Source organism: Panthera pardus, unplaced genomic scaffold (genome assembly GCF_024362965.1).
Source record: "Panthera pardus isolate Hobbes unplaced genomic scaffold, ASM2436296v1 HiC_scaffold_18, whole genome shotgun sequence".
In the NCBI taxonomy this organism is placed as follows: domain Eukaryota; kingdom Metazoa; phylum Chordata; class Mammalia; order Carnivora; family Felidae; genus Panthera; species Panthera pardus.
The window spans coordinates 16,631,601-16,743,189 of NW_026526743.1; the positions used below are offsets into that span (position 1 = coordinate 16,631,601).

The 111,589-nt window shown below is 38.0% G+C and overlaps 1 protein-coding gene, 1 non-coding gene and 1 pseudogene across 5 annotated transcripts; 2 read left to right on the top strand and 1 right to left on the bottom strand.

Annotated features, from left to right (window-relative positions):
• Positions 1-20,379: 20,379 nt before the first annotated feature.
• LOC128772479 (zinc finger protein 345-like) lies at positions 20,380-87,364 on the bottom strand. Of its 4 annotated transcripts, XM_053906357.1 has the most exons (6): positions 87,252-87,334; positions 47,360-47,527; positions 41,649-41,716; positions 40,208-40,334; positions 39,831-39,929; positions 20,380-23,188 (listed from the first exon to the last, which is right to left on the bottom strand). In XM_053906357.1, exons 3-6 carry the CDS (start codon positions 41,655-41,657, stop codon positions 21,441-21,443), a joined length of 1,983 nt encoding a protein of 660 aa, XP_053762332.1. In that variant the 5' UTR covers positions 41,658-41,716; positions 47,360-47,527; positions 87,252-87,334; the 3' UTR covers positions 20,380-21,440. The 4 variants fall into 4 exon arrangements, with proteins under 4 accessions (XP_053762332.1, XP_053762333.1, XP_053762331.1 ...); XM_053906358.1 differs by lacking the exon at positions 47,360-47,527 and having other exon boundaries at positions 39,831-39,926; positions 87,252-87,364; XM_053906356.1 differs by lacking the exon at positions 47,360-47,527 and having other exon boundaries at positions 87,252-87,364.
• Positions 35,457-35,964, top strand: LOC109256561 (10 kDa heat shock protein, mitochondrial-like; annotated as a pseudogene).
• LOC128778121 (U6 spliceosomal RNA) lies at positions 47,150-47,256 on the top strand. The gene has a single exon (XR_008423495.1). It is a non-coding gene; the product is annotated as a U6 spliceosomal RNA (small nuclear RNA).
• Positions 87,365-111,589: the final 24,225 nt, after the last annotated feature.

The following is a 111,589-nucleotide window of genomic DNA, read 5'->3' on the forward strand; positions in this document are numbered from 1 at the left end:
AAGCTGGGAAGTTCAAGATCATATACAGATGGATTTGGTGCCTGGTGAGAGCCCCTTCCTTGTTTGTAAACCTTCCTATCATGTCCCTGTTTCCTTACATGGTGGAGAGAAAACATACCTTTTTAGTTTCTTTAAATGGGAGCAGTGTTCCTTTCACCTGCTTTCATGTTTCACAATGACATTTCTGATGAATCTAGAATGTTTATCTTGTAGAACAGCTAACATTCTGAATATGTTTTGTCATGAACAGGTTAAGTTTAAATATATTTGGCAAGAATACTATGGGTGGTGGTGTGTTCTTCCTATTGCATGACATCAAGAAGCAGACAATTTGAGTTTGATCCATTTTGGTGATACTAAATTTGATCCATTTGGTTCAAGTAGTGTGTGGACCTGATCTCTTTCTGGTAAATCAAGAAGCCAGTCAAGAAGTAATTTGTCTTTGTAAGTCAAGAAGTAATCTGATGGGGATATTTTGAGACCATTTTACACATAGCTTTTTAACTAATGGTTTTAGAATTTATTGATGATCCTTGCCTAGATAAGTTCTTAAATTTGGGGCTACAATGGTGATTTTTTCATGTTATCATTCCTTCTTTTGTGTATAAGAGCTTTGCTTCCTCCTCCCCCTCTCCCTCTTCTGTTTTTTCTGTTTTAAGTATCACTATGATTCATGGATTTTTTTTTCCATTCAGAGTATTTTAGCTCTTTGTTATCATCATTTTTTATGTTGCTCATATTGTCCCAAATTTGGCCTCTCAAGCTGGCTCGTCTGTCCTCATTTGTCTTTGAGCACTTCCTTACTTTTTGACACAGATATTCCAGACTCACATTGTACAGACCTGGAATTAGCCACTTTCTTAGAATTTTTAAGGTGATATTTTCAAATGTATGTCCTTAATAAAGTTAAGTAATTTGTGGTAAACATGCAGTGGAATGTTATACACCTGATGGACTTGAGTTTATAAAGATTATAAATTTTAAATTAACAAAAATTAATCTTAAAGCTTTACTCAGCATTATATCAGTGACATATGTCAATATTAATTATTAATGTTTTATGTCATAAATGTGAATGGCTAGATAGATACTATTCCATTGTTCAGATTTATCACAATTTATTTGAATCATTTCTCTCTGGTGAACATGTTGAAACCATTAGCTAACAAAGCCCAGGTGTTTGATTAACAAGAATCATATTTGACAATTTTACTTGAGAAGTTGCCTTAAAAGTTCCAGTACAAGGGTGCTTGGCTGGAGTGCTTGGGTGGCTCAGTCAGTTAAGTGTCCAACTGTGCCTCAGGTCATGATCTCACAGTTCCTGAGTTCGAGCCCTGCATCAGACTCACTGCTGTCAGTGCAGAGCCTGCTTAGAATTCTCTGTCCCTCTCTCTCTCTCTGTCAAAAATAAATAGGGGCGCCTGGTGGCATCCGACTTCAGCTCAGGTCATGATTTCACGTCGGGCCCTGTGCTGACAGCTCAGAGCCTGGAACCTGCTTGGGATTCTGTGTCTCCCTCTCTCTCTGCCCCTCTCCTGCTTGTGCTCTGTCTCTCTCTGCCTCAAAAATAAATAAAAACATTTTTTAAAAATTAAAAATAAATAAATAAAAACACATAAAAATTTTTTTTTAAAACAAGGGTGCTTTGGGGCACCTGGGTGGCTCAGTCGGTTAAGCGCCGACTTTGGCTCAGGTCACGATCTCGCGGTCCGTGAGTTCGAGCCCCGCGTCGGGCTCTGTGCGGACAGCTCAGAGCCTGGAGCCTGTTTCAGATTCTGTGTCTCCCTCTCTCTGACCCTCCCCGTTCATGCTCTGTCTCTCTCTGTCTCAAAAATAAATAAACGTTAAAAAAAAGAAATTAAAAAAAAAAAAAACAAGGGTGCTTCTCTGTCTCAATTGGTGGAGTATGTGACTCTTCATCTTGGGCTGTAAGCTCGGACCCACATTAGGTATAGAGATTACTTAAAATCTAAAAAAAAAAAACCACAACCCTCCATATTGTTTAAAAAAAAAAGTTACAGTACAGTGGGGAAAATTGAGTCCACTTCAGGATGACTTACCAAAAGAATTTCACTTTCACTCCCTCTTTTGATCTGTAGCATTCAAAGGTAGTTTCTATTAAATATTGAGTAGATACAAAAAGAACACAAATGCATGTAAGGTATAATGATTCACAATACAGCAAAACACTCTATACCAACTACCTATTTTAAGAAAGAGAATGTTACTGTTAACTTTGAAGATCCTATTCCTTTTCCTTTCTCCTCAAATACAACAATTATCTACAATTTTGTGTTAAAATTCTGTTGCTTTTCTTTATAATTTCAACTATTCAACCCCAAAATATGTTGTTTAGCTATGCATATTTTTGAGTTTTGTATAAATATTTTATGCATTCTGTGACTTGCTTTTTTTTGTCACTATAAGATCCTGAGATTTAGCTATATAGCTATAATTCATTTTCCTTGCTGTATGGTGGTCCATTGTATGTCTTTATCACAGTTTTTAACTGATTCTCTATTGGTAGAAATGTAGGTTGTTTCAAAATTTGATATTATACAGCTGCTATAAACATTCTTGTACATATTTACTAATGGATATGCAGAGATTTCTCTAGGGCAGAGGCTGGAAAACTTTTTCTGTAAAAGGAAATATAGGAAATATATTAGGCTTTGTAGGTCACATGGTTTCTGTCACAGCCACTCAATTTTGCCATTGTAGCATGAAAGCAGCCATGGACAGTAGGCAAGAGAATGGGTGTGGCTGTATTCCAATAAAACTTTATTTACAAAGACAGGCAGTAGTAGGATTAGTTTATGAGCTATAATTTGCCAACCACTGTTCTAGGATATCTATTAGGAATATGGTATTACTGAACATAGGATATTTGGAGCATGCAAATATCTTCAACTTTACTAGGAAATATGCAATATTTTCCAAGGGAAATTTTCCAAAAAGCCTCTCACACTCTGTCTCTCAAAAATAAATAAACATTAAAAAAATTTTTTTAGGGGCACCTGGGTGGCTCAGTTGGTTGAGCGGCTGACTTCAGCTCAGGTCATGATCTCACAGTTCATGAGTTTGAGCCCTGCATTGGGCTCTGTGATGACAGCTCAGCGCCCGGAGCCTGCTTCAGATTCTGTGTCTCCCTCTCTGTCCCTCCCCTGCTCATGCTCTGTCTCTGTCTCAAAAATAAATAAACATTAAAAAAATTTTTTTTAATTTTTTTAATTATTTGGGATATTTATGTTTCTTAATTTTTTTTTAACATTTATTTATTTTTGAGAGACAGAGCATGAGTGGGGGAAGGGCAGAGAGAGGGAGACAGAATCTGAAGCAGGCTCCAGGCTCTGAGTTGTCAGCACAGAGCCTAAGGTGGCGCTCAAACTCACAAACCATGAGATCATGACCTGAGCTGAAGTTGGACACTTTACCGACTGAGCATCCCAGGTGCCCTGGGGATGTTTATATTTCATATGTGTCAAACATCTAGTTTATAGCTTGTTTTTTCATTATTTAGTGATCTTTTAATAAATAGAAGCAGTCTGTTTTGGGTCACCTGGGTGGCTCACTCAGGTAAGTGGCTGACTCTTGACTTTGGCTCAGGTCATGATCTCATGGTTGTGAGATCAAGCCCCATATCCAGCTCCATGCTGGGCATGGAGCCTGCTTGAGATTCTCTCTCCCTCTGCCCCTCCCCTGCTCTTGTGCATGCATTGTCTCTCTCTCTCAAAAACAAAAAAAATTAAAACTACTCTGTTTTAATGTCCAATTTATTTAATTTTTCTTTATGTCTTGTAATTTTTTATGTTTTAAGAAGCTCTGCTCTAGGGGCGCCTGGGTGGCTCAGTCGGTTAAGTGTGGGACTTTGCCTCAGGTCATGATCTTGCAGTTCATGGGTTCAAGCCCTACCTTGGGCTCTGTGCTGACAGCTCAGAGCCTGGAGCTTGCTTCAGATTCTGTGTCTCCCTCTCTCTCTGCCCCTCCACCACTCACGCTCTGTCTTATCTCTCAAAACTAAACAAACATTAAAGAAAAAAAAAATTATCCTCTATACCAAGGTCATAATTTCAGTTTTCTACATTATCTTCCTAAAGCTTTATAGTTTTGCCTTACACAATTTTTTTTTTTGTTATAAAATCTCTTAGAATGGGGGCGCCTGGGTTGCTCAGTTGAGTGTCCAACTCTTGATTTTGCCTCAGGTCATGATTTCAGGGTAGTGAGATAAAGCCCCGTGTCAGATAGCATGGAGCTTGTTTAAGATTCTCTCTCTCTCTCTGCCCTTCTCCCACGCGCTTCCATGCTAAAAAATAAAAATAAATAATAATACAAAGATAAAAGCTCTTGGAATCAAACTCTTTCTGTAAGATAAAGAAGGGGTACAACGTGTGTGTGTATGTGTATGTGTACATGTACCAATTGTCTTACATTATGAAAAGGCTATCCTTTCCCCTCTTACTGACAGTAATAAACTGGTCTGTTGGGGGCACTTTTTATTCAATTCTGTGGTCAATTTATTATTCCCAGCACTATATATATGCTCTTAATTAACATAGTGTTATAATAATTTTTGGTATATGATAATACAAAGACCTATTTGGGACCTTATTAATCCTCTTCATTATATAGCTCTTTTACTGTTCCCTTTATTTCTTATTCTTTCTTATTGCTTTGCTTTCTTTCAGTTTATTCTACAATTTTTTCTCACATTTTAAGTTGGATACTTAGGTGATTAATCTTTATACTTCTAACATAAATTCTTAAGGTTGTAACTTTTCCTTTATGTACTACTTTGGCTGCATCCTACAAATTTTGGTATGTAGTAGTCTCATCATGCACTTTTAAATTCTTCTTTTTAAATTTATGATATGATTTTTTCACCCATAAATAATTTGGAAGGATATTTCTTAAGCATATGGATTTTTTTCTAATTATTCTTTGATGGCTTATTATCTAACATAACTTTTGTGAGCACTGAAGTTGGTCTATATGAAATGAGTGCATTGAAGGGTGTCTGGGTGGCTCAGTGGGTTGAACATCCAACTCTTGATTTAGGCTCAGGGCATGATCCCAGGGTCATGGGACTGAGCCCTGCTTCAGCCTCCACACTGAGCGTGGAGCCTGCTTAACACTCTCTGTCTTCCTCTGCCCCTCTCCCTCACTCATACTCTTTCTCTAAAGTTAAAAAAAATAAAATTAGTCCATTGAAATTTTTTCAGATTTGCTTTGTGGCCTAATATATGTCTGTTTTTTCTGAATATTCAATATATCTTTAAAAATAATTTGTCTTCTGCAGTTATTGTGTATATATAGTATTTTTAAAAATGTATCCATTAGATTAAGCTTATAAGTTTTTGGTCTAAATCCTCTATAATCTTATTGATTTTTGTCTCTCATGTATCAATTAGTAAAAGAAATATGCAAAATCTCCTACTATGGTTTTGATTTTATTTTTTCCTTGTTTTACTAATTTTCGTTTAAATGTGTATATTTGGTAACATAAGTTTAGAATTTATGTATTCTTGGAGATGTAATCATTTCATCATTATGTACTGATCTTTTTATAATAATGCTATTATTTAAGTCTATTTTATCCAATATTAACATAGCTACATCAACTTTCTTTTATATATGTTTAATGTAGGTGCCCCTACATCAACTTTCTTTTCATTAGTATTTTGACTGATGTTTTTTCAGGAGTTCCCTCATTTTCAGCCTTTCTGTGTGATTCTCTTAATGTGTCTCTTGACAATAGCATATAATTAGATTTTATTTATCCAATCAGACATTTACTGACATATTTGTATTTATTTCTACCATTTTATCACATCACTATATATGTCATAAGTAACCCTTTAATATTTCCATTTTCCCCCTTTATTCCTTCTTTTGATTGTTCCCCTCTCCCTTTATTTCCTCCTCTTTTGGAAGGTATATATTCTATTTTGGTGCCTTTGCTAAAACTTTAATTTAACAGGACATACCTGGGGCACATAGGTGGCTCAGTCGGTTAAGCATCCAACTTCAGCTCAGGTCATGATCTCACTGTTCATGGTTTCGAGCCCCACGTCAGGCTCTATGCTGAACAGTTCAGAGCCTGGAGACTGCTTCAGATTCTGTGTGTGTGTCTCTCTCTTTGCCCCTTCCCCCCTCGTGTTCTCTCTCTCTCTCTCTCTCTCTCTCTCTCTCTCTCTCTCAAAAATAAACATTAAAAAAAAAAAAGAAAGAAAATCAAATTGGAGACATTCTCCAAAGACGGACTTATAGTCATCAAAAGTGTCAAGATTATAAAAGGGCAAGACTGAGAAACTTTCAGACTAAAGAAGATTAAAGAGACATGACATTTCAACACAATGTGTGATTCTGAACTGAATCCTTTAGTGCAAATGACATTATTGGCATACCTGGTGAAACTTGGATGGAATCTAATATAGATGGTAGTAATGTATTAATATTAATTTCTTGATTTTGATAATATATTGTGGTTATGTAGGGACATCTTCAGGGGTGATGTGGCATTAGGTCAGCAATTTAGTCTCAAATGGTTCAGGGGAAAAAAGCTCTTTGCACTATATTTGCAACTTTTCTGTGATTTTGAGATTTGATAGATGGATTTTTTTTTAAGTATGGTGCAGTCTTTAAAAATATCTTGTGAGTTATACTTCTAATCTTAAAATAATTTTTAAAATTCAAATTGAAGCTCCATAGGCCATATATTGGTGCTTCCAAACAGTGAGGTTATTCTTGGCTTTTGATGGATCATAAAATCTTAAGATTGTTCCCCCATAAGGTGATTGACCTTATTTACCTGGAGATTTCTAGTGTGACTTGTCTGGAGCTACTAAGTAAGCCTGATTGTTCATGGCTTCTTGTTCACCCAGGTTGGCCATTTCTAGATTCTACTTCTCTCCCAGGAAGAAATGATCAAGTCTCAAATGAGTTTTAAATAATGTGTTTCTTTTACTTTTTTATTCAGATTTATGCAGATAAAGTAGGTCACAATAATCTCAACAATAAGATGAGAAACTAAATGGATACAAATATGTCAGGAAAAAATATAAATTAGTAAGACCATGCAAAAATTGCAATTAGACTATACAGAAATAAGTTAATTTAGAATTGAGCTTTAAATTTGAATCTGACCTTCAAAGGAAAAACAAATTAGGACATAAAATTAGCAAGACTGATTACATAGTTTATGTTGTCTTCCATTTATAAAGCTAATTAATATCTCAGAGGAAAATAAACAATTTTCATGGATATAAAGTAAAGTGCTTTTGCATAATTTTGAAGTTGTGGCCCATAGTTAGTCTTTCCTAAGCCGTCTTTACTTTGGTCTCAAAAAATGAAGTGTTTCTCCTCTCAAAAATATTGTATTATCTTTTCTATTCTTGATCCCATTTTTTCCTGTGTCTTTAGGACATTTCTTCATCTGTTAATACTTAAATATATGAAATAGTTCTTTCTTTACACATTCCCCTTTCTTTACTTATGTCACTTTCCATATCCTAGGAGAAAAACAATTCTTCTATGTGTCCCTATTAGTTAATTCTGATAATAATAGAGGTTAAGTGCATAGACTTTAGAGATAAAAAGGTTTCAATCCTGGCTCCATCACTTTATGTGTGACCATGGGCAAGTTACTTAAACTGTCACTACCTTAGTTTTATCACCTAAAGATGAGTCTAAATTTTTGGATGGTGGTTTTGTTTGGTTTTTTTTTTTTTTGAGAATTAATGAGTTGTTACATATAACTTGTTTAGAGCAGTGATTGGTACTATTAAGTGTTGAATTAATGTTTGTCAGATTTTTTCTTTCCGGAATAGTACTAACTTAGATCTTGGTGATATCTTTCTATCTCATCCCATTTGTATTATTTTTGTAAGAAAGTCCTCAAAGTATAGGATGTATGAAAGTAAGGATGCCTCACTTTCTTATTTCCATTACAAATGATTTTTTTCTTATTCTGTACTCTTTTGGAAGTTAGGTTTTTGGTTTTTTGTTATTTTGTTAGTTTTATAAGAAGGAAAGTTAAAATCTGGTCTTCATGACTTTTTTTTTTTTCAAGAAATTTGAAATCTCAGAGTGCCTGGGTGGCTCAGTCAGTTAAGTGTCCGACTCTTGGTTTCACCTCAGGTCACGATCCCACAGTTCATGAGTTCGAGCCCCATGTCAGTCTCTGTGCTGACAGCTCAGAGCCTGGAGCTTGTTTTGGTTTCTGTGTCTCCCTCTCTCTGCCCTTCCTCTGCTCACTCTGTCTCCCTCTCTCTCTCAAAAATAAATAAACATTAAAAAAATTAAAGAAATCTGAAATCTCTTCTTTAGCTTCATAAATCCTAATAGGGATCCTTCATAGATCCTAATGGGGTTGGGGGGGAGGGGCTCGATCCCATGAACAGAGAGATCATGACCTGAGCCAAAATCAAGAGTAGGATGCTATTTTGGGATGAGCACTGGGTGTTGTATGGAAACCAATTTGACAATAAATTTCATATATTGAAAAAAAAAAAAAGAGTAGGATGCTAAACTGACTGAGCCAGCCAGGCACCCCAATATATCTGTTAATGAATAGACTATCAACTCACCAATCCAGATATCATTTTTAAGCTGGAGCAGAAAGAAAAGCCTTGGATTGTAGAGAAAGAAATGTTAAGATGTTCAGATAAGTGACTGACACATGTGTGAATGGTACAAAGTCACATAACAGTTGTTTAGAAGATAACACCTCTGAAATGTTTTCCAATGTTATTGTCTTAAAAGTCCCAGTCTTTTGAGTGGTAGTTGCTATAACTTCTCAGATACCTAGATGGCACTTCAATATATTTCTTATACATCAGGTCTTTCTTTTTATTGAAATTTAGGGGATTATATTCTGGATACCAAGTATCCCCACTTTCTTTGCACTTTGTTTTCATGATTATTTTCCTTTTTACTTGCATTTTTATTCTTTACCTCACCTGCTTTCTTATAGTTATTTGTTTATGTATTCAGTCCTTCAGAATTCTGGTCTTACCAAAACTATTTGACACACAGTTTCATTTTTCATTTCTTTCTCATTTAACTCTTTTCATACATTGTGAAATGGCTCAGAATCATAAATTTAGAGCCATAGGCATAACTTTCATTGCCCTTTTAATGCCTATATCATACTTTAAAAAACTCTCCCATTCCACCCCCATTTTGTTATATAAGTTGCTGCCTTCCTGCCAGCCCAACTCTAGCCTTACTACCCTGTGGGTTTTTTGGTTCTTTTTTTTCTACCAGTTATCTTGTGAAATATAACAAACTATCAAAAATGCATAAAACATAAATGTATGACTTTTTTTCAAGTTTTTCAATTACAGTTAGTTAACATATAGTGTAATATTAGCTTCAGAAGTAGAATTCAGTGATAAATCACTTCTATACAACACCCAGTGCTCATCGCAACAACTGCCCTCCTTAATACCCATCACCCATTTAATCCATCCCCCCCACCTCCCCTCCAGCAACCCTAAGTTTGTTCTCTATAGTTAAGAGTCTGTTTTATGGTTGCTTATCTCTCTTTTTTCCCCTCTATTCATCTGTTTCATTTCTTAAATTCTACATATGAGTGAAACCATGTGGTATTTGTCTTTCTCTGACTTATTTCACTTAGCATAATACACTCTAGCTCCATTCATGCCATTGCAAATGGAACATTTCATTCTTTTTATGGCTGAGTAATATTCTGAATGTATGTATATATACATACATTCATTCATCACTCAGTGGACATTTGAGCTCTTTCCATAGTTTGGCTATTGTTGGTAATGCCGCTATAAACATTGAGGTACATGTGTCCGTTCAAATTAGTATTTTTGTATTCTTTGGGTAAATACTTAGTAGTGCAATGGCCGGATCATAGAGCATGGGGGATAAGCTTAGGAATCCCCCGGGGCTTACACCAATGAGTTAACAAGGCATAAAGAAATACAAAGTCATAAAATGCTCACACCCGAGTTTGGGTAAATCAGATTGGCACCCCAAGAATAGGGAGGCACAAAGGTACCAGGATTAGGGAGCTGCAGATGCACCCCAAAATAGAGAGGGGGGTGCAGAGCCCCCAAAATAGGGAGAGGCAAAGGCCTGAAATAGAAATGGTGCAAAGGTGCCGAACACATAGGTATATGAAATAAACAAGATTAGATATTCAGGATGGAAGCACCCCCAATTTAGTACTATAGCAGAAAAGCTGCTTTCACGGGAGAATAGAGCCAAGTTAGGTAAATTGGTGAATTGGACTATGGACCGCTGCACAGCAGGCAAAGCAGCCGGAGTGGAGATGGTTAACAAAAGAAAAGGTGCCTTGTCAACCCTGAGGTTATTCCCCCTATCTGTCTCATCCCCAGGCTAGCCAAGATAAACCAAGGTGCTGCCTCATGTCCGCTGTAAACAACCTTTCTCCTGACTGCCCAGCGCCTGGATTTTGTTTTGTATTAACCTAAACCCCTAACCACGGGTATCTTCAAGACTCCTTTTTCCTCATGTCCACAAGTAAATGTTCACAGATTCATTGCCTTTTGTACACGTCCATCACCATGTTTGTAAGCCTTCTGATCCTAATAAAAATGGGGTAAGGACCCTTATTCGGGGTTCATGTCTTTTCCCAGACATTAGCCGTCTCTTGCTTTCAATCCTGCGTCCCGCTCTTTTGCTAGACAAGAGAGAACTTTAGACCCAGAGTCTATGACAATAGAGTAGTTTTATTTTTAACTTTTTGAGGAATCTCCATACTGTTTTCCAAGTGGCTGCACTAGTTTGCATTCCCATTAACAGTATAAGAGTATAACATAACAAATTATTATTAAACATCCATGTAAGCAGTATCCTGGTTAAGATACAGAACATTGCCAATTCCCCAAAAGCCCTTCACCAATGCCTTGCAATCACTATTCCAACCCTTTATCCTAACTATAACAATATCCTGACCTTTATGATCATAACTTTTTTTCTTTTTAGTTTCCATAGAGTGTTTTTAATTTTTCCAAATCAACTTTATTGAGGAGTAATATGCTATATTAGTTTTCCAGGACTGCCATAACAAGGCACCACAAACTGTGTGGCTTAAACAACATAAATCATTGTCTCATAATTCTGGAGGCTACAAGTCTGATATCAAGATGTTGGCAAGGCTGGTTCCTTTTGAGGGCCGTGAGGGAAGGATCAGTCCCAGTTCATGCTCCTTGGCTTGTAGATGGCTGTTTTCTTCCTGTGTGTTCACATCATCTTCCCACTGTACATGTGTGTCCTAATCTATGTTTTTTGTTTTTTTTTTTAAGTAAGCTCTGCACTCAATGTGGGGTCTGAACTCATGACCCTGAGATCAAGAGTTGTATGCTTTACTGACTGAGCCAGCCAGATGCCCCTGTCCTAATCTATTCTTCTTTTTTCTTTCCCTTTTTCTTTTTTTAAATAATTTATTATTTTTTTAAAATTTATACCCAAGTTAGCATATAGTGCAACAATGATCTCAGGAGTAGATTCCTTAATGCCCCTCACCCATTTACCCCATTCCCCTTCCCACAACCCCTCCAGCAACCCTCTTTCTCTATATTTGTCTCTTATGTTTTGTCCCCTTCCCGGTTTTTATATTATTCTTGCTTCCCTTCCCTTACGTTCATCTGTTTTGTATCTTAAATGTCTTAATCTATTCTTATAACAATACCAGTCACATTGAATTAGGGGCCTACCCTAATCCAGTATGATCTCATCTTAACTAATTATGTCTGCAATGACCCTATTTCCAAATAAAGTCATATTCTAAGGTGACTGGGATTACGACTTCAACCTATGGGGGTGTCTAGGTGGCTCAGTCAGTTGAGTGTCTGACTCTTGATTTTAGCTCACTACAACCTGAGACCAAAGTGGAATGTTGTTTGACTTCCTGGAGAAATCTAAATGCCAAGGGAAGGGTTGACTAATGCTGCTTTTCCATCAGCCAACAATCTCAGAGTGTATCCAGAATAAGAATGCATGAATGTTTCCCAAGGACCAGATGTGGCCCTAGGTCTAATAAAGGAAAGCCACTTAGAGAATTGAATAAACTTTAGCATAGAGAATCTAGAAGTATTATTAAAATCCTAAGGGCTGGAGATACATTTGTCTGAATCAAAGGAACTGTAGGGGCACCTGGGTGACTCAGTGGTTGAGCGTCCTACCCTTGACTTCGGGTTGTGGTCCTGGGGTTGTGGGATCAAGCCCCGTGTCGGGCTCTGTACTGAGCATGGAACCTACATGAGATTCTCTCCCTCTGTCCCCCATCTCTAAAATAAAAAATAATAAAACAATTTTTAAAAGGAACTGCAAGTTCCCAACTGCTGGCTGTTCTCCAAAGAATGCACAAAAGCATTCCATTAGGTAGTCATCTATAAATATCTGCCAATTGCAGATAATCACAATGTTGAATCACACAGTTTCAGTCAAGTAAGAAATTACCTGAACCCTTTTCCTTATTTTAGGTCTAATCTTGAAGAGATCAGAAATTAACACCATTTGCAACATGATAGATCTAGAGAGTATTATGCTAAGCGAAATAAGTCAGTCAGAGAAGGGCAAAAACCATATGATTACACTCATATGTGGAATTTAAGAAACAAAATAAACAGTCATGGGGGAAAAAGAGAGGAAAATCAAGAAACCAACTTTTAGTAACTATAGAGAACAAACTGATGGTTGCCAGAGGGGAGGTGGAGGGGGTAATGGGCTAAATAGGTGATGGGGATTAAGGAGTGCAGTTGATGATAAGCATCACATGTTGTATATAAATGTTGAATCACGAAAGTGTACACCTGAAACTAATACTCCACTGTATGTTAACCAACTGGAATTTAAATAAAAACCTAAAAAAAAAAACTAGTTAGCCAACTAAGTGATGAGTAAAAGTACTACCATGGTAAAGACAAGTTATTTCTATCACTCTCCTTCCCTGATGGAGACTGCAACAGACTGAAATGTAATTAAGGAGAAGCCTCAAAAGATAAAGTTTGAAGTCTTCATATACTGGATTGCCTAAGAATGACTGAAACCAATGAGTTCCCATGTTTCATCTGGTGGAAGAACCAACCTCAGTGAATTCACTGAATAAATTTAAGTGGGCACCAGGCAATAAAAATAGTTGCCAAGGATCCAACCTATTAATTAGCTGCACACAGTAAAGAGGCAGTACAGAAAAGTGGTTAAGTGTACAGACTTGAAGCAGACTACTCCAAGTTAGCTATAAAAACTTCTATTTTCTCAGATCCAGTAAGAGAGTACTTTATGTGGAAAAGCATTGCCAGCAATATTGTGCTTCATTATGAAAACAGAGTTGCCATCATTTTCATAAGTATCTCCACAGTTTGGTCTGAATCATGGCTCTGCCACTGTAGCTTTGCAAACTTGGCCAAGTTATTTTATTTCCTTGTGCCTCACTTTCCTCACCTAAAATGGAGATAACAATTTCTACATCCAGGTGGTGTGAGGATTCAGTAAGTTTATATACAAATGGTAAGTAGACATGTTCTAAGGAATATTGTCTGGCACTATAAACATTCTATAAATGATAACCATTATATATTCCAGGATATCTTGTGGTAAGAATTCCATACATGATCTCTTTTTAACCAGATTCAACTACCCAAAACAGGAAACTAGTGTGCACTGTGAGTCACACGTAGGGAGATTACACCTATCAACACAGTGGCAACAGTCTTTGATTCTCATTGGCTGAAGCCCTGGTAGAGCCAGTTCTCAGAATCATGGGGACTGAGTGGCAGGGGTAGTGACAATGGTTTTTCCACTAGCCCAATGATGTGTTCCAAGATTTCTCTTGGTTTTACTGTCCTTGATCCTTTGCCCTCACCTTCACACCTGAGATTCTGAAAACTATCCTTTAATAAACCCCTTTCTACTTAAACTAGCTATAACTCTGCTGTGGATTAAAAACTTTGACAGGAGAAACAGATAAACTGTAACATATATGTAATGGAATATTAGTCCAGACACAAAAATAAAGTTTATTTGTATATCTCAGCCTGAATAGGTCTCAAAAATAAATAAGGAAATTTATGGAAAGGTAGTATCATTTGAGGAAATTATAAACTATGCAAAATAACATGTTAATAGGTACATATACATTATCTCTCATGATTTGAACATGTATTATCCAAATATTCAGTGTTTAAAATTTTTTACCCCACATGCACCATCTGAATAAAAACCTCAATAATTAATCTTAATTCTCATACTATGTAAAAAGTTTAAATTGAAGCAAGTCTGGGTGATAGGATGTAGAGTATTGTGGTCACATCTCGGCCAACCTAATTGATTTTGTTTGTTTCAGACTTCTATTTCTGTTTAAACATGTTCACTATCACTATCATTTCTCCAAGCATGTAGCCCTTTATAGAATCCAATTCACTTCCACTATGTGTTCAGGAGCACTACCAACATTTAATTTAGAGTATTTTTTACATTATATCTTTGTTGGGTTTAATTAGAGAACATGCCATGATCTCAGTTTGTGAGTTCGAGCCCTGCATTGGGCTCTGTGCTAACAGCTCAGAGCCTGGAGCCTGCTTCAGATTCTGTGTCTCCTCCTCTCTCTGCCCCTCCCATGCTCATGCTCTGTCTCTGCCTCTCCATAAGAAATAAATGTTTAAAAAAATTAAAAAAAAAAAAAGAATCATGTGTTTAAATGCTTTATGTTCACAAGAAGTTTTTAGTGGATTATTTTATAGATGATAAAGAGTATCTTAGTTGCATTAAGAAAAGTGGAGTTTGGGAATGAGATAAATACACAGTACTAAGAAATGGCTCCTACCACTTCAAAATTACCCATCCAGAGGCACCTAGGTGGCTCAGTTGAGCATCTCTCTCTCTTTTTTAAAAGTGTTTATTTATTTTGAGAGAGAGACAAAGTGTGAGCAGGGAAGGGAAGAGAGAGAGGGAGACACAGAACCCAAAGCAGCATTCAGGCTCTGAGCTGTTAGCACAGAGCCCAACGCAGGGCTCAAACCCACATACTGTGAGACCACGACCTGAGCTGAAGTCAGAGGCTTAACCATCTGAGCCACCCAGGCGCCCCAAGCATCTGATTCTTACTTTTGGCTCAGGTCATGATCCCAGGGTTGTGGATTGAGCCCCACTTTGGGCTCTGCACTGAGCATGGAGCCTGTTTAAGATTCTCTCTCCCTCTCTCTCTCTCTCCCCCCTTTGCCCCTCTCCCCTGCTCATGTGCTCTCTAAAATAAAATAGTTTGAAAAAATAAAAATTAGCCATCCAACACATTTAGGCAATAAATTAGATCTGGAAAAGTGATAGATACCTATATATGGGCTAGAATTATACACACTAAATCTATAGGGGTACCTGGGTGGCTCAGTCCATTGAACATCTGACTTTGGCTCTGGTCATTATTTTGCAGTTGGTGGGTTGTAGACCCACATGGGGCTCACTGCTGTCAGCATGGAGCCTGCTCTGGATCCTCTGTCTCTCTTTGCACCTCCTCCACTCATCCTCTCTCTCTCAAAAATGAATAAACATACATACATACATACATAAATAGATAAATCTATAATAGGGCTGCCTCAGGAAAAGGTTTGAGAAACAATGGGTCTTTGACATTCACAGTTAATGTTTCATATATTTACTATAAAAAAATGAAGCAAACATATATGTTAACATGTATTAATTTTACATAATACATGAGAACCTTGTCGCATTTTCTGAACTATTCAAAAGAATTTACCCATCCCATTCATTGCATACTAATCAGAAAGTTAAAAATTATTATGTATACCATGGAAAGGTCTAGTAGTCACTACCTTAATCAGTGAACAAATTTAGCAGTACCAATACTAGGACAACTTATTTTACTTATATAATTATATTTAATACTTTATATTCTACACAGTGTATCTTCTGCTATAGTAAGTACATATCATCATTCTATTTATTTTTTACCAAAACTGCTTCTCCTGCATTTATTCATGAGGAAATAGACAAATTTTAAAAGTTGGACATTCTGCTAAGCCTAGATTCTAAAAATGGTAGTGTCTAAAAGAATGAGATGAGATGAGAGCCTCGATCAGATCCTTGTTTGGAAAAACATTTCATAAGCCAGTTTTGAGATAATTTGGGAACTTACGGAATTATTTTTAATTTTCTAATATCGTGCTCTTATAATTAAGACAATCTCCTTATTTTTAGATTATGCATGAAGTATTTAGGAGTGAAATGTAACTCCTAATAAAGTAGGAGTAATAAAATAAAAATAACTCTATATAAAATTAATAAAGATGTGGCAGGATGTTAACAACTAAGTCAACCTAGGATGTGATGGATAGTCATTGCACTATTATTTTAGCTTTCCTGTAGTTTTAGAAACCTTCAGTAGAAAAATTTGGGGGGAAATTTAGCTTAAAAAGACTTTAAAATACAAAAAATATTAGAAGATATTTAGGAAAATGTGAATAATCTTGGGGTGTATGTAGGAAACACTCTATGTAGATTATATTTCATTCCATAAAAGTAAAAATAAAATCTATGACAAAGGATATATTAAAAAACAAGACAGACTGAAAAATTATTTTTACAACACATATGATAAAGATAATAGCCATAAACACAAAAAACTTCTACAAATTAATGAAAGAAAAAAATACAATAGAAATTGCGCAGACTATCAATAGGTAATTTACAGAAAATTCATATGGCTCGTAAGCAAATGATATCATGCTCAATATAGCCAATATTTAAATAAATTCAAATTAAAGCAATGACATATTTTTCATCAGAAAGACTGACAAAGAGCACCGAGTGCTGTTAAATTGTGGGAAAATGAAAATGGGCAACTCAAACAGTGTTGATGGACTGAATGTACTATATCTGGAAAGTAATGTTACTAGCTATTATAATAAAAAAAATACACATACTACCTGATGTAAGAATCTATCTTACAGAAATAAAAACATATATATGCAAGTATTTATGTATAAAGATATTTATTGACAATTGTCTAACGCAATTAGACGTTAGACAATATAAACATTGGAAGTGGAAACAATATAAACATTCATCAATAAACAATATGAACATATAATACTTCTACATACGTAGTATTCTGTAGCTACTAACACTAAAACGAGTAAGTTAGATTTATATGTACCTGGAATGATGTCCATGATGTATTTTATAGGAAAAGTCACAGTTTGATGTCCATATAGTGATCCTTTTTAAATATATAGATATCCACAAACAACCATGAAAAAAAGAACCATGTATAAACATGTACATTTCAGCATACAGAAAGCTACAGAAAAGTATTAATGAGGCTTCTAACATGTTAGTTTAGGAAGCCATATTTTCTTTTTTCTTTATGTATATTTGCTATAATTTCTCATTTTGGAGGTAATTGCATTATGTAATTTCAGAAGGCAATTCAGTCCAATATGATAAGAAAAACTACATAAAAATATAAGTTTAATTTCTAACACTTCTTTTGAGAATAAATAAAAAACCATTAGAAGTAGAGAACAAAGTAATGGCACCATGGTCCACTTGACCATCTTTATTCTTCCATTTGTTATACCATTTACCTTAAAGAAACAACCTCTAATTCTGAAAGCTTGATTTATGGACTAGATATATCAGTGATAAAGCCATTTATTTTATTACCATGCTTCTAAAATCCCACAAACCTGTTTTCTTGTTTTTTGTTTTCAATATCTCATTAAGTTGAACTAAGAAGTAGGGTATAGGGAAGAGTAAGAAAGGACTGTGAAGGAAGATCATTACATAGAGGGATTTCCCTTTTTTAAAAGGACAAGGGTCCCATATGTAGAAGAAGAATGTGACTGGTTTGCAGAGAAAGCAACTTGCTCTCTCATAAACTTAGTGGGCCTCAAGCTATAATGTTTTAGAATTTCCACCCCTGAGATTATTTCTTTCAGCTAGAGCAGTGTTTACAAAAATAGTTCACATGCAAAAGATATTAATAGGCATTATAAGAAGGGATTTATGGTCAAGTAAGTTTGGCACATGATGAGGTGAAGTTGAAAAAGCTGCTTTACTACAATATTTATTACAGCCCTGATGAAATACAATGAACTTATTGCTTCAAAAAGACCTTGAGAAACTTAACAGAAGACCATGGGGGAAGGGAAGGAGAAAAAAAATAGTTACAAACAGAGAGGGAGGGAGGCAAACTATAAGAGACTCTTAAATACAGGGAACAAACTGAGGATGGACAGGGGTGGGGGGAGAGGGAAAATGGGTGATAGGCATTGAGGAGGGCACTTGTTGGGATGAGCATTGGGTGTTGTATATAAGTCAATCTGACAATAAATTATATTTAAAAAAAAAGTGATGTGAAATATGCCATGATTTACAGGCTTGTTTGATCACACAGTCTTTCTTTCTAATATCATCTGAGTTCTAGCATTACTTGAAATTACTACAGGAAATTTTAGGCTAACATATTATCTGTGGAATTAAATTAACACAGAGATATGGTCCTTAGTAAAAGGATTCAAAACAAATCGTTTTAAGGTAGCACATGCTACATTACTTTTACATCATTATAAAAATATTTTTCATGAGACATCCTATAGAGGCACCTGGGTGGCTCAGCTGGTTAAGCTTCTGACTCTTGATTTCGGCTCAGGTCATGATCCCAGGTCATAGGATCAAGCCCCGTGTTGGGCTCCACACTGAGCACGGAGCCTGCTTAAGATTCACTCTCTTTCCATCTGCTCCCCACCCTGCTCATACACTCTCTAAAATAAAAAAGAAAACACATCCTATAAAATGACAATAATCAAGGCAGTGTAATATTGGCAGAGGGATAGATACATAGATCAATGGAATAGAAGAGAAAACCCAGAGGTAAGATATACACAAATACATTCAATAGATTTTTGACAGAGGTACAAAGGCAATTTAATGGAGGAAACACAGACTTTTCAGCAAATGGTGCTAAAGTAAACGGACATCCATAAGCCAAAACAAATTAAGAAAGAACACCAAGCTAAAGCATACAATATACATGAAAAGTTAACTCAAAATGTATCACAGACTTATGTGTAAAACATAAAATCATGAAAAATTTATGCAAAAACATAGGAAAAAAGTCTTCAGGATGTGGGCTAAGCAAAGAATCCTTAGATTTGACAGCAAAGCAAGATCCATAAAAGGAAAAACTGGTAAAGCAGACCTTATCAAAATTGACAACTTTTGCTCTTCAAAAGACCCTCTTAAAGGGGGGCCTGAGTGGCTTAGTCAGTTAAGTGTCTGACTCTCGACATTGGCTCAGGTCATGATCTCATGGTTTGCAGGATCAAGCCCCACGTGGGGCTCTGCACTGATAGTGCTGAGCCTGCTTAGGATTCTGTGTCTCCTCTCTCTCTGTTCCTCCCCTGCTTGCACACACACACACTTTCTGTCTCTCTCAAAACAAACAAACAAACAAACAAACACCCTTAAAAAAAAAAGGAAAAAAAGATAAGCTACGCACCTGGGAAAATATTTGCAAACCACATAACAAAGGACTACTATCATCTAGAATACAGAAAATACTCTTTCAAAACCTAGGAGTGAAAAATAAAACAATTCAAAAATGACTAAAAGACACAAACAGGCATTTCACCAAAACAGATATACAGATGACAAGCACATGAAAAGGTGTTCACCATCATTAGCCATTAGGGAAATTCATATTAAGACCACAAAGAGACATCACCATACCTAACATGAGGGCTAAAACAAAAAGTGATGACAACACCAAATGCTGAAACACTGGGTTACTTATATGTTCCTGGTGTAAATGTAAAATGGTAAAGCAATTTTAGAAAATACTTTGTCCATTTCTTGTATGAGAAAACGTGACTTTAGTGTAAGACCAAGAAATTGTACTCTTAGGCAATTATACCAGAGAAATGGAAATTTACATTCACATAAAAATCTATACACAAATGTTCATAAATAGCTTCATTTGTAACACCTAAAAACTTATTTTTTTCCTTAAGGTTTCCTTCTAGTAAGAATTTTAATGTTCAGAATGAGGTACAACCTCACATTAATTATATGAGGACATTCTGCTCCAAAATCATTTATCTGATGATTAGTAAGAATGATAAAAGATTTACCTTATGTACTGTATTTGAAAAGTCTTCCTCTCATTTGAATTCTATAATAGTACACAATTAAAATACTGAAAAAAAGAAACCCCCCTGCACTGTTGGTGGGAATGTAAATTGATGCAACCACTGTGGAAAACATATGGTTTCCTCAAAAATTAAAAATAAAAATACCATACTATCTAGTAATTCCACTACTTCAGTATTTACCCAAAGGAAATGAAAACACTGATTTGAAAAGATATATGCACCCCAATGTTTATTGCATTATTTACAATAGCTAAGATATGGAAGCAACCTAAATATCCATCAACAGGTGAATAAATAAAGAAGATGTAGTATGTATATACAATGTAATATTACTCAGCTATAAAAAAAATGAGATCTTGCCATTTACAACAATATGGATAGACTTGACATTATGCTGAGTGAAATAAGTCAGAGAAAGACAAATACCATCTGATTTCACTTAATCTGGGGTCCAAAACACAAAAATAGAAATATAATCATAAATACAGAGAACTGGTGGTTGCCAGAGGGGAGGGGGCTTGGAAGATGGATGAAATACGTGAAGGGGATTAAGAGGTACAAACTTCCAGTTATAAAATCAATCTATCAATAAATTAATTAAATAAACAAATCATAGGGATGAAAAGTACAGCATATGGAGTATAGTCAATAATACTGCAATACTGTGGTATTGTGACAGATGGTAATGACACTTATTTTGGTCAGTATTGAGTAAAGTACAGAATTGTCAAATCACTATGATATATACCTGAAACTAAAATAACATTGTATGTCAACTATACTTCAATTAAAAAAAAAAAATAAGATGATTCTTGAGCCCAGAAGGAAACAATTTTAAAATACTGAAAAACACAATTACAGTAATAACTAATATTTATTTATTATAAACTATGTATTACACATTGCTTTAAGGCTTTTTATGTATTTGCATCTTTAAATCATTATAATGAGAGTGATTTTAATGTTTTATAAATGAAAAAACTAAAGCAAACAGGCGTTAACTAGCTTTTTCCAAAGGAATACATGTGTAGTAAATGGTGGAGTTCAGATCATGCTGAACAAGAGAATGATGCCAAACAAGAAAACTCTACATTTTATGGTTGTGCTCTTGTATAAATTCACCAATGTCTAACAAAGATTGAAAAATGATGGAAACTGATTATATTACACTAGCCGCTCTCTGTTTGAATTTTCTGATCGAGTTACCTATGGATGAAAGTAAAAAAGGATTCCCACTTTGATAATCTGAATTTTCTGATATTCCAAAGCTGAGTATCAATGAGCAATCAAAGGATTTAATAAATTTATATTTTCATAAAGTTTTTCTAAGTTATGAAGTTTATGATGTTGAGTGAGGTGTGAATGACGTCTGAAGTCCTTACCACATTCGTTACATTTATAAGGCTTCTCACCAGAATGAATTCTCTGATGTTGAGTAAGTTGTGAGCCACGATTAAAGGCCTTCCCACATTCATTACATTTGTATGGTTTCTCACCAGTATGAATTCTCTGGTGCTGAGTAAGATGTGAACCACGAATAAAGGCTTTCCCACATTCATTACACTCATAGGGCTTCTCACCAGTATGAACTCTCTGATGGTAAGTCAGCTGTGAGCCACGAATAAAAGCCTTACCACATTCTTTACATTCATATGGCTTCTTACCAGAATGAGAAATCTGATGTAGAGTAAGTTGTGAGGCACAAATAAAGATCTTCCCACACTGCTTACATTCATAGGGATTCTCACCTGTATGAATTCTCTGATGCTGAGTCAGTTGTGAGCTATAAATAAAGGCCTTCCCACACTCTTTACATTCATAGGGTTTTTCACCAGTATGAATCCTCTGATGCTGAGTAAGATGTGAGCCACGAATAAAGGCTTTCCCACATTCCTTACATTCAAAAGGTTTTTCACCAGTGTGAATTTTTTGATGTTCAGTAAGTTGTGAGCCACGAATAAATGACTTCCCACATTCTTGACATTCATAGGGTTTCTCTCCAGTGTGAATCCTCTGGTGTCGAATAAGCTGTGAGCCATAGTTAAAAGCCTTCCCACACTGCTTACATTCATGTGGTTTCTTACCTGTATGAATCCTCTGATGTTCAGTAAGTTGTGAGCCACGAATAAAGGACATTTCACAGTCTTTACATTTATAGGGCTTTTCACCAGTATGAAGTCTGTGATGCAGGGTAAGCTGTGATCCATAACTAAAGGCTTTCCCACATTTCTTACATTCGTAGGGTTTCTCACCTGTATGAATTCTCTGATGTTCAGTAAGTTGGGAGCCACGAATAAAGGCCTTTCCACATTCTTTACATTGATAGGGTTTCTCTGCAGTATGAACTCTCTGGTGGTAAGTAAGTTGAGAACCACGAAAAAAGGCCTTACCACATTCATTACATTCATAGGGTCGTTCACCAGTATGAATTCTTTGATGCTGGGTAAGGTGAGAGCCACGAATAAAGGCCTTCCCACACTCTTTACATTTATAAGGTTTCTCCCCAGTATGAATTCTTTGATGATAAGTAAGCTGTGAGGCACAAATAAAGGCTTTTCCACATTCCTTACATTCATAGGGTTTCTTAACAACATGAACTCTCTGATGGTAAGTAAGTTCTGAACCCCGAATAAAGGCCTGTCCACATTCTTTACATTCATAGAATTTTTCATCAGAATGAACTTTCTGATGTTCAGTCAGTTGAAAGCCATGGATAAAGTATTTTCTGCATGCTTCACATTCATAGGATTTCTCAGGAAAATTAATTCTTTGTTTTAACATAAGGGATGCAGTCTGGCTAAAATTGGGGATTCCTTTACAAGTGATTAGTAGTTGCTTGAAAAATCCCTCTTTATTTCCCAATTGGCTTTCAAACTGGTCTTTGCATTCCCTATCATCTTGAAGACTTTTACAATCACACTTAAGTCTTGTAAGCTGTTCTATGATCTCCCACTGAGATGATTCTATTTCATAAATTCCTTTTGTTGAGAACAGCTTTTTGGTCTCACATCTGGATTCCCAGGCTATAAGGTAAAAAGAAAGAAAATGTTATTTTCATATTCCTTGAAAAATGAAATTTCTAAGGTAGAAACAGTAGACTCAAATTGAGTATCATAGTCATAAGATGTCAATGGAACCAATGGAACAGAAAAGAAAAATCCAGAAACAGTTATAAGTGCAAACTTAGTACATAATAAAAGCTGGCAGCTCAAATCAGTAGGAAAAACATGAACTCTTTTTAATAAATGAAATTGATAAACATACAGATAAACACATCAAAAAAAGAAAACTGCATTAATTCTGCATATCTTACAGTTGGATAAATTCCAAATGGATCAGACATCCATATTTACAGGAATGAAAACATACATATAATTAGAATAAAATTTGGGGGACTTCTTCTATAAACTAGGAATGGGGAAAACTTTCCTAGTCATAATTTGATAAAAATGACTGCACTATGGTTAAAGAAAAAAGAAAGGCTGGCATGTCAAAAACACGGTTAAGGTTAGGTTAAGTAAAATGACAAACTTGGAAAAAATATTTGCCAGGTTGCAATATCCCTGATATATAAACAGTTTCTAAAATTAGACTAGAAAAAAAAGACTACCATATAAAACTGGGCACCAACACTATGTAAAAATAGTCTAAGAAAATGGGACAGTTGATAGAAAAGTAATGTAAGTAGCTTTTAACCATATGAAAATATACTCAACTTTGCTCATAAGATAAATGCAAATTAAAGCTAAACAGAGGTGAAGATATGAAGAAATTGGAATCCTTGCAGCTTGCTGATGGGAATGTAAAATGGTACAGCTGCTTTGTAAAACAATTTTGTACTTCCTCAAAAAGTTAACATAGTTTCCATATTACCATGCAATTTTACTCCCAGTTATATGCCCAAGAGAAGTGTCCAACATAGAGTTCCCACATAACCCAAAAATCCACTCGTAAGTATAGAGCCAAGAGAATTGAAAACACATATCTATATAAAAACACGAAAACAATGTCCATAACAGCATTAATCATAATAAGCATAAGGTGGAAACAAGTCACTCATTAATTGATGAATGGGTAAAAATGTGGTGTATCCTTACAATAGAATATTTGGCAATAAAAATATTGACACATGCTACAATATGAATAAACTTTGAAAACATTATGCTTAGTGAAAAAAGCTAGTCACAAAAGACCACATATTGTATGATTGCTTTTATATGAATTATGCAAAGTAGGCGAATCCACATAGACAGAAACATCAGTAGCTGAACAGGGCTGGGGATGGACAGAGATACAGAGTATCTTGCTACTACAAGATATTGGATTTCTTGCTGGAGTGATAAAAATGTCCTCAAATTGTGATGGCTATATGAGACTGTGAATATAATAAAAGTCATCACTGTTTACAGAAATGGGTAAACTGTACAGTATGTGAAATATATCTTAATAAAGTACTTTTAAAAAACTACAGAGATGCTATTTCTTACCTCTTGGAATAGGGCATTTCCAAATGTGACATCAAATACTATTAGCAAGACTGTAAGGAAATTGGTACTTATAGACATTACTAGTAAGAATATGAATGGTACAAAGGAACCTATGAAAGGAAATACAGCAGTATTTAGCATAATTACATATATCTTTTGATCTAACAACTCCACTTCTGTGAAATCAATCCCAAAATTGCCCTAACAAAATGTCAAAAACATGATGCACAAAAACTGAAGCACAATGTGTTAAAGCAAGAGATAAAAAATAATCTAATTGGGGGTGCCTGGGTGGCTCAGTTAGTTGAGCATCCAACTTTGGCTCAGGTCATGATCTCACAGTTTGTGAGCTCAAGCCCCACGTTGGTTCCGGTGACAGCTCAGAGCCTGGTGCCTGCTTTGGATTCTGTGTCTCCCTCTCTCTCTGTCCCTTCCCCACTTGTGCACTCTCTATCTCAAAAATAAATAAACATTAAAACAATTTAAAAACTATAACCCAATTGTCCATTAGATGACTGATGGAAGTAATTCATGGTATACCCACATCACAAAGTACTATGCAGCAGTTAAAAAAGGGGAATATATTAATATGAAATGCTGTTTACATACATTATTAATTGCGAGAAAATGTGTATGCGAGAAAAGCATGTATAGTTATGCCTTTTCTCTTAGGAAGAAAGGGAGAAGAGTAAGTATGCATGTATAAAGTACATTTGCTTTTATTTTTTTAAAGGGGGGATGGATTGCAGGGTGAAGAAGGAATAAGTGGGGGGGGCAAGGATAGAAGTCAGACCTCTTTCAATACAACTTGTTTTGTAAATTTCACTTTGGAGCTACATAAATATTTTCTGTTATTATAAAACAAATTATAACAAGTACAGTGTAAAAGTGGAAAATACTGAATTAAAAAAACAACACTATTTACAATTGTTGGAATAACCAAAGAAATTATTTCAAATAACTTTCAAATATAGTAATTTGACTGAAATATACATGGGGGGAAAAAAGAATTGCCAAAACAATTGACTCAAACTGTTTTGAGTAATCATACTATTGGTAGTAATGCTGATCTTCTTTTAGAGACTTACATTTATAAGATAGGATAAAATAAGTAATTATATGATATTCCAATCCTATAATTTTTAGTGTTCATGATAACTGGGACTCTTAGCATGGGAGAAAATGGATACAGATATAAGATCATTAAAAGGGTTAAATAAAAAGCCTATAATTAAGAATATGAATTGGAAATACTGGTATGAACTCATGCTATAGTTTACTTTGTTTTTTTTTTTAATTAATGCATTTTCTTAGAGCAGTCTTAGGTTTTAGGTTTATAGAAAAACGGACCAAAAGTCAGAGTTCTCTCTTTCCTTGCCACTCTCTTATTATTAATATCTTAATACTTTGCACTGGTGTGGTACATTTGTTATAACTGATGAAGCTTTATTGATATATTATTAACTGAATCCAATAGTTTACATTAGGGTTCACTCTTTGTGTTGTAAAGTTATATGGGTGTTGCCAAATGCATAATGTCATGTATTCACCATTACAGTATCGCACAGAATAGTTTACTTAAAAAGCCCCTGTACTCCACCTAGTTATTCCTCCTCCCTATTTCTCACTGATTGCTTTACCAACTCTACTATTTGCCTTTTCCAGAATGTGATGTAGTTAGAATCATAAAATATGTAAACTCTTCAAACTGGCTCCTTTCACTTAACAAGACACTAAGCATTTTCATGGTCTCATGGTTTGATAGTTATTTTTCATTTCTGAATAATATTCCTTTGTATGGATTAACTACATTGTTTATCCAAATGAAGGGGATCTTGGTTGCTTTCAAGTTTTGGCAATTATGAACAAGCTTCTGTAAACTTATGTGCAGGTTTTTGTATGAACAAAAGTTTTCAATTTATTTGGGTAAATATCTAGGAGCACAATTGCTGGATCATATACCAAAACTATGTTTATTTTGTTTTGTTTTGTTTTTTTTCAAGTTAGTTAACATACAGTGTAGTTGGCTTCAAGAGTAGAACCCAGTGATTCATCTCTTACATATGACACTCAGTGCTCATCCCAAAAAGTGCCCTCCTTAATGCCTGTCACCCACTTAACCCACTCCCATCATCCCACAGTTCATTCTCTGTCTTTAAGAGTCTCTTATGTTTTGACTCCCTCTCTGTTTTTATCTTATTTTCCCTTCCCTTCCTCTATGTTCATCTGTTAAGTTTCTCAAATTCAACATGAGTGAAATCATATGTCTTTCTCTGACTGACTTGTTTCGCTTAGTATAATACCCCATCCACATTGTTGCAGATGGCAAGATTTCATGATTTTTTCATCACCGAGTAGTATTCCATTGTGTGTGTGTGTATGTGTGTATGTATGTATGTATGTATATATCACTATTCCATTGTATGTGGGTATGTATGTATGTATGTATGTATGTATTACATCTTCTTAATACATTCATCGGTTGATGGGACATTTGGGCTCTTTCCATAATTTGGCAATTGTTGATAGCGCTGCTGTAACATTGGGGTGCATGTGCTCCTTCAAATCAGCATTTTTGTATCCTTTGGATAAATTCCTAATAGTGCAATTGCTGGGTCATAGGGTAGCTCTATCTTTAGTTTTTTTGAAGAACCTTCACACTGTTTTCCAGAGTCGCTGCACCAGTTTACTTTCTCACCAACAGTGTAAGAGGGCTTCCTTTTCTCCACACCCTTGCCAACATCTGTTGTTTCCTGAGTTGTCAATTTTAGCCATTCTGACTGGTGTGAGGTGATATCTCCTTATGATTTTGATTTGTATTTCCCTGATGATAAGCGATGCTTTACTTTTGTGTATGGTGTAAGAAAGTGGTCCAGTTTCCTTCTTCTGTATGTTGCTATGCAGTTCTCCTAGCACCATTTGCTAAAGAGACTGTTTTTTCCATTGGATAATCTTTCCTGTTTTGTTGAAGATTGGTTGGCCATATATTTTTGGGTCCACTTCAGTGTTTTCTATTCTATTCCATTGATCCAGGTGTCTGTTTTTGTGCCAATACCATAGTGTCTTGATGATTATAGCTTTGTAGTACAGGTTAAAGTCCGGGATTGAGATGCCTCCAGCTTTGTTTTTTTCAACATTACTTTGGCTATTCAGGGTCTTTTGTGGTTCCATACAAACTTTAGGATTGTTTGTTCTAGCTCTGTGAAGAATGCTGGTGTTATTTTGATAGGGAATGCATTGAATGTATAGATTGCTTTGCGTAGTTATTGACATTTTAACAATATTTATTCTTCTGTTACATGAACATGGAATGTTTTTCCACTTGTCTTCTTCAATTTCTTTCATAAGTTTTCTACAGTTGTTGGTGTACAGATCTTTCACCTTGTTGGTTAGATTTATTCCTAGGTATCTTGTGGGTTTTCGTGCAATTGTAAATGCGACTTACTCCTTACTATCTTTCTGTTGCTTCATTATTGGTGTACAGAAATGAAACCGATTTCTGTACACTGATTTTATATCCTGTGAATTTACTGAGTTCCCATATCAGCTCTAGTAGTTTTTTGGTGGCATCTTTCAGGTTTTCCATGTAAAGTATCATGTCATCTGCAAAAAGTGAGTCTGACTTCTTTGCCAATTTGGATGCCTTTTATTTGTGTTATCTGATTGCTGAGGCTAGGACTTCCAACACTAGTTGAACAATAGTGGTAAGAGTGGACATCCCTGTCATGTTCCTGATCTCAGGGGAAAAGCTCTCAGTTGTTCCCCATTGAGGATGATACTGGCTGTGGACCTTTCATATATGGCTTTTATATTAAGGTATGTTCCTTCTATCCAGACTTTCTTGAGGGTTTTTATCAAGAAAGGATGCTTTATTTTGTCAAATGCTTTTTTCTGTATCTACTGACAGGATCATATGGTTCTTATACTCTTTTCCATCATTGTGATGTATCACACTGACTGATTTGCAAATATTGAACCTGCCCTGCAGCCCAGGAATGAAGCCCACTTGATCATGGTGAATAATTTTTTTTAAGTACTGTTGAATTCAATTCATCCAGATTCATCAGGGATATTGGCCTGTAATTGTCCTTTCTAGTGGGGTCTTTGTCTGGTTTGGGAATCAAGGTAATGCAGGCTTCATAGAATGAGTTTGGAGGCTTTCCTTCAATTTCTATTTTTTGGAACAGTTTGAGAAGAATAGGTATCACCTCTGCTTTAAATGTCTGGTAGAATTCCCCTGGGGAGTCATCTGGCCCAGGACTCTTATTTGCTGGGGGATTTTTGATAACCAATTCAATTTCTTTGCTGGTTGGACTACATTTCGTTTTGTAAGAATGTGTCAAACTGCCTTCCAAAGGGACTGTACTATTTTGCATTCCCATCAACAATGAAAGAGAGTTTCTGTTGCCCTACATTCTTGACACTATTTGGAGCTGTCAGTGTCTTGGATTTTAGTCATTCTAAGAGACCTGTAGTTACATCCCATGGTTCTTTAAAAATGTGATACCCTGGGGTGCCTGGGTGGCTCGGTCAGTTAAGCGGCCGACTTCGGCTCAGGTCATGATCTCACGGTCCGTGAGTTCGAGCCCCGCGTCGGGCTCTGTGCTGACTGCTCAGAGCCTGGAGCCTGTTTCAGATTCTGTGTCTCCCTCTCTCTCTGCCCCTCCCCTGTTCATGCTCTGTCTCTCTCTGTCTCAAAAATAAATAGACGTTAAAAAAAAATTAAAAAATAAATAAATAAAAATGTGATAACCTGATGACATATGACATCTGAATATCTTTTCGTATACTTATTTGTCATGAGTTTATCTTCTCTAGTGAGGCATCGGTTCAGATCTCTTGGCCACATTTAAACTGGGTTCTTTTGTTATTGAGTTTCAAGAATTCTTTGTATATTTTATATATAAGTCCTTTACCAGGTACTGTCTTGCAAAGATTTTTCTCCCATTCTGTGATTTGCCTTTTCATTCTCATAACTGTCATTCACTCAGAAGTTTTTAATTTTAATGAAAACCAACTGTATCTTTTGTGTTCATGATTATAGTTTTAGGTGTTTATAAAAAACTCATTCTGAGCCCCAAATCACCTAGATTTTCCCCTCTGTTATCTTCTGAAGTTTTATAATTTTCATTTTACATTAAGGACTATGATCTATTTTGAGTTAATTTCTGTGAAAACGTATGACATCAATATTGAGATTTTTTTTTTAAGTGTGTATGTTCAGTTGTTCCAGCAACATTTGTGAAAAAGACTATCCTTTCTCCATTGGATTGCCTTTACTCCTTTGTCAAGGATCAGCTGAGTATATTTGTATAAGTCTGTTTCTGGGCTTTCTATTCAGTTCCATGGATGCATTTATTCTTTCACCAATAATACAATGCCATCCTGATTACTATAGCTTTATGGGAATTCTTGAAGTCAGGAAGTTAAGTTTGTCTCTCATTTCCTGCATACTACAGTCTTCTTTTTATTCTTTTCACTTCTTTTAGTTGACTTTTGTAGAGAAATATTTATATTCCTTTCTCATTCCTTTTATGTACAGTTGACCCTTGCACAATAAAGGGGCTTAAAGGTAACAAATACCCAGTCAAAAATCTGCATATGACTTTTGACACCCTCAAAACTTAACTAATAGCTCACTGTTAACCAAAAGCTTTAATGATAACATAAGCAGTTAATTAACACATATTTCATGTTATATGTATTATATACTCTATTCTTTGTTGTTTATTTATTTATTCTCAGAGAGAGAGGGAGAGAGAGCAAGAGCGGGTGAGGGGCAAAGAGAGACGGGGAGAGAGAATCCCAAGCAGGCTCCATGCTGTCAGTATGGAGCCCGACATGGGGCTTGATCCAACGAACGGTGAGATCATGACCTAAGCTGAAATCAAGAGCTGGACGCTCAACTGACTGAGGCCCCCAGGGGCCCCAATATACTCTATTCTTACAATAAAGTAAGCTAGTGAAAGAAAATTATTAAGAAAACCATAAGGGAAAGAAAATACATTTGTGGTACTAGACTGTAAAAACTACACATATAAATGGACCTGCACAGTTTAAACCCATGTTGTCCAAGTGTCAACTGGATCTTCTTTTGTGTATGGCTATTTTCGTTGTTATTACTGGGGGTGGGTTACATTTAATGTCCTAAAGTTATAACTCTTTAATTTGAGTTTATACCAGCTTAATTTCAATAACATACCCTTAATTTCAATAACACTACTCCTTTATGTCTCAGTCCCCACCCCCTGTGATTGTCAGTGTCACAAAATTACATCTTTATACATTTGTGCCAAAAAACAAACTCAGTCTCTTAAAGTATTAGTCACTCCAGTTAAGTAGAAAACAAGATTTGAAGCTACAAACCAAAGTTAACAATAATACTAGCTTTTAGACTAACATTGTGGGGTTTTGTTTGTTAACTTTATCAGTCTCTTAAATCACACAGAAGACAAAAAGTAGTTACAAGCTATTGTTACAATAATAGTTTTTATAATTGCTCATCTATTTGCCTTTATTGAATTCTGTATTTCTCTATATGGCTTCTAGTTACTGTCTAGTGTCCTTTTATTTCACCTTGCAAGAATCCCTTAAACATTTCTTGCAGAGGAGGTAAGGTAAAGTGGTCACAAACTCCCTTGGCTTTTATCTAAAAATGTCTTAATTTATCCCTTTTGAAACACAGTTTTCTTGGATATAGGATTCTTGGTTCACAGTTTTTGTCTTTTAGCACACTGTATATATATATATATATATATTGACCCACTACCTTCTGATCCCTAGTGTTTCTGAGGAGAAATCTGATCATCTTACTGAGGATCACTGTGTATAATTATTTGCTACTCTCTTGTTGCTTTCAAAATTGTCTTTGACTTTTGAAAGTTTGATTATAATGCATCTTGGTACAGATGCCTGAGTTCATCCTACTTTAGTTTGTTGAGCCTGTATGTTTATATTTACATCTTTCATAAAATTTGGGAAGTTTTTCAGCTATTGTTACTTCAAATGTTGTCTCTGCTCTTTCTGCGACTCCCAAAATACATATGTTTAGCTGCTTGATGCTGTCCCATAGGTCCTATAGGTTCTGTTCACTTTCCTTCTACTTTTTTTTTCTTTCTAATCCTCAGACTAGATACTTTCTATTGTCCTATCTTCAAGTTCACTGATTCTTTCTGCCTGCTCAAACCTGTCTTTGAATCCCTCTAGTGAATTTTTCATTTGGGTTCTTGTACTTTTTAGTTCCAGAACTACTTCTTGGCATCTTCTTAGGTTTTCTAGTTCTTTATTGGTTTTTGTTTTGTTCATATACAGTTTTAGTGACTTTATCCACATCTTCCTTTAGTTGTCTATCTTTAAGACAGTTGTTTTACAGTCTGTCTGGTATATATGCCATCAGGTCTTTTTCCAGAACAGTTTCTGTTGGTTTATTTTTTTCCTTTGAATGGGGCATATTTTCCTGTTTCTTTGTATGCCTTGCGATTTTTTGCCGCAATACTGGAAATTTTATACAATTCTTTCTTTTATACGTTTATTTATTTATTTTGAGAGAGAGAGAGAGAGAGAGAGAGAGAGAGAGAGAGAGAGGGAGAGGGAGAATGGGTGGGGTAGGGACAGAGAGAGAAGGAGAGAGAGAACTCTAAGCTTAGTACAGAGCCTGACACAGAGCTCAAACTCACCAACTGTGAGACCATGACCTGAGCCAAGATCAAGAGTTGAATGCTTACCCAACTGAACCACCCAGGTGCACCCATTTTATACAATTCTAAGTAATTCCAGAAATCAGATTCTCTCCCTCTCTCAGGGTTTGACAATTTATGTTACTATTGTTGTTTTGATTGTTGTAGGCTTCTGTGCTGAGGACCACACGCAGGTATAAACTTAAGGTCTTCTCCAGTCTTTTCTGGGCTTTTCTCTGGGTAGACATGGTCACTTTCTAATTTTCTCTAGATATGCCACTGTTTTTGAATGTCCTAGTCTTTAATATCTGGCTCCCAAATGGGAAAGAAAAAAATGAACAAGGTGAAAAAATGGTGCCGGCCCTTCAAGCCGTCCCCTGGAAGTCACTTCAGCCAGAAGGGGAGGGACTTAGAGCAAATGGGGAGGTGCAACAATGGCCACTTCCACTTTGTCTACAACTCTGTGATCAGGACATTGTTAGGAAACATATTGGGGAAAGTCAATATTGTAGACTTGTCAATTTTCTCCCAAAATGATTTGTAGAGTCAATGCAATCTTAATCAAAATCCCAACACATTTGAAGGGAGAAGGCTGTCAACCTAATTAGAAAGACATAAGACCATGAATGGTCATAACATTCTTAAAGAGAAGATGAAAATATTTTAAAAGCAACTATAATTAAAAGCAACTATAATTAAAACTATGTGGTATTATCACAGGGCTTAAATATACAAAGTCCAGAAATATGCCCACATAAAAAAAGAAGTTATATTTGATAAAAGTAGCATTTCGTGGGGAGAGAAAATAAACTTTACAATCAATCTTGCCAAGACAACTAGAAAAACTAGACCCCTATTTCACACACCATGAGAGAAGTCAACTATAGGTAGGATGAAAACCTCAATGTGAAAGGAAACATTAAAAATCTTTTTAAGGGGTGCCTGGGTGGCTCAGTCGGTTGAGGGTCCGACTTCAGCTTAGGTCATGATCTCACGGTTCATGAGTTCAAGCCCCGCATTGGGCTATGTGCTGACAGCTCAGAGCCTGGAGCCTGCTTCAGATTCTGTGTCTCCCTCTCTCTCTGCTCCTCCCCTGCTCACACGCTGTCTCTCTCTCAAAAATAAATAAAGGTTAAATTTTTTTTAAATCTTTTTAAAAATAATTATATAGAAGAATATATTAATGAATTAAAGGTATAGAAGGATATTTTTTAATAGCTCACAAAAAATATCCATCATAAAGGAAAAGATTGATAAATTCTACTACTTTAAAATTAGGAACTTTTATTCATCGAAAGATTCTAGAAAAAGGGTGAAAAGTCAAGGCACACAGCAGAAGATACCTGAAACACAAATATACTACCTATAAAAATAAAAAAACCCATCTAATCAGTAACAGAAAGATTAACAATCCAGTAGAAGAATAAGCCAAAAATAAGAACAGGAATCTACAAAAGAAAAGTTCCAAATGGCAACAAATATATTAAAAAACAGCCCATTAGCAACCATTAGTAATCAGGGAGATGGAAATAAAATTCTAATGACAGATACAAGCTGAGTAGATAGGCAAAAATTTTAAAATCTGACAATATTATGTGTGGTCAAGGATGTGGTGCAGATTCTCATATACTATTGATAGGGACTGGACACTGGTATAATTACTTCAGAACACAGTTTGGCAGTATCTAGTAAAATCAAAGATACACATATCTTTTGACCCAGCACCTTCACTCTTAGAATATCTATCTAAGATAGATATTCCAGAGAACCTCATGCTCAGGTATATGAGTAAACATATCAAGTGACATTTATAGCATCAATATTTATAAACAGCCCAAATTAGAAATGACCTACATTTTGGCCAAGAATATACTAAAAATTAGTAACCAAGAGTTAATTCTGGTATATTCAAACAGTGGAATTCTTATAAAAATGAATGAACTAGAGCTACCTTTGGATGACTCTCACAAATACAGTATTGAATAAAAGGAGCCTGACACAAAAGAATATGTACAATATGACCCCACTCACCTAAATCCTAAAATGGGCAAAACTAAACAATACATTTTAGACCTGTATACCTAAGTCACAAATATATATATTCATAGGGTGTTTCTGGAGTGATGGCAATGTTCTGTTTCTTGTCATGGGTGGTTGTTAATCAAACTGTACATATGTTTTATGTACTTTCCCATATATTTCACTATAAAAATAGGTTTTTCAAAGTTTATTTATTTATTTATTTATTTATTTATTTATTTATTTATTTATTTTGAGAGAGAGAGAGAGAGAGAGAGAGCAAGCGTGTGTGCACATGCATGCAAGCAGGGAAGGGACAGAGAGAGGGGGAGAGAGAAAATCCCAAGCAGGGCTCTATCTCATGAACTGTGGTATCATGACCTGAGCCCAAATCAAGAGTTGGATGCTAAACCAACTGAACCACTCAGGCACCCTTAAAAATAGATTTAAAAAAATCATATGGCTGATAGTTTTACTTGTTCTAAATGTTAGCAATATTCCCTAAATAAAAATTCTATAAGTAAGAACACTGGATTCCCCTAATGCTCCCTGTGGGGGTCCAGGGCAAATTTGGAACCTGATGCTTATATTCTTCTCCTTTCAACTAAAACAGTTTGAGTTGGCCCAGTGTGGTAGAACAATAAGTGAAGGGATGCTAATCCATACAAAGAATTAGACTAAGAGATAACAAAACTATTAAATGAATCTGGCACCAATTAGAGATCAAAGGGATTATTCTGTGTCTAAAGTATGAAATGTGTTATAATCTAATTTTTTTTAAATTTTTTTAATGTTTACTTATTTTTGAGACAGAGAGAGACAGAGCATGAACGGGGAGGGTCAGAGAGAGAGGAAGACACAGAATCTGAAACAGGCTCCAGGCTCTGAGCTGTCAGCACAGAGCCCAATGCAGGGCTTGAACTCACAGACCTCGAGATCATGACCTGAGCCGATGTCGGACGCTTAACCAACTGAGCCACCCAGGTGCCCCACAATCTAATTTTTTAAAATAAGCCAGTTCTAGTTCACATAGCCTGGGGGTCAGACTGCAGGTCTCCTTGCAGTGGCGGCATCTCCAGAGCAGAGTAGGAACTGCGGCAGCTGGAGTCATGGCAGGACAAGTGTTTAGAAAGTTTCTTCCCCTTTTGACCGAGTTTTAGTTGAAAAGAGTTGCAGCCAAAACTGTAATCAAAGGTGGTATTATGCTTCCAGAAAAATCTCAAGGAAAAGTTTTGCAAACAACAGTAGTAGCTGTTGGATCAGGCTCTAAAGAAAGGGTGGAGAGATTCAACCAGTCAGTGTGAAAGTTGGAGATAAAGTTCTTCTCCCAGAATATGAAGCACCAAAGTAGTTCTAGATGACAAGGATTATTTCTTATTTAGAGATGGTGACATTCTTGGAAAGTATGTGAACTGAAATAAATCATTATTGAAATGGCATAAAGTGAAGGCACCCATTCCAGTGAAGCTGTGAAATCTTTCATCATGTAAATAATTTTCATGTCTCTTTTTTATAATAAACTAATGGTGTCCAAAAATAAATAAAATAAGCAATTTCTGGGGCATGCTATAAAACTGTCCAGGGAGGAAGAGAAAAGGCACTCAGCAATGGCTATAACTGTAGCTGAAGAGGCAAGGGAGAATGGGAGGTAAGGAAGTATAGGTAATTCATGGCCATCAAGGAGAGCAGAGTAAAGGAATGGAAAATGTAACATCAAGAACAATTTTTTAAAAATATGAAAGACATTACACTATGTGGGTTGAAGTGGTAGTATTAGAATAAGTCAGTTGAAAAGTTTAAAAATAGCTGTCAGAGAGAGTGAATGTTTGAAACAGATTTTGGGCTGGTAATTACAAGGTTTATGTATCAGGGTGTGAATAAATGAAGGAATTTGGAAGAGAAAGATAATTTGAAATGAGATTAAGGAATTGAGAATTAAGATGTATTATTATAAGGATGCTGAGATCACCAACAATGGTGACAGGTGTAGTGGAGGAGAGAAAGTTAGTGGGCAAAGTGTTTTGATCTTTAGTCTACTCAAGGAGAGGAAATTGGTAAATAATAGAACAAGAATACCTGGTGGGTGGTTCAGTCTTTAAAGTGCTTTAAAGGAGTTGGGGGCTTTGATAATGGAAAATAATGGACTGTGAGGGAAGACAAAACAAGAACAAAGACAAAGCAAGTGCTTTAAGGGAAAGCTGTATATTCATGGCATGGCTAAAGTGTTCATTTGAAGACAAAAGGTGAAAGGAATATTAAAACACGCTGAGGATAATATGGGGTATTTCTTATAAAGTTTCAAACAGTAAGGTGGAAAAGATTTGGGTGTTAAGAAAAGAGTGGGGAATGAAATCCAATTGGGAGACATATAGATCTGGATGAGATAAGAGTTCAGCTGATGATTGATGCCCTGGAAAGACTGGACTTCTGGACCTGAGTGAAGTGACCGAAGATGTAAGACAAATTGGAATTGGTCCTAAATAACCTCTTAGGAGAAGGTGGATAATTTTGCTAATGGAAATTGGTTTCTATGAAGACAGTTCTAGTGGTAAGAAAAATATTGCCATGTTAGTACAGGAAGTGATCTTGTTTCCCTTAAATTCTGCTGGAGGCCTGTATGGAGGGGATAATTTTCTTAAGAGCACATGAGATTTTTTTTTTAATATGAAATTTATTGTCAAATTGGTTTCCATACAACATCCAGAAGAGCACATGAAATTTTGAAGGTTCACTTAAGTCAGAGACACATAGAGCTCTGCAGATCTCCTTTACAGACAACAATGTATGGTGTTGCAGCCAAAGAGTTATGATCTTACTAGGATTACTATATTATAGAATTATAGCTTGGAAATTACCGTAAGAAAATCTGAAAGATCATTACTGAGAATGAGGTCAGGAAAGAATTCTCAGGATATAATGATATATAGGTTGAGCCTAAAGAAGCATAGGAGTTAGGTGAGCAGAGTGAGTGATGTAAAGAGGTAGAGCACAGACACTAGATACATAGATACTAGATGTATCTGAGATAATGAATGAAGGCTACTGTGGCTGGAGTCTAATGAGAAAGGGGACAGGTAGCTAAGGAAGGGTTGTAAAACCTTTCAGGAGCTAGACTAGGTAGGGCTTTCTAGTTTTGATTTTATCGTTATGTGATCTGATTTATATTTTTTAAAAACATTACTCTCTTGTGTCAAAACCATTTAGAAGGGTAGTGCAATACCCCAAATTAGAGACACTATAGGTTTAAAGTGTTGCTAGTGGATATTGTAAGAGCACACAGAATCAAGAGATATTTAGTTAGAAGAAATCTTCAGGAAAAACTTGATTGTATGGTAGTCACAGCATAGAGTAGCCCCTAGAATGTTTTCTAGCCTTCTGACTGGAGCTATTCACAAACTTCTACTTTGAAATCTTCTGTCTGCACTTCAAAATGCAGAAGTGTAGTTTTTTCATTTCTCCTAATTTTCCTTCCATAAAAATGATCTCTTATTGAGAACTTAGTATAATGTAATTGTATTCAGTATTCCAAATCTTCTCAACAATCTTATCAGTCTGGTAAAGTAATGTGCTTAAGACAAAAGCTGGCATCAAAACCATGGTCTAAGTGATTCCAGTTCTTCCAATCATTCCCTATACTAAATTCCCTCCCATTTCCCTTCTCTTCCCTTCTATCTGAACCAATCTACAGCTTTCTTTTCCCTCATTACCAAATCCAGTGATCAATTCTGAGTCCTCGACTTACTCATGTTCCCTGATATGAAAGATGCTGCCCTTTCGTAAATACCTTTTTCCACTTGGCTTCTGAGATACCACATTTTCTTTATTTTCCTATTAGCTCACTAGCTATTCCTTCTCAGTCTCCTTTGCAGAATCTTCCCCTTCTTTCTAACTAAAATACAGAGTGGATTAGGGTTTTTCTCTTTTTTAACTGTTATATAACTTCATAAATTATTTCTTCTAAGTTTTAAATTCTATTTATATGTATATTATTTCTTTCCAGGTCATTTCTTGATTTCTTCCGATTTCTAATAGATATCCCTAAAGTATCATGAACAAAACAGAACTCTTGAATACCTGTCTTTCCTAACAAAGAAAAAGATATTCAGTTGCTCAGGCATAAATCTAAGAAGTTATTCTGGATTTCTCTTTCATCATATACCACTTCCAATTAATTAGCAAGAGGTACTACCTTTAAAATCTGATCAGAATCTGGGGTGCCTGGGTGGCCCAGTCGGTTAAGCGTCCGACTTTGGCTCAGGTCATGATGTTGCAGTTCTTGGGTTCAAGCCCCATGTCAGCTCTGTACTCACAGCTCAAAGCCTGGAGCCTCCTTCCGATTCTGTGTCTCCCTCTTTCTCTGCCCCTCTCAGCTAATTCGCTCTTTCTCTCTCTCTCTCTCAAAAATGAATGAACATTAAAGAAAAATTTTTTAAAAATCTGATCTGAATCTGACTCGTTCATGTCACCTTTACTTATAAGCTACTGCCCTCACCTAAACCACCATAATTTCTAATGTGGACTAAAAATGGCTTTCCAACTGGTCTTCCTGCTTCACTCTTGCTCCCATTTTATTTCCTATACAGTATCCAGAGTAGTCTTTGAAAATAACAAGTTCAGTCACATAACTCCCCTGCTCGAAATAATTCTTATCGTACTTTCAACATAATCTCAATTCTCCATCATGGCATACAAGTCCCTGCATGACCCAGCCCCACCTCCTCTCTCAGCTCATTTTCAATGTTTATGCTCCCTCACTCATCCCAGCCACACCTGTTTATCTGCTGATCCTTAAAAGCATCAAACTCATTCCTACCTCAGTTCCTTTGCAATTGCTAGTCTCTCTGCCTTACACACTCTTCTCTCAGAATTTGCACGACTTACTCCAGCACTTTAGTCATTTCTCTCCTCAAATGTCAGCATCTCAGAGGGCCATCCCTGACCACCCTCTATAAAACACCTCCTCCCATTACACCATTATTCTCCTCCGCTTTTTGTTTTACTTCATAACACTTATCACTCCTTCCTTCTACATTCTTATTTGTAACTATCTCTTCTGCTAGGAAAGAACAGATCTTTCCTAGGGATGGGGATAGGGAGTTTTTCTTGTTCACTCAAAACTTAGACCATAGAGGGTATTTTAAAAAAATATTTGTTAGATAAAGGCTCATACAGGTTTCACTGGATCAAAAATACAGGTAAAATTGTTATCACAGGAGAAGAAGGAAGGCTTTTCCCTGTTTGAAAATATAGGTGAATATGAAAGAAAAGCAAGGAAGTGGTAATTCGGGTAAAAAAAGGGGTTTCCTTTGGTAACTGATGCTAAAACAGTTTTACCTTCCAGCGTTCAAGCTTTTACTCCACATGCCTTGGTTTGATCTTTGAGGAGAACTGTTCAGCTAATATCTCAAAGTTGTAGCCAATGAATTAAGCGATTTGACTGTTCTCCACAATGGCCTCCCCTTGTTTGACCATCTCTTACTCACCTGAACTCTGACTTCTTGTCACATCCTGTACAACCTTCCAGGGCTCTTTCCCTTGTTTCAATAAGGAAAGTACATCTGTCTTAGAAATGGAAAATCCTGCTTATAAGAATGGAAATAGATATGGTTATACTCTGCTCATCCAAAATAAAATTGAACCCTTGTTCATAAAGGAAGAACGTCTGAAGAATACAGAAAGATTCACAGGAAGATTATCTGAAGAATAGAGATGATTAAGGTACTCAATGGAGCTGCCCATTTTAAAGTCTATAAGCAATAAATTACTTAGTTGGGAACAGGGATCTGAAATTCATCTAGGTACTTAAGACATTTCCTGAATTTCACGAAGATTGAAGTTGAATTATTGGGACCAAACTTACCCAGTGAGACCAGATTGTTATAGTTTTCCAACATCACATCTCTGTACAAATCCTTCTGTTCCAAGTCCAGGCATTCCCACTCCTCCTGAGAGAAGTCTATGGCCACATCCTTGAACAACACCAACCTCTGAAATGACAAGTCCAAGTGTTAATGGCAAAATAAAGAAAGTTTTTTTAGAAGTAATTGAGAGGAACACACACACACACACACACACACACACACACACACACAAGTAATGAGAGGAAGAGAAAATCAGTGTGGGTAAGTAATAGAAAGGAAGTGAGTGTGAAATACAGAGTATTTCAACAATTCTGAACATTCCTATTACTTACTCTTATTCATAGCCTCTTGGGAATAGCAATGGGAATGAACAAAACCCAGGTAAGTACAGTTTTCTGATTAAATAGAATAATGTATGCTAGCACATAACACATGCAAATCCTCGAATAAACTCAAAGTTCCTTCCTCCCCTTTCCCTTTAAAGAATGAAAACAGAAAGAAAAGAAGAGAGGGAAAAAGAGAGGGCTGGAAGGAGAGGAGGAGGAAGACAAAAGAAAAAATAAACCTGATGGGCACATTCCAAAATGTCTTTTAAAATGTTTACCTTAGAAAATAAGATTTATATATAATTTCAGAATTTCTTTCTAAGTCAAGTTTCAGAATAATTTCGTAATAATATTCTTTCTTCCTAGCCCTGGAAAATCCTTTCATAGATAACATTTTTAGACTATGTAATATTCCATATTAAGATTGTCATCATTTTCATATTTTGCAGTAGTTTGCACTCTTCCTCTAACGATCTTCACAGCTCTGTTTCTGAAATTCTCAATCATTTAATCATCTGGCTGATCATATTTACCACTTATCATTGCTCACTGTACACTTCTGCTTATTATGAGCAACAGAAAGCTAATGAAAGATGAGCTACACTCACACAGATGTGGCCCTTGGCTTCTACATACTATTTAATTCAAAATGGACCCTGTCAATGGTATTAATCACTGAAGTATTCCCTTACACAATTCTCTCTCTGTCCTCAATCCTACATTTGATCACATTACCAATCTTAAAATCACAGATTAGAACTCACCACATTCTGAGACTAACACCAATTTCCGTCTTAATCAGAACATTCAGGTCAATGAGAAAGACCAAATTTTTCATGTGTAGTACCATCTCATCAAACCACATCCTGACTGGAGAGGCTTTATGCTTTCCTCAAATACATTTCCTGATTTGCAAATGTATCCCTAAAATATTGTTAGAGAAGTGGGGGGCAATTGAGAAACACCTGGGACCCATTCTCATCATTCACTAGAAGGGGAGTGAGCAGGAGAGCACTCAGTAAAGCAGAAAGTCTGGAGATAAGGATACTGAATATTCATATCCCAAAAAACAGTGATTGTTTGATATAAAGGGGAAGAAGAAACATGAACTCACACAAGGCATGGCTTAGAATTTCAATTTATGAGTCCTCCTCTGGCTTCTTCTCATGGAGAAGTGCAGTCCTGAGAAGACAGGGGAGGGGAAAGGAAACCATGAAAAGAGGCCTACTTCTAAATGACTAAGTGAAGTATTTCTTCCCCTTTTCATGGCACCTGGTCCCTTCCACACCCCAACTTATATACTGAGAAGATCTTCAGAAGTTTTTTTGTTTTTTTATAAATATGAAATTTATTGTCAAATTGGTTTCCATGCAACACCCAGTGCTCATCCCAACAGGTGCCCTCCTCAATACCCATCACCCACCCTCCCCTGCATCCCACTCCCCATCAACCCTCAGTTTGTTCTCAGTTTTTAAGAGTCTATTATGTTTTGGCTCCCTCCTTCTCTAACCTCTTTTTTTTTTTCTTCCCCTCCCCCATGGTCTTCTGTTAAGTTTCTCAGGATCCACATAAGAGTGAAAACATATGGTATCTGTCTTTCTCCGTATGACTTATTTCACTTAGCCTAACACTCTCCAGTTCCATCCACGTTGCTACAAGAGGCCATATTTCATTCTTTCTCATTGCCACGTAGTATTCCATTGTGTATCTAAACCACAATTCTTTATCCATTCATCAGTTGATGGACATTTAGGCTCTTTCCATAAAAAGATCTTCAGAAGTTTAAACAATCTCATCCCTTCCCTAATTCCAGATAACAGAAATGTAGAAGAATTAATTTATGCTAAGGCAGTATCCAATCCCCATGATGTTGTTAGGGTTCTCTGACCTGGCCTGAATGGCTCATCTTTTACAGCCTAGGGAACCCTGATGCAAATTTATCTAAGTAGTACCCACCTGAAGGACACTGATGGGGCCCTCAGGCCTGGAAATGGTGATCTTTGTAGGCCAATTCCTTGAAAAAACACTTTCCACGACTAAGATCTGCCTCTTCCCCCCAGGTCTCAACACACTAAATACCTCAGGTGCTTCCCTGGCGCATTCTCACATTCATGTGCAAGAAGCATTCTGAATCCAAAGCATAGGTTTCATCCAGGCCACAGAAAGTGACATTACCCTCACCCAGTAACCAAGGAACAAATCCAAAGCATTCTCTAGCAGAAAACAACAGCCTGTTGCATGGAATCATGGCCTTAGCTGAACTCAGGAATTCTGGAGGCAGCAGCTCTCTTTTATCCTGCCTAACATCATCCTGTCTCCCAATGTCAGACTAAAGATGGTTTGAAAAAGTACCTGTACAACAAATAATTTCATCAAGTGCAAAGTATGTGCTCAATGCCTTATACACATTAACACTTAATTGATCAGCAAACAGGTCTGTGAATTTAACCACCACTACAACCATTCTCCACCCCTATTAGGTCTAACATCTTTCTTGTATTAGTTTCTTTTTCTAACAGCTTTATTGATATATAATTCACATTTCATAAACTCATCCCTTTTTTAAAAAAATTTATTTGTTTTGAGAGAGAGCAAGTGGGAAAGGGGCAGAGAGAAGGAGAGAGAGATTGCCAAGCAGGCTCTGCTCTGACAGCATGCTCGAACCCACTAACTGTGAGATCATGACCTGAGTTGAAATCAAGAGTTGGACACTTAACTGAATGAGCTATCCAGGTGCCCCATAAATTCATCCTTTTAAAAATACAAGCTATAGGTTTTTATTATATTCACAGAGGTGTGCAATCATTACCACTATCTGATTTTAGAGTATTTCATTATCCAAAAACAAACCCCATATGCATTAGCAATTACTTCCATTCTCATTTCCCCAGACCCTGACAACAACTAATCTATTCTGTCTATAAAACTGCCTATTCTAGATAGACATTTTGTATAAATTAAATTATATAATATGTGGTCTATTCTGGCTGGCTTCTTTCATATTATACATAGTATAATGTTTCAAGGTTCATTTATGTTTAGCATGGATGGGTACTTCATACCTGTATATTGCCAAACATTCCGTTGTATGGATACAACATCTTTTTTCCCCATTCATTAGTTGATGGACATTGCATTGTTTTCACTTTTGTTACTGTAAATAATGCTATTAAGAACATTCAGGCACATGTTTCTGTGTGGAACACATTTCATTTCTCTTAGATATATACACTTAGGAGTGGATTTGCTGGGTCATATTGTAACTGGTAACTCTATGTTTAACATCTTCAGGAACTGCTAAACTCTGTTCCAAAACAACTGCATCATCTTTCGATTCTGACAAAAATATGTCAAGGTTCCAATTTTTCCACATCATCACCACCATTTGAGGTTATAGCCATTCTTATGAATTTGAAACAGTATGTCATTTTGATTTTGATTTGCATTTCCCAAATGATAATGAACACCTTTATGTGTATATTGACCATTTCTATTCCTTCTTCAGAAAAATATGTATTCAAATTCTATGCTCATTTAAAAAATCTGATTGTCTTTTTATTGTTGCTCTGTAATAATTTCTCATATATTTTAAGATACAATGTTTTAATGAACATATAATGTGCACATTTTGGGCACCTTTTGTGGGCTATATTTTCACTTATTTCATGGTGTCTTTTGAAGATCAAAAGTTTTTAACTTTGATTAAGTCCAATTTATGTTATTTTTTCTCCTTTGGTTGTTTGTGCTTTTGGTGTCACATGAAAGAAACCATTGTCTAACCTAAGCAACAGAGATCCCCTTTGTTTTCTTCTAAGAGTTTTAAGGTTTTAGCTTGTTTTCTTTTTAAGCTTTTATTTAAATTCCAGTTAGGTAACACACAGGGTAGTATCAGTTTCAGATACAGAATTCAGTCACTCATAACTTATATACAACAGCCGGTGTGCGTCACAACAAGTGCCCAAAACACCCATCACCCATTTACCCATCCCCCAATCTACCACCCCTATAGTAACCCTCAGTTTGTTCTCTATTGTTAACAGTCTGTTTTCTGATTAGCCTTTTTTCTTTTATACCCTATGTTCATCTGTTTTCTTAAAGTCCACATATAAGTCAAATCATATGGCATTTGTCTTTCTCAGACTTACTTCGCTTAGTATGATACATTCTAGCTGCATCCATGTTGTTGCAAAAGGAAACATCCCATTCTTTTTTATGGCCGAGTAATATTCCATTGTATACATACACCACTTCTTTATCCATTCATCAGTGAATAGTCATTTGGGCTCTTTCCATAATTTGGTTAACGTTGATAATGCTGCTATAAACATTAGGATGCATGCATCCCTTCGAATCAGTATTTTTCTACACTTTGAGTAAATATCTAGTAGTGTACTGCTGGATGATGGTAGGGAAGTTCTATTTTTAACTTTTTGAGGAACCTCTACACTGTTTTCCAGAGTGTCTGGCCCAGTTTGCATTCTCACCAACGAGAGTTCCCCTTTCTCTGCATCCTCGCCAACACCTGTTGTTTCCTGTGTTGTTGACTTTAGCCATTATGACAGATGTGAGGTGATATCTCATTATACTTCAGGTTTGTATTTCCTTAATGATCAATGATGTTGAGCACCTTTACACGTGTCTGCTAGCCATTTGTATCTCTTTGGAAAAACGTCTATTCATGTCTTCTGCCCATTTCTTAACAGGATTTTTTTTTTTGGGGGGGGGTGTTGAGTTTGATAAGTTCTTTATGGATTTTGGATACTAAACCCTTATCAAATATGTCATTTATAAGTATCATCTCCCATTCCTAAGCTTGCCTTTCAATTTTGTTAATTGTTTCCTTCACTGTGTAGCTTCTTATTTTGATGAAGTCCCGATAGTTTGTTTCCCTTGCCTCAGGAGACATATCTAAGGAAGAAGTTGCCATGGCCAACATCAAAGAGGTTACTGCCTGTATTCTCCTCCAGGATTTTGATGCTTTCCTGTTCCACATTTATGTCTTCCATCCACTTGAATTTATTTTTGTGTATGGTATAAAAAGTGGTCTGGTTTCATTCTTCTGCATGTTGGCATCCAGTTTTTCCAAAACCATTTGGTGAAGAGACTTTTTTCCATTGGATATTCTTTCTTGCTTTGTTAAAGGTTAATTGACCATATAGTTGTGGGTTCATTTCTGGTTTTTCTACTCTGTTCCATTGATCTATGTGTCTGTTTTTGTGCCAATATCACACTGTCTTGATCACTACAGCTTAGTGATAGGGTTTTCTTAGTTTATTTATTTAAGACAGAGTGAGCAACAGAGTGAGCAACAAAGAGAGCGCACGTGAGCATGAGTAGGGGAGAGGCAGACAGAGAGAAAGAGAGAAAGAGGGAGAGGAGAATCCCAAGCAGGCTCCACACTGTCAGTGCAGAGCCTGATGCAGGGCTTGAACTCACATTCAAGAGTCAGATGCTTAATTGACTGAGCCACCCAGGCACCCCTGTAATATAATTTGAAGTCTTGAGTTGTGATGCCTCCAGCTTTGCTTTTCTTTTTCAAGATTGCTTTGGCTATTTGGGATCTTTTGTGGCTCCACACAAATTTTAGGATTGTTTGTTCTAGCTCTGTGAAAAATGCTGGTGATATTTTAATAGGGATTGCATTAAAGGTGTAGATTGCTTTGGATATTATGGTGATTTTAACAATATTTGTTCTTCCAATACATGAATACGGCATGTTTTTCCATTTCTTTGCATCATCTTCAATTTCTTTCATCAGTGTTCTATAGTTTTCAGAGTATAGACCATTTACTTCGTTTAGGTTTATTCCTAGGTATCTTATGGGTTTTGGTCCAATTATAAATTGGATCAATTTAATGATATCTCTCTCTGCTACTTCATTATTGGTATGAAAATGCAACAGATTTCTGTACATTGATTTTGTATCCTGCAACTTTGCTGAACTCGTATAACAGTTCTAGCAATTTTTTGTGTGTGGAATCTTTTGGGTGTTCTACATAGAGTATCATGTCATCTGCAAATAGGGAAAGTTTTACTTCTTCCTTGTTGATATGGATCTTTTATTTCCTTTTGTTGTCTGATTTCTGGGGTTAGGACTTCCAGTACTATGTTAAATAACAGTAGTGAGAGTGGACATCCCTACCTTGTTCATGACCATAGAGGAAAAGCTCTCAGTTTTTCCCCATTGAGGATGAGGACTCTGTGTCCCACACATAGTGTAAAACCCTGAAACCTGGGTTAAATTACTGAAAATTACTAGTAAAACAGGGCAGTTTTATCCTTGACACTGTCAAGAAACCACAGTTAGGGGTTCCAGTCCAAGATGGCAAGGTAGGAAGAAGACCCTGAACTCATCCCTTCCACAGAATACACCCAATTACACCTATCATAGAGCAATTCCTCCTGAAGAAGACCTGAGAAACAACTAAACAGATTCTGTACAACAAAATACAGAGAGAACAGCACAAGAGAATAAGATAGAGACATGGTGACAAAGGGAACCCCCACCCCTGATGCTGTGAACTGCAGTGGGAAGGGATAACACTGAAGGGCCTGTGAACAGATTCATCTGACCTTGCACACAGGATAATCCAACTGCAGTTTAAGAGAAATGCTGTACTTGTTTTGGCAGCACATATACTAAAATTGGAATGATATAGAGAAGATTCAAATGGCCCCCACACAAGGATGATGTGAAGTTTCTATATTTTTAGTCTTGTTTCCTCTACTAAATTTACTGCAGTGGGAAACAAGAGCTATATCAATAAATGCCATCTGGTCACTGTGAAAAAAAAAATAATAAAAAATAGAAGAGTAATGGGGCACCTGGGTGGCTCAGTCAGGTGAGCGTCCAATTTCGGCTCAGGTCGTGATCTTGCGGCTTGTGAGTTCAAGCCCCACGTTGGGCTCTGTGCTGGAAGTTCAGAGCCTGGAGCCTGCTTTGGATTCTATGTCTCCCTCTCTCTGCCCCTCCCCTGCTTACACTCCGTCTCTCTCTCTCAAAAATAAATAAACTTAAAAAAAATAATAATAAAAAAATAAAACTAAAAGAGTAACTACTTTATAAAAGCAAGCCCCAGAACACCAACAAATGGTAGAAAATCTTCTGGAACTCTCTCTGGGTCAAAGGGACTGGAAAGCAATAGGGTTTACACTCCCCTATCCACCTTGAAAAACTGGAGGAGGGTCCAGACACCAGAGCCAGCCTCCTTCAGTGAGCCCTGGGTGCCCTAGTCCACACCAGCCCCAGTTGTACTGGGGCACAGGGGGGAAAAAGCCTGGTTTAAAAGAACTAGCAAATAAAAAGTCCAGCCTTAAAATTCTGCCAAAAGGCAAGGATGCTGCTGGAACTGTCCCCACGTGGGAGGAGCTAATGGACAGTCTAAGTGCCCTACCTGCCTGCCACCTCAGTAAGCCCTAGGTCCCTAGCCCACACTGGCCCCAGCCATTCCACCAAGGTGGCCACAGAGTAATGCACACTAGGACACCAGTTAGTGCTCCCTACAGCTCCAGCCTTCATGCCAAGGTGACACAGCAGGCCCACACCACTTTTGCCTCAGATGGCTTACCTACAGCATCCCCAGGGCAGAGAGCTCTGGAAACTCCTACCTGAGTTCGCTTTAGATTCGGCCAACCTGCCAGGGTGCCCCCTGCATAGTGTACCCTGGGAACTCCTGGCCCATGCCTGCATTGGTTCCCACCACTGTGCCAGGGCAAACCCTGTGCTGCATACAGTGAGACACCCTAGCTTGCACCTAATTCAGGTTCAGTTATCCTGCCAGGTTGTCCTTAGTATGGAGAACCCTGGGACACTCCAACTTGTGGCCACATCAGCTTCAACTGTTCTACCAGGACACATTTTGCATGGAAAGCCCAAAGACCCCATTGGGCTATGACTTGCCTTAACTCCAGCTACCCCTCTGGGGCACAGTCTGTACAGAGTCCTGGAACACCCTGGTTTACACCCACATCAGCTTCAGCTATCCTGCCAGTATACCCTCTGCACAGAGCCCAGGGACCTCCCAGCCCACACACTGTCTCAGCTCCAGCTGCCCCACCAGGGCACCCCCAGCCCAGAGCACACTGGGATTTACTAGCCTGAACCCATTTCAGTTTTAGTTGACCTGCCAGGACGCCCTCAGTGCTTAGAACCCTGAGAACATCTGGGCTGCACCCACTTTAGCCTTAACTGTCCTGCCAGGGTGCCCTCAGTTCTTAGAACCCCGAGACCCACCCCCACCCAGCCTGTACCCACTTCAGCTTTAGCTACTCTGCCAGAATGCCTGCTGCACAGAAAGCCCCAGGACCTTCCAGCCTGCACCCTGCCTCAGTTCTAGCCACCCTGCCAGGACACCCTCCCTACAGAGAGCCTTGTGACACCCCAGGTTGCACCCACGTTAGCCTTAACTGTCCTGCCTGGACAAGAGCTGTGTGGAGCATCCGGGGACCACACTGATCTGCACCCACTTCAGCCTTAGCTGTTCAGCCAGAATGCTCACTGCATGGAGGGGACTCCCAAGCCCATGCAAGCCACAATTCCAGCCAGCCAGCAAAAGTCACCAAACACACACAATCTATAAAGGGGACAACCATACACAAGACCATTCCTTCAAGTTTAAGTAGCTGTTCTGCCTAATCCATAGAAACAAACACAGAAAGTCAAGCAACATGGGGAGATAGATGAATATGCTCCAAAAGAAAGAACAAAACAAAACCTCATACAAGGAACTAAATGAATTGGAGATAAGCAATATGCCTGAAAAAGAATTTAAAGTAATGATCAAAAAGATGCTCATCCGGCTGGAGAGAAGAGTGGAAGAACTCAGTGAGATCTTCAATAAAAAGACAGGAAATATAAATAAGAACTAATCAGAGTTGAAGAATAGAATAAGTGAAATGAAAAACACACTAGAGGGAATCAACAGATTGGCAGATGCAGAAGAATCTATCAGCAATCTGGAAGACAGGCTAACAGAAAGCACTCAACTGAACAGCAAAAAAAGAATGGGGGAAAAATGAGGAAGTTTAAGGAATCTCTTGGATAACATCAAGAAAACAAACGTTCACATTATAGGAGTCCCAGAAGAAGAGAGAAAGCTTATTTGAAGAAATAATAACTGAAAACTTCCCTAACACAAGGAAGGAAACAGACATCTAGGTTCAAGAACCAAAAAGAGAACCAAAAAAGATGAACCCAAGGAGCTCCACACCATGACACATAATGAAAATGTCAAAGGTTAAAGATAAAGAGATAATTTTTTAAATGTTTATTTACTTTTATTTTTGAGAGAGAGAGAACGTGCATATGCATGTGTGCAAGCAAGGGTGAGGCAGAGAGAGAGGGAGACAGAGAATCTGAAGCAGATTCCAGGCTCCGAGGTGTCAGCACAGAGCCTGACACAGGGCTCAAACTCACAAACCGTGAGATGACTTGAGCCAAAGTTGGATCTTAACTGACTAAGCCACCGAGACACCTGATAAAGAGAATTTTAAAAGCAGCAAGAATGGGCGCCTGGGTAGCTCAGTCAGTTAAGCGTCTGACTTCCGCTCAGGTCATGATCTCGTGGTCTGTGAGTTCAAGCCCTGCATTGGGCTCTGAACTGATAGCTCAGACCATGGAGCCTGCTTCGGATTCTCCCTGTCTCTCTGCCCCTCCCCCACTCATACACTGTCTCTCAAAAATGAATAAATGTTAAAAAAAAATTAAAAAGCATCAAGAGAAGCTGAAAGTTATGAACAAGGGAAACCCAATAAACCTATCAGCTGATTTTTCAGCAGAAACTCTGCAGGCCAGAAGGGAATAGCATATATTCAAAGTGCTGAAAGGAAAAAAGGAACAACCAAAAATATTCTGCCTGGCAAAGTGATCATTCAGATTTGAAAGAGAGGTAAAGAGTTTCCCTGATATGGGGTGCCTGGGTAGCTCAGCTGGTTAAGCCTTTGACTCTTGATTTTGGCTCCATTCATGGTCACACAGTTCATGAGGTCAAGCCCCCAGTGGGGCTTTGACAGACAACACACAGGGCCTGGCTACGACTCTCTCTCTCTGCCCTTCCCCTGCTCATGTGCATGTTCTCCCTCTCGCTCTCAAAATAAATAAAGAAAGAAAAAGGAAAAAAAAGTTTCCCTGACAAACAAAAGTTAAAGTGTAAGGGTTAAATTGTAGTGTAGGGCTAACGCTTAGCTTAAAAAATAACAGCTTTGTTCTGACACTGAAGGTCAAAAGATAACAGCCTTGTTTTTACTCTTGTAAATCACGCTTCATACTCTTGTGAATCAGGCTTTACCAATGAAGGAAACAAAAGCTCAAAGAAAAGAGCATCAAAGACAAGGTCAAGGAGATCCACTGGTTGCCACTTAGCGGCAGAAAGTCTAAAATAATTACCTCATTCCATAACTGTTTCTGACTCATCTGACAACTGTTTCTAACTCATCTGGGAACTGTTTCTCTGTTCTGTTCCCAGATAATGATAATACGATGTGATCGGCTTTAAAAATTCTGTACCCGGGCTGTTTGGGGCCGCACTCTTATCAAGAGCATTGGTCCCATTCGGTCGGCCTTGCCTCTCATTGTAATAAACTTTGTTGTGACTATCTCTGGTGCCCGTAGCATTCTGTTTCAGGAGTCGTGTGGATGCAACAAAAGCACTTCAGCATTTAACTAGCCTTGCAAGAAATGTTAAAGAGACTTTATTAAGTGGAAAAGAAACCATCATAATTAGATGCAAGAAAATTATGAATAAAAAAGATAAAAAATGACAGCATATACATAAAACCTGGAGGGAGGAGTAAAACGAAAACTAGTTTGTTTTTTTTCTTAGAATGTGTTAGAACTTGATAGGCTGGAAGAAACTGACGTAGGAGGACGCTGGGCTCACCGCATCCTGCTGATCACTTAGATTCCACCCACACCTGCCTAAATAACCCAGAAAACCACCAGAAAACTAGCAGAATGGATTCTCCAGAGCCAAGCGTAGATGAGAGGCCCACGGAAGAGGGTAGGAAGGACGGAGAGGAGGTGCGCACTACACGGACTGGCGGAGGGAGCCAGGGCCGAGAGGCAGCCCGCCGGAAAAGCAAAGCCCCCAAGTCTGGCTTGCAAAAGCTGAGGGGCCAGACGGAGTGTGTTCTGACAGCAAGCGGGACTTAACATCTGGAAGGTTATAAGTTAACAGCTCTGCTCAGAGAGTGGCAGGGATGGAGGGCAACGGGAGGGAGAGTTGTTGAGCCCCAGATGACAGAGCTCAGCTTGGCGGGGAACAAAGACGCTTGCCAGCGCCATCTCCGTCGCCCATCCCCCAGCCAAAATCCCAAAGGGAACCAGTTCCCGTCAGGGAACTTGCTTGCACCACGCAAACACCCAACGCTGTGCTTCTGCGGATCCATCCCTCCAGTGGCGGGTCTGACTCCCTCCCAGTGCCGCAGGGCCCCTCCCAAAGCAGATCCCCGAAGGATAAGCAAGCTGAGCCTGCCCCTCCCGCCCCCGTGCACCTTGCTGATCCACCCCAGCTAATACGCCAGATCCCCAGCACCACAAGCCTGGCAGTGTACAAGTAGCCCAGATGGGCTACGCCACCCCACAGTGAATCCCGCCTGTAGGAGAGGGGAAGAGAAGGTACACACCAGTCTGACTGTGGCCCCAGCAGTGGGCTGGGAGCAGACATCAGGTCTGACTGCGGCCTCACCCACCAACGCAAGTTATTCAAGACAGCACAGGGGAAGTGCCCCGCAGTTCTGCACCACTCCAGGGACTATCCAAAATGATGAAACGGAAGAATTCCCCTCAAAAGAATCTCCAGGAAATAGTGACAGCTAACGAACTGATCAAAAACAATTTAAACAATATAACAGAAAGTGAATTTAGAATAATAGTCATAAAATTAATTGCTGGGCTTGAAAACAGTATAGAGGACAGCAGAGAACCTATTGCTACAGAGATCAAGGGACTAAGGAACAGCCAGGAGGAGCTAAAAAAATGCTATCAATGAGCTGCAAAATAAAATGGAGACGACCACAGCTCGGATTGAAGAGGCAGAGGAGAGAATAGGTGAACTAGAAGATAAAATTATGGAAAAAGAAGAAGCTGAGAAAAAGAGAGATAAAAAAATCCAGGAGTATAAGGGGAAAATTAGAGAACTAAGTGATACACTAAAGAGAAATAATCTACGCATAATTGGTATTCCAGAGGAGGAAGAGAGAGGGAAAGGTGCTGAAGGTGTACTTGAAGAAATAATAACTGAGAACGTCCCTGATCTGGGGAAGGAAAAAGGCATTGAAATCCAAGAGGCACAGAGAACTCCCTTCAGACGTAACTTGAATCGATCTTCTGCATGACATATCATAGTGAAACTGGCAAAATACAAGGATAAAGAGAAAATTCTGAAAGCAGCTAGGGGTAAACATGCTCTAACATATAAAGGGAGACCGATAAGACTCATGACCAATCTCTCTACTGAAACTTGGCAGGCCAGAAAGGAATGGCAGGAAATCTTCAATGTGATGAACAGAAAAAATATACAGCTGGGAATCCTTTATCCAGCAAGTCTGTCATTTAGAATAGAAGGAGAGATAAAGGTCTTCCCAAACAAAAACTGAAGGAATTCGTCACCACTAAACCAGCCCTACAAGAGATCCTAAGGGGGATCGTGTGAAACAAAGTACCAGAGACATCGCTACAAGCATGAAACCTACAGACATCACAATGACTCTAAACCCATATCTTTCTATAATAACACTGAACGTAAATGGACTAAATGAGCCAACCAAAGACATAGGGTATCAGAATGGATTAAAAAAAAACAAGACCCATCTATTTGCTGTCTACAAGAGACTCATTTTAGACCTGAGGACACCTTCAGATTGAAAGTGAGGGGATGGAGAACTATTTATCATGCTCCTGGAACTCAAAAGAAAGCTGGAGTAGCCATATTTATATCAGACAAACTAGACTTTAAACTAAAGGCTGTAACAAGAGATGGAGAAGGCCATTATATAATAATTACAGGGTTTATCCATCAGGAAGAGCTAACAATTATAAATGTCTATGCGCCGAATACGGGAGCCCCCAAATATATGAAACAATTACTCACATACATAAGCAACCTTATTGATAAGAATGTGGTAATTGCAGGGGACTTTAATACCCCACTCACAGTGATGGATAGATCATCTAGACACACGGTCAATAAAGAAACAAGGGCCCTGAATGATACATTGGATCAGATGGACTTGACAGATATATTTAGAACTCTGCATCCCAAAGCAACAGAATATACTTTCTTCTTGAGTGCACATGGAACATTCTCCAAGATAGATCACATGCTGGGTCACAAAACAGCCCTTCGTAAGTATACAAGAATTGAGATCATACTATGCATACTTTCAGACCACAATGCTATGAAGCTTGAAATCAACCATAGGAAAAAGTCTGGAAAACCTCCAAAAGCATGGAGGTTAAAGAACACCCTACTAACGAATGAATGGGTCAAACAGGCAATTAGAGAAGATATTAAAAAATATATGGAAACAAACGAAAATGAAAATACAACAATCCAAACGCTTTGGGATGCAGTGAAGGCAGTCCTGAGAGGAAAATACATTGCAATCCAGGCCTATCTCAAGAAACAAGAAAAATCCCAAATACAAAATCTAATAGCACACCTAAAGGAAATAGAAGCAGAGCAGCAAAGACACTCTAAACCCAGCAGAAGAAGAGAAATAATAAAGATCAGAGCAGAAATAAACAATATAGAATCTAAAAAAACTATAGAGCAGATCAATGAAACCAAGAGTTGCTTTTTTGAAAAAATAAACAAAATTGATAAACCTCTAGCCAGGCTTCTCAAAAAGAAAAGGGAGATGACCCAAATGGATAAAATCATGAATGAAAATGGAATTATTACGACCAATCCCTCAGAAATACAAGCAATTATCAGGGAATACTATGAAAAATTATATGCCAACAAACTGGACAACCTGGAAGAAATGGACAAATTCCTAAATACCTAGACACTTCCAAAACTCAATCAGGAGGAAATAGAAAGCTTGAACAGACCCATAACCAGCGAAGAAATTGAATCAGTCACCAAAAACCTCCCAACAAAGAAGAGTCCAGGACCAGATGGCTTCCCAGGGGAGTTCTACCAAACGTTTAAAGCAGACATAATACCTATCCTTCTCAAGCTATTCGAAAAAATAGAAAGGGAAGGAAAACTTCCAGACTCATTCTATGAAGCCAGTATTACTTTGATTCCTAAACCAGACAGAGAACCAGTAAAAAAAGAGAACTACAGGCCAATATCCCTGATGAATATGGATGCAAACATTCTCAATAAGATACTGGCAAATCGAATTCAACAGCATAGAAAAAGAATTACTCACCATGATCAAGTGGGATTCATTCCTGGGATGCCGGGCTGGTTCAACATTCGCAGATCAATCGTGATACATCACATTAATAAAAGAAAAGATAAGAACCACATGATGCTGTCAAGTGATGCAGAAAAAGCATTTGACAAAATTCAGCATCTTTTCTTAATAAAAACCCTCGAGAAAGTCGGGACAGAAGGAACATACTTAAACATCATAAAAGCCATTTATGAAAAGTCCACAGCTAACATCATCCTCAATGGGGAAAAATTGAGAGCTTTTTCCCTGAAATCAGGAACACGACAGGGATGTCCACTCTCAATGCTCAATGTCGCTCCTCATCAGGGAAATACAAATCAAAACCACACTCAGACATCACCTCACGCCAGTCAGAGTGGTCAAAATGAATAAATCAGGAGACTATAGATGCAGGAGAGGATGTGGAGAAACGGGAACCCTCTTGCACTGTTGGTGGGAATGCAAACTGGTGCAGCCACTCTGGAAAACAGTGTGGAGGTTCCTCAAAACATTAAAAATAGACCTACCCTATGACCCAGCAGTAGCACTGCTAGGAATTTACCCAAGGGATACAGGAGTACTGATGCACAGGGCCACTTGAATCCCAATGTTTATAGCAGCACTCTCAACAATAGCCAAATTATGGAAAGAGCCTAAATATCCATCAACTGATGAATGGATAAAGAAATTATGGTTTATATACACAATGGAGTACTATGTGGCAATGAGAAAGAATGAATTATGGCCCTTTTTAGCAACGTGGATGGAACTGGAGAGTGTGATGCTAAGTGAAATAAGCCATACAGAGAAAGACAGATACCATATGGTTTCACTCTTATGTGGATCCTGAGAAACTTAACGGAAACCCATGGAGGAGGGAAGGAAAAAAAAAAAAAAAGAGGTTAGAGTGGGAGAGAGCCAAAGCATAAGAGACTCTTAAAAACTGAGAACAAACTGAGGGTTGATGGGGGGTGGGAGGGAGGGGAGGGTGGTTATGGGTATTGAGGAGGGCGGGCACCTTTCGGGATGAGCACTGGGTGTTGTATGGAAACCAATTTCATAATAAATTTCATATATTGAAAAAAATAAAATAAATAAAATAAAATAAAAGAACTAGAACAAACAATCCTACAATTTGTATGGGAACACAAAAGACCCTGAATAGTCAAAGCAACCTCGCAAGAGAAAAACAAAGCTGGAGGCATCATAATCCTGGACTTCAGGTTATGTTACAAAGTAATCAAAACAGTATGCTACTGGCACAGAAACAGACACATAGATCAATGGAACAGAATAGAAAGCCCCCCAACTATATGGTCAATTAATCTTTGACAAAGCAGGAAAGAATATCCAATGGGCAAAGGACAGTCTCCTCAACAATGGTGTTGGGGAAATTGGACAGCTACACATGCAAAAGAAAGAAACAGGACCACTTTCTTACACCATAGACAAAGCTAAACTCAAAATGGCTTGAAGACCTCAATGTGAGACCTAAAACCATAAAAATCCTAGAAGAGAATACAGGCAGTAATTTCTCTGACACTAATAACTGTAGCAACTTTTTTCTAGCTACATTTCTTGAGGCAAGGGAAACAAAAGCAAAAATAAACTTGGGACTACATCAAAATAAAAAGCTTCTTTCTGCACAGCAAAGGAAACAATCAACAAAACTAAAAGATAACCTACAGAATTGGAGAAGATATTTACGAATGACATATCTGATAAAGGGTTAGTGCCCAAAATATATAAAGAACCTATACAACTCAACACCTCAAAAAATAACCCAATTAAAAAATGGGTGGAAGACATGAACAGACATTTCGTCAAAGAAGACACCCAGATAGCCAACAGACACATGAAAAAATGCTCAACATCACTCATCATCAGGAAAATGCAAATCAAAACTACAATGCAATATCACCTCATACCTGTCAGAAGGGCTAAAATCAGCAAGACAAGAAACAACAGGTGTTGGTGAGGATGTGGAGAAAAGAAAGCCTTGTGCACTGTTGGTGGGGATGCAAACTGGTGCAGCCACTGTGGAAGACAATATGGAGGTTCCTCATAAAGTTAAAAATAGAACTATTCTACAATCCAGCAATCACAGTTCTGATATTTACTCAAAGAATAAAAAGACAATAATTCAAAGGGATAACAGCTTTTTAAAAGAATGTGTTGTTGTTTTTTTTTAGAGAGAGAGGACATGTGTGAGCATGAATCAGGGAGGGGCAGAGAGAGAGGGAGAGAGAATCCTAAGCAAGCACCTTGTTTTCAGCTCAGAGCTGGACTTGATCTTTGTAAGATCATGACCTTAGCCAAAATCAAGAGTCAGATGTTTAACCAACTGAGCCACCCAGGCATCCCAAAATAAGCTTTTGCACAACAAAGGAAACCATCAACAAAACCAAAAGGCAACCTACTGCATAGAAGATATTTGCAAATAATATATCCTGTAAGGAGTTAATATCCAAAAAGAACCTACACAACTCAACACCAAAAAACACAAACAACCTAATTGTAAAATAGGCAGGGATGCCTAGGTGGCTCAATTAGCTAAGTGTCCAATTCTTGATTTCAGCTCAGGTCATGAGCTCACGATTTGTGAGATCGAGCCATCATCGAGTTGTGCTGATAGCGTGGAGCCTACTTAGGATTCTCTCTCTCCCTCTCTCTGCCCCCACCTTAAAATAAATAAAACATTAAAAACACTTTTAATGTTTTTTTATTTTTTAGAGAGACAGAGACAGAGTGCGAGTGGGAAAGGGGCAGAGAGAGAGGGAGACACAGAATCTGAAGCAGGCTCCAGGCTCTGAGCTGTCAGCACAGATCCCAATGCGGGGTTTGAACCCATGAAACACAAGATCATGACCTGGCCAAAGTCAGATGCTTAACCAACTGAGCCACCCAGGCACCCCAAAATAAATAAACATTTTTTTTTATTTTTTTTATTTTTTAATATATGAAATTTACTGTCAAATTGGTTTCCATACAACACCCAGTGCTCATCCCAAAAGGTGCCCTCCTCAATACCCATCACCCACCCTGCCCTCCCTCCCACCCCCCATCAACCCTCAGTTTGTTCTCAGTTTTTTAACAGTCTCTTATGCTTTGGCTCTCTCCCACTCTAACCTCTTTTTTTTTTTTTTTCCTTCCCCTCCCCCATGGGTTTCTGTTATGTTTCTCAGGATCCACATAAGAGTGAAACCATATGGTATCTGTCTTTCTCTGTATGGCTTATTTCACTTAGCATCACACTCTCCAGTTCCATCCATGTTGCTACAAAAGGCCATATTTCATTTTTTCTCATTGCCACGTAGTATTCCATTGTGTATATAAACCACAATTTCTTTATCCATTCATCAGTTGATGGACATTTAGGCTCTTTCCATAATTTGGCAATTGTTGAGAGTGCCGCTATAAACATTGGGGTACAGGTGCCCCTATGCATCAGTACTCCTGTATCCCTTGGATAAATTCCTAGCAGTGCTATTGCTGGGTCATAGGGTAGGTCTATTTTTAATTTTCTGAGGAACCTCCACACTGCTTTCCAGAGCGGCTGCACCAATTTGCATTCCCACCAACAGTGCAAGAGGGTTCCTGTTTCTCCACATCCTCTCCAGCATCTATAGTCTCCTGATTTCTTCATTTTGGCCACCCTGACTGGCGTGAGGTGGTATCTGAGTGTGGTTTTGATTTGTATTTCCCTGATAAGGAGCGACGTTGAACATCTTTTCATGTGCCTGTTGGCCATCCGGATGTCTTCTTTAGAGAAGTGTCTATTCATGTTTTCTGCCCATTTCTTCACTGGGTTATTTGTTTTTCGGGTGTGGAGTTTGATGAGCTCTTTATAGATTTTGGATACTAGCCCTTTGTCCGATGTGTCATTTGCAAATATCTTTTCCCATTCCGTTGGTTGCCTTTTAGTTTTGTTGGTTGTTTCCTTTGCTGTGCAGAAGATTTTTATCTTCATAAGGTCCCAGTAATTCACTTTTGCTTTTAATTCCCTTGCCTTTGGGGATGTGCCGAGTAAGAGATTGCTACGGCTGAGGTCAGAGAGGTCTTTTCCTGCTTTCTCCTCTAAGGCTTTGATGGTTTCCTGTCTCACATTCAGGTCCTTTATCCATTTTGAGTTTATTTTTGTGAATGGTGTGAGAAAGTGGTCTAGTTTCAACCTTCTGCATGTTGCTGTCCAGTTCTCCCAGCACCATTTGTTAAAGAGACTGTCTTTTTTCCATTGGATGTTCTTTCCTGCTTTGTCAAAGATGAGTTGGCCATACGTTTGTGGGTCTAGTTCTGGGGTTTCTATTCTATTCCATTGGTCTATGTGTCTGTTTTTATGCCAATACCATGCTGTCTTGATGATGACAGCTTTGTAGTAGAGGCTAAAGTCTGGGATTGTGATGCCTCCTGCTTTGGTCTTCTTCTTCAAAATTACTTTGGCTATTCGGGGCCTTTTGTGGTTCCATATGAATTTTAGGATTGCTTGTTCTAGTTTCGAGAAGAATGCTGGTGCAATTTTGATTGGGATTGCATTGAATGTGTAGATAGCTTTGGGTAGTATTGACATTTTGACAATATTTATTCTTCCAATCCATGAGCAGGGAATGTCTTTCCATTTCTTTATATCTTCTTCAATTACCTGCATAAGCTTTCTATAGTTTTCAGCATACAGATCTTTTACATCTTTGGTTAGATTTATTCCTAGGTATTTTATGCTTCTTGGTGCAATTGTGAATGGGATCAGTTTCTTCATTTGTCTTTCTGTTGCTTCATTGTTAGTGTATAAGAATGCAACTGATTTCTGCACATTGATTTTGTATCCTGCAACTTTGCTGAATTCATGTATCAGTTCTAGCAGACTTTTGGTGGAGTCTATCGGATTTTCCATGTATAATATCATGTCATCTGCAAAAAGCGAAAGCTTGACTTCATCTTTGCCAATTTTGATGCCTTTGATTTCCTTTTGTTGTCTGATTGCTGATGCTAGAACTTCCAGCACTATATTAAACAGCAGCGGTGACAGTGGGCATCCCTGTCGTGTTCCTGATCTCAGGGAAAAAGCTCTCAGTTTTTCCCCGTTGAGGATGATGTTAGCTGTGGGCTTTTCATAAATGGCCTTTATGATCTTTAAGTATGTTCCTTCTATCCCGACTTTCTCAAGGGTTTTTATTAAGAAAGGGTGCTGGATTTTGTCAAAGGCCTTTTCTGCATCGATTGACAGGATCATATGGTTCTTCTCTTTTTTTTTGTTAATGTGATGTATCACGTTGATCGATTTGCGAATGTTGAACCAGCCCTGCATCCCAGGAATGAATCCCACTTGATCATGGTGAATAATTCTTTTTATATGCTGTTGAATTCGATTTGCTAGTATCTTATTAAGAATTTTTGCATCCATATTCATCAGGGATATTGGCCTGTAGTTCTCTTTTTTTACTGGTTCTCTGTCTGGTTTAGGAATCAAAGTAATACTGGCTTCATAGAATGAGTCTGGAAGTTTTCCTTCCCTTTCTATTTCTTGGAATACCTTGAGAAGGATAGGTATTATCTCTGCTTTAAATGTCTGGTAGAACTCCCCTGGGAAGCCATCTGGTCCTGGACTCTTATTTGTTGGGAGATTTTTGATAACCGATTCAATTTCTTCGCTGGTTATGGGTCTGTTCAAGCTTTCTATTTCCTCCTGATTGAGTTTTGGAAGAGTGTGGGTGTTTAGAAATTTGTCCATTTCTTCCAGGTTGTCCAATTTGCTGGCATATAATTTTTCATAGTATTCCCTGATAATTGTTTGTATCTCTGAGGGATTGGTTGTAATCATTCCATTTTCATTCATGATTTTATCTATTTGGGTCATCTCCCTTTTCTTTTTGAGAAGCCTGGCTAGAGGTTTGTCAATTTTGTTTATTTTTTCAAAAAACCAACTCTTGGTTTCGTTGATCTGCTCTACAGTTTTTTTAGATTCTATATTGTTTATTTCTGCTCTGATCTTTATTATTTCTCTTCTTCTGCTGGGTTTAGGCTGCCTTTGCTGTTCTGCTTCTATTTCCTTTAGGTGTGCTGTTAGATTTTGTATTTGGGATTTTTCTTGTTTCTTGAGATAGGCCTGGATTGCAATGTATTTTCCTCTCAGGACTGCCTTCGCTGCATCCCAGAGCGTTTGGATTGTTGTATTTTCATTTTCGTTTGTTTCCATATATGTTTTAATTTCTTCTCTAATTGCCTGGTTGACCCACTCATTCGTTAGTAGGGTGTTCTTTAACCTCCATGCTTTTGGAGGTTTTCCAGACTTTTTCCTGTGGTTGATTTCAAGCTTCATAGCATTGTGGTCTGAAAGTATGCATGGTATAATTTCAATTCTTGTAAACTTATGAAGGGCTGTTTTGTGACCCAGTATATGATCTATCTTGGAGAATGTTCCATGTGCACTCGAGAAGAAAGTATATTCTGTTGCTTTGGGATGCAGAGTTCTAAATATATCTGTCAAGTCCATCTGATCCAATGTATCATTCAGGGCCCTTGTTTCTTTATTGACTGTGTGCCTAGATGATCTATCCATTTCTGTAAGTGGGGTGTTAAAGTCCCCTGCAATGACCACATTCTTATCAATAAGGTTGCTTATGTTTATGAGTAATTGTTTTATATATCTGGGGGCTCGGGTATTTGGCGCATAGACATTTATAATAGTTAGCTCTTCCTGGTGGATAGACCCTGTGATTATTATATAATGCCCTTCTTCATCTCTTGTTACAGCCTTTAATTTAAAGTCTAGTTTGTCTGATATAAGTATGGCTACTCCAGCTTTCTTTTGGCTTCCAGGAGCATGATAAATAGTTCTCCATCCCCTCACTCTCAATCTAAAGGTGTCCTCAGATCTAAAATGAGTCTCTTGTAGACAGCAAATAGATGGGTCTTGTTTTTTTATCCATTCTGATACCCTATGTCTTTTAGTTGGCGCATTTAATCCATTTACATTCAGTGTTATTATAGAAAGATATGGGTTTAGAGTCATTGTGATGTCTGTATGTTTTATGCTTGTAGTGATGTCTCTGGTACTTTGTCTCACAGGATCCCCCTTAGGATCTCTTGTAGGGCTGGTTTCGTGGTGACAAATTCCTTCAGTTTTTGTTTGTTTGGGAAGACCTTTATCTCTCCTTCTATTCTAAATGACAGACTTGCTGGATAAAGGATTCTCGGCTGCATATTTTTTCTGTTTAGCACACTGTAGATATCGTGCCAAGCCTTTCTGGCCTGCCAAGTTTCAAAGGAGAGATCAGTCACGAGTCTTATAGGTCTCCCTTTATATGTGAGGGCACGTTTATCCCTTGCTGCTTTCAGAATTTTCTCTTTATCCTTGTATTTTGCCAGTTTCACTATGATATGTCGTGCAGAAGATCGATTCAAGTTACGTCTGAAGGGAGTTCTCTGTGCCTCTTGGATTTCAATGCCTTTTTCCTTCCCCAGTTCAGGGAAGTTCTCAGCTATAATTTGTTCAAGTACCCCATCAGCACCCTTCCCTCTCTCTTCCTCCTCTGGGATACCAATTATGCGTATATTATTTTTTTTTAGTGTATCACTTAGTTCTCTAATTTTCCCCTCATACTCCTGGATTTTTTTATCTCTCTTTCTTTCAGCTTCCTCTTTCTCCATAACTTTATCTTCTAGTTCACCTATTCTCTCCTCTGCCTCTTCAAGCCGAGCCATCGTGGATTCCATTTTGTTTTGCAATTCGTTTAAAGCGTTTTTCAACTCCTCGTGACTGTTCCTTAGTCCCTCGATCTTTGTGGCAAGAGATTCTCTGCTGTCCTGTATACTGTTTTCAAGCCCAGCGATTAATTTTATGACTATTATTCTAAATTCACTTTCTGTTATATTATTTAAATCCTTTTTGATCAGTTCATTAGCTGTTGTTATTTCCTGGAGATTCTTCTGAGGGGAATTCTTCCGTTTGGTCATTTTGGAGAGTCCCTGGCGTGGTGAGGACCTGCAGGGCACTTCCCCTGTGCTGTGGTATATAACTGGAGTTAGTGGGCGGGGCCGCAGTCCGACCCGATGTCTGCCCCCAGCCCACTGCTGGGGCCACAGTCAGACTGGTGTGTGCCTTCTCTTCCCCTCTCCTAGGGGCGGGATTCACTGTGGGGTGGCGTGTCCCGTCTGGGCTACTTGCACACTGCCAGGCTTGTGTTGCTGGGGATCTGGCGTATTAGCTGGGGTGGGTAGGCAAGGTGCACGGGGGCTGGAGGGGCAGGCTTAGCTCGCTTCTCCTTAGGTGATCCACTTCAGGAGGAGCCCTGTGGCAGCGGGAGGGAGTCAGATCCGCTGCCGGAGGTTTGGCTCCGCAGAAGCACAGAGTTGGGTGTTTGCGCGGAGCGAGCAAGTTCTCTGGCAGGAACTGGTTCCCTTTGGGATTTTGGCTGGGGGATGGGCGGGGGAGATGGCGCTGGCGCCTTTGTTCCCCGCCAAGCTGAGCTCTGCCGTCCGGGGGCTCAGCAGCTCTCCCTCCCTTTGTCCTCCAGCCTTCCCGCTTTCCGAGCAGAGCTGTTAACTTATGACCTCCCAGACGCTAAGTTGCGCTTGCTGTCGGAACACAGTCTGTCCGGCCCCTCCGCTTTTGCCAGCCAGACTCGGGGGCTCTGCTTGGCCGGCGAGCCGCCCCTCCGCCCCGGCTCCCTCCCGCCAGTCCGTGGAGCGCGCACCGCCTCGCCGCCCTTCCTACCCTCTTCCGTGGGCCTCTAGTCTGTGCTTGACTCCGGAGACTCCCTTCTGCTCAATAAATAAACATTTTAAAACCAATTAAATGAGCAGAGGATCTGAATAGACATTTCTCCAAAGAAGACATAGAGATGGCCAAGAAACACATGAAAAGATACTCAGCATCACTAATCATCTAGGAAGCAAATATAAACTACAAAGAAGATGTGGTATATACACACAATAGATTATTACTCACCCATCAAAAGTAATGGACAGGAGGAGGTCAAACTTTCACCCTTTGCAGATGACATGATACTCTATATGGAAAACCCAAAAGATTCCACCGATAGAATTGATTCGTGAATTCAGCAAAGTTGCAGGATATAAAACCAATGCACAGAAATCAGTTGCATTTCTATATACCAACAATGAAGCAACAGAAAGAGAAATCAAGGAATCAATCCCATTTACAGTTGCACAAAAAAACGTAAAATACCTAGGAATAAATCTAACCAAAGAGGTGAAAAATCTATACACTGAAAACTATAGAAAGCTTATGAAAGAAATTGAAGAAGACACAAAAAAATGGAAAAAGGTTCCATGCTCCTGGGTAGGAAGAACAAATATTATTAAAATGTCAATACTACCTAAAGCAATCTACATGGACAATGCAATCCCAATCAAAATAACACTAGCGTTCTTCACAGAGCTAGAACAAATAATCCTTAAATTTGTATGGAACCAGAAAAGACTCCAAATAGCCAAAGCAATCTTGAAAAATAAAACCAAAGCAGGGGCATCACAATCCCAGACTTCAAGCTATACTACAAAGCTGTAATCATCAAGACAGTATGGTACCGCACAAGAACAGACACTCAGATCAATGGAACAGAATAGAGAGCCCAGAAATGGACCCACAAACGTATGGCCAACTAATCTTTGACAAAGCAGGAAAGAATATACAATGGAATAAACACAGTCTCTTCAGCAAAGGGTGCTGGGAAAACTGGACAGCAACATGCTGTCCAGAATGAACCTGGAGCACTTTCTTACACCATACACAAAAATAAACTCAAAACGGGTGAAAGACCTAAATGTAAGACAGGAAGCCATCAAAATCCTCAAGGAGAAAGCAGGCTAAAACCTCTTTGATCTTGCCCGCAGCAACTTCTTACTCAACACGTCTCTGGAGGCAAGGGAAACAAAAGCAAAAATGAACTACGGGGACCTCATCAAAATAAAAAGCTTCTGCACAGTGAAGGAAACAATCAGCAAAACTAAAAGGCAGCCAATAGAATGGGAGAAGATATTTGCAAATGACATATCAGATAGAGGGTTAGTATCCAAAATCTATAAAGAATTTATCAAACTCAACACCGAAAAAACAAATAATCCAGTGAAGAAATGGGCAAAAGACATGAATAGACACTTCTCCAAGGAGGACATCCAGATGGCCAACTGACACATGAAAAAATGCTCAACATCACTCATCATCAGGGAAATACAGATCAAAACCACAATGAGATACCATCTCACACCTGTCAGAATGGCTCACATTAACAACTCAGGCAACAACAGATGTTGGCGAGGATGTGGAGAAAGAGGATCTCTTTTGCACTGCTGGTGGGAATGCAAACTGGTGCAGTCACTTTGGAAAACAGTATGGAGGTTCCTCAAAAAACTAAAAATAGAACTACCCTACGACCCAGCAATTGCACTGCTAGGTATTTATCCAAGGGATACAGGTATGCTGTTTCAAAGGGGCACCCAATGTTTATAGCAGCACTATCAGCAATAGCCAAAGTATGGAAAGAGCCCAAATGTCCATCAATGGATGAATGGATAAAGAAGATGTGGTATGTATATACAATGGAGTATTACTCGGCAATCAAAAAAAATGAAATCTTGCCATTTGCAACTACATGGATGGAACTGGAGAGTATTATGTGAAGTGAAATTAGTCAGAGAAAGACAAAAATCATATGACTTCACTCATATGAGGACTTTAAGAGACAAAACAGATGAACATAAGGGAAGGGAAGCAAAAAGAGCATAAAAACAGGGAGGGGGACAAAACAGAAGAAACTCATAAATATGGAGAATAAACTGAGGGTTACTGGAGAGGTTGTGGGAGGGGGGGATGGGCTAAGGGTAAGGGGCACTAAGGAATCTACTCCTGAAATCATTGTTGCACTATATACTAATTTGGATGTAAATAAAAAAAAATAATAATAAAACAAGTTAAAAATAAACAAATAATAAAAATTTTAACAAATAAAATAAATAAAATGTAAAGTGGTATGTGGTACTAGATACATGTGGTAAACTCTTATCAATAGGACTAATTAAAAGAAAAGACATTCTAAGTTAGTGAAAACTCTATATTAGAGTTTTTTCAAAAGAAACTCAACTTCTTTCAAATATACAAAATAAATATCTGGAGTCTGATAATAATAATATACATTTAATAAGTAATTTCTTTGAAGGGCTTAAAAACAGTTAGCTTGTGTATTTTATAGATTAAAGTGTTTCCGTACAAATGTGAATGGAGCTAGAATGTATTATGCTAAACAAAATAAGTCAGTCCAAGAAAGACAAATACCATATGACTTCATATGTGGAATTTAAGAAACAAAACAGATTAACATTGAGAAGAGAGAAGGCAAAGAGAAAAAGAGAGAGAGGCAAACCATAAGAAACTCTTAACTATAGAGAACAAACTGAAGATTGATGGAGGGGCAGTGGGTGAGGGATGTGCTAAATGAGTATTAAAGAGAGCACTTGTTTTGATGAGTGCTGTGTGTTCTATGTAAGTGATGACTCACTAATTTCTACTCCTGAAAGCAGTATCATACTATATGTTAAGTAACTATAATTTAAATAAAAACAAAATAAAACTAAATAAATTTATTTTAAAAACTACAGTGAGATATCATCCTACACCTGTCAGAATGGCTAAAATCAAAAAGAGAATAACAAGCATTGAGGATGTGGAGAAAAAGGAACTCTCATGCACTGTTGGCAATGCAAACTGGTGCAGCCACTGTGGAAAACAGTATGGAAGTTCCACAAAAAAATTCAAAAGAGAAATATCATATGATCTAATAATTTCACTACTGGGTATCTGACCAAAGAAAATGAAAACACTAATTCAAAAATATATTATGTACCCTTATGTTTGTTGCAGCCTTATTTACAATAGCCAAGATATGGAATCAACCTAAATGTCTGTCGATAGATGAATGGGTAAGGAAGATGTGGTGTACACACACACACACACACACACACGCACAGGAATATTATGCAGCCATAAAAATCAATGAGCTCATACTATAGATGGACCTTAAGCATATTATCCTCAGTGAAATCAATCAGACTGAAAACGATAAATACCATATGATTTCACTCATATGTGAAATCTAAAAATGCAAATGAATAAACAAACAAAAAGCAGAATCAGACTATGAATACAGAGAACAAACTGATGGTTGCCAGAGGGGAGGGGGGTGAGGCTGGGCAAAATGGGTAAAAGAGAATGGCAGATACAGGCTTCCAGTTATAGAATGAATAAGTAATGGGAATAAAAGGCACAGCATAGGGAATATGGTCGGTGATATTGTAATAGTGTTGTGTGGTGACAGATAGTCATTATACATGTGGTGAACATAGCATAACCCAGAGAAATTAAACCACTAAGTTATACACCTGAAAACATGTGTGTCAACTATACTCAAAACATTTTAATTCAAAAACTACAATTAAATCTCTCAGTACCCATAATGTCTTTTAGGCTTATTTGGGTTCTGGAGGCAACATATCCTCATTTACAAATTCTACTTAATCTCACGGATGCTAATACTTACAAATTGTCTCAACATGAAGAGGGCCCCCTCCAACGAAAGGCTCCACAATCTATTCAAATTAAAATCAACGGTCACTCCTGTTAGTGTCCTCAGAGTCTCCCTCACTGGAGAGGCTATAGTTGCCTCCTCTCATATCTCTGGAGTCTGTGGATCACCTATGATGGCCACAAACTGCCCATAGGCTTATAAGACAAGAAACTGCCCTTTTTGGCCCTGCCACACACCATTAGAGTGACAATTACTGGCCTTCTACTGAGATCTCTTGAAAATAAAGGCTTTCACAGACCCTGAGCATGGGATCCTCTGAACCCAACTGCTCATTATGCCTTGAATCATAGAAGCAGCATCCCCACAAGCTTGGCAAAGATACTGAGGCCTCCTTGATTCAATCCTATAAGATGGAGCCAAGTCTAGAGGAACACTCCACCTGCAAAAAAGGAGTGTTCTTCCCTGTACTTAGTCCCTTGCCAGATGTCATAGCGCTAGAGGAGATCACCTCTTCCCCAAGCTCCTTAAACACCTCAGAAAGCCCTTGGTATTAACTCAGTAAATAACAATGGAAGTTCACAAAACAGTATGGTAACACTGCCTCCTGTCACAGGTGACAGAACTCAGTGACATGCTTTTGCTTTCCATCCCTGAACTAGAATGTCTTCCTCAATAAGGGATGAGATTCAAGGGTCAAAATAAGTGGTCAAACTTCAGGAAGTCATCTTAGCACTGAGTGTCCTTTCAACAAATGGCCCCATCTGTATCCTTTAACAAACTCTTGGGCCACTGCCTAAAAGTTTCCCCCTTTAAGGGTAAAGAACTCTGGGAATCTCTGGCCTCACAGTTACCCCCAAAATAAATCAAAACCACATGTCTCTACATATATTAAGGCAATGATACAAGGCCTCATCAGGATACTCCTTATTCCCCTCAGAGTTCCAGACATTACTGACAGTGACTTAGGGCACACATTTCACCTCTCAAAATATACAGTGCTGGGCTCCTGGGAAAGATATTCAATGGAACTTTCATCTCCCAATAGGTACCAGACAGCTGGTTTAATTAAGAGACATATCTTCTCTTCAAACAATTCCCTTTTAAACACTAATCTGGCAAAAGGGCCCCTTAATGTGCCTCTCTCGCCCCAAACCTTAATCTCAATTTGAGTCCTCCTGGCTGACATTTCTCACAGAAACTTTAAGAAACCCCCTATCACCATTTCCTATATGTCTTGCCCTCCATGTGTATGAAGATTCAACAAATATGAGGTCTTTTAATAATGTCTCCCTCAGGGTGCCTGGGTGGCTCAGTCAGTTGAGCATCCAACTCAATTTTGGCTCAGGTCATGATTCCAGAGTCATGGGATTGAGCCCCACATTGGGCTCTGCACTGAGCATGGAGCCTGCTTAAGATTCTCTCTTTCTCCCCCTCTGCCCATCTCTCCTGCTTATGTGCTCTCTCTCCAAAATAAAAAAATAAAATAGGGGCACCTGGGTGACTCAGTCAGTTAAGCATCCAACTTTGGCTCAGGTCATGATCTCACAGTTTGTGGGTTCAAGCACTCCAGACTCCACGCTGGCAGTGTGGAGCCTACTTGGGATTCTCTCTCTCTGTCCTTTCCACAAGCTCATGCTTTCTCTCTCTCTTGATCTCTCTCAAAATAAACTTAAAAAAAATAAATAAAATTTAAAAATAAAATAAAATAATAATGTCTCTTATCCTAATGGATTTTTTTTTTTAGTTTATTTATTTAGAGACAGAGAGGGCATGAGTGGGGGAGGGGCAGAGAGAGGGAGAGAGAGAGAGAGAATCCCAGACTCCACACTATCATATCAGCAACGAGCCCAATCTCAAGAACCATGAGATCATGACCTGAGCCAAAACCAAGAGTCAGATGCTTAAATGACTGGGCCACCCAGGCGCCCCCTACTGGATTTTCAATTCTGCCGCCACTTCACAAGGGCTAGAGGTCAGATCAAGGTCACACACTTTCCTAACACCAATTAACCATAGATTATTATAAACCAGACACATATCCTCCTGGTATGTGATCCATATGAATCTGAACTTTCCCTATCTAAGACACCATCCCAACATTTGGGTTACAGGGGTTGAAAATTAATCTGGGCTCTCCTTCTGATCCCTTTCAGGAAATTAAAATTAGTATTCTAGGGCTATTCCCATAGATAGTGTGGACAACTAAGAACGGAGATAGAAAACTCCACTTAGTAAGCAAAAATCACATTCAGAGATAATAGTGAATAGCATATCCCATAAAATGAAATCAGAGGACTCCTCTTTGATAATAACACATGCCAGAAGAAAATCAGTATCAGGTGACAAAAGCCTGTCAAGTAAAACTGCACATCATTCTGTTGACTATTGGTCTTATTACTATTGGTCTGAGTGTTTTCACTGATTTGCTATCTGAAGGCCCAAATCCTCCAAAGCAAGCCATTTTTCAACCAAATGTGGGAAATGATGAGGCCCACAGGCCATTGAGTATGGCTACAAGCCCTACAGCACAAAGGCCCTATTGGTTTCCCCAACAGCAATCAAATGAGTACTTAAAACAGAGGTCCATAGGTTGAAAGACCTGTCTACATGTTAGTGGTAGGACTCCAATCTCATCTACAGAGATCTTAATTGGAAATCAATCTAAAACCTTACTGACTGCGCACACGCAAATCAGGTGACATGATCTAAAACCCATTTGCAGGGGCGCCTGGGTGTCTTGGTCGGTTAAGCGTCTGACTTCGGCTCAGGTCATGATCTCATGGTCCGTGAGTTCGAGCCCCGCGTCGGGCTCTGTGCTGACTGCTCAGAGCCTGGAGCCTGTTTCGGATTCTGTGTCTCCCTCTCTCTCTGCCCCTCCCCTGTTCACGCTCTGTCTCTCTCTGTCTCAAAAATAAATAAAAACGTTAAAAAAAAATTTTTTTTTAAATAAATAAATAAAACCCATTTGCAGCAGAGCCACCCCTCATTGTTTACTTGGCCAAAACCCTGGAAAACCAGGAGCTCTTAGCTACCATCAGTGGGATCTCAATTATGTTAGTCATGTCCCAGCTACTCTGGCCCACCTATGGCAACATCAAAAATAATAGCAGTGTTTTGTTAACTGTGCACCAACAAAACCCCTGAAATTAAAAGATATTTATAAATCGAGCTCTAACACTGCCTTCAAATTTTACAAAAGATTCAAAACCAATATATAACCATAGAGCCACAAAAAAACATGACCCACAGAAAACTCAACAGATTGCTGCATGGGAAGGGTTCCCTGGGCCTGCAGTAGAGATGACTTCATCCCAGGCACTGACACCACCTTGCTTTCAACACTCATGGGCTGCCCCTCCTAAGGTGCTGACAAACTGGACATACAACTTTTACTATTTTTCTTCCTTTTATATTACGTATCTTATTACATTTCCTAAAGCTTGCTGTTTGCTTAATTCACAACTTGTTATATTTCTTGTTCTACACTGAAATATAAGTCCCCATCCCCATTAACCTGAAACTACCTTAACCCACTATAAATTCATTTGGGATCACAATGTCTCCTCAATGCCTTTTTCATTTCACCAGCTAACACTCCCACATTCCCACAGTTAAAGGGAAATCTTGTAGGGGCGCCTGGGTGGCTCAGTCGGTTAAGCATCCGACTTCAGCTCAGGTCATGATCTCACAGTCCATGAGTTTGAGTCCCCGTGTCAGGCTCTGTGCTGACAGCTCAGAGCCTGGAGCCTGCTTTGGATTCTGTGTGTGTGTCTCTCTCTCTGCCCCTCCCCTACTCATGCTCTGTCTCTCTCTGTCTCAAAAATAAATTTAAAAAAAAAAAAATTTAAAGGGAAATCTTGTAGAAGTTACTATTATCTATGCCACTTTAAAAATTAATAGAGATTATTGCTCCCCCCAGAAGGTAACTACCTCCTATCAATCAACTCCTCACCCCTATAAAGAGAGGACTTCCCATTGCATGGCACCTTCTTCTACTGCCCGCTCTTCCTCCAGCTTCCCACCATAACCTCCCACCCTGCCTCACCAACCTTGCCCACTATAACTACACAGTCCTTTTGGTTTTAAACGAATACCACTAAGTTTTACATGTCTTACTTATAGTTCATACCCTTCAACCACATAGCTATTGGACTTATCATTTATATTACTGTCATGAAAAATATAACCCATAACTTTTTTTTTTTTAATTTTTTTTAACGTTTATTTATTTATTTTTGGGACAGAGAGAGACAGAGCATGAATGGGGGAGGGGCAGAGAGAGAGGGAGACACAGAATCGGAAGCAGGCTCCAGGCTCTGAGCCATCAGCCCAGAGCCTGACGCGGGGCTCGAACTCACGGACCGCGAGATCGTGACCTGAGCTGAAGTCGGACGCTTAACCGACGGAGCCACCCGGGCGCCCCTATAACCCATAACTTTTAACATATTTTACAACTCCACCAAGACACTTAGAGACCCCAGAAATTTCAGATGTTTCCTTGGGTAATACCATGTGAGTGGAAAATTTGGTTACAGGCCAGCCTACAAGAACTTCTATTTCTCCTTGTTTTCCTCCTTTTTACTCTCATAATAAAATGCTGCCTTTTTTATATTAAAGGGTGACATTTGCTCTATTATCTAGACGTTGCATTCACCATTTGGGCCATCCAAATATCTCAAATAGCTGAGCTCAAAACTGATGTCAAGGGATCAAGGAATCAATTGTAATGTTTTACAAGTGATTTCCTGCCCCAGGTTTGAAGTCATGGCTAAAATCTCTTAATTGCCCTTCACAGGCAGTTTGCTAAACCTCACCCTAACTTGCTTCATCAGGCTCTAACATTTATGGGTTATAATACACATCTAATCCAGTAGGCAAAGGCCTCTAGATACCTAACACCCAGGGACGGCCCCTTCTTCCTTGGGCCCATAGAATTATACAAAATACCCAATCTGTAGGAAGCCCACAAAACCTAGCTAACGCCACCCCACTTGCCATACATAAGAGGCCTCCTACTGCTCCAGTTTGCTGTTACCGTGTTCCTAGGTTCAATTACCTGTGTGGCAGCCTTCTAGTGTTTAGAGCTACAAATAACAAAGGGCTCTGTCTTTCATCTATTCAAGTGCCTTTATGATGTATCCTATTATCAAAAAAAGCTTGGAATGTTATACAACAGAGACCAACTTCATTCCTTTGCACGTGGATATCCAGCTGTCACAGCACCACTTGATGAAAGGACAATTTTCCTCCATTAAATTATCTTGAAACCCTCCTTGAAAATCATCCCCAAATGTGAGTTTATTTCTGGACTCTATTCTATTCTCTTGACCTGTATGTCCAACTATCCTTATGTCAGTCCCAGGTTGTCTTAATTACCGTAGCTCTGAAATAAGCTGTGAAATAAGGAATTATGAGACCTCCAACTTTACACTTCTTTTTCAAGATTGTTTCAGCTACTTCAATTTTCATATGAAATTCAGAATCATCTTGTCAATTTCTGCAAAGAAGCCAGCTGTGATTCTGATAGAAATTGCAGGGTATTTGTAGATCAGTGTGGGGAGTACTGCCATCTTAACAAATCCATGAACATGGGATATTATTACTTTATTTAGGTCTTAACTTCTTCTAAGAATATTTTGTAATTTTCAGTATACAAATCTTGTATTTTTGTTAAATTTATTTCTAAATATATTTTTATGCTATCATAAATGAAATTTTTAATTTCATTTTCAGATTATTAATTGCTACTGAATATAAATTTATTTTTGCATATTTACCTGTATCCTGAAACTTTGCTGACCCCATTTATTAGCTCTAATAGTTTATTTTTAATACATTCCTTAGGATTTTCTTTTCTTTTTTTAAAGTTTTTTATTTATTAAGTAATCTCTATACCCAATATGGGGCTCAAACTCATGACCCTGAGATCAAGAGTTGCATGCTCTTTCAACTGAGCCAGTCAGGTGCCCCAATTCCTTAGGATTTTCTATAGAGAAGATCATGTGATCTGCAAATAGAGATAGTGTTACTTCTTTTCCAATGTGAGTGACTTTTTATTTCTATTTCTTACCTCAAAAACAATGTTAAATAGAAATGGTGACTGCAGACACCCTCATATTTTTTCTGATCTTAGTATCCAGTGTTTTAACTATTAAATAAGACAGTAGCTGTGGATTTTTGAGAGATGTTCTGTATCAGGTCAGACTGCCTTCTACCGCTGGTCTGATGAGTATTTTTATCATAAAAGGTTGTTGAATTTTGCCAAATGGTTTTTTTGCATCTATCGACTTTTGCCCTTTATTCTACTATTATGGTATACTATGTATACATATATTTTCTCAAATGTTAAGCCAACCTTACATTCCTGACATAACTCACTTAGCCATGGTGTACAATCTCTTATATTTGCTGGATTCAGTTTGCTGGCATTTTTGTGTGTGGATTTTCGCTGTGTAATCTTAAATACTGGTAATTTTCTTTTGTAATGTCTTGTCTAGTTTTGAATTCAGGGTGTTACTGGTCTCAGAAAACTCACTAGAAAGTGCTTTCTCCTTTCTTTTCTGGAAAAGATTGTGAACAAGTGATGTTAATTCTTTTTTTCTTACAAATTTTTAATGTTTATTTATTTTTGAGAGACAGAGAGTGAGCAGGGGAGGGGCAGAGAGAGGGAGACACAGTATCTGAAGCAGGCTCCAGGCTCTGAGCTGTCAGCACAGAGCCAGATGCAGGGCTCGAACTCACAAATTATGAGATCATGACCTGAGCTGAAGTCAGCGCTCAACCGACTGAGCTACCCAGGTGACCTGAATGATGTTAATTCTTTAAATGTTTGATAAAACTCACCATGAAACCATCTAGGCTTCATTTTTCTATGTGCAAAGTTCTTTGATTACTAAATCAGTATCTTTGTATAGGTCTACTTAGATTTTTTTTTTTTCGAGTCACAAGCTTCAGTAATTTGTGCCTAAGTATTTGTCTATTCATCTAAATTATCAAATGTATTAGCATACATATGTTGATAGTATTTCCTTATAATATTTTTTATTTTGGTTAGATTGGTTTTGAAATCTGCCCTTTCATTCCTGATGTTAGCAATTTGAGTCTTCTCTCTTTGTAAGTTAAGCAAAAGGTTGTCCATCTAGTTGATCTTTTTAAACAACCAAGTTTTGGTCTTGTAGATTTTTCTCTACTGTGTCTCTGTCCCCTAGATTATTTATCTTCAATTCCAATCTTCAGTATTTCCTTCCTTCTCCTTGCTTCCGGTTTAATCTGCTCTTCTTTTTCTAGCCTGAGGTAGAAATTTATTGTTTGAGACTCTCTCTTTTTATAATATGGGAATTTGTAGCTATAAATTTCCCTGTAAACAATGCTTTTAGCTGCATCCCAATTTTGATATGTCATGTTTTCATTTTCATTCATATCAAAATATCTTCTAATTTCTGTTGTGATTTCTCCATTGATTCATTTGCCATTTATGAGAATGTTGTTTAATGTTAATATATTTGTGAATTTTTCAAATTTTGTTCCATTGTTAATTTCTAATTTAATTCCACGTGGTCAGAAAACATAATTTTATGACTTCAATTCTTTTAAATCATTTGAGACTTATTTTATGGCTAGCATATGGTCTATCCTGAAGAATGTCTCATGTACATATAACAAAAATGTGTATTCTGTAGTTTTAGGTGAAATGTTCTATAGATGTCTGTTAGCTTTAGACAGTTTAGAATGTTGTTCAAGTTCTCTATATCCTTATTTTTTGCCTAGTCTTCTATCAATTATTGAAAGTAGACTTATGAAGTCCCCAACTATTCTTGCTGTTATCTGTTTTCCATTAAATATGTCCATTTTTGTTTCATGTTTTGCAGTTCTGTTACTAGGTGTTATATCTTCTTGACATTCTGAGTCTTTTTATCATGATAATATGCTCCTTTTTATCTAATACCAGCATTTGTGTTAAAGTCTATTTTATCTGGTATTAATATAGCCAATCCTACTTGCTTAAGGTTGTAATTTACATTCTTTTCTCTCTCATCCTTTTCAACCTATTTGTGTCTTTGAATCTAAAGCGAATCTCCTGTAGGCAGCATATAGCTGGATCTTATTTCTAATTTTTAAAATGCAGTCCAAAAAATCTGTCTTTTGGCAGATTGGATTGCTTAAGCCTTTCACATTTAATATTAATATTGATATGGATGAACAGCATCTGCCATTTTGTTATTAGTTTTCTTTAGGTCTCATGACTATGTTCCTTAGTTTCTCATTTTTTACCCTCTTTTGTCTGAAGTGGATATATGTTAGTTTATCAGCTTAATTCTTTAAATGACTTAAAGCTATATATTTTAAAGTGCTTTTCTAATGATTGCTCTTAGGCAATCATTACAATATCCATCTTATTAGAAGCGACTTAGATTATTACTAACTTCATTCCAGTGTGGGGGAAAGTCTTTACTTTCAAATTTGAAAGATAGCTTTGCTGAATACAGGATTTTGGTTGTTTTTTGGTTTCCGTTTTCTGCACTTTAAATACATTGTCATACTGCTTTTTAGCTTCTATTATTTCTGGCGAGAAGTTGGCTGTTAATCTTATTGTGGTTCCATTGTACATGATGAGTTAATTTTCTCTTATTACTTTCAAGATTATCTATTTTGGGCTGTCAACATTTTGATTATGATGTCTCTGGGTATACATTTCTACATTTATCCTACTTGGTACTCATTTAACTTACTGGATGGCTAGATTAGTGTTTTTCATCACATTTGAAAGTTCTTTGACCATTATTTCTTTGAATATTTTTTCATTCAAATGTAAAATCTAGCCTTGATACATTACAATATAGTCTTAGTATCAAGACTGTTTTGGCTTTTGCCTCAATATCATTAGTCATTCACTCTTGTTTTACTCTTGCTGGTTTTCTGTTCCATGTGTTTTATGAAGTTTTGAATTTCTGATTTAGATGTTGTTTCACATTGTCAAAGCTTATTTAATGAATTAACTCACACCAGAACCCTGTTACACTTTTCCTCTGTTTTCATGTTTAGTTTTGTATACAGTATTAGCTAAAATGGCTTAATTCTCACTTCTGTTTTCTTTTAGTAACTTTGCATATATGTGTATGTCCATACATATATATATATATATATATATGTGTGTGTGTGTGTATACATACACACATTTCCTACCATTTTCTGTTAATTTTTTCAAGTATTAGATTTGTGTTAAAGTCAATTTTTTCTGATATTAATATAACCAACCCAACTTGCTTAAGGTTGTAGTTTTTACATAAACAGGTACCATTAAAGAAGGATGTGAGATTTGGGGTAACTTAATAGAATTCCCAATTCAAGGGCATTTTCTTTTTTTTTCTTTTTTTATTTTAGAGAGAGAATGTGTGTGTGTGTGTGTGTGTGTGTGTGTGTGTGTGTGTGTGTATGTGTGTGTGTGAACACGGGAGAGACAGAGGGAGAGAGAATCCCAAGCCAGCTCCACGCTCAGTGCAGAGCCTGACATGGGGCTCAATCCCACGGCCCTAGGATCATGACCTGAGCTGAAATCAAGAATTGGACGCTCAACCAACTGAGCCACCCAGACGCCCTGAGAGCATTTTCTTCTTTGATACTGTGATCTGCAATGTTCTTAGTAATAACAGCATAAACAGGTATCATTAAAGAAGGATGTGAGATTTGGGGAAACTTAATAGAATTCCCAGTTCAAGGGCATTTAGTTTCTGACACTTGATTCCGTTTTTCCTTTCACTATCATCCTTGAAGGCATGCCTCCCCTCCAGGAACGGGCACTTCCTACGACTGCCAACTTCCAACTCACTGTTTTCAAGAATCTTCCTTTCAGGGCGCCTGAGTGGCTCAGTTGGTTGTGTCCCACTTTGGCTCAGGTCATGATCTCAAGGTTTGTGAGTTTGAGCCCCACACAAGGCTCACTGCTGTCAGCACAGAGCCTGCTTTGTATCCTCTGTCTCCCCCCCCTCTCAAAAATAATTAAAAGGAAAAAAAAAAAAGAATCTTCCTTTCAACCAAAAGGCAATGCTCTAGTCTAACAGGCTGTGAGTCATGTTGTATTTTCCCACTCAAGGTGGACCTCTACCTTCATGGGATTAAGTTATCCATTTTCCAACACTGCCAGCACTGCAATGTTTCCCTCACTTTTCTCTCCCTAACTCTTCAGTCTAGGATGGACATCAGAATTGGATCTGCCTGTTTGAGGAATGTATTTCTCCACTTACATAGAAACTGAAGTTTATAGTAACCTCTAGCTCTGAATAAGGCTGTAGGCACAGACTGTTACATGCAGTTTTAATTGTTTTCCTTGTTGATTCATACTGCTTTTAAAGGATATGTGGGAAGATACAAGTTTAGGTATCCTATGGGAACCTTCAGAAGCTCTCCTAATTTCTTTCAATTCTTTCAAAATTATAGAGAGAAAATCCAGTGAAAATTGTGAGATCTAAAAAACTGACCCAAATATTTGGAAATTTCATATTTGATAAAGGTGGAATCTTTAATCAGTGAGAAATATATGGACCTTTAAAAAGGTGATGAACGGGATGCCTGGACGGCTCAGTCAGTTAAGTGTCCAACTCTTGATTTTGGCTTAGGTCATGATCTCACAGTCATGAAATCAAGCCCTGTGTTGGACTCCACACTGGGTATGCAGCCTGCTTAAGATTCTCTCTCCCTCTCCTTCTGCCCCTCCCTTGCCTGCACACAGGCTCTCTCTCAAAAAGAAATAAATAAAAAATAAAAATAAAATAAAAAGGTGATAATGGAGTAAGTAAAATGAAAAATGAAAACAAATGGACTACTCCTCAGAATATATCAGATTAAGTTCCAGATGGAGGCCCTTGTGAAATGTAAAAATTTAAATCACGTAAGAGGAAACAATGCCTGGATTTTTCTAAAATTCAGGAGTTAGAGAAACTTATCTAGCCATGTGCCAAATCTATAGATATTAAAGGAAAGATGGATATTTAACCACAAAAAAAAATTGATTTTAATTGGGAAAGCACGGTTAGTAAAAGAAAAGATAAGTGACAACCTGGGAAAAGACATTTGGAACTTATATTACAGAGAAAGGGCTAACATAAATAAGATATAAGATGGGTTTAAAAGCAGAAAAAGAATACTCCTATAGAAAAATGGACAACAGAAATGACAGTTCAAAGAAAAACAAATGCAAATACACTAAAGTATATAAAGAGATGCTCAACTTTGCTCACTACAACAAAAATGTTAATTAAAATTACAATGAGACCAATATCAATGGAAAATACCCAAAAGTTTGCCAGTATATTCTTCTGGAAGATCCCTGAGAAAACCAGTAGTAAAATGTTGATTGAGTAAATGTACAATTTCAAAGGAAGGAATTTAGCAATAACTAGGAAATTATAGAAGCATTTTACCAGTGACCCCACTCCTAGTAATTCCTTTCAAAGATAAACTAGCAACATTTCAAAAAGATAAATGCTGTCGAACTTGGTTTTTTATTATCTTGTTGATTTTTCATTTCTTAATAATTTTTAGAATACTTCCACATTGTTTTGTATCCCTATAGACAATCATTATCTGCTAATCAATTTTTGGTTGCTTTTCAACAGTTACACTTTTTAATTTTTCCCCCAGTCTTGGTGAAGTGCCTACAATCTAAAGTAAATGTTGAATAGAAGTAGGGACATTACTCATTTTTCCTGATTTTTATTTATGGTCATACATTTTAAAACAATTCTGTTGAGATTTAATCCACACACCATACAATTCACATTTTTAAGTGTACAAGTCAATGGTTTTTAGTATATTCACAGAATCCATTACCATAATCAATTTTAGAATACTTTCCTTATCCCTGCAATTGTTAGTCATCACTCCTCCAGACTATTTTCCAAAGCAGCTGCACCATTTTATATTCTCTTTATATTTAAATGTTATATTCTCACCAGTTGTATATGAGGGTTCTAATTTCTTCACATCCTTCTTAACACTTATCTGTCTTTTCTATTCGAGCCATTCTAGTCAGTGTGAGTGATATTGCATTGTGGTTTTGATTTGTATTTTCCTGATGGCTAATGATGTTGAGGATCTTGTCACATGCTTAATAGTAATTTGTTTATCTTCGAAGAAATGCCTACCCAGATACTTTGGCGATTTTTAATTGGGTTGTTTAACTTTTTATTTTTAGACTGTAATATATCTATCTGCTGGACATAAGTCCCTCATCAGAAAAATGATTTGTAAGACTTTGGCCCATATTGTGTGTGGGCTGTCTTTGACTTTCTTGATGATGTTCTTTGAAGCACAAAAGTTTTTAATTTTGATGAAGTCCATTTATCTACTTTTTGTTTTGTTGCTTTTGGTATAGATAAATACAAATACCTATAATACATATACACTCATGTGCTTCCTTATAGTATATTTTAAAAGATGGAATAAACTGCAACACAGAAGAAAGTGACTACTTATAGGTAGAAAGTACAACAATGGAGGAAGAGATCAAATTAAACCTTCTTTTGCATATTTGACTTTGGGACCAAGTACTTTATATAATTATAGGACAAAATTAAAATTTTAAATTTTTAAAAATTAAATTAAATTTTAAAAGACAAAACTAAATTTTAAAAGAGCAATCTCTAAAAATTAAAAAGTGAAACAAACAAATGTGATTCCAATTTGTGGCATAGCCTCTCAAGAGGCACTATTCCAAATGACTCTAGAACACAGTAATTTGATTCCATATTCCTACTAGAATATACCCTAAAAAAACAAAAAGATTAAAATAAACAAAAAAACACCAAAAATAGAAAATTGGTCTCAGTAATCAAATCACTATTATTATTGAGTGCTCTTTATAAAGTGGGGAATAAAGAATCAGAATTTTTTCCCACACTTTATAAAGCAAGGAATAAAGAATTGTCCTTTTTCAGTTTCATGATCCCATCCAAGATACCACATTACATTAACTCATCATATCTCTAGGCTCCTTGGGATTGTGACAGTTTATTTTTTAATCTTTTCTCTTTTTTTAGTGTTTATTTTTGAGAGAGAGAGAATGAGCCCACAAGCAAGCGGGGGGGGGGGGGGGTGGCGGGGGGGAAGAGAAAGAATCCCAAGCAGGCTCCATGCTCAGCGGGAGCCGGATGTGGAGCTCCATCTCACAATGGTGAGATCATGACCTAAGCCGAAATCGACAGACACTCAAATGACTGAGTGGTTGTCACTGAGCCACCCAGGCGCCCCTATTTTTTAATCTTTTAAAAGATACGTATATATTAGCTTTGTAAAGCCATAGAAACAATGATCAACCCAGTAGCAATGAATATCCTAGCACCTAGAATATCATCTTAAAATACCATTTCCCATTAATATGAAGGAGGCCTGAGTTAGGAAATGTACAAGAGCCTAGAAGAGGGTAATAATGGCGTGTTGGCCCAATCACCCCACTGCTTGATTTCTGGTTTTGTTTGCAATTTATTTCAATTAAATATAATTCAATACAACTCAATCACTTTGGATCCCTGCCATGAGACAAGTCCTATTTGGGGCATTATTCAGCCAGTAACCTCACAAACAAAGGGTAGAAATGCATAACAATAAAATAACACATATTAATATGAGTCTTCTACTTTTCCTTTTCTCTCAAATTTAACTCCAATAAATTCCATGTATCCATTTTTTCCCCCTAAACACACTATCAAGTTTATAAGAGGCCTTTTCATATAAAAGGTGAGGTTCTGATTTGAAACATTACCAGAAATCTGACAATTCCTTCTTAGAAACAGAGTAATAGCATTTCTCTTTCATGGGTGTTACAGGGAATTTGATTTCCATTAAGTGTGTGTTCAGAAGGTGTGTATGTGGGAGGTGTTTGCTTAAAAACTGCAGCTGGTACCTATTCTTTGTAACAATGAAATCATCTCTATCAGCATTCACTAAACTAGATACTAAATTTCACCTTTTAAATTTTTTTTTTTAATTTTTTTACGTTTGTTTATTTTGAGAGAGAAAGAGAGAAAGCATGAGCAGGGGAGGGGCAGAGGGAGAGGGAAAGAATCCCAAGCAGGCTCTGCACTGACAGTGTACTTACAATGCAGAGCCTGATGCAGGGCTTGAACTCATGAACCATGAGATCATGACCTGAGCTGAAATCAAGAGTCAGACAGTTGGGGCGCCTGGGTGGCTCAATCGGCTAAGCATCCAACTCTCCGTTTCTGCTCAGGTCATGATCTCGCGGTTTCATGAGTTTGGGCCCTACATTTGGGCTGTGCGCTGATGGCGCAGAGCCTGCTTGGGATTCTCTCTCTCCCTCCCTCCACCCCCCTCTCTGCCCCTCCCCTACTCATGCTGTCTCTGTCTCTCTCAAAATAAATAAACTTAAAAAAAAAAAAAGACACGTAACTGAGTGAGTCACCTGGGTGCCCCTCACCTTTTAAATTCCGCTCCTATTTGATATACCCATTGTCTGTTTTTGGAAATAAAGTTTCATTGGAACTCAGCCACATCCATTTGTTTATGTATTATATATGGTTGCTTTCACTCTACAACAAAGTTGAGTGGTTGCAACTGAGAAAGTATGACCCATAAACCTAAAAAACTAACTATATGATCCTTAGCAGAAAGTTTGTCAACTCCTGACAGAGAAGATCTACCAAAAAGCAAGAAAGCTATCAAAGGCTACTAAGATCAAGTCAAAAAGACCCATGAGCCAACCTGAATAGGCTCCAAATGGTCAAATATGACACAATACGAATTTAAGTATACATAAATAAAATAACTACAATAGATTGAAACTTTTAAGTGTATCAAAATCCATACCTTTATAATAATGGTAAAGAAGAAAATCAGTGGTCCCCAGAAGAGAATGCTAGCAAAACATCATTTCATTATCGTTCATTATTTCCTCATTTTGAAAACTGGTAAGTTAGGAGAAAAAAAAATCTGTCCTGCCTCCCTTGAGCAATCTGTACCTCAAGATAACCAAGAAGTTGATATGGAAAATTTTCACTTTCTATAATTATTCCAGTTAAAGAAAGAAGATACAATTAATGAATTAGACCATAACTATTTAGCAATCTCTAATGAAATAATAATAGAAAATATCACAAAAAGAGGCAGACATTATGTGCCTCTTCGTGGAAATATACATTAGCATCAGTGAAATCATTTTGCCAAAGAGGTGGGGAAGAGGGTGGAAGGAAGCCTCTAGATACAACTTCTTGATTGAGCCTCTAGATACAACTTCTAAGAAATACATAAAAACACGTTAATGATGACAAATTGTGGGAAATCTTACTGGACAATCACCCAGTTTCTTCAAAAAATTCATTGCAAGGAAAGAGACAAAGAATGAGAAACTAAAGATTTTAAAAAAGACTTTATTAAAAGACTTATGAATCATCACAACGCATGGATCCTATTTGGGCCCAGATTCAAAGAAATCTTAAAAACAAAGTTATCTGCCCTGTGGGGAAATCTAAACTCTAACTGGATATCTGATATTAAGGAAATATTATTATTTTTTCAGTGAGGATAATGGTATTTGATTATATTTTTAAAAGGCTATCATTTATGGGGCACCTGGATGGCTCAATCAGTTAAGCATCCGATTTTGGCTCAGGTCATGATCTCATGGTTCATGGGTTCGAACCCCACATCAAACTCTGTGCTGACAGTTCAGAGCATGGAGTCTGCTTCTGATTCTGTGTCTCCCTCTCTCTCTCTGCCCTCTACCACTCACGCTCTCTCTCAAAAATAAATAAACATTAAAACAATTTTTTTAATAAATAAAAGACTATCATTTATACACACATTTATGAATAGAATGATACTTCTGGTATGTACTTCAAAATACTTCAAAATAATCCTAGGTGGGTAGATTAAAGACAACTGGTCATGAGTCAATCACTACAGAAGCCTAGCAAAGTGGTACATAGAGGTTCATTGCTATTTTTTTTTTTTAACGTTTGTTTATTTTTGAGACAGAGACAGAGCATGAACAAGGGAGGGGCAGAGAGAGAGGGAGACACAGAATCGGAAGCAGGCTCCAGGCTCTGAGCCATCAGCCCAGAGCGCGACGCGGGGCTTGAACTCACGGACCGCGAGATCGTGACCTGAGTTGAAGTCAGACACTTAACCGACTGAGCCACCCAGGCGCCCCGGTTCATTGCTATTTTATCTATTTTTGTACATGTTTGAATTTTTCACAATGAAAAGTTAAAGAAAATGCTGGTCAGGACTTAGCAAATTGATTTTACCACACACAAAAATCAGGTTAACAACCCCATAGTTTGAAAAACCCTACAATAGCATATTAATAATTTCCTTAAACTTTCCAACAACCAGCAAAATACCTGGACTGAAACACAAAATCAGAAAATATTGGTTAGAAAAGTGACAATATAGCCTTTATGAGGGAAAACATAGCAAAAACTATTAAAATTTAAAGTCCACATAAAACTCATCCAAGAAATTAGCATTCATCCTACCAATAAACTCATTGATAAGCTAAATGTTATATATTCAAGGAAAGTTATCCCACCATTGTTTATAATAGTGAAAGACTGATAGCCATCTGAAAGTACAGAGAATTCCTTTGGCAGTCAGTACTCAAGAAACTAGTCACACTGGCTGCCTCTGAAATAGGAAAAGTATGAGACTAGAGGCAAGGCTGGAAGGAGGAATTCACTGTATACTCTTCTGAACCTTTTAAATACTTAAACAATAAAAAATAAAATTGAGGGGCACCTGGCTGGGTCAGTGGGTGGAGCACATGACTCTTAATTTCAGGGTCGTGAGTTCAGGCACTACACTGGGCCTGGAGCTTACTTTAAAAACACACATACATAAAAAAAAAACAAGAAAATTGAAAAATAAATACTCAAAATCAAAGCTTTTGAATTTTACTCAGAGATGTGTTCTAGTCCTTAAAAAATCTTAGAAAAAGACTAAGTATAAAAATGGAATTGAAATATTTATCAGGTGAATAAATGTACCTTAGGTCAAAAGGAGCAAAATGGAGTGGAATAACTTCTTTGGATCCATTCCTTCTGGCCCCATTATTCTATGGAATAGCCAAGCCTAAAGACCAGAACACTAAAAGGATCCCTTTTATGGAGTTTCAAAAGAAAAAAAGCAAAAATTCCCACACCATGAAAAAACAGAAAACACTTCAGAGACGAAAGAATGATTTACCTTGGATAAAACTCTCAGTTGTCCAATAGTGGCTCTTCCTTTAGTCTCTGGTGACCCGTGTAAGTTAACTTACAAAGTTAAGACAAAGCCATTAATTGGTAAGGAATAAAGAATATTGAGACACCAAGTCTTTCTTTCTTTCTTCGTTTTTTCCAATCTTTATTTAAATTCTAGTTAGTTAACAGTGCAATACTGGTTTCAGGAGTAGAATTCAGTGATTTATCACTTGCATATAACACCCAGTGCTCATCATAATAAGAGCCCTCCTAACTACCCATCACCCATCTAGCCCATCTCCCCCCCCCCCCCCCCCACTTCCCTCCATCAATCCTCAGTTTGTTCTCTATCTTTAAGAGTCTCTTATGGTTAGGGCGCTTGGGTGGCTCAGTCAGTTGAGCGGCCAACTTTGGCTCAGGTCATGGTCTCACATCTCCTGGGTTCGGGTCCCATGTGTTCGGGTCCCGTGTCAGGCTCTGTGTTGACAGCTCGGAGCCTACTTCGAATTCTGTGTCTCCCTCTCTCTGTCCCTCCCCCACTCACACTGTGTCTCCCCCTCTCTGTGTCTCCTCAAAATAATTAACATCAAAAAAAATTTAAGTATCTTATGGTTTGTTTCCCTCTCTCTCTCCCCCCCTCCCATATGTTCATCTGTTCCTTAAATTCCACATATGAGTAAAATCATATGCTATTTGTCTTTCTCTGACTGACTTATTTTGCTTAGCATGATACATTCTAGCTCCATCCACGTCGTTGCAAATGGCAAGAGTTCATTCTTTTTTATGGCTGAGTAATATTCCCTTATATATATACCACATCTTCTTTATCCATTCATCTGCTGGTGGACATTTGAGGACACCAAGCCTTTCTTTGAGCCCAGACTGACTTGTTAGAAACAAACAACTACTTCCACCCCCTCCATTTACTCAGAAGTAAACATTCAAAGGAAGGTTAGAAAGAGACTGAGAACCAGAAAGTCAGAGAGTACCACAGAGTGAAGGTCGAGAATTCCCACAGGTCTCCCCAGGTGATTTCCTGAGGGAAGTGATTGGAATCTTACAACCCTGGCTTTTTTCTCAGCCTTCCCCCGCCCCAACCTGGGACTATTTCTGGTTCTTAAAGTCTCAATCTGAGATCAGGTTTGTGACTTAAAAGATAAATTTATCTGGACTCTTTAATTTGGGACTCATCTTTCTAAGTTCCCAAATCAGGCAGGGACATTTCCAGGGAACTTGGGCCCCCATGGCTACAAGGAGAGGGAGCAGCTGTTAATGGCTGACTCTAGCTGGTCTTAAGAGTTAACTTCCTTCACGTTAACACACTCCTTGCTTGCTGACTCAAGGCCCCTGATCTGTGACAGAACTAATTTGCTTCCTTTGAGATATGCAGACCACTGACCTTCAGGAATAAAGGACCAGAATGTTCCCAGGCCACAGAGGCAAGTCTGTTTGAAGCTCTCTTAGCTTTCTGATTAGCCCAGCAATCTTTTAGCAAAATGTTTTTCTCGTTTAAGGTCACACAAATGACTTTACTGACCTCACCTCTGTGCATCTGTAGACCTTGCCCTCCTTTTCAGAAAGAACAGAGTACTCTTGCACAACCCCCAGGTACCAAGGAACAAGACTTTCTTGCACAACCCGCCCAAACTCAGAGTACCAAAGAACCAGAACTTCTTGCACAACCTCCAAGCACTGAGATAACTCTATAGCTGGCATCAACAAGTCTACACATAATCCAGAAATGTCACAGACCACTGCACTCCCTTACTGATTAAACCCCTTTAAAATTCTCTGGGCCGGGGGTGCCTGGGTGGCTCAGTTGGTTAAGTGTCCGACTTCAGCTCAGGTCATGATCTCGCAGTTTGTGGGTTCGAGCCCCCTGTGGGATTCTGTGCTGACAGCCCAGAGCCTGGAGCCTGCTTCGATTTTGGGTCTCCCCCTCTCTCTGCCCCTCCCCCATTCACACTCTGTGTGTGTGTCTCTCTCTCGCAAAAATAAACATTAAATTTTTTAAAAAAAAATCTCTGGGCCAAAGATAAACAAGAAAACAAAAACAAAAAGACAAAAAACTAAATAAAAATGTCCGGGCCAGGGAAAAACCAGAGAGCTGGCCTTTGGACAAGAGTTGGCCTACCCAGCTAGCTGACCCGCCTCTTGAATAAAGCTCATATTCCTTTTCAATCAAAACTCATCTCTTGTATTGGCCTTTCCAGCTGGTAGCCCAGCTTGGATTTCCGCAATGCAGCAAGCCACAGAGACCCCCACAACCACAAGCTTCCAGAAACTGTCGAACCTCCAAATAGCCTCAGTGTGAGCATATCTCTATCGATGCCTGCCCGCAATCGGCTCCCGGCTAGGCACAGCTGAGAGGGAATAGACACATTAAAAAGCAACGACATAATTAAAGGAGGAGTCAATCTCACAGCTTCGCACAAGTACGCTCACAGCTGGAGACACAATCAACACTCCTTCAAGTGGTCACACATAACCATGCAGTCTCACAGGCACATTACGTCACATACTCACACACATACACTGACGTGTTAAGGCCTAGGGCTCCACACACGCCGGTCTCCGACGCCGGGCTCTGACACGCCTCACCTTCAGCTTCCCCAGCGTCAGGCTCACGTCCCCCAGTCCCGGAAGAAACCAATGGCCTCGGTCGCTGCGCTGTTCCACTCGCTCCAGCACTACGGAGCTGACCACCTTAGAAGGAAGTGACGTTACACCCGGAGGCCTCCAGAACGCGACAGACCCCAGAGAGCGGACAACCCGAGTAATCCTCCCCGGGCTCCTAACGACAACCTGCTGCTCCTCCGCTCACTACCGACGAACCACGCAACCTGACAGTCCCAGTTTCCCACCGGGGTCACTCGCAATCGCAATCCCGGTTGCTTCCGGCTAAACGCCGGAAGTTTATTTCCGCCCCGAGGGCTTCTGGGACTTGTAGTGTGGCCTAAAATCCCCCCCTCCCCCCCACCCCCCCGGAGAGCTGATCCGGACAGTCTTGAACCCTCAGCCGCAGCTTGAGCCTTGCTGCGGGAGGTGACCCCGCAGAGTTTGGAAGACCCGCGGTTGGAGGACACGATAGAGCGGAGTCTGTAGAGGCTAAACATGAGGAATACTTGGGCCCTAATGGCAGTCAGGCTTGTGGGGAAGGAGAGGAAGAGTGATGGTGTGAGTGCGTTGGCTTCAGTTTATGACCTCTGTGATTATGCTGCTGTGCCCGAGACTGTATTTTACGGTGAAAAAAAAAAAAAAAAATGTTGAATGTTTAAAGTACAGTTTTTGAATGTAGCATAAAAAACTGCCCAAATCAGCTGGGTAAATTTTCAGAGATTTCTCAGACCGTATAACTAGCACCCCAGAAGTCCCCTACCTGCCTCCTGTAAAGTCTCCATCATCTAACTTACAATGTAGATTAGTTGTGCCTGATTTTGAAGCTTACATAAATGTTATCATATTGTATGTACACTCTTTTCCCCCTTTGGTCTGACTTCTTTCCGCCAATTATTGTTTGTGAGTTTAATCAATAAAGTTAGTTCATTCTCATTGTTGATGGTATTTGGCTTGTTTTCAGCTTGGGGCTACTAAGAATAGTGCTCCATAAACATTCTTGTTTGTAGTCTTTTGCTGTGTATATGTGTCATCTTGGTTACATATATTTTTAGGAGGAGAGTTGCTAGGTCATAGGTTACATATATGTTTAGCTTTAGTAGGTATTGCCAAATGGTGTTCCCAGGTGGTTTCCCAATTGGAATTCCACCAGCTCTGTCTTGTAGTACTAATTGTTCTGCCTTTTAACATACTTAATATTGTATGCCTTTTCCTTTTTAAACTTTCTGGTGGATGTATGGTTGTTTTCCTTTGAATTCCCCTGATGTGTACATTTGTATACCTTCCATAACAGGCAAAGATACCCAATCAACTTTAGCATTTATTGTGGACAAACAGGAGCAGCAAGAAGATTTATGTCCCCTTGCAGAGGTGTGTGTTGTATGTATTGGTGTTGATCCAATGCTTTCAATATTGCCTCTTTCCAAACCTTATAAGGACAAATAGGACTGGAGTAAAGGCAAAGGTCCGTTCTTCCTGAAGAGCGACCCAAGGCCACATGCACTAGTCAAAGTATGTTGGGAACTTGACAGTGACCAAGGTTGCCAAATATTTGAAGCCCTTTTGGACATTGGAACATAAGTTACTGTGATTCCAGGAGTTTTTTTTAAGCCCCTTTGGCTTATATCAAGGTATTAGTTGGCCTGAGTTCTCATTTAATGGATCCAGAGAAAAATTTACTTCCAAGCTCATTTTTGTTGGCAGATTTCAGTTCCTTGTGTTGTAGGACTGAAGTCCCTATTTCATTACTGGCTGTCAGCTGGGGACCACTCTCTGATATTTTCCAAATGTCCCCCACAGGCAATTCACAATGAATGTTCGCTTTCTTTCAGGTCAGCTAGAACACATCTCTGAATTCTTTTCTGCTTAGTAGACAGAGAAAACACTGCTTTTAAAGGGCTCATATTAGATTCGGTTCAGCCAACCCAAATAAACTATCTTAAGGTTTCTGATTAGTCACTTTAAATACATTCAAAATCTCTTTTGCCATGTATTATAACATTATCACAGGAATAACATCAGGGGGCTGTATATCATGGGTGACTTCTTAGAATTCTACCTACTGCAGCTATGGTAATCAGAACAGTGTTATATTTGTACAAGGATAAAACACAGACAAAGGAAATGCAATAGAAAATAAAAAAATAGTCACTTTAAAAAAAAATTCCACATCAGTTCAGTGGAGGAAGGATGGGGATGGTCTTTTCAGTATATAGTGCTGGAACAATTAGACATCCACAAGGGAAAAAAAAGAATCTTTATCTTCACCTTACATAGTACACAAAATTAATGCAAGATTTTCTTTGACAAAATGCCTAATGTGAAATTTTCACTTAAATGTAAAAATTAAGATAACTTTAAAAGAATACATATGTAGAAAAATACCTTCATGTTGTTGGGGGAAAGATTTATTAAACAGAACGTAAAAAGTACAAGCCATAAAAGAAAAAGTAGGACTTCATTAAAATTAAGAAATGTAGGGGTGCCTGGGCGGCTCAGTCGGTTAAGCGTCTGACTTCGGCTCAGGTCATGATCTCACCATTCATGGGTTCAAGCCCCGTGTCAGGCTCTGTGGTGACAGCTCGGAGCCTGAAGCCTGCTTCGGATTCTGTGTCTCCCTCTCTCTTTGCCCCTCCCCTGCCTGTGCTCTGTCTTTCTCTCAAAAATAAACATTAAAAATGAAAAAAAAAAACACAAAATAATAAAATTAAGAAATGTCATTAAAAGACACTATGAAGACAGTGAAAATATTTGAAAGGGGTCTTTGTAATACATTATAGACTTCTATCATAAATTTTAAAAAGACCTCTTACAATTCAGTAAGAAAAAGGTGACAAGCAACCCAATAAAAGTGGGCAACAGGTTTGCACAGACATTCACCAAAGTGTGTATTTAAATGGCATAGGAAGATGCTGAAAGTCAGTACTTATCAGAGAAATGCAAATTAAAACTGCAATGTAACTCTACTACATACCAATAAAACAGTTAAAATTGAAAAAACAGTATCAATTGTTGATGAGGATGTGAACCAAACAGAATTCTCATACATTGCCAGCAGGAATGCAAAATGGGATAGCCACTTTGCAAAACTGGCAGCATGTGGAAGGCAGGAAGCCACAAAGATGTTTACAGCCTTGATGTATTAGGGTTCTCCAGCAAAACAGAACCAACAGGAGACCATATATGTATGTATTCCATCAACTTAGAATCTTATGCCCCAAAATATCTTCCAAAAATTAAGACAAAATACTTATTTTGACAAACTGAGATAATTGACTGGCAGGATACCTGAACTAAATAGATGCTAAAGGAAAAAAATTTTAAGTTTATTTCTTTAAGCAATCTTCACACCAAATGTGGGGTGGAACTCATCACCCCGTGATCAAGAACTGCATGCTTCATTGACTGAGCCAGCCACGCAGCCCAAAGGAAATTTTTGATGTAGAAAGAAAATTATACCAGATGGATCAACACTTTTAACTTTTTTTTTATTTTTCTAAATAAACTTCTTGTTTATTTATTTATTTATTTATTTATTTATTTATTTATTTAGAGAGGGTGCACAGGAGGGGGAGGGGCAGCGGATCTTAAGCAGGCTCCACACTCAGCATAGAGCCCTCAGCAGAAGCTCAAACGACTGAGCCTATCCAGGTGCCCCAGGATGGATCAACACTTTTAAAAATAACCTTTTGGGGGCACCTGGGTGGCTCAGTTGGTTAAGCATCCAACTCTTAATCTCAGCTCTGGTCATGATCTCACAATTCATCAGATGGAGCTCTGCATCAGGCTCTGCATTGCACTGACAACATGAACCGACTTAGGATTCTCTCTCCCCCTCTGCTCCTCTCCTCTGTGCTCTTTCTCTCTCAAAGTAAATAAACTAAAAAATATTATATTAAAAAAAGAACCTTTTGGACTTTATGTAAACTATGTAAACTATAGAAATATTATTCAACTTCTTTGGAATGAACAATCATCTAGATTTTACTGAATAGACTTGTGAATTAAAATTACTGTTTTATTCAGGATGTCACACAAATATTCATAACTGATATCAGAAGTTTTGTCTTGCCCTTCAACTGTAAAATCAATGCTATGCAAGAGTCATAGAATTAAATGTCAAGCTTCCATGTTTAAATAAACTATGAGAAGCTCCTCAAAATTTTGGGAATTTTGCTCATAAAAAAGATCAGGTACTAGACATGTCTCCTGAGGCAAGGGAAACAAAAGCAAAAATAGACTATTGGGACTTCACATCAACATAAAAACCTTCTGCACAGTGAAGGAAACAATCAACAAGACTAAAAGGCAAGTTTGGGAATGGGAGAAGGTACTTGCAAATAAGATATCTGATAAAGGGTTAGTATCCAAAATATAAAAAGAACTTATAAAACTCAACACCCAAATAACAAATAATCCAATTAAAAACTGAGCAGAAGGGGTGCCTGGATGGCTCAGTCGGTTAAGCGTCCGACTTCAGCTCAGGTCACCATCTCGCGGTCCGTGAGTTCGAGCCCCGCGTCGGGCTCTGGGCTGATGGCTCAGAGCCTGGAGCCTGCTTCCGATTCTGTGTCTCCCTCTCTCTCTGCCCCTCCCCTGTTCATGCTCTGTCTCTCTCTGTCTCAAAAATAAATAAAACATTAAAAAAATTTAAAAAAAATAAAAATAAAAAAAAAAACTGAGCAGAAGACATGAATAGACATTTTTCCAAAGAAGGCATACAGATGGCCAACAGACACATAGAAAGGTGCTCAACATCACTCATGATTAGGGAAATGCAAATCAAAACTACAATGAGATATCACCTCATACCTGTAAGATGGCTAAAATCAACAACACATGAAACAACACGTGTTGGAAAAGATGCGGAGAAAGGGGAACCCTCTTATACTGTGGAAATGCTAACTTGTGCAGCCACTCTGGAAAACAGTAGGGAGTTCTCAAAAAGTTAAAAATAGAACCACTCTATGACCCAGCAATTGCACAAGGAGGTATATACCCAAGGAACATAAAAATACTAATTCAAAAGGCTACATGTAACCCTACCTTTATAGTAGTATTATCTATAATAGCCAAATTATGGAAACAGTCCAAGTGTCCATCAACTGATGGATAAAGAAGAGGTGGTATGTATATATACACAATGGAATATTACTCATCCATAATAATGAATGAAATCTGACCACTTGCAATGATGTGGATAGAGCTAGAGAGTATTAAGCTAAGTGAGATAAGTCAGTCAGAGAAAGACAAATACCATATGATCTCACTCATGTAGAATTTAAGAAACAAAACAAATTAGGATGGGGGGAAAAGACAGAGGCAAACCGAGGAACAGACTCTTAACTATAGAGAGCACACTGATGGTTACCAGAGGGAAGGTATTGGGGGGATGAGTGCACTTAATGGAGATTAAGGATTGCATTCATTGTGATGAACAGCAGGTGGGTTGAAGGTAAGTGTTGAATCACTAAATTGTACACCTGAAGCTAATATTACACTGTATGTTAACTAACTGGAATTAAAATTAAAACTTCAAAAAAAGGTCAGGTGATGTTTTTTAGCAATGAGTAATTTATTCATTTAGTTTTACTGGACTACTAAGTGCTTATATTTCTCTTGACTGAGCTCTGGAGACTTTTTGAAGAATATCATGCATTTTATTTTTTCAAAATTATTAGCAAAACAAAGGATATATATATATATATATATATATATATCCCATAAACTCTCTAGCTTGTAGTAACATCAATTTCTAAGTCATAATGCTTATCTTTTTTTGACCAAAATCTCTACGTTGTTAATTTTTCAAGAGACATCATTCTGAAAGGTTGCATTGTAACACCTCACTTTCACAAAATACCTACATTTGCACCTGTTTTTGCTAACAGAAAGAAATACAAAGAGGATATTCACTTTTACAAAAAAAAAAAAAAAAGCTGTCACCATACTAATATAGGTCTTTCCTAAAAAGCAAAGTGGCATATGGTGAACTTTGGAAAGCAGGGGATACTCTTTGCTTTATATCAGTTCAGTCTGCAAAAGGTTTCATAGGGACACCACTTTTGTTCCTTTTTTTTGGGGGGGGGGGGTAGGGGAACACTGTACTTTTGAATAGCAGGGGAAACCTGTACTCTATTTCAATTATTTTCACAAATGCATTCCATTGTCTTTAGCTATTTCTGTGTTTTTTCAGAGTTTCTTAAAAATATAGATTATAAAAGTTTCTAGCATTCTAGTACATGCATCAATGTAATTTTCTTCCATGTACTTTTGTCAAACAACATTTTCTATACAGAATACCCACTATTATTTATTCCTAGAGCAATTGTAACTTGTGTTGATTTTATCCTTAACAAAAGGGTGATGTCAATAAGAATCAAGTCAGTATTCAGATAGGTAGCTACCCTATGTGTTCTCTTATCAGTCAGATAATGTGTTCTGTATTATACATTTGGTAATAAACCTCTTCTCATTATGCCATGACAGTTGTGATCTCAACCACCCCATACCCATTTATATACACTTTCTCTCTGATATGAATGTCATGATCAGCATAAAGATTGAGTTCTGCAGGAAGAGCTTACTACATCTCAACATCTTTATTTGATTTTGTTTTTTTTCTTCCCAATATGGAGTATCTGTTAGTGAGTAAAGTGTACATTATGGTTCAGTGTCGAAGACTCTTAAGTCTAAAGTTCTTTTTTGGCCAGCAAAAGAGCAGATGCAGGATTAAAGCGAGACATGGCTAATGTCCAGGAAAAGACGAGAGCCCCGAATAAGGGTCCATGACCCATATTTATTCAGATCAGAAGGCTTACAAAGGTGATGGGCGTGTACAAAGAGACAAACTGTAAACATTAACTTGAGGCTGTGAGGGGGAATGGGAGGTTTTGAAGATATACCGTGTTTGGGGTTTGGGTCAATATAAAACAAAATCCTGGCGCCAGGCAGATGGGTAGATGGTTGTTAATGGCAGACAGGAGGTGCCATGCCTATTTATCTTTGCCAGCCTGCGGGGGATGAGACAGATAGGAGAAATAGCCTCAGGGTTAACAAGACACCTTTTCTTTTGTTAACCATCTCTGCTCTGGGCTGCTTTGCCTGCAGCGCAGTGGTCCATAGTTCAATTCACCAATTTACCTAACCTGGCCCTATTCTCCCGTGAAAGCAGCTTTTCTGCTATAGTACTAAATTGGGGGTGCTTTCACCCTGAATATATTTGATCTTGTTTATTTTACATACCTATGTATTGGGCCCCTTTGCACCATTCCTATTTTAGGCCTTTGCCTCTCCCTCTCTATTTTGGGGGTTCCCTGCACCCCCTTTCTATTTTAGGGTGCATTTGCACCTCCCTATTTCTGGCACCTTTGCGCCTCCCTATTCTCAGGGTGCCTTTGCATCCCATATTCTTGGGGTGCCAATCTGGTTTACCCAAACTCAGGTGTGAGCATCTTATGACTTTGTATTTCTTTATGCCTTGCTAACCCATTGGTGTAAGCCCGGGGGATCCCTAAGCTCATCCCCACAGCTCAACACCATTCCATAAATAAAATAGATGAAGATAATAGTGACTAACATTCACTAAACAATTCACTAGTTATATTCATGCATTCATAATTCATCTACTCATTACATACCAATGACAGTTATGTAAGTCATCTCAATTTTGCCATACTTGAAGCAAAACATATACGATTGAAAGCAATATATATATAACATGTGTGTGGAGTTGCATTTAAAAAGGCTCTTGAGGGGCGCCTGGGTGGCTCAGTCGGTTGAGTGACCAACTTCGGCTCAGGTCATGATCTTGCAGTTTGTGAGTTCGAGCCCTGCATAGGGCTCTGTGCTGACGGCTCAGAGCCTGGAGCTTGCCTTGGATTCTGTGTCTCCCTCTCTCTGCCCCTTCCCCGCTCATGCTCTGTCTCTCTCTGTCTCTCAAAAATGAATAAACGTTAAAAAAAATTTTTAAAAAGGCTCTTGAGGGGCATGTGCATAGCTCAGTCAGTTGAGCATCTCAGTTCAGCTCAGGTCATGATCTCGTGGTTCATGGATTCGAGCCCTGCATTGGGCTCTGTGCTGGCAGCTCAGAGCCTGGAGCCTGCTTCAGATTCTGTGTCTCCCTCTCTCTGCCTTCCCCTTCTCACACTCTGTATCTCTCTCTCTCTCTTTCTCTCTCTCTCAAAAATAAATAAAACACTTAAAAAATGTTTTTAAAAAGGCTTTCGAATGAAACTGCCAACAGTGGTAACTTTAGGGGAGAAACTAGAGGAAGGGAAATAGTCAAAGGGGAGTTTAGCTTATCTGTAATATTTAAAATTTTCGTAAGTATAAGACATTCACAGATTGTTTCAGAAATAAAAAATAAAGCAGACAAGTATACGAAATGCAAACAGGATGCTGAAAGGAGCATTGTTTATAAAGACAAAATTTAGAAGGCAAACATTTTATCAATAGACTAGTAAAATAATAGTAGAGCCACACAGATAAACATTAGCTATATTCAGATAAGGATAATGATATACTATTTACTGACTTGGAAAACTGTTCATGCTATGCTCTACCATAGGAAAGGCCATTTGTGAAAAGGAGTTTCTTTTAAAATTTTCTGAAAGAATTTGCTTTGAAAATTTTGAGAGTGGTTATTATAATAGTTTCTTTTGTGCTCTTTGAAATTTTCTGAAAAAATTACAATAAAATGTTAATGTTAAAAGTAACTCTTCAAAAAAAAGTAACTCTTCAAAAAGGCAGTACAGTTCTATTTGTATTAAAATATATAAAAATAAAAATAATGAAGAAAAGAAGGTACAGGTATAATTACAGATATATAAGTATGTATATAGATACACATATATAAACATATGCAAATGAATGATAAATCATTGCCCTGAAACTTAAACTTATATATATATATATATTTTTTAAAGCTTATATAAATAAGACTGTACCACCAAAACAGCAGGAAAAGCAACTGAAAAGAATAAGTAGTGATGGGTTCAAAATCTTGGAGAAAAATAAGTCAGCCCAGAACTGCAAGCACAATTAACAATTTTAATAATCAGTAAATATACATAAGACAAAAAAATACCTAGAATTATTTTAGGAAAAGTAAAATAAAATTCTAGGATTATTCTGTAATAAATTGTCTGGTATTTAAGGTTGACATGCACCAAAGTTTTCATTTTCTTCATTCAAATTAAGTAAGTAAGTGAACTGTTGATGGTTTTCTAATATTTACTATATCCTTGGGCAGTTTCAGCTGTCAATACCAAATAAAGGGCTCCTCATATTAATTACAGGATCTAATCAGCATGAAGTCCTAACTCAAATTAAGTGAATGCCTTTCCCACAGATTATTTTCAGAGCTTCTTACCACCATGACCATTTCTACGTTGATTGAGATTTAAACTACGTACAAAAACCTTCCCACATTCTTTGCATTCATAAAGTTTCTCACCCTTGTGAATTCTCTGATGTTGAGAAAGGTCTGAAGAATGATAAAAGGCCTTTCTACATTCCTTACATTCAAAGGGTTTCTCACCAGTATGAATCCTCTGATGCCAGATAATGGCAGAGCTACTACTAAAGGTTTTCCCACATTCCTTACACTCATAGGGTTTCTCAATCATATGAATTCCCCAATGTTGATGAAGGTCTGAAAGTGATAAAAGGCCTTTCCACATTCTTTACAGACATATGGTTTTTCACCAGTGTGAATTCTCTGATGTTCTGTAAGTATAGAACTGTTACAAAAGGTCTCTCCACGTGCCATACAAACATAGCGCTTCTCACCTGTGTGAATTCTCTGATGTTCTGTAAATTTTGAACTGCTACAAAAGGTCTTTCCACAGTCTTTACATATATAGGGTTTTTCACCAGTATGAACTCTCTTATGTCGATTAAGGGTTGAGCTACTTCCAAATGTCTTAGCACAATTTTTACATTCATAGGGTTTCTCACCAGTACAAATTCTATGCTGTATAAAAAAATACGATGCACTCTTAAAGGCCTTGCTACATTCCTTACATTCATAGGGTTTTTCACCAGTCTGGATTCTCTGATGTCTTTTAAGATCCAAGGAATAATGAAAGGCTTTGCCACATTCTTTACATATATAAGGTTTCTCACCAGTGTGAACTCTCTGATGTTCTATAAGTATTGAATTGCTATGAAAGGCTTTTCCACACTTCTTACATATATATGGTTTCTACCAGCGTGAATTCTCTGATGCAGAGTAATGGCTGGTTTGCTACTAAAGGCTTTTCCATATAACATACATTGATAAGTTTTCTCATTGGCAAGAAGTATCTGATGATAAATAAGGTCTGAGGAATGATTAAAAAAAAAATCCCACTTTCCTTAGCTAGACAGGGTTCCTCACATGTGTAAACTCTCTGATGTGATAGAAATATAGAAAGGCTTTTCCACATTCTTTACCCTCATAGATTTTCTCCTCAGTATGAATGCTCTGGTGGACACAGTCTAAGACTCTACCACATTCCTTATGTTCACAGTTTTCATTCATAAACATGATCTGATGCTGAAAATGTTTTGAACCCCTACTAATGGCCTTCCCATATTCCTTATGGTTCCTGAATTTCTTACCAGTATCAATTCTCTGATGTGTAGTTAGTTGGAAGTCACATACAAAACCTTTCTCATAGTTCTTGCATTCCCAGGCTTTGTCTTCAATGTAAGTTTTTTGATATGGAGTAAGAGATGGGTGCTGACTGAAAGTGTATACATTTTCATAGTTGAAAATAACTTGATTAAAAATTTTCTCACAAGATCCTTGTTTTTCATCAGTTTTTCTTTTCATTCCCAGTCATTTCTGTAACAGGAACACTCAAGTTCATGTTTTGTAAGACTTTCCAATATAAACTATTGGGGTGATTCTATTTCATAAACTTCCTCCTTCAGAGATAATTCCTTGGTTTACACCTAGATTCGTGGTCTGAAAGAAAGCATAATAGAAAACATTTGCTTCCCCCCCCCCCCCGGAAGAAATGAAACTTTTATGGTATAAATAGGGGAATTAAATTAAAATTAATGTATATGAGATGTGAATGATTTATACAGTGATCAAATACACTCTTGGAATTTGATAAATGCACAAAGCACGTGAATTGATAGGAGGTCATACGGGATCATGAGATAACTAGGAAATTTTAAATGAATAGTTTTCAATTTTTGACACAAATTAAAACTACACAGATAATATTTTGCAACTGTACGAATGGCAAAAGTCTAAGTGTTTGACAGCATATTCTTTCAGGAAGCTATGGAGAAATGGACTCTCTCACTCATTACTAGCTGGATGACAAAATGGTACCCACCCCCCCCCCTTGTGGGGGAGAATTCAGCAACATTTAGCCAAATTATATACTTACTTATCCTTTTATAAACCAACAATATGAGTGACATGACTCAACTCTAAACATATACTGACATAAATTTTGGAAGATTTACTCACAATGCCCTTCAGTGCAGCACAATTTATAATAGCAATGACTGGAACTAACTCAAATGTCCATCCTTAGGTAACTGGTTGAAAAAACTATGGTGCATCTACTAAGTGGAGTATATTTTCCAACCATAAAAAGGAATGATAAAAATCTTCAGACCTCCCTGAAGTTATCTCCCGAATATATTGTTAAGTGAAAAAAGGAAGGTGGACTAAATTGTATATAGTATGCTGCCGTGAAAGTATTTTAAGATATACACATTGCTTTTATTTAGGAAAAAAATGGAAAGGTAAAGTCTTGCTGGGGGGGGGGGGGGAGTGGGTGGGTGGGGGGTGGAGAACAGTGTGGAACAGACTGGGATAAAAGCTAGACTTCCCTGAATATACCCTATTTTATGGATTTGCCATTGAAATCTTGGAAATATTCCATATAATTATTTTAAAATGGAATTTTACATTTTAAAATGCTTATTTATTCGGGGACAGAGGACACATGCACAAGCAAGGGAGGAACAGAGGAAGAGGGAGAAAGAGAATCCTAAGCACCCTCCATGTCCAGTGTGGAGGCTGATGTGGGACTCAATACCACAACTGGGAGAGCATGACCTGAGACAAAATTAAAGGTCAGATATTTAACTGACTGAGCCACCCAGATGGCTCCAAATTGAATTTTACAAAGACACCTCCAACTACCAAAAGCAAATTAGACAAATGATTTTAGTTTTATAATCAATTTTGGCATAATCTGAGTAGAACTATTGGTGATCATTTTAAAATTCAGTAATCTACCTGTGTGTCACCAGTGGATCATAACCCATACTTCTAACAAAGAAGCAAGGATGTGAGAACCTGCATGACTAGATACCAAGATGTGTACCACATTTAATCTCATTTCAAACCACATAGTGAAGGGAAAAACAATAGCCGTAATTGGGCACATAAGGGGCCCTGAAGGTACTTGCAATGTTCTATTTCTTAAACTACATAGTAGCAAGATGGGTCTTCACTGTGTTATTACTCAGACTGTGCAACTTGGTTTCAAAATTTTTATATGTATGAAAATGTTATGGGGTTGAATTGTGTCCACTACAAATTCATACGTTGATCTCCTTACCACCTACCCCCCTGTACTTCAGAATGTGACCTTTGTGAAAACAAAGTCATTGTAAACAGAATTAATTAAATTAAGACGAGATCATACTGGAGTAGGATGAGCCCCTAATGTAATATGACTAGTGTCCTTGCAAAGGGAATCTGGTAACACACACACACACACACACACACACACACACACACACACAGAGACAGAGAGAGACAGAGAGAGAGAGAGAACATGTGAAGCTGAAGGCAAAGATCAAGGTGATGCAGGAAAAGACAAAGAATGCCAAAGATTGCCAGCAAGCCAATGGAAGCTAGGAGAGAAGCACAGAAAAGATTCTCTTTCACAACCCTGGCAAACAAATACAACATATTTCCCTAGAATCTTTAAAAAGGTTTTTTGAAAGGAAAAGATCTTTAAATACATTTTTGTGCCAAAAAGTAAGTGAGCACTTAAAAAATTATGTTAGCATGTCAGAAAGACTCAGAGCTAGCTTGAAGAGGCTCTGACTTGCCAAACCTGGGATGGTTTAAGCACTAAAATAATTAATGAATTATAAACCATTGCAAAGAGTACAAATCCAGGAATCCACATCAGTGAGGAATAGAAACCAAAATAAATCTGATAGCTAGACAAATAGTGAAGATATTTCCATACAATAGAAAACAGACTGAGAAATACAGAGGGAGTGCTGGAACTGAAAAATGACTGGGGCGCCTGGGTGGTTCAGTCAGTTGAGCATCCGACTTCAGCTCAGGTCATGATCTCACAGTCCGTGAGTTCGAGCCCCACGTCGGGCTCTGTGCTGACAGCTCAGAGCCTGGAGCCTGTTTCAGATTCTGTGTCTCCCTCTCTCTCTGAACCTCCCCATTCATGCTCTCTCTCTGTCTCAAAAATCAATAAAGGTTAAAAATAAATGACTATAGTGCAACCCTCATAGTTAAGACTGGTATAAGCAAGACCCATCAATGATGCTAAATCTAGTGGTGGGGGCATTTGATGAGGAATACAATTTTCATGGTGCCTTCCTATAGATGACTTCTTAGTTGCAGGAAAAAATAAAAACTACACAATAGAGAAGGTGGAGAGTATCGAAGCCAGGTAATCAAAATTAACATTATCAATGAGGGTCAGAAGCAAATCATATACTTTTAGATATGATGCCCTAAGAGGGACAAAATATCACATCTTTCGTACCCTGGCAGGAGAAACATAACTTGAACTTAATCATGAGATAATACAGAAAACCTAAATGAAGACCATTCTATTAAAATAAAGAAAGCGAGGCTCCTGGGTGGCTCAGTTGGTTAAGCGTCCAACTCTTGATTTTGGCTCAGGTTATGATTTCACAGTTGACGAGATCAAGCCCTGGGTTGAGTTCTGTGCTGCTCTTTATCCCAAATACTCTCTACAGAGGTGACTGCAATCACTCCCAATGCACGAGCTATCACATCTCTGTAGGGGCTGCAATGGACTGGATGTTTATATTCCCCCCAAATTCATATATTAAAATTCTAACCCCTCAGGTGACAGTATTAGGAGGGGGGGCTTTGGAAGGTGATTAGGTAGGTAATGCAGGCAGAACTCTTATGAATGGGATTAGTGTCCTTATAAAGGAGACCCCAGAGAGATTCCCCCTTCTGCTCAGGTTACAGTGAGATGATCAACTATGAGGAAGTAGACTCTCATCAGACACTAGATCTGTAGGCGCCTTGATCCTGAACTTCCCAGTCTCTGGAACTGTGAGAAATAAATTTGTGTTCATAAGCCACCAAGTCTCCGGTACTTTGTTATAGCAGCCCAAATGAAGTAAGACAGGGGCTTTCCACTTTCCCATCATTAGCCCTTTCTTCTGACTTCCCTATTTAACCCCTCTTGTAGTAGAGTCTACTTTAAAAAATATTATTTATGGACTTATTCATAGGTTCCTTAGTCCATAAACTTCTTAATAGCTTATAAGTCTTATAATCTTTCCATCACTTAACAATGCATCTTATGCAAATTATAAAATCAGTAACTGTTGATTAGAAGAATAAATGAATAAATACACACACAATAATGAAGTAAAAAGAAAACTGTTTCAGGGAAGAGAAGTCTCAAAAATTTTAAGAGATACTGATACACAAATCGAAATGCAAAAGAAAATGGGGAATTGTATTAGAATTGTATACAAAATAAATGTAGAAATTGGTCACTGAAAAGGTACAAGGATTATACTTCCCACTTTGAAATGGGAAGGAAGCATGAAAGAGAATCATGGAAAGTGAGAGTTGGAGGTAAAGGTAAGGGACATTTGGACAGCTTGGTGCACAGGTCTTACTTTTCTTTACAGGTTTTGACTGTTGACGAAAACTTCCCAGAAAATATCTCGCAGAGGTCTTTCCTCTGTAAACAGCTGGGTTACATCCTTCAATGCCCTCTCCTTGCCTGACTATCCCACACTTACCTGGAGCAGGTCCCTTGTCAGCTTTCTGCCAATCATCCAGGGTTCTTTCCCTTGCTCCAGTATGGATACCATATCTGGCTTAGAAATGGAAAGAGAAATGGTATATAGTTTTGCTATGGGAAGCCCAGAATTCAAAACTAAAGAGGAAAGGTCATTATTTAGAGAAGATGGGGCTTCAGTCTCAGCTTCGGTAGAGCTGCACATTTTCAACTCTATAAAACTCAAGCTATCTCTTTGGGAACAGGGAAATGGAATATATAAGATATCTGAAAGAAGCGGAGAAATTCACAGTGAGAGGATCAAATATTCCAGAGGAAGACTGAATTTTTAGAGATAGGTTTGCTTACCAACTGAGATAAGGTTGTTATAGTTTTCCAAAATCACATTTCTGTACACATCCCTCTGATCAAAATCAAGGCATTCCCACTCCTCCTGAGTCAAGTCTATAGATACATCCTTAAACACCAATCCCTGAAAAAACAAATCAGTGTATTAAGGTTATAATAAAAGTAGATGCTTGAATTCACTTATTTTTAATGCACTTTTTAAATAAGTTTATTTATTTTGAGGGGGAGGAGAGGCAAACAGAGGAGACAGAGAGAGAATCCCAAGCAGGCTCCCCACTGTCATTGCAGAGCCCAATGTGAGGCTCACACCCACGAACCGCAAGATCATGACCTAAGCCAAAGTCAAGAGTCAGATACTCAACCATCTGGTGCCCCTAAAAACAAATGCTTTGAAATGAGAGAAAAGAAAAAGGTGAAAATATGGGTGATAAAGACAGTGTTTACAGGAAAGGATAGATAGAATAAACAGGCTGGGTCTAGATACCTGGATGTCAGTATGATTTAATTTATGTACTTAAACATTCCAGTTCCTGAAGATAGATCAAATCACCCATTCACAGTAAGATATTTACAGGATCTAACCAGGTTTGGGATGTACAAAGGCCAGCTAAGTAAAGTTCCACTATTACATGAAATAGTATAAGCATCATCTAGTCTAATAATGCCTGGTATATAATTGTCAGTAAATGGTAATTCCCTCCACCTACTGTTTACCCATTTAGCCCTAAGGAAGAAAAAGTAATCACCTTTACAAAATATCTTAGAATAAAATTTGAGAATAAAAGAGATAAAGAGAAGATTCTTTAAAAAAATGAGGACAGAAAAAAACTGGTCATATATGAAATATCAGGAATCAGAAATGCAATGGGCTTCTAAATATCACTGTTAGAATCAAGAAAATGGTATAAAGCCATGTTTATAGGAGAGTTTTTCAACCTTAGCAATGTTGACAGTTGGGGCTGGATAATTCTTTGTCATGTGGGGTGCTGTCCTATGTATTATTTTTTGGATGTTTAGCATCAACTCTGACCTCCACAGATGCTGGTAGCACTGGCTGGTCCCAGCTCTGATGACCAAAAATACCTCTAGACATTGGCAAATATCCCTAGAGGGAGTGAGGATAGCAGCAAAATTGTTCCTGGTTGAGAATCAGTTAAGAGTCTAGAGAAGAAAAGGCTCGAAATATTCACCTCCTGCATCCATGCATCTTTGCTTGGAAGTAACTGGTTGTGCTCTATAAACATAAACCAGGGCGCCTGGGTGACTTGGTTGAGTGTCTGACTCTTGATTTCTGCTCAGATCATGTTCCCAGGGTCTTTGGAACCAGCCCCTGTGATGGACTCTGCACTGGAGGTGGAGCCTGCTTGGGATTCTCTCTCTCCCCCACTATGCCATTCTCACCCCGGTTGCACTCCCTCTTTCTCTAAAAGTTTTAGGGGCACCTGGGTGGCTTAGTGGGTTAAATGACCGACTTCAGCTCAGGTCATGATCTCTCAGTGAGTGAGTTTGAGCCCAGAGTCTCGTAGGGCTCTGTGCTGACACCTCAGAACCTGGAGCCTGCTTCAGATTCTGTGTCTCCCTCTCTCTCTCTGCCCCTCCCTGCCCCACTCGTGCTCTGTCTCTTTCTCTCAAAAATAAATAAACATTAAAAAAATAAAATAAGATAAAATAAAATAAAATAAAATAAAATAAGCCTTGAAAAAAGAAAAGTAAAAGTCCTGAGCACTGGTTGCCAATCAGAGGAGGCACCTAGGCAACACAGCTGAGTAGAGGGAATGGAAGGAAATGGCTAGAAGGACCTGAAAGAGATGCTCCTACCCAGAAAAGGTCAGGATAAAGAAGCCAAATGCTCACTGTGTTTCAGGAAGCAGAAAATTAGCATTACCTCACCTGGCTTTCAGTCTTGCAGCAAATGCCCAGTCCTCTTCAAGGCTCCCCTTCTGGAAAAGGGCAGAGTCCTGACACTGGAGGGCTGGCAGGGCAACGCCGGCCTCAGTTCCCAGAACAACTCGCAAAGGGTAGTCCTATACCCTGCTTCCCCATTGTCCGCTCTCTCCACTTCATACAAATATAGTCACAGGGATGGGAGAGAGAACCGACAAATTCCGCTCCAGCAGGCTCCAGCTGCAGCAGAACGACCTCTGGGCGGCTGGCAGTGTCTGGAGACACGGACGCAAATGCCCCCTACCCCGTGCCACCTTACTCCTGAGCATTCTTCTGTCTCCCCTACACCTGGGGACAGGACTCCTGGAGACAAGACCTGCAGGAGAAAAACCCACTTCAGTTAAGACCCTGAGCTGGAGACGCGCCCCAATTCAGGCCCCATATCAAAGACCCCGTGGCGCTTCTGTCCCTGAAAAGGCCATGGCTTCCAGAAGCACAGCTGATCAGAATCAGTCCCGGTAGGGGGCGCCTGGGTGGCGCAGTCGGTTAAGCGTCCGACTTCAGCCAGGTCACGATCTCGCGGTCCGTGAGTTCGAGCCCCGCGTCAGGCTCTGGGCTGATGGCTCGGAGCCTGGAGCCTGTTTCCGATTCTGTGTCTCCCTCTCTCTCTGACCCTCCCCCGTTCATGCTCTGTCTCTCTCTGTCCCAAAAATAAAAATAAAAAAAAGTTGAAAAAAAAAAAAAAAAAAAAAAAGAATCAGTCCCGGTAGTCCTCACACGTGAATCAATCTCCAGATGTTAACATCTCAACTTGCTAACACCGCGGCGACAAATGCACAAACTTACCTGATATAAGGCCTCCAATCGCAAGGCTACGCTTATGTCCATTCGAGCCTGTGAGCCTTTCAGACCCAAGAAGTCCGGCGCCAGAGTGTGAAGAAGGGATTGGAGCTTGGCAGATGCCACAGTAAACGGTCCCAACAAGGCCAAAGCCTGAAGCTCACTTTACCAAATAGCATCTTGCGCCTGCGCAACTCGGAGGCGTTTGGGAGGCCTGAACTACAATCTCCAGAATCCTTTGAGTGCACTACACCCTTGACAGCACCACCCGGGCTCTAACCGCCTGTGCCTAGGGCAGACTGCCCTCCTTGGTGAACCAGCACGGTGGGGTGGGTGGGTACCCTCCAGACTAGTGACCACTGCCTCAGTGGCAGAAGGGTGCCAATGCCCTTGGCTTACTTGATCCCACCTGGGGAATCATTACTCTGTTCAACAGACTTTGGAAACCAAAGTCAAAAAAGTTTAGTGACCACTAGAAAGTAGAAAAGGGTTACAGGGGCGCCTGGGTGGCTAAGGGGTTAAGTGTCTGACTCTTGATTTCCGCTCAGGTCATAATCTCAGTTAATGGGTTTGAGCCCCGCATTGGGCTCTATGCTGACAGGGTAGAGCCTTCTTGTGATTCTCATTCCTCTCTCTCCTCTGCTCTCGTGCTCTCTCTCTCAAAATAAATAAACATTAAAAAAAAAAAAAAGAATTGCAACCCAAGTTTGATTTTTTAAATGGTTTAAGGTTTTTGTTGATGGTATAAAATTGGTTGACTAATTTTGCATATGCTAAATAAAATAAAAAATATACAAGGTGAAAAATGAACACCTTGTGCCCTTGTCCCCAGTATTGACACCCAAGATTCTCCAAGCAACCAGTGCATTCACCACTCTCACACCACAACAATATATATGTGGGTGTTTGTGTGTGTGTGCGTGTGAGTTCATATGTATAGATAAATATAAACTTCAACAAAAATATTAGCTTGTAATATACGCTTAAAATATTTGTAACTTCAGGAGCATCTGGGTTGGTTAAGTGCCCCACTCTTGATTTTGGCAGATCATGATCTCACCATTGTGATCTCACCGTGCTAGGTATGGAGCCTGCTTAAGATTTTCTCCCTCTTTCTGCCCCTCCTGCTGTACACTCTCTTTTTCTCTCAAAGTAAATAAAGTTTAAAAAATATTTTAATTTCATAGTAATACACATACTGCATTCTTTTAATTTGCTATATAGTCCATTGAATAGATGGATGATAATTTATATAACTAATTTATTACTGTAATTGATCCTCACTCCCTACCTCCCACCCTCTTCTTTTGCTATTACACCAGTGCCAAAAAATATATTCTTGTTTCTTGTGGATATGTTGAAAACAGCTGTTACATAAATTTCTCCATAAATTCTAGGGATATATGTACCTGTGTTTTAAGTTTTGATAGGTATTTGCTACTGCCCTCCTTTAGGTTATGCCAATTTAGCTGTCCAACAGCAACATGTATAGATCACCATGTTCCTACTCTGTGGCTAAAAGATTAGATACCAAATTTATTTTGTCAATCTGATAGGTAAAAACTACATTTCTAAATGATATCTATCATATTGGGACAGGAGATAAAAATCTTTCCAAAGGAGCAAAATTCCTTTGCAGTGTCTCTTATGTGACGTACTTTTTCATACTCACTTGTTTTGTTAGATCGTTGTTTATATCTTCTCTTAATGATTTGTATTCCCTATTTTTGTTATTAAGCAATATAGACAGTTTTCTGTTTAAAAAAATGTGCCGGTTTAGGAATTATATTTTTTCAATAGTGTTTCAAATATTTTGCCATGAAAAAGTAGACAAATATATTTTCCTACAATGACTTCATGGTTTTGAGTTAATTTCACATTATTATTTTCTTCCATGGTTTTATCTTATATTTTTTGTTCAATTCTTAAGTCAATTCTTAATCCATATCTTTGATGCATTTGCATTTTATTTTGCTTTGAGCGTGGCATTAGGGATCCAATTTTTTTTCTCTCTCCCAGGTGGCTGTCCAATTACATAAGGCCATTTACTGTATAATCTATGTTTACAGACATGTCCATATTTTACACATGTCCTATAAATTGGTATATTCTCTAATATAACCACAATAAATACACTTAGGAAATTTAACAATGGATCACACAATATCATGATCTAACATATGGTACAATTCAAATTTCTCCCAATTATCCCAGCAATTATTTTATTTTACTTTAAGTTTAATTTATGTATTTTAAGTGATCTCTACACCCAATGTGGGGCTCAAACTCATGAACCCAAGATCAAGAGTTGCATGGTGTACTGACTGAGCCAGCCAGGCAACACCCCTGTCAGCTGTGCTGACAGCTCAGAGCCTGGAGCCTGCCTCGGATTCTGTGTCTCCCTCTCTCTTTGCCCCTCCCCACTTGTGCTTTCTCTCTCTATCAAAAATAAATAAAATATTAAAAAATTTAGGGGTGCCTGAGTGGCTCAATCGGTTAAGCGTCCAACTTTGGCTCAGGTCATGATCTCACAGTTCGTGAGTTCAAGCCCCACGTTGGGCTCTGGGCTGACAGCTCAGAGCCTGGAGCCCGCTTCAGATTCTGTGTCTCCTTCTGTCTGCCCCTCTGCTGCTTGCACTCTGTCTCTCATATTGTCTCAAAAATAAATAAACATTTTTTTAAAAATTTGAAAAATAAAGCATTTGTTGAAAAATCTAAATGCAACCAATGTATATATATGAACTAATACATTCAAATCTTCAAGATTTGTAACAATTCAAAGGATATTAAATGATCCAAAACAGCTTCATTATCATATACTATCTTTCCTATGTATTTGGATCTATAGCTGAACATTTAAGTAGTTCTAGTGACCCATTACATTTTTACTGATAACTCTTAGTTATTAGAGTTATATCTTAATAGTTGATGGTTCTACTTATCCAATTCCTCTCCTCCTCCTTCAGAATTTTACTGGTTATTTTTCCATTTAGACTCTAGAACTAGCTCATGGTGTGCCTGGGTGGCTCAGTCAGCTAAGCGTCCAACTCCTGATTTCGGCTGAGGTCATGACCTCATGGATCACAAGATCCAGGCCCGCATGGGGTACTGTGCTGACAGTGCAAAGTCTGCTTGGAATCTTTCCCTCTCTCTCTGTCCCTCCCCTGCTCTCTTGCTCTCTCTCAAAAATGAATAAACTTTTTGAAAAAATAGAATTAGCTCAAATGTTTTAAAAAATTCCTGGGTATTTTTAATTGATATTGCATCACATTTGTAACCTAAGGAATTGTGATTTCTTAATGATATTAGTACTGCAATCCCAGATGTTATATCCATTGATTTTTCCATCTTCTGATTGCTTTGGTAATTTTTATTTTTTCCATAATGATTATGGATATTTCTATTTTTTTTAAATATAATTTATTGTCAAACTGGTTTCCATTCAACACCCTGTGCTCATCCCAAAAAGTGCCCTCCTCCCTGTCCATCACTCGCTTTCCCCTTCCCCCCACCCCCCATCTACCCTTAGTTTGTTCTCAGTCTTTAAGAGTCTCTTATGGTCTGCCTCCCTCCCTCTCTGTAACTTTTTTTTTCCCTTTTCCCTCCCCCATGGTCTTCTGTTAAGTTTCTCAAGATCCACATCTGAGTGAAAATATATGGTATTGGTGTTTCTCTTGGATATTTCTACTTAAGCTATGCCCTGACACATACCCGTGAAAATTTTGAGATAATAAATGTGTGTTGCTTTAAGCTGCCAACATTGTGGCAATTTGTTATGCAGCAATAGAAAAGGAATAAACCCTATTAGTGGTCATCCTTCCAAGTAGAAGGTGTTGATTCTAGTTCACAGTTGTTCCCAAATCCTCAGAACCACCTATATCATACCTCCTCAGAGATATCAGCACTAGCCAAGCTAAACCCCACTCTTAAGGCAGTCTGGATCCCAGATACATGGAAATTTCCTCTGTGCTCCTGTGGCATCTGTACCAGATTTCAAGTATTAATTATTGCAATACATGTCTAGATTTAGAGCTGTAAGTTCTGTAATTTTTCCCACCTCCCACATGTTTTGCTGTGTAGGATACTCAGTGTCCTTTATGTTCAAAGAAATTCTATTTTGTCAGTATTTCACCCTTAGCCAAATGTTGGTTTAAACATGCATTGGATCAAGAGTCAGATGTTCCTAAAATCCAATATTATTTTTTAATCACCCAGATAATGTGGGCAATAATATTATCAGCAATGTTTCATGCTGATACAAATTTTAGGATTCAACATAAGAGGTTGAATTAAAGGCATTATTTATTATATTTTTATGGTTCTTTTCTTCAGGATGGATGCATCTTGCGACCAAGGAGGAATGATGATGACTTCACTATATTCACTAGAGGTTTAAGATTTTTCTCCAATATTAAACTTAGGCAAATATACACCATAGTTTAGAGTTTTTTCATAAACAATAAAATGGCCAAAGGAAAAAATAATTTTGACAATGGATTATATTTACTGAGTATGTTACAGCCTTAATTATAAATATTTGTGTAAATTAACTCATTTGATCCTTACCAAACCCAAGTATGCTAGTGAATATAGCCATGCCCACTTTACATAAAGTATACTAATACATATAAATATGTTTTAATATAAATACATTGAAATGGAAATAATTAAAAAAATTTAAAATGTCCCCACATTACATTTGGGCAAAATCATTAGGAAAAACTCTGCAAGGATAAGTAACATGGAGGGGAAGAGAGAAAAACAGCATAGCATAGTATGGTCAAAAGGGAAGCCAGCTTACTCTGTCATGTTTAAAATATGTACATGTTAGGGGCACCTGGGTGGCTCAGTTGGTTAAGTGTCCAACTTCAGCTCAGGTCATGATCTCACACTCCGTGAGTTCAAGCCCCACGTTGGGCTCTGGGCTGACAGCTCAGAGCCTGGAGCCTGCTTCAGATTCTGTGTCTCCCTCTCTTTCTCTCTCTGCTCCTCCCCCACTTGCACTCTCTCTCTCATTCTTAAAAATAAACATTAAAAAAATTAAAATATGTACATGTTAAAAGGTATGCATGGATTATTTCAACAATGAAAAGCAGACAAGCAAATACAATATGCCAAGTAGGATGCTACATGTGACATTCCTTATAAACACAAAAAGTGGAGTTAATCACAGTATTTAGCCATAGATGTTTGGTAAAAATGATGGTACAGTCATATATATTAACATTATTAATACACTTAATCACATGGAATGTTCTGTATGACATATCTTGTCATTAAAAAGGCAATTTATGAGACAATTTGAGTAATGTGATTACATTTGCTTTTAAAAATTTATGAAAAGATCTGTTCCAACAATGTGACAATAGTTATAGTCCCTTGGGAGGATTAAAGGTAAATTTATTGCCTTCTTTGTAGAATTAAAAAATTTAGAAAAAATTATCACAACAAAATATCACTTTTATAAAATAAAAATATTAATTTATATATACAAATAATGATATCATTTTATCAATATTAAAATATATATCTTAAAGTGATGATATTTTAAATAAAATGGTACAGATGTAAAGATATGCAGGTAAAAATTTATTTTAAAAAGATCAATTGAAGAGTTCCCAAATTGGATGTTGGGGTATAAAAAGACTGTCATTAAATACAAGCTTATAACACTAAAAATATAAAATATCATGAAACTGTGCATAAATAGCATCAAGAAATAGGTACTGAATAAGTTGCACTGAAATAAGAATTTTGGTGATGGAGTGCCTGGGTTGCTCAGTCAGTTAAGCGTCTGACTTTGGCTCAGGTCATGATCTTGCAGTTCATGAGTTCAAGCTCTGCATTGGATTCTGTGCTGACAGCTCAGAGCCTGGAGCCTGCTTCAGATTCCATCTCTCTCTGTCTCTCTCTGCCCCTCCCCCACTCACACTCTATCTCTCTCTCTCAAAAATAAATAAACATTTTAAAAATTAAAAAAAAAGAATTTTGGTGAGAACAAAATAAATTCAAATTTTTAATGTACAACTTATAATAATATAGTATTTTATCTATGCATAAACCAAACAAATTATAGCTATATAAAAAACAAAGTTGATTTAACGTATTTTAAAATATGAAAAAATACAACAAAAAAGATTTTTTACCTTCTCCACTCAAGATTAGAAAGTTTTAAAAATTGGGGCACCTGGGTGGCTCAGTTGGTTAAGTGTCCAACTTCAGCGCATTTCATGATCTCATAGT

Excerpts from the sequence above, each read along its gene's own strand:
- LOC128772479 (XM_053906356.1), bottom strand. Across the intron at positions 39,930-40,207 it reads TAACAATCTGGTCTCACTGG|CAGGATTTTCCATTTCTAAG; the intron begins GTAAGTTTGGTC and ends CATTCTTATAAG. Across the intron at positions 23,189-39,830 it reads GACAAGAAGTCAGAGTTCAG|CCTGGGAATCCAGATGTGAG; the intron begins GTGAGTAAGAGA and ends TTTACCTTATAG.